Genomic DNA, 121,896 nt, shown 5'->3' on the forward strand with positions numbered 1-121,896 from the left:
ACAAGCTTATAATTATTTACCCATTTATAAAGCTGGGTAATTTGGGGGTAGGTACCTTGCACAAGAGTACTACAGTCAGAGGGGGGATTGAACCTGCAACCTTTGGAGCCAAAGGCAGCTGTTCTAACCCCTACACTACTAACTGTCCCCAGTGGCATCTCTGCAAAACAAATATCTGTTGCTGGGGCTTAATTGGGGTCAAGCAGGTATGCAAAGTTATGCTCTAATTTTAACACAAAAGTTCTATAATTCATTTTCATTCAGATAATTAGGGCTGTGATTTTAGGGGGTTATTTCACTGTGCAATTTCCTGTTTAAAGACTGGGCTGAGATTTACATGACACTTGTCTCCAAAGTGACTTACATTGTTAAGTACTTACAATTATTTACCCATTTATACAGGTGGGTAATTTTACTGGAGCAGTTTAGGGTCAGTACCTTGTTTGATGTACTACAGCTGGAGGTGGGAATCGAACCTTTGGGTCTAAAAAGCAGCATCTTTAACTACTATGCTACCAGTTGTCCCAAGTGGCATTGGCTGTTTCAGAATGTATGTTACATTTTATTTCTGTTTCTAGACTTACTCTGTTATTTAGACTTCATGTAATGATTTATTTTTAAAACTGATTTTAAAACAGTGCTCATTCACTCTTATCGCATAAGTTCTTTAGAACTGGCTATTCGATACACTGTAGCAAGAAGTGAGAAACGGGTCTTTGTTCATTGAAGTCTTTGACTTGCATTTGCGGTACACCGTCGCTAGGTGGCGCTGTTTGCACCTTCATATTACAGTACGTGGCCGCAGGTCTCGTGTGTAAATACTAAGCCACGCGTGAATGTGGCAAAGTCTCGTGTTTGGGGAAAAAAAGTGTTGTTTTTACGCAGGAAACAAATAGATGAACATTACTCCACTTAGCTGACGCTTTTCTTACAGTGGTTAGGTACAAACAATTATTTACCCATTTTTACAGCTAGGTGGTTTTTACTAGAGTAATTTGAGGTAAGTACTTTGCTTAAGGGAACTACAGTCAGAAGTGAGACTAGAACCTTCAGCCTTTGGATTCAGGCACCACCGTTAGCCACTCTACTCTACCAGCTGGGTAAATTGCAAAAAGCATGTCACAAAATGTAAATGCTGTATAGTGGTTAGAGCTACTGCCTTGGGGCCCAAAGGTTGTGGGTTCAAGTCCCACCTCAGGCTGTATTACCCTTGCACAAAGTACTTACCTGGAGTTGATCTAGTTTTAAAAAAAAAAAAAAAAAAAAAAGACTCAGCTTCCTGAAGGGGTAAGTAACTATAAATACCTTAACACACTAAGTGGCTTTGGAGAAAAGCATCTGCTAAATGTAAATCCTCCTTTCTCACCCCAGAAAGGTTGGCTGCTCCATACCTAGGAAAGCTGATGACTGCCTGCCATGATGAATGAGATGAGAACACTTCCACCTGGAGCTCTGTCTAGCTGTGTCCTCTTTCTCGTCTCTGCTGTAACCATTAGCACTCTTTCTGTCTAGAATCTCCAGGAGGGGGGGGGGGGCAGCCACTGGCACTTGCACCCCACAGTTTTATGTTTCTCCCCTGCTTTTGGGTGGGAGTCTTATCGATTTCCTTTCATCTCTTGCGGCACGGTGGCACAGTGAGTAGCACTGCTGTCTCACAGCACTTGGGCGGTGTAAGAGGATGTGGGTCCAATCCCTGTTCAGTGTGTGTGTGGAGTTTGCATGTTCTCCCCGTGTCTGCGTGGGTTTCCTCTGGGTGCTCTGGTTTCCTCCCACAGTCCAAAGACATGCTGTTCAGGTTCCCCCATAGTGTGTGAGTGACAGAGAGAGTGTGTGTGTTCCACTGATGTATGGATGGGTGACCCCGTGTAAGTAGTGTATCTAGCAGTGTAAGTCACCACGGTGAATAAGGTGTGTGGGCTGATAACACTACATAGAGTTCATTGGAAGTTGGAAGTGTCTTTGGAGAAAAGTGTCTGTTAAGTAAAGCGATGTAAAATGTTGCCAGCTGTCTTACTTCATAGCTTTACCAGCTACTTTAGCTCATACAGTCCCTGAATGTATCGCTAACCTTTTATCTATAGGCTTATGTCACAGTGCTCCTTGAAAGTGTGTGAACCCCAAGGAGATAGTCATTATTATTCTATAAAATATTATTATAAACTTATAACACACACACACACTTTCTGAACCACTTGTCCCATACGGGGTCGCGGGGAACCGGAGCCTACCCGGCAACACAGGGCGTAAGGCCAGAGGGGGAGGGGACACACCCAGGACGGGACGACAGTCCATCACAAGGCACCCCAAGCAGGACTCGAACCCCAGACCCACTGGAGAGCAGGACCTGGTCCAACCCAGTGCGCCACCGCACCCCCTTAAACTTATAACATCTAAATCTTAAAACAAACTCATGAAATGAATAAATGATTTTGATTTACACACCCGACTCTACTTACCTATTTGGTTTAACCAACACAACTTGGGGTTCACTTATTTTCCACCTGCACTAGTCCCGTTTTAATACACCCATAATTTCCTGAAAACCGACATATAGAACTGGGAATTGCACACCTATTATGTCACGTGAGAAACCCTGCTTCTCATTCAATACCCATTTCGTGGTAAAACAGAAACAGAGGGTTTCCCATAGTTTCCAGGAGCACTGTACATCTGCTCTTTTCGTCACTGTGTCTTCCGATCCTTCGTTCAACCCTCTGTCACCGTGAGAAAAGCGCTCCACAAAAATGCATGGAATTGACTTGAATTTCCCCGTTTCCCACCTCTAGATGTCACCCACATGTCGGAGACAAACCCTGCTGATAAAACATGTTTTCATCCTTTCTCGCCTACAAAGAACACTTTAGACCCTGGAGATACTTTTGCATACAAATGGAAGCATGTTGTGTTTTAAATCTCCTCTTACAAAATAAGGTGATTTAAAAAAAAAAAAACAGACAAAGGCATTTAAAGTGCTGTGCTGGGCTGGGCTTGATTTCTACATTTAACAATTTCCCTTAATGTGTTTAATTTCCCTCCAGTTGAATGTGGGTTCTCAGTCCGATTTCGCTCAGAGTTTATGCAATGAGATCTTACTCTTCTTCGGTACTCAATCTCATGCAATTTATGCAAACATGAAATAACTAAAAGGCTAATTGAATAAGACTGAATGTCTCTCTTGTTCATGATTGATCACCAGAATAATTCTCAGTCATCTCTGTTTTTCTTCGCAGCATAAAGAGCTGCTCTACTGCACTGCTTCTCTTGGACGGTTTCAGCCGCAGCACCTTGGTCTTGGGAATTATTCGGATATTCTGTACCCTCTGTCAACAGTTACTTGTGTCAAATCATGTCCTCTGCTGTAGCTTTACTTTTACTTTACTTACTTATTTATTTAGCAGACGCTTTTCACCGATGAACTCTACGTAGTGTTGTCAACCCGCACACCTTATTCACCGTGGTGACTTACACTGCTAGATACACTACTTACACTGGGTCACTAGTCCCATTTGCAATATTTGTAATATCGTTCTAAAACAGGCTAAGAAAAAGCCACGTGGGAGGTGCAGCCAGGCATCCAGGGAGTACTGGACGATTTGTTATTTGGCTTAAAGTTGCCTGGAGCTCCCAGACGGGGGGGTGGGGATGCCTGCAGCTCCAAATAATGCCGCTTCTTTCGTATTCTTATGCATAGTGTCGTCCGCATAATTTATTTCTTTGTCGCTGCTTCTCATTGTTAGTGCAAAAAGATGTTTTACTTTAAGAAAAAGAAGACTGAGAGGAAGCAACGGCAAAATCCCAGGACTGATTTTATGGGCTGTTAGGAAAAGCAACCAGATGTGAAGCCGTGAGAGTTAGGATAACGTCTTAAAAACTGTCAGACACTCTATAAAATCGGAAAAGTGCGTCTGAAGCACCATCTTTCACACGGAGCGGTAGAATAGAAAGGTTGTCATGGTAACTCTCCCTGTAGACTTCTGGGAAGGAGCTATAGTCCTCCCAGCTGCTCTAGTTGCCCCGATTAAAACTCTCTCAATGCCCACAATGTGTGGTTTTATTAATGAGAGTTTTTGCATTTGCCATCTGTAGTTAGGCGTGAAGCTTCGCGGTCGGTTTAAGAGAGACGCGTGTAGGGCTTCCTAAAAAAAAAAAACAATGTGATGCCTGAGTTCCATAGTGAAATATAACAGATTGTTAACCGGTACAGGATTTATGGAAGAGTTACGATGTTTTCGAGCAGGACCGGGCCTGTGCACTTGCAGCGTGGACGGATTGCCGTGGAATGATCCCGACACATCTTTTCTATTCCCATTGTCTGGGGGGGGAGGAGGGTCTTGCATATGGTGCAAAAAGCGAGCAATGGCCACGATTCCCTCATAGGGTTAGATTTGGGACGCGAACTTAATGAATTTGTCAACTCACCTGCACCACTAAGGTTCGAGACTTTATTTCTAGGGCTTGCAGTAAATGGCAAAAAGTGAGTACGGCTCAGGGGGTGTGGTGGCGCAGTGGCGCAGCGGGTTGGACCACAGTCCTGCTGTCCGGTGGGTCTGGGGTTCGAGTCCCGCTTGGGGTACCTTGCGACGGACTGGCGTCCCGTCCTGGGTGTGTCCCCTCCCCCTCCGGCCTTACGCCCTGTGTTGCCGGGTAGGCTCCCGTGACCCCATATGGGACAGGCGGCTCTGAAGGTGTGTGTGTGTGTGTGTGTGTGTGTGTGAGTACGGCTCAATTCAATACTTTGAGATCACCTTCCAGGCCCGGAAAAATGTTTAGTAAGAATTTATAAGGAATGAAATTGGGCAGAGTTACGATGTTTTGTGTGTTACACTGAGAAGCCCACAGTAATTGATATTTACATTTACATTTATTCATTTAGGGTGGCGCGGTGTGTATTACATTAGGAGAAAGAGACATAACTGCAGACATGTGTGACTCTTAAGTGGTTTGTTTCCTTCACCATCTGAACCAACGTTCATCACACAAGTACCTGCATAAAGCTTTACCAGAATATCGCCGATTCCTGATCACATTCCTAGTAGTTTTTTTTTTTTTTTTTTTTGAGATACATATAAATGTACGATAGATATAATCGTATAAAAATGGTATATTAATAGCAGTCTTCCCGTTTACAGCGATGATCCAAAAATACCCAAGGCCCATATGGTAGACTTAGACCTCGTCTTGACAGCGATAAGAAGAAGTTAACGGCTCGGTTCCCCGTTTCAGTCTCGGCAGGAATCTTGCCGCCGGATCCTCAAGCGTGAGCCGGGCACTATCGTTTGATGTCAGAAGCGAAGAACGAGGAAGACAAAGAACGAGAACAATGTTTGCGAGAGGCGTATGCGAACACATCTGAAGAAAGTATTTTTGGAACGGGCGGTGTAACTCTTCCATTTGTCAGCGCTGTGGGCTCGCAACTCTTTCCACTCATTTTCGCTTCTGAACATTTGCTAAAGGAACAATAATAATATGTAAAGTGTCTGGAAGAAGGGCTGTTTTTTTTTTTTTTTTTCTTTCTATTTAACCCTGCTAAGAACCACAGTTCACTTCTCAGAAAGCTATTATTGGAAGTTCCAAACATTTTCTTTTTTTTTTTTTGTTTGGAATGTACAGTATTTGTTTCTGCGAGGAAGGAACAGAATGCTTTCTTGCTGGGAATGGCGTTACGTGCATGGTGTTTGCACATCACCAACACGGACCGCGCTTTGGAAATTAGCGTTCACCAAATGTTTGTCTTGGCACAGACCTCTGTACATGATCGCGGTTCCTCTAACTACACACACGCTGACTGAAACCGTTTGTCCCAAGCAGGGTCGCGGCGAGCCAGGGCCTAACCCGGCAATATAGGGCATAGGGCTGGAGAAGGAGAGGACGCACCCAGGATGGGATGCCAGTCCATCACAGGCCACCCCAAGCGGGACTCGAACCCCAGACCCACCAGAGAGCAGGGACAGGCCAAACCTGCCGCACCACCGCACCCCCTGTTCCTCTACCTATTACCTTTGAAATAACTGTTTGCATCTGTGTAACACGCCATGGAGGCCGGGGAAGGGGGTGGAGACAGGGGAAAGGAGCCACAGCTAGGGCTAATCACTAATACTATTTCTTCCCCCGGACTCAACAGCGAAAGGGAGAGACAGAGGAGAAGAGCACGTGTGAAGAGACGAGCACAACCCAGATCGCGACCCCGATCCCGATCCCGACCCCATGCACGATGCCGACGAGACCACGTCGAATCCCCTGTCTACCCATTCCCGATTCCCCCCTTTCCCCCCTTTCCCCCCTCACCGTCAACAGGTGAATAAAAGACGCCAACAGGCGAGCACCGCACCTACTGTCTCTGGCTTCGTCTTGCAATCTGCTTGTATTGGAACTATTTTTTTCATCTTCTATAAAGTCATAAATCGGTATGCTGACTGTAATATGTGTCGGACAGTTCAACAAACCAAGTTCACCTGTTCCATCACTTACCAGATGTTTATGTAGACCAATGTGAGAGAAAGTCTGTATGAGACAATGTGTGTGGTGCAATATGTATAAATGCAATCAATAAGCCACTGTGTTGTTTTAATAAATAACAAGGACTGCAGTTTCATTTCCCTTTGTTATTTTTGGAAACAAAGAACAAATGACCAGAAAATTATGAACAAATACATACATTTCTGTACAAATTGCCAGAAAACAGAAATTACACACACTGTCTGAACCACTTGTTCCATGTGGGGTCACGGGGAGCCAGAGCCTAACCTGGCAACACAGGGCATAAGGCTGGAGGGGACACACCCAGGACGGGATGCCAGTCCATCGCAAGGCACCCCAAGCAGGACTCGAACCCCAGACCGACCGGAGAGCAGGACCCGGTCCAACCCACTGCACCACCGTGCCCCCTCACAAAAATTACAACACAAACCTATTCATTCGGATAAATAATTATTAGAAGAGAGGAACCGAGCTGTGTTTGTGTTCACCTAAACGATGTTTGTTCGAGATGAAGGAGGTTCTCCTCACATGGTTTCTATTGCTTGATTTAAGCTGTAATTTTTACAGCCTGTAATGATACGGAATAATAGTTGGTTTATTGGCAGTTCTGTTTATAGTGTCTTTAGTGTAATTTTACAATCCAGCTCCATGTGGTCGGTGGGTCAGTCAGCATAACAGAAGTAAATGTTAATCTGAGTTTTGGTTACACTTTTTGTTTGTTCGCCAGGCTGGTTAGCCTATTTGATAACATATGAATGAACAAAAGCAATGATTATAATACTCTTTTTAATCCACCTACTTCTCACAAAAACATGAGTTCGATAATTCACGTTTAAGAAAAATTTTTATAAAAAAAATCAGTGTCGCCTTCAATTGTTTTCATTCACTTTCACAAAATTAAATTTTGGACTTTCTGTGATTGAAAATAAACAAACAAGACATACGTACACACACACACACTGTCGGAACCACTTGTCCCATACAGGGTTGCAGGGAGCCGGAGCCTAACCTGGAAACACAGGGCATAAGGCTGGAGGGGGAGGGGACACACCCAGGATGGGACACCAGTCCATTGCAAGGCACCCCAAGTGGGACTTGAACCCCAGACCCACCAGAAAGCAGGACCCACTTAAACCCACCGTGTCACCACACCCCCCAACAAGAAATTTAAATTTATGCCAAAAATAGTACATTTCTGAATTTCTGTGGGCCAGTTCAATGTTTAGAGTTTAACTTGGAAAGATGATGATCATCTGAAATGTCAAGCTAGGAAAATAACTTTTGGTATTTTTGAGAAACTGAGCTAGCAGTCGATGTTTTCCCAGATGTAATTAAACCAGTGTTTGGTTCAGTTTAATTCTCACCTAAATGAAAAATATTACAAACTGCGTATGAATAAATCTTTTTTTGCCTGTGCAACATTGTCCCAGACCATTCCGAAAGTTAAAAAAAAACCACCACATTTCAAACACTTGTGCACTTTTGTTCACCATGAATTTGTATATCACTTTCAAGAAGAGCATCTGACAAATGCATAAATGTAAATGCTGTTATAAATGTGATTGTAAAAAAGCAAGATCTGGGCTCCAGAGGGTGAAGACCTCTAGGCAATGATGGTCTTTGAGCGTGTAAGCTCAAGGAAGGAGGCTAAGTGTACCATGTTGAGTAGGGTCTGGGGGGTGGTGGGTCCTACGTGAGCTCCAGGCAGCGGAGGTAACACGGGAATACCCTATATTATAAAGAATACGCAAGCCGTGTGCAGTCTTTCACAACATTTTTTTTTTTTCTTTTCAGATTCATACCCACATACTGCAGACGCGATAGAAATTGCAACACGAACATCAATTATCTGGCCGGTCGAGAGCCAAAAAAGCTCGAGTTTGTTCAAAAATGTCTGACCTGGCATTTTCATCAGCTTCATCTATTAAAAATCACAGAGTTCAGCGAAAAAAAAAGACTAAACAAAACAATCTCCCTTCTCCGAAGGTCAAGTTGTTCTTCTCCGCAGGACATCCTCTGCTCTCAAGATGTGTTCTTGCGAAACAAACAGTATTGCTGGAAGCTGAGGGTTAGAAGGTCTAAGGGCCGCTCGTGTCCAAGAAGGCTCCGAGGACGACTTTCGGACTCTACGGCTGCGCCTCGATGGTTTCCCCGAGTTTCCTTCTGGCCCTTTGCAGACCGAGTGACACTGAGAACTCACCAGTACTGTACAGTCTGTTCTGATCTCAGAAGGTCGGTGGTCATGAGACACGATGTCTGCAATATTGTTATCCCCCCCCCCCACAGACTTAAATAAGCACACCCAAGACCAAGACGGGAGTACCATGGCTCAATTCCCAGCCGACTCCGCTCTCACATTCCGCTGCTGTACTTGTCGATATTATGTTCGTTTAGTGACGTTACACGTTCGATATGGGGAAGTTCAGCTGTGTTTAAGGGGTTCCCATTCCTGGTCTTAGCAGCCTCTGTGTATGGAGGTCAGGGATTTTGGGTTAGTTGTAGAACACCCATAATTGTGACGACGAGCCCTAAATCATGTTTCCTCACACGTCGACCTCTTGTCGAGGTCAGGAAGTGTAGAGCCTGAGCCGGAAACACATTTGTAAGGCTACGGAGGGCACGCGGTGGATGGGATGCCAGTCCGTTGCAGCAGAAATACACACGCTCATTCACACGCAACAGGCAATTTAGAGTCACCGGTTAACCTGCAACGCATGGTTTCGGACTGTGTCAGGACACCCGTGCAAACTCCACAGAGATTGAGTGAGGTTCAAACCTGTGCCCAATAGCTCAGGTGCTGTGAGGTGCCAGTGTCACCCACTGTGACACTGTTTTATTCATTGACTTTTGCTAACTGCTTGTCCTGTTCAGGATCACAGTGGTCCGGAGCCTATCCTGGAAACATTGGGTTCGGGGTAGGGGGATAAAACCCAGACAGAATGCCAGTCCGTAACAGGGTAGCTACACACACACACACTCACTCACCCATCCTCACACTGCAGGCAATTTAGCGTCACCACTTCACCTGCTCTGCATCTCTTTGGAGTGTGAGAGGAAACCAGAGCCCCAAGAGTAGATTAACATATTTATGGGGAGAATTAATAAATTCCACACAAACTGAGCCAGATTCGATGTGACGCTCAAACATCCCAGGCATTGTGAGGTGGCAGTGATACCCGCTGCGCCACTGTGCCGCATAAACAGTTGTCTTTTTAAGAAAAAACATCAGAAGTGTGGTTTGCTGAGTTAATCCCTCTTTCTGGAAAGGGCTCTTTACTTCCTTGTAGTGGTCTTTGTGACTGTGTGCAGCGCATTCTGAATAACACAAACACTTTCCAGACCAGACGGCTCTAAGCTTCCCTTAGGCAGGGCTTTATGAGAAAGGTTCTCACAAAGTGTCTCACAGAGATTTTATAGATGGAAATATTAATATGAAAGCATCATTAGCTAAAATGAAATATTTGACGATTAGCCCCCGACCTCGTACGGGAAAAGAAAGCCCTGAGGAATAGTACAATTAAATGTGTGCAAATTACACACACACACACACACACACACACACATTTTCTGAACCGCTTGTCCCATACGGGGTCGTGGGGAACCGGAGCCTACAAGGCAACACAGGGCTTAAGGCCGGAGGGGGAGGGGACACACCCAGGACGGGACGCCAGTCCATCACAGGGCACCCCAAGCGGGACTCGAAACCCAGACCCACCGGAGAGCAGGACCTGGTCCAACCCACTGCACCACCACACCCACCTCTGTGCAAATTAGAACCTAGGAAAATAAGGAGAAAGTGAGACGCTGTGTCTTGTCAAGAAGTTATGCATTGCAGAGGAGCAAATATAGCCAAGTGGTAAAGTAATTTAACCAATGTAAGTAACCATCAGGTATAAACAGAAGAGGTAACTATAAAGTAAACTGGCTCCTCACCTTACAAACATGATCGGGACTAGAATGCTGTTCATAATTCATTGTGTTCCCAACCCCAAAGTCAACTTTTACCACTAAGTCATTATAAAAGCTTAATAATAGACATCTCTCAGTTAGTTTAGAGAATAGGTTATACAGAAAATTCAGACTGTAGCTATAATGATCTTATGTTCATATTTGTAGTAGGGGGATGTGGTGGTGCAGTGGGTTTGGCTGGGTCCTGCTCTCTGGTGGGTTGGGGGTTCGAGTCCTGCTTGGGGTGCCTTGCGATGGACTGGCGTCCCATCCTGGGTGTGTCCCCTCCCCCTCCAGCCTTGCGCCCTGTGTTGCCGGGTTGGGCTCCGGTTTGCCATGACCCTGCTTGGGACAAGTGGCTTCAGTGTGTGTGTGTGTTTGTAGTAATTTCAAGCTATGTTAAAACCTGAAAATCTACAGCTCGACTGCTCTTAACATGAGAAAGCAGACTTCCATTCCATTCGGAAGCTCTATACATTTAATTAATCACGTCTACGAAAGCCAGAAAGGGCCCTTGGGCAGTAAGGGGTCATTATAGAGGTGTCCTGTAGGTTGAGGGAGAGAAGCAGCAATGAACGATACATGAAGAGACCTGGTGCGAGAAACAGCGATATGTTACAGTGTCAGTACAGATAATCTGTGGGAAAGATTTCTTTTTTTACAGTGACACTGTCTTTCGGAGGGTACGTTACAACACCAAATATCTACTTACATTATCGGTGAACGCAGCACAGGCTCTTTTCTAGCTATGACACATTCCCATATCTGCATCACATGGATCAGGTCACGAGCTTTAGGCCGAGGAGGGTGTAGAATGAAAACCACAGAGTTTCGTACTAGAAATACACCTGATCTTTTGTAATGATCCTTTTTTTTGGAAGCATGAGTCGCAAAACTCCCCCCCGCTTTCCGGCAAAACTCTGGGACGCTGAGTTCAAACTTCTCGGCAGACGCCTCCCACCGTTTCCAGCACCCTTCGCGTTGATCACTCCAAAGTCCAGAAGGTCCGTTAGTCCATCCCAGGACCTTGAAACTGTCACATTTATGATATCGTAGGTCGAAACTAACCCCTACAGAGATACAACTGAGTGTCATGACTAATATTATACTGGCACTTTGCTTCTGAAATAATCCAGCTCCTCACAGGGCAGACTGTATAATAAGGACCCATAATTATGATCTGAGTTATGTGGAGGTGGGAATATAGCAGGCCTCCAGCGATAAATGTGTTCATGGGTATGTCCGTTTTAATAAGTTGCTGTCGTAGTTAAGGTGGCTAGTTTTTATTTTTTTTTTGACGATGGATTCCACCATTTCTTAGATCAGCTGTAGAGCTGCAGAGGCTGTAAGAAAAAAGTCTTTTCAATCTTTTCGAAGACTTCTTCTAAAATTCAGGACCATTGTGCATCTCATTGTGCAGGTTGTTTCCAGGGGTCTTCATCTACAGTTCTGCAGAACTCTCAAATCTTCTAACCTCGCCTTCCAAAATAAATTGCATTCTTCTTGTTATGGTGCAGCATCACTGAGGTTGTTATGACAACAATCTATTTTAAACACAAGCGGGGGAAAAAAAATCACAGCACTAATGCATATGAAACGCATTTGTACGAATGCTTTTTAACGTGGTTATAAACTGCCTCGTCGCTGCGCGTGTAAAGTTCGGCTTCCGCCTTTGATGCTGTTGGTATGAGAAAACTATTTAACACCTACTTTACCAAAGAAAAACAGACAGAAGACAGCTCTCACATATAATAATGATAAATGAAAAGCAGATGACTTGTCAGTCTCAAATTTTGTGTAACACTGCCACAAATCTTAATAGCTCTATTAAGAAAACACTCATATGACAAATGCCATTTGTGTTACATCCATATTATATTCATCAGATTATAGTTAACGGGGGTTCAGTGGCACGGCGGGTTTGGCCTGCTCCTGCTCTCGGGTGGCTCTGCGGTTCGAGTCCCGCTCGGACCGCCATGCGGCGGACTGGAGTCCCACCCTGGGTGTGTCCCTGCGCCCTGGGTTAGGTTCCGGTTTGCCGCAACCCCACTTGGGACAAGCGGTTTCGGTCAATGTGTGTGTGAAATTATAATTAAGAGTGAGTGTTCTACTGCTCTGTGGTTAACTGGAGGATCATAAAAGTGTATTTTATTTTTTAAAACCATTGTTCTCCAACCACGTTCCCCGACATGGGTTCTAAAAATATGCATCACAATAGATGAGAAAGTGAAGGTACTCCACCAGCTCTTTCTCAGTGAGTCACTCAAAAAACCAGTAAGCAGGACTTCCCCTGACTTTCCTGCCCATCTGAAACCTCCTTGTTATCATCTCCTTGAAATTCTAACACGAGTTGAAACTTTGGTGTTTCCCCCACACCGAGATACCCATTCTTAGGTATTTTTAAAATAAATATTTATTAGGAATAGAAATGTACACCTACAAATGCAAACGCATTGCATTTAGCACAATATTATTATAAAATGGTGCAGAAATTGTACAGAAAGAGAAGTCAATTAAATAACTCTCTACACGTTTAACTAGGAGGTTTTGAACATAAAATAAATGAATAAATGTAGACATAAATGTATACAGCGATTTTTCTTAGAACCAGTCTGGGACATCTGAAATCATCGCGATGGTGGATCACTTCAGCGTATCATGTGGGAAGAACACCACCAAAAAAGCAAACTGTCATTCACATGCTTTAAAAAAAATATATTAACGTACCAGACTTTTGGACTTTGACTTCATAATCACAGTTAAAGTAAACAAGTTTTTCTGTCTGTATTACCCTGTAGAACGTACAACGATCGGGTTACTAAAGAAAGACGATGAAATGTCCCCTCGCTAGCTGCCTCGGTGACATCTGTGTACCTCCACGGTAACCGCTTTCAGTCAAGATGTTCTACATCGCTACACTTAGTCATTCCAGTCACACGTTCAAAATCCGACTTAAAGCACGATTCACATCAATATATACGAAAATGTACACGTGTGTACAAAAGCGGTAATACAAAAGGTCAGGGTGAAATAATCGTTTCATTAGCAACAGCTTGATGTGGATTAGTGTCATCTTCAAGACATTCAAATCATCCTTTAACTGGGAGCCATTTCTTCTGACCCTGGTGGAATGTACCTGTTAAATCTGTTCACCGCAGCTTCAGCAAAACCCGGTTTCCTTGCGTTTTGCTACTGCACCTTAAATTTTTACCTGTTTCAAGTAAAAGCTGCTAAAGCTGGAAGCGCAAGGGTGAGAGATGCAGCGAGCAGCTGAAGATGGAGATGTCGGGGTCCCTGTCATATCTGCGCTTGGGTTCAGTCTCTGTCTGAAGGAGGTATCCCCACAGCTGAGCTGTTCAGGCATAAACAGTCTCTCTGCCGGGAGTGACGAACCTCCCTCGGACACGTCATAAAGTATTAACCTCGGGTGAATCACACCCAGGGGAGACGATCGCGAATTGTGCTTCTTTTTAAAGAAGTTCTTGGACAGGAAACTGATGAGTGAGTTCACTGCATCCTTCATTACTTCAGAGCTCTGTGTGCAAGTGGTTCCAGTCCGGCTACCTCTGGACAGCTTCTTTGCCCAATGTGACTCCACCATGAAGTCTACAAAGCTCCTGCATTGCACTTGGCGAGCTCATAGGATCCCTTCATCCGGGCCTTCCGAAGGTAATGAATGATCAGGCTGGCAGTGGTTACCGTGGTTACCAGTCCGACAGCAGGGATAATGAACTCGTGCCATCTGGGCTGAGGGCTGGGGCTTCTCTCTGTGAGTGAGAAAAACGATTTGCATAAGCACAGTTCAAATTCGAAGAAAGCTTGAAAGGTGATGTCTCATAAAATATGGCCCCTAACTGTCACGTAAGCTTTTTGGTCTGGAATTCTACTGAGATCTCCTTACACAATGACAAAGAAAAGGTGCGTTCTGCCAAATCACGACGGTGTTGTGTTGTTCTGAGCCTGTATCTGCACTTCAAACCTCACACGTTCATGCTTCCAGTGGGTTTTTCTCCACCCCACTCACCCATGACATGGAGAATGAATATTTCGGTCTCGTAGCCCAGGTCGTTGGTGACGTTGACCAGATACAATCCTGTGTCGTTGGTGGTGAGGTTCAGGAGGAGGAAGGTGCCATCAGGTGAGTACAGCTCCTTGCCGCTGTCCATCTTCTTTAGGACCACAGCTGGTGGAGGAAAGCTGATGCTCTTGCAGCAGATGGTGATGTTCTGGCCCTCTAGCACCTGCAGGGAAGGGAACACCTCCACTGTTGTGTTCCTGGGAGGGGCTGGAGGGGAAAAAATGTTAGTGTCAATGAAGGGCTGACAGACATTTCAGTACTGCGATGAACATTGGTTCATATTGGCGGAAAGAAACAAACTTGAGAATCACGCATCTCCATCTATGTCTCTCTTCCTGCTAATGTAATGCACACATTCTATTGTCTATGAGATGTACGTCGCTTAAAAGCATCTACTAAATGCATAAATGTAAATATACTTGTTGGCTTTGTGTCTCAGTATGTCAGTCACGTAAACATAAGCGAAAACATGCTGTTTGCCAGAAAAAAAGGATAAAAGGAAAGAGCTGTCTGGTTGTTGGACAGATTAATTGTAGCGCTGAAAAGGAAAAGACGAGCATGTGTATTTGTTTTTTGTTTCCATCATAACTTCAGGAGACTAAGAAATTCTACTCTCCTGTATGAGTGCTGCAGTATTCCGACGTACGTAAGCTGTCACACGAAAGCTGACAGGTCGGCCTTGAAAAAACGTCATAAAAAACAGAACTGCAATTTCATGGGTACACGAGAAGCTACAGAAGGCACTGATTAGAAAAGGAGAAGTGAAAGTTAATTTGAGCTGCGGGTGACCAAACAATCACATGTATTAATGGAAAAACCGTATTGCGTGTGTGGGGGTGTGTGCCTACGCAAGTCACACTCTGGGATTTACCTTTCACTCTAATTTGAGTTTTGACCTTCTGGGTTCCGTACGGGTTGCTGGCCACACACTCATACAGGCCAGCATCATCCAGCTTTGCAGGAAACAGTGTGACGGAGATGGAGTTCTCAGGACTAGACTGCAGATCAACGCTCTGGCCCTCGGACACTCTGCGCAGAGTCACACGGCTCGCCGGCATACTGTCTGACACGCAGGTGATGGTCACATGGTCTCCCTCCTTCAGCTCTCCGGCAGGACTCACCACAATGGACGTGTTTCTTGGGGGATCTGATTAAGCAAGAATATGGCAGTCAGGAATCAGTCTACGAAACCGACGACGCTGGACCGTCAAATAATTCAGGCCTTTCCCTTCAGACGAACGAACGAAGGATGCTCACAGTGCAGATGTATTGTGGTCGACACAGATTTCTGACTCTGGTTCCTAGGCACAGCCTCCATGTTCAGAGTGACCTTGCAGAAGATCTGTCTGCCTTGATCATTAGCTCCAGGTGTGAAGGACAGCACGGAGGTCACATTCCTGAGTCCACCATCAAAAGGGCCATCTTCTAGAAGCACTAGACCGTCCTGATGTACCCACTGGATCTGCAGGAGGCTGGCTGGGAAAACATTGCTTACAACACAGCCAATGGCAGCCTGCTGTCCTTCCACAAGGGCCTCAGCGCTCACAATAACAGGATCTGTGGGAAAGGCTGCCAAGAGAGGAGAAATTGGCAGGCATGAGAGAGACAACGGGAGTCAAGCAAAGACTGTCCAGAGAAAAAGCACTTTTTTCTTTGTTCATTTTTGGTCAAAGGCTAAAAGCTCTTGTGTAACTTATTTTTACATAATGTCTCTGCGATGCTTGTTTCACAATGCTGAGCGGTTACATAAAGTGCAAAGCACAAAACATTAGTTTTCGTTTAGTCCTAATTTTTACACCATGGGGCATCTTCCGGTGTAAGTGTTACGAACTCGAGGGCAGAGTTACGGAGAAGCCCATTTTTGACACAGGTTATCTAAACACGAACGTCCTTTGGAGAATTCAGACTGCTGGCAACCAGTCCACACTTGAGTAACTTTGGCCTCCTGCTGTCATTCCCAAAAGAAACATCTGACTACTAATCTAGCCCACACCGATTCCAAGCTTTCACTCTCTGGAAATGAGCTGGACCCGGTCAAGAGGAAGTATCTGTATCCCAGAAATGTATACCATAACCCATTCTGATGAGCAATACTTCCTGTTATGCCTTTTTGTTTTATAAATCTGTAATTTAAGTCTAAAAAAAAACAGGGAATATTTCCATGACAGTCGAGACAATCCCTCACTCTTTAAAATACTAAAGATAAAACTCCTCCAGCCATTTTAGAGTATATGAAACCAAGAATTAAAATATTTGCACACCGATATCAAATGTTGAAAACACAAATCTAAGAAATGTTAAAATACGCAGTAGTGATCGATGCGATGCCAACAAAAACGAAACAAACGGCAGTAAACTGGTTGAAATGTCTGGGATGCTTTGGAAAGTCCCAGCATTTTTAAAGAGAACATGACGGCTCATATATTATACTCCTAACCCTTTGTATTTCCGGGACAGTTAACACCACATTTTCCCACAATTATTGCATGCGTACACTTACAAAAGACTTTGATCTCTGTGTGGCGGACCTTGCGCACTGAGCCACAGTGAACCTCGCAGGTGTAGGCACTGTCATCCATCAGCTCTGCTGGTTGGAGGAGGACCTCGGAGACGTTGCCCTGGGTCTCCACCCGGCTACGAACAGGTCCGTCCAGCCGGTTCTTCCAAAAGAAAACTGGGCTAGGACAGCCGGTGGCTCTGCATGACAGAAGAAGGCTGGACCCCATTTCCACGGTGATCACACCATTACCTGGGCTCAGATCCACCTCAAGGGGAAATGCTGGCAAAACAAAGTAAAAAAAGGCAGGTGAGCACATTGAAATTACCACTTTTAATCCTCGCAGTGACTAAGATTCAGTGCAGTACTTACTGACAAACCTTCACATTCCCTATTCTCCCCTTACCTCCAGCTGCAAGTGTGAAGCACAAGCCCACAAAATGAGCCGTCAGTATTAACATCGTAGCGTCTCGAAAATATGCCCAAGGAGGACTGAGCGAAGACATTAAATGTACGCCTTGTGACAACAAACGAGACTGCCCCACCGCTCTGTCTCTTTTGTACAGAAAAGGGAGTGATGTCATTTCCATATTATAGTACCGCTATGTTCCCTGGGGGCCTGGGTTCTCTGTACTTTACAGACAAATTCCCCTTTTCTTGGTGTCTGAGCTCTGCTGCCTCTTTCTAAACTTTACCCCCACTGAATTCTTGTAAGCCTTGAGCTTTCTTATCTCAACCAGGTGAAGAGCTCTACCATTTATGCAAAAAAAACATTCTCAAAGTCATATTTCTCACCTGTTATATGGAGCAGAGTGCTGTCTTTCTGGCTGCCGAATTGGTTGCTGGCCTCGCACTCGTACAGGCCGGCATCGGCCAGCTTGGCTGGAGACAGCTTTACAAAGGCGGTAGGGCTGTGGTTCGACTGCAGGTCGGTTCCCTGGTGCTCGGGGAGTCTGCGCAGAACCACATGAGGTGCTGGGATAGCCTGCGAGTTGCAGCTGATGGTCACAATGTCTCCCTCCTTCAGCTCTCCAGCTGGGGTCACCACAATGGTTGTGTTTCTTGGAGGTCCTGTTATAGGAAAATTCCATTTCACTTACCAAAAAAATGAAGGAAGGAAGCCATGAGACTTTTAAAAACCCTGCTAATGACTCCCTTCACTTACATAATTCGATATGCCCCAGCATCGTACAAAACTCAGGAACTTTTTTTCTCAAAAGTGTTTTGTTTTCAGTCAACAACAACAACATATATATATATACACACGCACTTTCTGAACCGCTTGTCCCATACGGGGTTGCGGGGAACCGGAGACTAACCCGGCAACTCAGGGCATAAGGCTGGAGGGGGAGGGGACACACCCAGAGCAGGACCCGGTCCAACCCACTGCGCCACCGCGCCCCCACAATAATAATAATACTAATAACAATAGATTTTATTTATTATGGTCCAAAGGTTTACAAGCATCTTCTCCCCATTTAAACAACTCACACGTTTCCAGATGAACAGCAGTTCAGTTGCTTCCCCTTTTGTCACTAACCTTGAACAGTAACTCCCACTCTCGCGGTTTTGTGTCCAACCGTGTTGCTCATCTCACACTCGTATTCACCTGCGTGGGATGGCATCGCCTCGCGAAAAATGAGGCTCTTGCCTCCCCCCACCGTGACCGGATCCCCCCCCTCCCCAAGTTTCCTCCATCGGATCTCAGGTCTCGGCTTTCCGTCCGCTTCACAGGTGAGAGTGAAGCTCTCTCCTTCTTGCACCACGGTCATCTCTGATATCCTAATGTCCTGAGGGGCATCTGCATGAAATACACATTCCGAATGAGACGTGACAGCAACTGATCGAACAACAGAATGAATATGAAATATCCATAAGGGTCACAAAACTGCTACAAGCACAAAAAATTCTTCTGTAAAGTCCAGCTACTCGTATTGTGATCCACGGTCTTAGACATTTAAGGACACACACACACACACACACACACACACACACACACACACATTTTCAGAACCGCTCGTCCCTTACGGGGTCACGGGGAACCGGAGCCTACCCGGCAACACAGGGCGTAAGGCCGGAGGGGGAAGGGGACGCACCCAGGACGGGACGCCAGTCCGTCACAAGGCACCCCAAGCGGGACTCGAACCCCAGACCCACCGGAGAGCAGGACTGCGGTCCAACCCACTGCACCACCGCACCCCCCATTTAAGGACACATTTTAATTAATACGGAATCTTACATGAAAAAAACAAGTGACATAATAAACTATCAAAATAAACACTTCAGTAAAACACTTATAAGTTGTGGTAAAGAAAAATAAAGTTCTATACATCTATGTGGTAAAAAAACTGGAACATTCTGTTGAAGCAAAGTGCTTTGAAAACCTGATACTGATGGCAACTCTGCTGTTGCTTCACATTTTTGCAAAACGCACAAAAGGAGCTATGCATGATATGCAATAGAGAAAAACAATCATCTGCAATTTTAAAGCTTTTTTTGGCTCCAAGCCACTTACACAAGACGTTCATGGTAGCGCTAGTCTCCCTGGAGCTCTGTTCTTCGGGAACACCCTCTAACTCATGCCTAGCTCTGCAAGTAATTGTCCTCCCGTTGTCCTCAGGTGTCGGGGTGTACGTGTATTTGGAGGACACGTTCGTCATGGGACCTTCCGCTCCCATTTCCTGGTGAAGGACCGTCTCCCCCCGCAGCCACGTTATGTGCAGGTTCTCTGGTGGGTAGACATCCGGTACCGTGCAGGTGAGGGTGTTGTTCTCGCCCATCAGCATCTCCTCGTTCCCTGTGATCACGGGCTCCTTTGGAAAGGCTGGAAATACAAATGACCCCAAGATTAGAATGAAAAAAAAGTTCCACATGCACTTCCACAAATACCTTTCAAACTACAGCATATTTTTATCTGACTTTTCTCCAAAGCAACATAAATTATTTTACCTAATTAATCAGCTGAGTAATTTTTACTAGAGCAATTCAGGGTAAGCATCTTGCTAAAGGGTACTATGCAGGAGATGACCTGGCTCCTTTCAGTGCAAGGCAGCGATTTCATTAGTAATAAAACTATAACACTAAATCACTCATTGCGTGAATGTACAGTATACACAAAGCTTCAAAGCCGACCTCCTAATGATCCACGATGTATTGATTTCCTTCCAACAGTTTTTAATTATCTGGGATTGACTGAGCTTAAAAATGAATATTATGCTAGGTATGTTTTGGCGTATCTAAATTGCTCTGCCCATTCCGATAAAAATTTCTATGGTGATGGAAGGAAGCAAGATTAAAGACGGTTATTTTTTCAGGCCATTGTCCTCAGATAATAGTGTCAGGTTTAACTACAGAGAAGCATGCAGTGATTTATAAATAACCCTACCTCATGGTCTCTAACGCCTGTAGAATGTGGAGGGGGTCATATATTGCAGATATTCCAGTACAAACAGACCCGTAACACTTTAAGGTTGTAATCTTTAAGAGGGTGCGAGATGTTTCCAGCTCAAAGCTGTATGCAGTCTTAGTCTAGACTGCTGTGGGAGACAGCAGATGGGGACATTAGAGCCGACCTGAATGCTGTTGGCTCAGATCCCATCCTGCTGTAGTATCCTCGATCAAGGTACTTACCCTGAACTGACACAGTAGGAATACAGAGCTGCGTACACGCGGGGAAACGGCTGTGAGGCTGGATGTGTACCATTGGCATTGCACGCCAGCTAAATGCTTACACTTATTCATATGATATGGCACGTGGCGTGGCGCACGCAAAGGGAAAAGTGCGGGCAAACGAAAACTAAGCGCAGAATGATCAAGGATGTTGGCGCTGTCACAATCAGTCGAACTACTACTCTCGTCCAGGCCGGTGTCGTTCGGCACGTACAGTAGACCCGGATCTTGGCGCGCTGCTGCTTCGTCTGCCCTCCGCACGTCACTCTGCACAGCACCAGGTTCTCGTGCTGCGGCCGCACGCGCTCGAAGAGGAGCGCGGACTCGCTCGTGTTGCTCGTGGCCGCGCTGTACAGCGGCTTGTCCTCCAGGGACGTCCAGGAGAAGGAGGCCGGCGCGGTGCATCCGGCCGCCCTGCAGCGCAGCTCCCCGCGGTCCCCGGCTCTCCACACGGGGTCTTTCGGGCTCAGCGACACGAATGAAAGACCTACGTTAGGAAATTCGGGAAGACAACAGGAAAATTGAGTTAAAAAGAAAAAAAAGAATGAAAGAAATCAAATTTTCGCCATTATTTATGTCACCACTGACTGACACATTTGATGGGCTAATTTTTCGTCAGCACGACGTTAACTTACTGCCCCGCGTGCCAGGCTTGAAACGGCAATTTTAACAATGGTTAATAAATTATATTATTATATATAAATAAGCCTGACATGACCTATTCGGCGCGTATTTCTCGACAAATAATAATAATAATAATAATAATAATAATAAATAATGCACTTGCAACTTACCAGATGCGGGAATTATAAACATGGCCATCAAGGTCAAAGCCATGGTGCGCGAATGGGCTGAAAGACGATTTCAATTATGATACCACCACAAAACAGCGGGTTCTCACTCTCTTCTGGTCCCGGTCGTCGTCTTGTCTTCTTGCCGAAGCTCCGCGCACTGCTGCCTCCCTAAGAGCCTCGCGCCATTTATAACCTGGAACCCAGGGAATTCCTGCGCTCGTGGAAAACGGTGACAGACTCCCCCCTTAAAATACCGAATATTTGAAGCTTGAATTCCCCACTCCCGGCCCCCCTGGGGCTTTCGGTCCATTCAGAGCGCTGATGCGCGGCCAGGAGGAGGGGCAAGAGCTCCCCCTTCAGGAGAAGCGCCTCAGTGCGCCTCGCGGGATCGCTGAGCGCCCGCGCGCTCCGCAGCCAGCCATCTTAGAGGGCGCGCGCACGCGGACGTACTGTAGTACGAATACCTTGCTTTACTGATGGGTAAATGAGCGGAAAGGCGATTATCTAACGTGCTGAGTCGCCGTGAACAAAGGTGTCACCCAAACAACATCTGCAAGGAACGAATCTGGAATACTTCTTCATCATGTTCTGCGCGACACAAAGTGCCCAATTTTCCCGCGTTTCTCAGCCAAGCAAGGCGTCACATGATTTGCGTTTTACGTAATTTATGTTCCACGGTTTGCTTTTATACAATTAAAAGATGGGGGGAAAACAGTTTCCAGTTTTTATTGGCGTCAATAATTCGCAATTATGCAAAGAAGGAGTGTCAATTTTAAATGTTACAGTTATATCTAAAACGAAATATTCGAAGATAATACTCAACACACACTATAATATTTAACAGAGTGTGTTAAATAAGTAGTTCAATCGAAGTTTATTTGGAAATGTTGAATGTAAGTGTTACTAAATGTGGTCTCTTACTGCCACAGGGAGCTACTTGTGTGTTTAGGGAAGTTTCCCAGTTCCGCTGTGAAAACAAAAGTTAAATTCTCTACAGAATCTATGTAACTGTGGTTCATTCACATACAAATATAGCATTTTCCGTGCAGGATTCCACAGCGATTTGTCCACAGTTTAACGTGTATTTACACTGGAGGATAGCAGTTGTTTTTTAACAATTATTGCCATAGAGACACTTCTCACTGCTTCACCACTGTCTCTGCGTGTGTGTGATCGCATATTTTACAGACTGAATTTGTATCACCTGAAACATGTTTTCAGACTGTGGGAGGAAACCAGAGCACAGGTTTTGGTGGGAAGCTTCGGTAATGTCATCTGCAGCGTGTGTCCGTAATACGTGTATCAGAATTTGAAAGAGGATTGGAACGAAATGGAGTTTCGTTCACTTTGGCCATGAAGAAAATGCCATATGTCGAATGCAACTTACAACGTTGGGTAGCCTCTCTGGGGTGCACCAATACTTATGTCATAGCATTTCTCTGTTACACCACATCCACAACCGGTTTTTCCAAGCTTTTGTTTACATCCGACTGTCGTTTCCTCTGAAAATAATTGTCTCTCGTCACTGGTATAAATCCAGCTTTTGAAAATCAGTGACACATCCCTCCTGACTGTTGTCCATGTACAAAAGGACATTCTAGACTAAAATGATCATTAAAAAATCATCGGCAATATACCATATTTGGGCCCTTGCAATATTAAAGGTAGAGTAAGATACTACACAGGTGTGTATTGTATTTTAATGAAATATGTCTGTGAAGATTCTCAGTTATCCAGGTTATGGTATATCTAAAAACAACGCTAAAACAAAGGCAACTGGAGGTGCTTGAGTTTTCTTGAAGAGGCGAAACATCTTCAATAAAACTCTAGCACCTCCAGTTGCCTTTGTTTTAGCTTTGTTTCTAGATATTTTAATGAAATATTTACAATGTCATACGGGGGTGTGGTGGCGCAGTAGGTTGGACCGGGTCCTGCTCTCCGGTGGGTCTGGGGTTTGAGTCCCACTTGGGGTGCCTTGTGACAGACTGGCATCCTGTCTGGGGTGTGTCCCCTCCCCTTATGCTAGGTTAGGCTCTGGCTCCTTGTGACCCTGTCTGGGACAAGCGGTTCAGGTGATGTGTGTATGTGTGTGTATATGCTACAACTTTATGCTCATTGAATATGCTGATACAGTGAGTTGAGGTTATGTATTTTTAAGATTCAGTGAGACATTGTGTATGATATGACTTGTTCAAGTATTGAGCGATATATAACGACTTTCATATAACTCGCAAACACTTCGGATTCCCGGCATCCTAACAAGTGTGACTAGAATTGCTGAGTTTCTCTCGACATTCAAGACGGGTCTCAAAACACATCCTTTTCAGACTCACTCCTTCCTGATCTCCTATGTGCTCAATAATGTGTGCTATGTTATCTGTTTTAGAAGAACTCTGTATGCAGCTTCTTCTGGTTTATACTGTGCTATGAGACGAATTGACTGTACTCTGGAATCACGTGTCTGAATCTAGATCTCTCTCTCTCTGTTGATGTAATGTACTTTTTCATTGTTCTCTGAGATGTATCCCACTGTACATAAAAGCATTTGCTAAATGGATAAATGCAAAATGTAAATTTAAGAAAAGAGGTTAAAACCTGCACAGAGCAGTGGCTGTCCTCAGTATATTTTGGCTCAGTGTCAAAAGCTGGGACATACACTGTCCTACATTCCACCGCACTGTATAAAGTATGTCCTCTGAAGTTCATATCTGTGCATTTGGATGCATGTTCTACATTGTATAGTGCACTACAGATTCTCTCCTTACTAACTACACACACACACACATTGTCAAAAATATCTTGTGTCAAGCAGGGTCACGGCAAGCCAGAGCCTAATCCGGTGACACAGGGCGTGGTGCTGGAGAGGGAGGGGACACACCAAGTACGGAATGACAGTCCACTACAAGACACTCCATGCAGGACTTGAACCCCAGACCTGCCAGACAGCGGGACCCAGCCAAACTCACTGTACTGCTGTGCCACCACACCCCCTCTGTTACTGCCTACTTTAACTATATTTGAACTGTGTATGGCTCCAGCAATACTCACTTTAATGGTTTGGTGTTAGTGTCCGATTTTCAAAAATGAACTTTTTAAGAGTTTACCAGTCATTTACAAGTCATATTTCCAGTTACTGTATCTCAAGAATGGCTATTTAGCTCACACACACACACACACACACACACATTTTCAGAACCGCTTGTCCCATACGGGGTCACGGGGAACCGGAGCCTACCCGGTAACACAGGGCGTAAGGCCAGAAGGGGAGGGGACACACCCAGGACGGGACGCCAGTCCGTCACAAGGCACCCCAAGTGGGAATCGAACCCCAGACCCACTGGAGAGCAGGACTGTGGTCCAACCCACTGTGCCACCACACCCCCCTATTGCTATTTAGCTCACTCTAGGGAAAGTCTGCCAAATTAATGTAACTGTTTTAGTAAAGAGACAAATTGATGCATAAGCAGAGCCACAATATAGATTTCACTCCACATGGACATTGCTGTAGAAACACAGACAACACACATATTATAACAATAGGGCTAGCTATGTATGGGTATGGTGGTGCAGTGGGTTGGACCGGGTCCTGCTCTCTGGTGGGTCTGGGGTTCGAGTCCTGCTTGGGGCGCCTTGCAATGGACTGGCGTCCCATCATGGGTGTGTCCCCTCCCCCTCCGGCCTTACGCCCTGTGTTGCCGGGTTAGGCTCTGGCTCCCCGTGACCCTGTATGGGACAAGTGGTTCAGACTGTGTGTGTGGGTGTAGATATGTACAGCTGTGCTGATAAGAGTAAAAGGTCAAATACAGTGGTGGTACCCAGAGCTATTATAGCTCAAGTACTAACACTCAAACCTCATTCCTGACACAATCCATACCTCCCACTATTATCAGTAACCACTTTCACAATCAAGGGTGTAAACCATTCATACTCAACATTAGGAATCATAGAGGTTGAAGCACAGTGCACCCTGGAGAGGACTCTATTGCATCACAAAGCCATTTCTTTAGCCCTCTGTCTCACACGCACGTTCATTCGCAGTCACACACAAGGGTCAACTCAGAGTGAAAAATTCAAGTGAGCAGCATGTTTTTAAAAACATGGGTGAAAAGTTTTACCTGTCTGTCCTCCCGCAGAGGGGAGACGCTTCCAAAAACCACAGTACGCAGTATTTTACTACGGGAACACGAAAGCTAAAATTTCCCCTGTTCTCTTTCCAACGGGCGCTCACATGATAACGTCCATACACACACTGTTCACGTCACACACCCCCATTTCTCACTTTCAGCGTAAAGATGATGTTGTCTCGACCACTGGTGAAATATCCAGAAAGAAAATTCCACCTCGTAATCAAGCTAGTCCTCCCAAGTCACGATTGTTCCCATTTCCCTAACATGCTATGCTGTACTATATCAGAGGCCAAGTTACAAAGTAATGAGCAGTATTTTCAAAAGAGAGAACTTGTGTTCCACTTCCACAAAGCTCAAGGTTGTTTCCGGTCTTCCGCTGTATGCTGTCTTTCATGAGCAGGGCCCGCAGTCGCTAACGTTTTCTCGGAAAGTCTCAATATTTTTAACAGCTCCAGAAGAACTTGTCTTGTTATTCTATTTTATTGACAGTGCCTTCCTGTAATTAGTGTAGCTGACGAAAACTCCTTTTCCCACATTCACGGAAGAGGAAAAAATATTTGTGAAAATTTTCACAAATATTTAAATATATTACAACAAGCAAACGCCATGCAAAAAGGTTACATATTGACAGAGAGGGGTTAGAGTTACTGTGGACACTGAATGGGGTTTCGTGTCAGTGAAACATTATTCACAGCTGTATATTCAATTGTGTTACACATATGTTCAATTATATTAACATGTTACAGCATTAAAGATACCAATATTTTAATTTTATGAAGCAGCAATATGTACAAATATAGCTAAAAGTACACTAACAACTCATTGATAGTGTTTTGTGGCTTCATCTGGAAACTCACCGGTCACTTTATTAGGTACGCCCGTTCAACTGCTTGTTAACGCAAATATCTAGTCGGCCAATCACATGGCAGCATCTCAGTGCATTTAGGCATGTAGACATGGTCAAGATGATCTGCTGAAGTTCAAACTGAGCATCAGAATGGGGAAGAAAGGTGATTTAAGTGACTTTGAAGGTGGCATGGTTGTTGGTGTCAGATGGGCTGGCCTGAGTATTTCAGAAACTGCTGATCTACTGGGATTTTCACGCACAACCATCTCTAGGGTTTATCCAGTGAGTGGCAATTCTGTGGGTGAAAATGCCATGTTGATGTCAGAGGAGAATGGCCAGACTGGTTTGAGCTGATAGAAAGGCAACAGTAACTCAAACGTCCACTCGTTACAACCGATGTATGCAGAAGAGCATCTCTGAATGCACAACACGTTGAACCTTGAAGCAGATGGGCTACAGCAGCAGAAGACCACACCAGGGTGCCACTCCTATTCGCTAAGAACAGGAAAATGAGGCTACGATTCGCACGGGCTCACCAAAACTGGACAATAGAAGATTGAAAAACATTGCCTGGTCTGATGAGTCTCGATTTCTGTTGAGACATTCAGATGGTAGGGTAAGAATTTGGCGTAAACAACATGAAAGCATGGATCCATCCTGCCTTGTATCAACGGTTCAGGCTGGTGGTGGTAGTGTAATGATGTGGGGAGTATTTTCTTGGCACACTTTGGGCCCATTAGTACCAATTGAGCAGCGTTTAAATGCCACAGCCTATCTGCACCACGTCACAAAGCTCAAATTATCTCAAACTGGTTTCTGAAATGTGACAATGAGTTCACTATACTCAAAAGGCCTCCACAGTCACCAGATCTCAACCCAATAGAGCACCTTTGGGATGTGGTGGAACAGGAGATTCGCATCATAGATGTGCAACCGACAAATCTGCAGCAACTGCGTGATGCTATCATGTCAATATGGACCAAAATCTATGAGAAATGTTTCCAGCACTTTGTTGAATCTATTCCACAAAGAATTAAAGCAGTTCTGAAGGCAAAAGGGGGTCCAACCCGGTACTAGCAAGTTGTACCTAATAAAGTGGCCGGTGAGTGTACATAGATTACTTAAAAAAGCAGCTAACATTCATCCCAATACCCATCTTTCTGTGGATATAGATTTCATTACAACATAATTGATTCGCTGAAGGATTCTGACAGGAGAAACAAAGCTCCAAACGGTAGACTATATATATGTCTTTTGTAGCCCATATATTCTCTGTGAAAAAGGGAAATACACACACACACACACATTTTCAGAACCGCTTGTCCCATACGGGGTCACGGGGAACCGGAGCCTACCCGGCAACACAGGGCGTAAGGCTGGAGGGGGAGGGGACACACCAAGGACGGGACGCCAGTCCATCGCAAGGCACCCCAAGCGGGACTTGAACCCCAGACCCACTGGAGAGGAGGACTGCGGCCCAACCCACTGCGCCACCGCACCCCAAAAAGGGAAATATTAAAATTAATTCTAAATGGGCTTATTTTGTGCAGAGAGTGATGGAGGTTATAAATCAACTGTGTTGTCAGGTTCCAGCATTTGCCTTTAAGGAATAACAACACCAACCAACCAATGTCTACAACCGCTTGTCCCGAGCGGGGTCACAGTGAGCCAGAGCCTATCCTGGAAACACAGACGCAAGGCCGAAAGGGGAGGGGACATACCCAGGATGAGACACCGGTCCATTGCAGGGCACCCCAAGCAGAGCTTGAACCCCAGACCAGCCACACAGCAGGAACCAGCAAAACCCACCGCGCCCCCACAACCCCCCAGGCTGAATGATAATTATAGTTCTTTATGTATTGTATAACTATCTAAATAACATGGGGGGCATGGTGGCACAGCAGGTTTGCCTGGGTCCTGGTCTCTGGCAGGTCTGGGGTTCGAGTCTTGCTTGGGGTGCCTTGCGATGGACTGGTGTCCCATCCTGGCTGTGTCCCCTGCACCCTGTGTTGCCAGATTAGGCTCTGATTTGAGGTCATCTCAGCTATATAAATAGCTATAGTTATTTTTTACTGAGTTCTTTATAGGGTGACAGTGTTACAATTAATAAGAAACACATTCACCTGATGCTTTTCTCCCAAGCAACTTACAATTATTTACCCATTTATACAGCTGGATAACTTTGGTTATTAAACAAAAAAAAACAGAACTCAGTAATGAGACCTGTTTATTATATGTTAGAATAAAATCTTGTCCACACACAGTGCACTTGGAGGGTTCTGAAGATCAAGATCAAGAAAATAATGACGAAAATAAAGGTGTACAGGTAGTGCAAACTGATAAACAAGCACTCTTCTGATCACTCTTGTGTGAGCCAGCTAGAAAACTACAGGCACAAATACTGTTCAACTAAATATGCTATTAAAAGTAGGTGACAATTTTGTACTGACAATGTAGAAAATTTATGAATACGATGTTCTCACACATTTTTTACAAAGCTTTGGGAAAAATAGATGAGCTACACAGTAATTTTATAGTGCAGGTGGCACAAGATATTTTCACCAACATTCTACAATCAACACACACACACACACACACACACACACATTTTCAGAACACAACAAAAATGTGAAATACGAGGGTGTCAAAAGTATCCACAATGTTAGAAATCTGGTCAATGCAAATGATTGCAGATACTTTTTAGACTTACCCTCATATAAAGGGTGCCAAACTGAAACTACAAGGACATTAGGTTTTAAAATATGTGGCACAGCGGCACAGCAGGCAGCTCTACTACATCACAGTACCTCTACCATTTGGCTATTGCAGGGGTACTCAAGCTCAGAGGCCAAGCGGGCCACATTTAAAACCACATAAAATGCAAAATTACAATTTGCGTCATAAGACTTTATTTAAGACAATATTTGCAGTTTTACTGATTTATAAATGCAGTTTATTACTTATCTAAGTCTTGCTTGTCCTTGTCCTATTTAAAATAATACTGAACATGAGAATAAAAAAAAAAAATCTGGAACAAAAAAGTGAATTAAGTTTGTTTTGCTATATTAATGCATAAAAAAAAATGCATTCATACTCGAGTATTAAACAAACTCAGAATGTTCAAACTCAAAACATTCTTGATCAAAGGTAGTTCACAAGCCCTGATGAAAAGAAGTCTTATTCCTTACTCTGCTACACACTATAGAAAAGTAGTGCTTTCAGTCAATATACTCTGAATGATGTGTTTTAATTAAGGGGGGCGCGGGGGTTCAGCAGGCTTGGCTGGGTCCTGCTCTCCGGTGGGTCTGGGGTTCAAGTCCCGCTTGGGGTGCCTTGCGATGGACTGGCGTCCCGTCCTGGGTGTGTCCCCTCCCCCTCCAGCCTTGCAGCCTGTGTTGCCAGGTTAGGCTCTGCGACCCCGCTTGGGACTGTGTGTGAATGAATGAATGAATGAATCGTTTTGGTACAGAACGTATACTAGTGATGGTTCAGTTCTTCCCTCTGCACGGAGCGTGTTCGGGCTTACAGTGTGTGAGCAAAGCGAATACCATGTTTCGCAGTAAAATTGTGTCTTTCACTCGAAATTACTGGCAAAAGGACTCCCGAGGGATTTTTTTTACTATGAGTTCTCCACAATTCATAAGGTGTCGCATTGAAAGGGTCATAGAGCTACTGCAGGTTATCTACTACACAAATACGCTCGTGACTGCGGTAAAAAGATTAATATTATTCTACATTCCACTGACAACGAAATAACGGACGAGTTAAGCTTCCAAATATCGGGAAAATAGAGAGAATATCGATAACTTTAAGTTCCACTTCTGGGTTTAAATCAGTTGCCTAAGTTAATTATTTCAGTTGTGGTGGCAGCAGGCAGTGCCTTGCTCAGGGCTATTGTCTTGTCTGAAGGTTGCTGGTTCGAGTCCCAGTCCTGTGGCACTACCCTTGATCTCGGTATACGTGTCCTGAACTGATACAGTGAAACGACCCAGCTCTGTAAATCGTTACGAAGTACAGTAGCTCAGCTGAGGAATGGCTGTCATTTTTTTCATATACAGTATATACATATTAGCTCAGCACGTGGCGATGTGACGTGTTAAAGCAGAGTGCGCGGTCGTTTGAAGCTCCGGTTCCGGTTTTGGATGGGGATAGGACAGTCAGTGGCGGTTAAGGGGTGGCCGGACATTCAGTTCATTCTTGTGCTGTTCTGTCTCAGGGACAGGTGAGCCACGGTATGGACGCTCGTGGGCTCCGCGTCCACCCTCGGACCCGAGCACAGGTCCCCCCTGAGCGCGGACCTGAAGCTCCTGCGGAACTCCTCGTTCTTCCACGTGTACAGGAACGGGTTGAGCACGAAGAGCGCGCAGAAGACCCCCCAGGAGGCGACGCGAGCGCCGGGGGGCACGTGCCCCCAGAAGCCCACGAGCAAAACCCAGAGCAGCGGTTCGGTGCCCAGCAGGAAGACGCAGCACACGGCCAGCACGTAGAGCCCGAGGCGCCGGTCCCTCCGGGGGAAGGTGTAGGGCAGGTTGTTGACGATCTGGAAGTTGAGCACGCTCACCCTCTTCATGCTCATCTGCACTTTGCGAAAAATTTTGAAATAGCAAAAGAGGAGCACGACAGACTGGCTGAGGATAGTGAGCGCTAGTATGGCTTGCGCGCAAGGAGAGTTCGACAGCACGGACCAGGGAGCGGACGGATCATGTGCGCATCCTTCCGCGGGCGGGTGCCTCGAGGACGCGAGGCAGGGCAGCAGACCCCCCAGCGACAGCAGCCAGGACGCCGCTATCATCCACCGCGCGTGTCTCCGCTGGTACAGCCACACGTAGGTGGCGGGAGCCCTCGTGATGAGCACGTAGCGGTTCACGGCCACCAGGGAGTGGGACAGCAGGGACGCGGAGACGCCGAGGAAGAGAAGCGCCTCGGCGAAGGCGCGGTGGCCAGGCGCGAGACGCGCTGCGCCGGACGCGAGCAGCGCCTCGTGCGGAGCCCAGCACGCGCACACGAGCAGGTCGGCGACGCAGCCGTTCACGATGAAGGCGTTGCTGGCGGTGCGCAGCGTTTTGAAGCACAGCACCAGGTAGACGACGAGCGCGCTGAGCGCGGTGCCCAGCAAACTCATGAAGGTGTAGAGCGAGGCGAGGCTGATCTTAGTAGCGCTGTCCACCTCGCACCCGCCCAGACGCTGCGAGTCGTTAGACACACTCAGTTTGGCAGCGTCGAAACGAGACATTGTCATTGTTCAAATTGTTGTGCTCAGTACGTAACTGTGTCCGCTGCTCCTTGAGACGCCGGAAGCCTGCGAAGATGAAGGCGTTTCTTTCCGCGCTCACCTGCGCCAGCGAGAGGAGGAGGAGGAGGAGCACGGCCAAACAGCCCGGCTTTTTCGGAGATAGTTACTACACATAACCTGACGTTCAGGAATAATTCAGACGACGACGATACACCCACTCGCACGTGTGGCTTCGCCCAATACTGTACACTCACTCGTCGTTTCCTACTTGAGACGCGTAAGAAACCGAGGCCATGCAGCTTCAAACACACCCATCAGTACCTTTACTGAGGTCAGCTTAGAAATTCTGTAATAGGAGCGCAAAAAAAATCTTCTTCGCCAAAAATTAGCCCCATTCTGATTCTCCCCACGAAATGTCGGCAAACGCAACAAATCAAAAGCACAGCAGCCGCTTGTTTATTTTTCCTTCACATTCAACTCTCCGTTCACTTAAAAAGACGTTTTCCCGGCTATTTATCCGGTGAGTCGCTTTAGTTTTCATTTAATAGGTACAGGCTGTCGTTGCTAAACCACCAAATATATATAAAATAATAAGACAACTCGAACACCTGCCACGCGCTGCGGGGAGAACTTAGTGACACTGCTGATTGGTCCGCTCCACTACGCTGAGTCACGTGATCTTACGGAGGCGGGACCTCGGACTCACCGCTGAACCAATCCTATGAAGCCTTTGCAAACTTTTCTTTTGAACTGGCTTTTCTTCGGAGGTTCGATGCGTTTTCTGCTCCTGTGTTTATACCTACTACGTCACAATAAAAGCCTAATAATACAGCTTAATTCTAGGTTTTCTTCACGGTTAAATAACTTAAAACATGAGGAAAGCTATGATGAAATTAAAATTTGCTATAAGACTTTATTCTAGTTTTATGAACAGCTCATACACCGCAGGGTCTTTATCGCTCTGAACTGGAGACATTTGAGGCAAAAATACAGCATGGACACCAGTTTATTTTATTATCTTTTATTAACATGAAGTAACAAAGTATCTTAAAAAGAAAGTAAAAGATACATAATCTCCACTACCTACTAAACATTGTTGTGCCAGACAATGCCCTGTGAGAGTCAAACAGTGGAGTAAAGGGAGGTGAGTTTCAGTGCAATAGAAGATGGTGCAGGAAGAATGTATTAAAAAGTGTTTCATCTTAAATGCCGACTGCGTGCTTGATGGTAAACTTCACAAAAGTGGCCAGCGACCTTTGCACCACAAGCCTGTTTGGCAGCAGCTGATTTAGTACGCTGTCAAAATAGCTTAATTCAAACATACCTCCATTTGTTCACCGGGTAGCTTCTGTAATCAGGGATAAATTAAATATAGTCAGTCCCTGACTTATGAACTTTTGAGTAACAAGCTTTTTGCCATTACCAAAGTATTTTGTATATATTTTTCATAAATAGAGCAAGCACACCGATTCAAATCACGCAAAAGCTTCACCCGCTTTGCTGATACATAGTAACCATGGGCACTGCCTGCTGTTTAACACCTTGCTCTGGTTCAGGCCACAGTCCTTTAGCGTGCCGTTTTATTTACGGCGGATCATAAATGCCTAAGGAGGTGCTTAGGTGTGTGGATGACACATTTACCATCCTGGTCTCTGCAAGCTGCTTAGTAGGGAAGGGGAGAGTTCATGGTTCCACAGTATTCTGGTCCAAAAAGCCTTCCTGCTGCCTCAGCCCACAGAGCTCTTTGTGTTACTGATGTTTACATTTATCCATTTAGTAGACACTTCTCTCCAAAGTGACATACAATGCAGAGTAAACAAAACAGACATTCAGAAGCAGATGTGATTCTCAAAGTACAGCCACTCACCACCCTTTATGCTAGCACACATTACACAAGTAACTGCATATAGAATTAGAAATAGAGCACAGAACTATACAATTGATGACAAGGCCGTGGACCAATGTTTTTCTCATTCTACTAATGAAATTTGAGTAACAAACCAACTCTTGGTTCAAGTCAAAGTCATTATTAGAGGACTATGGGAACCTGCCTCCCCCCCCCCGACACACACACAGTTTCAGTTTCTTTTCAGTTCGTCTTGCTGCTGGAGAGCAGAGCTTCAGGCCATTTTAACTCTGCCACAAATGAATTTTAGAAAACAGACTGGTTTAAAAAAAAAAAAAAAAAAAAGAGTTACAAATTTCCAAAGATACAAATATTTCCAAGTTTTTGTAAGTCATTGACAAGCATATATGAAAAATAGGTATAAATTACCATGATTGGGAAAACTGAAAATTCGTACAGCTGTTCTATACTGCAAGTGCATTTATTATTTTTTAGGATAGCTAATCGTAGTGATGAGACCTTCATTTTTTCCCTCCTTTCCATAAAGATACTGGGGGGGTACGGGGACGACTGCAACAAATCTTTCTCTTGGGAAGTAAGCCAAATCACTGTTTGGAAAGATAGCTGAAGGATGAAAGGATTTCGAGAGAAGCCTGGGATTGTTTGCTTATTTCCACAAAAAAAGTGAATTGCTTCTATAGCTTTTGTAGTGGTTGAATTTCAAACAGCCACATCATAACATGCCAATCAAAACACACACACAAAAAAAAAACAAAAAAACTTCTAATTAAAACTAGAGTGCTTATTCTACCTACTCAATGTTGAGTGCCTAAACCCTATAGAAATCTGCATTTCAGTTATGCAGACACAAAATAAAAACATACTGAATCCATAAGAAATTTCCAAATTAGAGCAAGGAACTGCTACATTGCCTATTAAACTGTCTATGTATTACTCAGTGTGGTTCATGCAGGTCCTCAAGTGCAATTATAACTTTGCTACACCTTAAAATGGAAATGCTGTTTATTGCTGAATATATTGCACATATACATTCAAGGACCCGTGTGGAGAATTTTGTGATGGCTTAAAAACTGCCTTACTGGGAGAATCGTGAATGTTTAACCTCAGAATATAATACAAAGTAGAACATAGTTAATGAATTTTATTTTCACATTCCCTTTTTGCACCCAGTTTATATTTTATCTGAAAAATTTCCATACAGCAAATACACCTTTTTTTTTTTTTTTTTTACATATTGTATACATTTACGTAGAGCAAAATACTGACCTACAATAATGTGATTATACCATCCTATACACACTGCATGAAAAAATATATGTCTATATTTCAATAGCTGTTCTCTGTATGTAAAGAGGTAGAATACTTGCAGCAATAAGATTCTCCCAAAGTTTATGAACAACAAAAGCACTACCTTATCTGGAATGTAGAGTGCAACACCGCAAAACAGATCAACGCAACTGCTGGCTTCCGCTGTGCCAGCGGATAAAATAAGCGTGTTGACCTGTGTAAAACAAGAATACAGTCAAAATATTTCTAGGATACCATTTTGATGAAGTTTTTTTCCTTCAAAAAACAAGATTTGCTTTGGAAGTACAGTATTTCCCACTATACTAAAGGCATTGTTAACATTCTCTTCCAATGAACCTTCACCTTTTAGCATTTCAGGAGGAAGGCAGCACAGTTCATGGTAGTATAATAAACACTTTGAGCAGTTTGTGCCGCAGACATACGTGTTGATCTCATTATAGGGTGAGGATGCATTATAGAAAATCTTAAAAATGTGACATTTGATTTAAAATGTTTAAGCACGTTTAAATGCAGACCTACCAAAATAGCTGCACAAAGTGCATGCAGGTAGGCTAAAGAGATATGGATTGTAGAATCTGAAATTGAAAGTAAATATTTAGCAAACCCTTCTTGTAGTAGAATAGAACTTCTATTTCCAATTATTAACCACAACCAAGCAGCAACATATATCACTACACAAGTTTTTTGCAAGATACTAGGGATGTCATACAGGAGTTCTACTGTAAACACTCCCTTCTGATTGTTACCTTTTTATGCATTACATTTGTGTGTCACTTTCTATACAAGTGAAAAAGCTCTTGTACCCAAATACATCAAGGGCTCACTGCTGTTTTTACATTCATCCTCAATGCACAAAATGCATGTTGTCTTATTTTGAAAATCTAATGTAGTTCATTTTAATTTGTCCTCAATTTAAACAGGGGAAAAAGAGGAAAAGTAATCATTTGTAAATGGGTGCCACAAATAGTCATAAGAGAAATGCCATGAACTTCAAAGGGCATTATTGCTGTTAGAATAACAGCATAAATTGTGCTTGTTAAACCCAAACTAGTCCTCATATAAATTAGGACTAATTTGCAACATTTAATTTCAGGGAGAGAAGAATGAAGAAACGACAAGTGCAGAATCTAATGGGGGGTATAGACACAGTTTTCCAAAATCTGCACTTGTCTTCATTTAATTTCTGCACCCAAAAGGGTTCTCTGGTCATTCCCAGTTACAAATGTAAGGATTGTGGAAAATGTTACCATAAGTCTCTCTGTGATCACTTTATGATCCTCTATCCCAAAGTATTAAAAATATATTGTATGTTTCTACAGCTTCAATCAGCACCATGAATACTGCAGAAGTTAACCTGTTATTCTATATCCCATCCCCTGAAAATTTCACCCTTTTAAAAACCTCACTGAGTCAGTGTATATAAAGTACAAACAAAAGCATCTCATGAAAACCATAATACAATCTGTATACACACAAACATTTGTTATCCAAGCTTAAAAGCTGCATGTGATTTTTTAAAAACCAATTTCTAAAAAAAAAAAAAATATCCCTATTAAACACAAATGTCCATGATTATGACAGCTGTACAAATGCTACCATCATAGGTTACAACATTTCACGTGAGATGCCCCCCCCCCCACACACACACACACACACACACACACACACACACACACACACACACACACACTTATGTAAGTGAAGCAGGACACTTAAGGAAAAAGGGGGGGGGGGAAATGCACTGAAACACTTGTGGTCAAAGTTCAGTCCTGAACAATCATGTTGTCAGTGACCTGAAGCTAAATGAGACAAAGGCCTCAGACAGCCCACTACACTAAAGCGAGTGAGGAACCCACTGTCCTGACAGATGCTGCAGTGTCCCTTCCTCTCAAACAGCTCTGAGTCAGTTCTTCCAGCCTCACAAAAAGGCTGGCTCAGCTGGGCACTTCCTGGTTTTTTTTTTTTCTTTCTTTCTTCCTCTTTCCAGTCTTAAGAAGCAGTTGGTGGCAGACTCCAGTCTTTGAGACCTGCGTAGGAGTCTCCTCTGTGGAAGGGAGTGAGACTATGGTCTTCAGTGCAGCAGGGCCGCCTTAGTACTGAACATATTCAGACTGAAGGGACTAAAAGAAGAGAGATAAGGTGAAGATTAAAATACAGCTACCTACATGCCTGATCACGTAAACATTTTTTGAGAATAAAAGATTATGTAAAAATGCCTTGTCTTTCACAATAAAACAAATTCATAAAGAAAACATTAACACGGCTTATTACAAATGCCACTATATCCAAATAAGAATACAATGAATAAGAGAGAAGTGCCTGAATAGGGAAACCATACAAATTCCCCAAAACTGTCCAGGATACAATCTGTTGTGGGCATTAGTGGGACATCACAGAGGTAATGAAGAAGGGTGAATGGTGTGGGGAAACAATTCTTAAAGGAAGGAAGGAAAGAATGAAGGAAGGACTAGAGCAACTCTACACACTTCTCTCACTGTGAGCTTATCTTCAGCCATTCAGTTATGTAACTGGCGTTGGCGTTCACTATAAAGGCCAAGTGAACAGCTCTCCAGTGAGAGAGAAAAGCACACTCGTGTGTCCGGGCCAACTTGCTTCTCTGACCACAGAATCCTCAAAAATAACAAAACGCTCCACTGATATACTCTACTGTAAGTAAATGCATACTACATCTAGGTGATGTACAAGAAGCGTATTACAGGCATTTTCACATCCTAGTCATTCTTTTAGCGCCCAGTGAGCTGCAGTACTGCTTATTCCATTTTATTCCCTAAGGTTATTATTTTTGACCTTTTGTCTGCATTGTGGAAGGAAAGTGTTTGGCTTTTAAGTGAGTCCTCAGTCAAAACAGCAGCTGAAATAAAACAGCTGTTTTTATTTCAAATTCATGAATATCACATCCGGTTAAAGTCTTAAGGCAAATGTCAAGGGTTCAGGAGAACATTCCCTGTAAGGGAATGTGCAGCTTTTGGAAAAGCAGATATGGAGTTAAATTTAACAATATAAAGAAGGACTCTGAAGTTTAAGTCCCCATGGCTCAGTAGTTCTTGCAGTGACGTGACAGTGATGGCATACTCACTCTCCCAAAGAACAACTACTGACTGGTCATATGATTAGGTTAAGTGCCTCTATAGGAGCAGCCTGCAGCAAAGCACAAATAATTTCACTTGCATTTTGACATTTAACATCTTTGAGATGCATCTACCGACTTCCCACTTCAAATATCAACATAGAAGAGTCTTCACATGCAAAAAGGAAAAAGCTACTCTTTTTGGCATCTAAGCCCTACATGCCCAACAGCAGCATTTTAAGACATGTTAGTAGCTTTCAATGTTAGAGCCAGAATAAGGTTTAAGTGAAAAAAGCAGTATGAGATAGGAAGGAAAATCAGCAATAAACACAGGAACACTTCTAACAGGCCCATGATGCAGAGGACCCTATATTTCTGTTGAACAGATTTGTTTTTTTTTTAGTACCAAGGATTTGCCTTAAAATCTTGTTCCTGTAGCAGAGTATGTATAAAAACATACAACACACAATGTCAGTAGGAGGGGGGAAAATTTAAAAATAATATATATATTTTTCTCATTAAATTAAAAAAAAGTGTCCAAGGGGTAGGAAGTGTAATTAAGTCCCGCAAGTTCTGGCTATTGACAGCTGACAAAGGTTTGTGGAAGATCCAGCATGTGCTCACAGTGATGCATATAGCAGGAGCCCAAAGAATGAGATCTGCAGGCATTTAGGATGGCAACAAATTAAAAAACGACAGATACTGGCAACAGAAGTTCCACTAGATGCTTTAGTCTAAATATAGTAAACGCAGAGGGCTTAATGAAGAGGACTGAAGACAATTAGTTGAAACATTTTTAAAATGACAAAGCTGCTGCTGTTGGACAGGAGTGCACACTTACAGGAATGGACCGGCTGAGGTAGCGTGAAGTAGGGGCTGTTAGCCCAGAGTACATCGGCGATCTGTAGCGCGCTAATTCATCTGAACCTGACCTCCCTGGGTGGCCAAGTGCAGCGCTGTGGTTACGATTGAAAGCTGTGGCCTTGACGGGGCCACTTGGAGCAGCCAGCGGGACTGGAGAACAGTTATACTGGGTGTTGTTATTGACCTCGAAGTGGAAATTGCAGGCAGGCGGCACAACTGGGCCACTGGTGGTGGTGTAGCCGTGGCCGGTCCGAGGCAGGGGACTGGTGGAAGGAGGGGAGGAGGGCGAAAATGAAGGCAAGGCCAGTGTCGCCGGCCCCTTAGCATTGTTGGCCTCATCTTCCGCGGCGTACAGGTTGCCCAAGGAGCTGGCTAACCTGGAGCTCGTGGAGAAGCTAAATCGGGGGACACAAACACGGGAGGGACATGCGATGGGGGCCGGGGGGGTCAAACAAGCACAGAATCAAGGCACAGGACACACTGACAAAAGCACAACCACCACAGGGCTCAAAATGGGGTTGACAGTGAGCACAGTGGCTCCAAGAAAAGTACAGAGGGTGTGGGCAGGGGAGAGGGAATGCATAAGCACCACTGTCTTGACTCCCTCCTGAGCTGAATAGAAGGCTGGGGGCACTACATCCCCAGAGATCAAACTCTGGTTTCCGAATATAAGCTTGTTATGGAAACTGAACCCCAAATCAGACTGCTCTACCTTGATCTGTTCCGCACAAGTTTTTTTTCTGGCCTGCACTTCAATGCGGACGTGCCAGGTACCAATAAAGAGTTGTGATAGACCCCCATAACCTCATCTGAGAGACTCACACAATAAAGCCAGTCACACAACCTCTACAGTTAAAACTACAGAGCAGGCAGGTAAGGAAAAATAATTCCTTTCTTTGTAATGAAGACTAAAAGTTACAGAAAAAGTCAGTAGTTCTCTGTGAGAACAGCATTAAAAACCAAGCAGTTTTAGTTGTACACCCAAAAGAGTGACAATTATTCATCTCTCATAGTGCTGACTTCTTGCTTCCTGACGACATCCCCTCATTCCTATTAAAACAACCCTGTCTGAGGCTCTAACCTGGCTGCTCTCACAGCAAGGGGTAGTCACAGAGAGGGAGAAACACCACCAAGGGACTGAAGAAGAGAAATCAGAAGGAAGGAGAGACAAAGAGAAGGGTAGTTAGAGAAACCCAGTCCAGAAGATGAACAAGAGTAAAAACAGAACAGAGACTGTGACAAGATGTACAAAGAAAAAAAAAGACAAAGGAAGCAAAAACTTCAATGAAGTAACAGAAATGGGGAAAGGAAAGCATGAAAGAAAAGGTGCAGAATCAAAAGGTGGGCTATGGAGGAGCGGGAAGTGGTAGGAGCCCACCTCTTCAGGTTGGAAGCCGAGGAGGAGGAGCTGTGGTTCATCCTTTTTGCAGAGGTGGCGCTAGATGTGGATGCAGAGGACAGGACCTTGGATGATTTCATGGGAGATATGGAGCCTTGACTGCTTACAGCTGGGTTCATCCTGCTGGAAAGCAGAGATGTGCAAATTAGTGGCCCACACAGGCAACTTTCTTATGGCAAAATGCACATCAAGGCACAATGCATCTTACATCCATCAGAGCAAACAATCAAAGCTGGGAGGGAATGACTGCTCTCATTACCAAGTTGCCATGTATTAATAGAAACATAACTATTTTGCAAGGCAGTATATGGATTTACTTTGAAATTGATGTGCTGATAGTCCGGAAATTATTAATAATAAGTATTCTCATGAAAAGTAAAAGTAATGTTTATGCCTCACGTAGTTCTTAGGTGGGAACGAGTTACACAAAGGACTTCAGGTGATGACACATAAGGGCCTGGAGCCATGAAAAGCATAGATAATGAAGCTTTGATAACAAAAATGCAATGACATGTGATTGGGGAGTGAACAAGCTAGGCTTTTAGACAACAGTATCAGGGCCTTTTCATGACAGCCATCCATCCTTCCCACACTGGGCTTTGTGTTGAATGGACCTTTCTTCAGGAGTACTACACATTTGATGAGCCGCTGCTTCCTGCATCAACCTTAATTTATCTTATGTAAAGGGCAGTAAGCAAAGAGGCCTCTTTCCAGCACTCTCCTATCCCTCCTATCCCAAAGTCTCCCCATCAACCCCCCCCATTAATAACGTGTACCTTGTTGGGAGGGGGGTTGTTGTGGTAAAGGCTCATTTCACTTAGTGCTCTTAATGGGAGATTAATCAAAGATAGCACATTTGAGGAGAAACACAAATTTAGACACACAAATTAAAGCATCCAGTGTTCCTGGCCTCACTATAGATTCATCTCGTAAGATTAATGCATTTATGCCCCCCTCCCACACAGTGTGCTTAACTCTGATCAGCTCAAGTACTGGCAGAGTCCACAGCCAAGATCTCAGGTACCCTGTGAATTGGGACACTCAGTGAGGGGTAGATTTGTGTCTGGAAACAAGAGTCATAAAAAAAAAAAAAAAAGCTATAAAACAAGTAGACAGAACAATTTACCTGAACGGCTGTGATGAGGACCTAGTGTGCATTTTCATGTCTTCCAACCTGAAAGAGAGCCAAGCAAATGACACAAACAGGAAAGCCCTTGCTGCATTCACACTATAAGCCTGAGAAGTGAACCTCAATGGACAATTTATGCAAGCAGTGACTGCACAAGTCTGATTCATATGTAGACAATGAGCATATTCGGGGGGGGGGGGGGGGGGGACAACTATTAAAGAATACACACACACACACTTTCAGAACCGCTTGTCCCATACGGGGTCACGGGGAACCGGAGCCTACCCGGTAACACAGGGAATAAGGCCGGAGGGGGAGGGGACACACCCAGGACGGGACGCCAGTCCGTCACAAGGCACCCTAAGCGGGACTCGAACCCCAGACCCACCGGAAAGCAGGACTGTGGTCCAACCCACTGCGCCACCGCACCCCCTTTAAAGAATACAATTAACATTTGTAAAGATACCAGATAAAGTCATGTAAGGTGTAAAAACATCATGATTGTGAAAGGCAGATGCAACACATGGAAAGCAGGGTAAAAAATGGCTCAGTGATTCTGACGTAGATAATTGGGATAATTTAGCTTTGTATTCCACTGGCAGAGCTGCTAAAATGCCTCTTACACAGGCAGAACAGACAATTAGAATTAATCTGAGAAACAGAATTAATTTTTCAAAAAACACTAAATCGTTGACAACCTGAACACAGAAAGGGCTGGAAGACCTTCAAACTGTGTGACCCAAAGACCCAGCACTGGAAGATTGGAACATGGTTTCTGGTAGATACATTATGTTGGTCTTTCCTACCTAAAAGCTCCAGTTGTGGTAGACCTGGGCTGCCTCCTGACCTTCAAGGCTCGCAGCTTGTCTCCCTGAGTCAGAGTCACACCGTTTTCACTGTAGTCATCCTGTAAGAGTAGAGCAGTATCACAGTCATCAAGACCATACACTCTACTTACTAAGCACTCTGTACACAGAGTTCACAGCAGCCTTAATCTATCTGCACTGCTGGCAGAAACATCTGCATCATTTAACACTAAAGATGTTTTAGCACCAAAGCTCTTGGCCTTTATTTTTGCCTTCCTCAATTCATATTTCATGTCATTAACATACAAATAAATTTCCTGTATCAAAGTTACTACATGAAGTCTGCTCCAGATCAAGTTTACCTTTTTTTTTTTTTTTTTTAACATGTAAGTTAGCTTTCCTCTCACTTGCAAAAATACCAGAAATCATCACATTAAAACACTGATGAACTATCAGAGTAAGCTTGTACTCCTTGTATACACACAGTATAATAGAGTCTAAAATGGTACGTACTCCTTAATGTGTTAAATTGCTATTTATGCTTACAGTTTTAAGCTTCATACAAAAAAAACATTAGGACAGACATCCATTTTTCAATGGCAAATGCCTGTACTTCATAGCTGGATAGCGGCAACATGCCATGAGACCAGTGCAACGACACCCTCAAGCAGGCTCCTTCACCTTGAGCATTTCTGCAAATATTCGGTTGTATAAAGGTACTACCTTACAGCCTGAATGAGAAACTTTAAAAAAGATGGCTGCTGAGTAAACACTTGTAATAAACAATAGCAGCAGAGACTGTGTGAGAGATTCTGGCTCTCTACAGTGTGTCTCTATGACAAAGAACTGGCATCCACCCACCAACTGGTGATTCATTCAGCAGGCTGTGACAGCATTTTTTTGGAAGTGTGGTAGCTGTATAGGTGCTCAACACTGGCACTAGATTGATGGTCCTGCTACATTATCCATGCATTTAATATGCTCTGATACAATGATGCACCTGCACTGTAATGGCTGTAAACCATGGAAAATTTTGTTCACAGAAAGGGGCAAGCAAAAAATAGGGAGGGGAGAGAGAGGAAAAAAAAAAAAAAGGCAACTAGTCTACGATTACAGAGCTCCATAAAGTTCTACAGCTAAAGACCTACAACCTATGGAGATTTTTACCAGGTGATGGGAACCTCCACAATTAAATCCCTCACCTCCTCCATACGATCATTGTTTGGTGATGTGAACGCAGCGCTGCTGACAGTCAAGTTATCCATGTTGGAGATGAGACGCGATACACCGCGGTCCTCTAGATCCCGCTGCTTGTGCTTGGAGCGCTGGATGTCCCCCTCCACCCAGAGGCTTGCCTGCTTCCTGGAAAGGATGGGGGAAAAGGGAGACTGTCTCAGCTCCAATGCAGGTATGACACACTACATTCACTAAGCTGAATCAGAACTCAGAGAAAACAAAAGCTCTCAGAGCTTGTCTGTCTATCGGTTTCACAAGCAGGCATGACACATTCCTGTGGTCTCAGGTACATGAGCCTTCCTGTATACACGCATCATCATGATTCAACAGAAATCATGCTCCAAGATAAAGCCAACTTTCCTCAGGCCTCTGAATAAGCATGGGGGGGTCCATTATTTCATCTTCACCCCTCTGATCTTCCAATAACAAACAAGTGGACATTTCAGAGATTCCACAAACATGGTATCACATGAGTGGGATGTCTGTTCAGCCTCAGAAACAGGCTGAGAATTTATCATCACACAGAGTGCTCTAGCAGAGCACAGAGCTGTGGAGCGGGTCCAAGTGGCTGTCGAAACCGCTTTGCTGCAGCCAGTGTTCACTGGATCCTCCCCCATACCTCATGCTCCCACACCAACTGCCTTCTCAGAGTGCACATCTTGAACTCATCCAAGAGCTATCAACCTGTTTCAGCAAAAGCACCATCATTCTGCTCTAAGCATAGATCAGATAAGGACTAAGCTCAGAGAAGTCATATTACAAAACATGGAGTAGTTGCTGTGAAATCTGAAAAGCACTCAACTCACAGAAAGAACTGCCAAAATGCTGACCCAGCCTGAGCATGGATTTTTGCCGAGGCATGATTCATCGATTTTCCAGGCAAACAGAAAGGCTCTGTGAATGACCTCATCACTCTTATGCTCAGAAAAGGGGACACAGGATGCCTCCCCCTCAAAGCATCACTGGTTTGTGCAGGGGTCCACTTACTCCTCCAGGAAGTGCTGCTGGGGACCGATGATAGAGCCTGGCCTGCAAATGCGGATCCAGGCGATGGCCTCGGCCGCAGTGAAGCGGTAGTGCTTCATCAGGTAGCAGCCAATCAGCGTCCCTGTACGGCCCAGCCCCGCTACAGAGGGAGCGAGAGGGTGAGAAACAAATCAGAGACACTTTTCCCGCATTAAGTACTGACCCAATTTCTAGGCAGAAAAGAACTTGCACACATGCGGTAAGAGGAGGGAAAAGGAGTTGAGGTACTTCCTTGTTAGGCCTACAATTACTTGTTTTCTACAGTACTGTATACAATTTTTATTCATTATTATTTTTGTTACAAAATATTCTCATGTATACATTGCTTTAACACTAAAAGTGTATTTCAATTTATCATCCCAGTACTCTGAACTTAACTGATAGAGGCGTTCTAAAGTTTACTGACACCAGGTCATTGACAAGACATCTACCTGTGACTTCAGAACCCCAACTCTCTAGTTTTCCTAATAAGTACAGTAGAAATACCATATGCTGGTCTACAAACCTTTTTTTTTTTTTTTAAACTTCAAAATTGCAAAAGTCATGAACAGGGAAATAATTCCTACTTCCAACTATAGTACTCTTGTGCTTCGTACTTATCCTAAATTGCTCCAGTAACAATTACCCAGCTGTATAAATGGGTAAATAACTGTAGATAGCTTAACATTGTAAATTGCTTTAGGAGAAAAGCATCAGCTAAATGAATAAATGTAAAAGCATTCAAAACAAGGTTCAAGAAACGCACATACTTCCTAAATATGGAATCATGTGTCTTTATGAAGATGCATGTGAAAATCACACAACCTCTGAACTCATAAACAGGACTTTGTAAAAGATTATTTTAGTTCAGTTTTACATTTACTAATGTTTGGCATGTCCTTTTTAATATAAGCAATTTTTTATTTTACAGTGTACAGTTGGAAAAGGAAATGAGGATTAGCACAAGTAGTATAGTCAAACACTGCCTCCACATGGTGGAAAATAAAATAGCAGGTCTGTTACATATTTTGTTGCCCTTCAATATCACCATACCGTACAGAACTAAATTTAGCCATGCTTGGCATTGCTGCTCAGTATGCATGTCTAACATAAGAGAGGAGGGAGTCTGCAAGGTTTCTTTTCTTTGGATAAAGTTTTTTAAAAAAAAAAAAAAAACTTCAGCCTTGTTCACCTGTTCCTGTTTAGTTGTATGATAGAACAGTAAGACATGGGGTCATGAGCATTTCAGGTTACAATATGACAAATGCAGACATCAGTTGAAATACATTTGGGTTGTCAGACTTTAAAGGATATTGCAGTTGACCCTTGAACAATGCAGGTTTGAACTGTGCAGGTGCACTTATATGTGGATTTTTTTTTCTGCAGCTTACTTTGTTGTACGAATACAGTATATAATACATATAACATACAAAATAAACAGTTGATTAACACATATGTTATTGGTAAGGCTTCCGGTCAACAGTAGGCTATTAGTAGTTAAGTTTTTTGGAGTCAAAAGTTATATTCGGATTTTCGACTACACGAGGGGTCGGCGCCCCTAACACCCACATTGTTCAAGGGTCAGCGTATCTCACAATAGAACTTTGAATGAGCAATAAGTGATTCGTTCATAGGGGGTGTGGTGGTGCAGTGGGTTGAACCACAGTCCTGCTCTCCCGTGGGTCTGGGGTTCGAGTCCCGCTTGGGGTGCCTTGCGATGGACTGGCGTCCCGTCCTGGGTGTGTCCCCTCCCTCTCCGGCCTTACGCCCTGTGTTACCAGGTTAGGCTCCGGTTCCCCATGACCCCGTATGGGATGAGCGGTTCTGAAAATGTGTGTGTGTGTGTGTGTGTGTGTGTGTGTGTGTGTGTGTGTGTGTGTGTGAGATTCGTCCATGATAACAATATCCGATACTGACAGATGAAACCATAAATGTAGCTCTAAATGGAAACAATTATAGGAAATCAAACCGCAAAATATGAGACACATTATGTTCATTACCTAGTAGCAGCACCATGCACACCCAGACAGACAGACTCACCCTTGCAATGGACTGCAATGGCACCGCTTGCGCTCTCACATATGTGCAGGAATCGGCGGGTGATAGCATCACTGGGCGTGCTGCCATCTACAAAGAACAGGTCATAGTGGTTGAAACCAGCATCGGTGAAGCGCTTGGCATCATAGATCTTCTTGTTGAGCCGCACTATGGTGGTGACGTTGTGCTTGCGGAAGTAGGGGAAGTAGGCCTCGGGCGCATGTAGAGGGTAGCCTGGGGCAGTAGAACAGTCATGTCAATTAGGATTTGAAAGATGTAACAAAAAGAGAAACTCAAGAGTTAATGTATGGTTACAAATTCAGAGGCAAATGCATTCCACGGTCTCTTCATTCACAAGCTAGCACTGTAACAACACTAATTTATATAAACAACCAACGTTTATGATCAGCAGTCACCAAGGAGCTGTGTCTGGCAAGACTTCCTTAACTACTCGGCAAACTGCTCATGACTACTCATTGACTAATGCACTTGCGCCATCTTGTGTCTCAACATTGCACAACAACAATATATGTTCCTTTCCAAAATACTCCAGAAAAGGTTCTGCTCTTGTGTCCGAATCCACTGAGAAGTCAGTCTGCTAAAATTAAAGAAACACATCCATTTGCTCCCACTTTCAAGAAAGGGCAACAGAATGCCACCTATCTCACCGTTCTCTATTTTACTTTTTGGATGTGGCCCACTGAAAGCCAGGAACTTCCCAGGAACAATCCAGTTGAAATCTCCGTTCTCCACCCTCTGACAAGGAAGGTAAAAGAGGAGAGGGTTAGAAAAGGTGTATGAGGCTGGAGCGAGCCTCCTTCCAAAGAGGCTTTCCACAGAATGAAGCTTGTTCCAGTGTCCACACAACAAGGGCCCCTTCCTTGCAAGAACCCCGTTACTAGGGCCGATGTAACTCACTGAGGTCAGGAAGACAACGAAAACACAGGGGCATGCATGAGCACAGAAACACAGCAACTCAGTCTCAACAAGAGATCTGAAACATTGAACTTTTGTAGACTTTCCTATCCACCCACTTCCTAGAAAACAATCATAATCTGAATACAGCAGGTTCCCAACAACTTCTTGAGAATTATTAGAATTTATTTTTTCATAGTGAGCATATGAAATCAAAAAGCACACCAGTGCATTAATCAATGTGCTGACAGATAGCAATTATAAGTAGTAAGTGCTGCCTTAAGTTTCTCAACACCCTTGCTGCAACTCCAGTTCTTTATTGTTCTTTACTATGGGTCATAAATACCCAGCCAGGGAACTCAAAATGCATGTACGTAAACAGGACTGTTTGCCAGCCTTATCTCCAGGAACTGCTCAGTGGGAGAGAGAGTGCTCTGTTTCCGAAATACAGAGCTGTCATATTGCTGACATTCACATTTATTCATTTAGCAGGTGCTTTTCTCCAAAGCAACAAACTAAGAGTAAACAAAAATGCATGTCATGAACAGATGGCAACACACAAATATAAACACGGAATTCTCCAAGTGCTGGTGTTTAGTCTTAAACCATTTCTGCCAGCGCATATTACATAGTGTAGCTGCATACAGAATTAAATTGAATTGGCCCACTTCATACTGCATCTGACTAAAAATTAGAGGACGCACTTTAATGATATTAAATAGGGTAAATATTTCTTATATAATTTAGATTTAGGACTGTAGTTAATATGCATCTGATTTTTAAGATCTATCACTAGTATTCTCTTGCACATCACATCTCCGCCACACAGTGGAAATAGTGACTTGCACTCAGTGTAGAAGTTCTCAGTTCTCACTGGCAGCACTGTGTTACACCTGACATTTGCACACAAACATTTTGTTCTGAATAGAAGGGAGTTGTGAAAATGAGGAACTCAAGCAGGTAAGACAGATCATTTTGATTCTGAAGTCCTTTTTGTCAGCTAACAAAGGGGGGGGGGGGGGGGGTTCTTTTGTTATCCTGCTGCAACCAATGTCCTGAAATCTATTTTCAAACCTTATGTAATCTTCTTAGTTGAACTACAGTTTGACTACCTTTGGCTCTTTAACAGCACCAAGCACATTTTACAGAAAATCCATGTGGCTCTGCTATGGCCCACCAAGAAAGGACCCCCTCACCTCATAATGCTCGTATTCTTCCACATCAAATGTCTCAAAGTCAAAGAAACCATGCTGCAGGGCCTGGGAAAAAATAAAACACGGAAAAGGATTTCACAAAGGCAGCTTCACAGGATACACAATCCTCTTCCTAACTGGCTTCTGTCCAAGTAAAACTTTACTGCATTTAAAAATGGACTTAATCTGGAACTCATTCATTCATGAAAGAACTATCGTACTTAAGATGCAGTGTCACAAAGGACAAAACAGAAGTAGCAACAGCAGCTTTAGCACACAATCAATCAATTTTATGTTTCAGAACACAACCCACAATGCATTGTTCTTATGCCACTGACTTCCTGCCTGTGAAATTTGTGTGCATGGCAGCAGTGTTTATCTTTGGCTGTGAGTCACAAGACAACAGATTAGTACCACCCCATCGCATCCACTTTTGTGGACTCGTTCCATTAAAATGTAGATACACAATTTACACCTATTCAGTGATCAGTACACAGAATATAAACATATTTGCATGAAAGAGAGCATTGTTCCTCACTAAGGTTTCCCTCACTGAGTGGAGGGTGATGGATGGATAATTGTTAGAGCGGGGAGGGATCGCACCATGGTTGCAGTGTTATGGAGACCAGCCCATAGCCTGTGGAGACACTTCAGTGCAACACTTTACAACATGTTCCCTGTCACAGCAGCACCATGTAGCTTGCGCCACACAATCGTGAGCACTTCTCCTGGGTTGCCCTTTCCGCTAAGAACAACCAGGATACATTTTCATGCTTAAAGGATGGATTTTTGGCGCAGGAAACAACTGTCCCTCCATCACCCCTGCCCCACTTAACCAATTAGTGGTCAATTAAATGTGCCAATAGCTAGCTAACACTATGGAACAAGGTTACAAGAAATTACCATGAGTCAATATAGTGTCACCGGAGGTGATTAGTGTGAGTAGCAAACAAAACAAAAGTGCATCCAATGCAAGCGGACTGATGAGTGGGGGACTGGGACTGAAATGTGGTTTCTATTCTGTTCGGAGTGTCTACCATAGCTGACTTTAGTCTGCCTACTCTGGTAGACACTCCGAACAGAATAGAAACCACATTCCTCAAGGAGGCGCACAATTGTGGAGGGAGAGCTGACAACAGCAATGCACCTCTGGACAGTTTGTGTACTGAGGGAGATGGGAACAAGGGCAGACCAACTCTCATATACAGTTATGCAATGGCTTCCTTTCCCAGTTGTATTTAATCAAGTTAACACCCCCCTCTCCAAACAGACTGAATCAGTAATTGGACTTGGCGATTTACGGGAGGATAAACAAGATTGAGAAGGGAGGGAAGTAGTCACATCCTGAATGACCAAATTCTTCCCTGCATTCTTCTCCCACCCTCGTAGTCACTCAGCCCAGACTATGTAATCTCTTTGCCCTTAACCCCTCCATTTCCAGGAGGCTTTAATTTAGCCAAAGTCACCAGCTGAAGTATTCATGAAGGAACTAACATATAGACTAGGTAACAGTCTGGCCACTAGCAAGTTTAATAACCTCAGATACACAAACACAGGTTACACTGAAGAGTGAAAAATACATTGAGAATTTATACTCATAACTACTTTTACACCAGAGTGAGGCCATCATTGTTAAATTCACCATTGAAAGATCTTGATGATGTAACAGTTGGCAAGAACTCTACGTTGCCATAAAAAGCAGGTCGAGTTTGAGCCTGAGAATGACCAAGCACAGTAAATGTGATGAAGAAACATGCCTCCCTTAATGAAGTTATCCTATTTGCCAAATGCAGGGCAATAAGATGCTTGTTTTCCCTCCCATCCCTGCAGAAGAGTTTGCGATAACTCCTTTGTAACTGTTCTACAAGGCTATTTTTGGAGGATGGCGACATGCGTGAGCAGGAATGCATAGCAAACAAGTTAGACCTTGCTGTTGGGCACATATGAGTGCAAGAGTATGTTTTCATTTTGCAGGATAAACATGCCTTTCTAGAGGAGCTAGTTTGAAAACACAGATGTTGGGTACAGATGTGGGCAGCTTCTGCTGCCAAATCTACTTGCTCTCGCACACACACACACACACACACACACACACACACCTAGGCAGACAAAGAAGCAAAGGTAAAAATAAGCATACATACAGTACATGTGAACACACATGCCCAAACACAAAGAACACAAAAAAGCATGATACACAAAAAGTACAAAGCGACATACACCCCACCACAGCAGAAGAACAGTGGGTCCCATGACTGCCGCTTCCCAGAGCTGGAAGGAGCACTGACACACACAATGCAAAAATAAGCAGTACAATGCAAAAATAAGCAGTACAATGCATGGTGCTGCTACTGTGTAAGAAAATGGACTGGCTCACACTCAGAATCTCAGTCTCCTTGACATAGATTCTTGGAGAGGAATTAAAGTTCTCAGCTGTACATTTCAGCAGAGAACGTAAGCAAAATGACTCAGCTGTATTACTTTGGAAACATTATGGACTGAAAAATGTCATGACTGTTCAGCATCTCTGATGCTAGAATTCTAAAAAAAAAAAAAAAAAAAAATATGCATTTCTGGATGGCATCCTGGTCCAGCTGCAGGTTTCTTGAGGAGGAACAAAGTGCTGGGCATGGGTCTAACTATTCTTGTGGGCTTCCTGACAGCTTTCCCCGCCTTGAAGTGAAACACTGCATTCTCCCAGGAGTGTGGTGCCTCCTGCCTGAGGTTGGTGAGACCTTTGCCACCTCGAGACTCCCCAAGACAGGACCACAGCATGACTTTACTGGGGTGACTCACACTGCACAGTTAACAGTTGTCTACACAAAGCACCAGGCTCAGTGGACTGGGTGGCCCAGTGCAAAAGGAACTTCAAATCTTACCCAATTTTAGATGAATGCTCAGCTTACAGCTGTAATATCTGTTTGGCAAAAAATAATATTTGACATTTAAAGGAAAGGAGTGTGGGTTAGAGGGGGGTGCGGTGGCACAGTGGGTTGGACCGGGTGCTACTCTCCAGTGGGTCTGGGGTTCAAGTCCCGCTTGGGGTGCCTTGTGATGGACTGGCGTCCCGTCCTGGGTGTGTCCCCTCCCCCTCCAGCCTTACGCACTGTGTTGCCGGGTTAGGCTCCGGTTCCCTCCGACCCCGTATGGGACAAGCGGGTTAGAGAGAGTGTGTGTGTGTGTGTGTGTGTGTGTGTTAAATCTCTTACCTTGCAGATACCTTGCAAACAGTCAAGAATGGTTAAGTTGTATGTACAATTTCCAAAGGAGGCATCTCTGGGGGGAAAAAGGGAGAAAGGAAACGGAGGTCAGACAGCTGGAAAACAAGTGGCACAATGCAGCTTTGCCCCACAGAAAAGGTTTTTTGACACAAAGTCCCCAGGGTCAGTCATTAAAAAAAGCCCACTAAAGTTGTGTGCCTCAGCAGCAAGCAGAAACAGGCGAATTCCTGATGGAATCTTATTTCTCTTCGGAAGGTGCTGATGTCAGGCTGAAGCGTGTGTTTTCACTGAGGGGAGCAGCATTTCACCCAGGGGGATGGGGATGTTATGCAGGTCATTTGAGCCCTGCAGTGCTTCACAGAGGCTGAAGCTGCTTTGTATGTGGATACAAGTCGATCCACACTCTTGATCTCTTGAATATCATATTACTTCAAAAGCCCAAAAAGCCATCTGCACTTTCATTCCAGCCTAGTCCAAAACTTGTGTGGCTCCAGGTAATTACAGTATTCAGGTGACCCGCTGTCTCAAGACAATTTGTGCTTGTTCTATTACACATGGAAAGTTGGCATAAATAGCTTCAGAGAAGTCTGAATTGTGCCTTACAACACTGAGTACCACACTTTCTGCTCCCTTGTGCTATACTGACTATACTTGAGGAATACAAAAAAAAAAAGGGCATTAAACAAAAACAATGTCCTCTTGAGAACGGGTGTCAGGAGTACATGAAAGCAGCATGGAGCCATTTAAGGAATACAACAACCCCTCCTGTGGCAGATATTCATTTTCTTTTCATATTGCCTTTGATGCTCCAGCACCAAGTAGCACACCAACCTACAATTAGGATGTTATCCTATGCTCACAGCACCAGGCATCAGCTGTTTTCAGCAAGTGGACCCACAAAGACATGCAATGCAAGAATTAGCTTACATTCTGTATGCACAGCATAAGTAGGTCAAATGAGAATATGCAGAAAACCACCGCCACCCCCCCACTCGCAGATCTCTCCTGTGTGCCGACGTGGCCTCCTGCAGCTCTTTTCATTGGCTTGGTCAGGAGATTCCCACAAAATCCCTGCTGAGGATGGAAAAGTTGACGAGGGGGGCATGGCATGCCAATCTTACACTGTCCCCCCTGCAGCAACTCCCCATAGAGGGCTTCTAGAGCTGTGGCAAAGAATGCACATGTAGAGGAGGTACATAAAACCAGGGAAATATGTACATGGGGTATGGCTGCACTGATTCAATTCCTCCATCATGTCACCTAGGTTACAGTCAGGGTGGGGAAAAAAGAAATTGCTGTGTGTCTAAGAGAGGGAAGGAGGAGACAAAGGACAACAGCACAAAAGATAACACAAATGATAGGCATAACTGATAAGTGGGTGAGATGGTGAGCACACACCATCAAATTATTAAGGCACCTCTGATAGGAGTGCTAAACAGCGTGTTAAAGTGGTGAAGAGGAAAAAAGTGCTTTAAAATACTGTAAACATGAACCCAAAACTGAAATAAGAAAAACAAGCATAAGCAGCGTCTGAAAAGCGCACAACAAATTACACACCAATTACAAACAGATGACACAGCCACAAGTAAGAAATCCTTAGAATTACAAAAAACTCATCTCCAGGACCAGAGCACATAAGGTAGATAAGCAGAGGTATAAATCTGGCAGGCCTTTTATTACCATAGGCAGCATTTTTAATCTTTGGAAAGGTTACAAATCCAACACAACTGCAAGTGTTGTGGAGCTGTTGCACTCAGGTAGATCTCCCTGTAGGACAAACTGTTTCTTGACTGAAGAACACAAAAGTGACTGACCATCTGCCTTTCCACAGCAATTTAGTAGATGTAAATACCACCCTCGGAGTCAAATTCACAGTAAAACCTGATGCGAGTCAGAGCAAAATGTTCCTCTCTTGAATGCCACAGTGAGCACAGCTAAATTCTTTGTAAAAAACCTACTTACAAAAGCACAAAAATAATGAAAAGATAGACTGAACACTACATTAACAGTATGTTAGAAAGCCTGAAAACTGAGCTGTGTTAAAATGAGTTACGTATGGGATCTTTTCACCATGTAAACCGGATACAAATTTAGACTAGACTGTAACAGAGTGAAGAGATTCAACTACAAATTCATAAACAATATACTGAAACATACACACATAATGAAACAATTTGCAAGGCAGCTTTATTAAAAAAATTAAAACAACTCAAAGGATACCTATACCCATAAGCTGGTGTGACCCATGGTCATCTCCCACAAAATTGCTGCAAGACAATGTGACTCAGTCAGGCATTTTCAGCCTGTCCTCTGACTGAAAGGGATTTTTGTTGCAAATAGTAGAGATGAATATCTAGACAGTAAACAGTGTGCAGTAACGGAATAATTCATAAACCCAAAACAATTCAACTGCTCAGTTGAGATAAAACTGTTTAAACTGCAACTACTTGCATGAGGGCACTGCTTAACCTGGTGAACATCTGTGTGTGCACTAAATGTGAACAAGTAAAGGCAGGGAAGTGGCAAGAATCCCTCTCCCATGTTCTGATGAGGTCACCCCAGCATGTTTCAGAGGCCTACAGATATAAAATCAGGGTGAGGATTGAAACAAGGTAAACCAAGCCTCAAAACAAAGATGCTGCTGCAGCTGTATGTTCAAAGGGGAAGGGAGGGTGTGCCTTAGAGGCCATAATTGTTTTCACTGAATTTTGATGAATACCACCGATAATTAACATTCTTGTACTTATAAGTGTTTACTGTTTTGCTCAGTGAGTCATCACCTCTTCCCCAAAAACTGGCAAATACTTCCCCCTCATACACTAAGCACACCCCATTTTTGCTTAATATCTACTTACAGCCAAAACCTAAGTCTTGCCAAGAAAGCAGATCATGTTCTTATTGATATGACAGGAGAATGCAGAACAAACAGCACACTTCAGATGAACAACCCATTCTGCTGGCATACAGATGTACCGATCAAGCTGGACATAGATGAGGCAGAAGAGGAATCCACAGACGTACACATCTGTTACAATACAGGCACACCAGAGTTTATGGGCCTGTAGCATCTCCTAAGAAGCCTTTCATCTCTAAATATTTTCCTCAGAGGGGACACATCCTGTCTCTGGACAACTCATTTATTCATTTAGCAGACACTTCTCTCTAAAGCAAAGGGAGCATGGTGGCGCAGCAGGTTTGACCAGGTCCTGCTCTGCAGTGGGTCTGGGGTTCAAGTCCCACTTACGGTGCCTTGCAACGGACTGGCGTCCTGTCCTGGGTGTGTTCCCTCACCCTCTAATCTTGTGCCCTGTGGTGCTGGGTTAGGCTCTGGTTGCCGCAACCCCAGTTGGGACACGCGGTTTCAGACAATGTGTGTTTTCTCCAAAGCAACTTACATTGTTAAGCTACTTGCATTTATTTACCCATTTATACAACTAGGAATTATTTGTGGAGCAATTCAGGCCAAGTACCTTGCTCAAGGGTACTACAGCAGTAGGTGAAACTTGAACCAGCTACCTTCAGACCCAAAGGCAGCAGCTCTAACCACTATGTTACTAGTTGTCCCATATTTCCTATACTCTAACTGGGGCGGCAGTAGAACATAAGATGACTGACCTTCTGTCTTTCCACAGTGATTTAGACACTGTTTACAGGTATACCTTAAGTGTGTCACATAATGAAAGACAATGCCCATCCCAGCCCCCTAGTACTGACCCAGTATGTGTAGCAGTCACAATAACAAAACTCAGTTCATCTTCATTTCATTCTAGAAAGCTGTTGATGTCATTGTGGTGGGGATACAAGGATGAGAAATTTAACACAACCAGTCACAAATACACAAAGCACCAGAAGATCAGGAACTTTTAAATGACTATGGCCCTGTGGGGAGTAAACTATTACATAACAAAAATGTATTTTCCATTCACTGTTGTGCTGTTGGCGTTGGTGCTCTGTGGCCACCCCTCCTGGCACAGAGGCGAGCAGACAAAAGCGTCTCATAGCTCTGCTCATGACGTGTGCACACAGACGATGAAGGCCATCCTTGTGGTGACAACAAGGCCCCCATTATTAGCATGAGGGGAGAAAGGGGCATCCAGAGAAGCTCCCCAGCAAGGAGGCCATACAAAGGCAACTCCTTTTTATGCAACCATGGCCACTTTTCATGCCTTTTTTTATTCAAATATCAAGAGTTGCTGAGCACTGAAATTGTTAAGCACTATTTGCATGGCACAAAAAGCACAGTGAATTACTGTGTTACAACAATAAGGAAGTCGCAGACCCATGTACTTTCAGAAATAAAGCCAAAAAAACAAATACAAACCAAGCTGAATCAAAATGTATGACTAAGACAAAGACAGTGAAGGCCAAGCCTTGCTACAGGTCAACTGTTACACAGCCCTGATAGAGATGTTCACATCAATTTAAAAAGAATGCATTATGTGCACAATATTGGTTTTTTTTGTCTGTATAGAAGCAAAAAATGTTCACTTTTACAACCGTAAAACTAAATTTTAAAGCTTAAGCCGGGCGGTCGAGAACAGCAAGATGTGGATAACAGCACTCGGTTGAACCTGTTGAGGTCAAGCCTGGACAAGGCTATGGGGAGGAAGCAGAACGCTTAAGGCAACTTCAAACATAAACCATTTCCACGTTTCAGTGTGGAGCATTTGATATGATTTCCCCTGAAGCCAAACAAGGGGAGCGGGCAGGCGCAGACATATCCCACAGGTGAACATCAAGCCAGAAACTCCACCCAGTCAGATTAATAGTTATCAAACACACGACCCATCAGTTAGGGTGATAACTCCTGGAACCATACAAACTGCAAATCCTCCTCTAATTCCCCATTCTACTAATCAGGTTCTCTCAGTCTGCAGCACACTGAGAATTACAAAAAAAAAAAAAAAAAAAAGAATGTTGTTAAAGGAGGCGGTAGGTAGCATAACAGCAAAGGAGCTGCTTGACAGCAGCACTTCACTTGTGCTCCTTCAATAAAGACCTCCAGAGGTATAAATGGGTAAAGGGTACAACCATAAACTATACAAACAATAGTGCTATTACACAGCATTCACTAAAAAATAAAATTAATCCTATAAGGATGGTTACTTTAAAATGCAAACTAAAGCCCATTCTCAGGAGGCATAAAGATGAAAAAAATTTAAGAAGCCTGACACCTGAGATCTTCGAGTATGAAATTAAGGCCAGTTATTTATGCAACAGGTTTTTAAAAGTGAACTAAGGGTGCTGTGAGTCAGGGCACCTTTTTACCCTGAGCAGAATAGAGAGCAATGGAAGGGAGGGCACCCAGAAGGGCTATCTACAATGCTCATTTATATAACTCAAACCACAGAAACTTCTATAAATACTTGTGGGGATGGCTTAGAACCAGATTACGGAACAAAGCAGAAGCTTACGCTAAGAGCAATTAATGAAGCCAATAATCCTGGAATTCTCACAACTACATTTGTGTGCACACAATTTCATGATGCACATATCAGGAAAAATAGACATGTTTGCACACAGTGATTAAATATCTTTAATCTGATATTTAACAGATCACCATAACCACAGTAGTGTTCTGAAAACTCTTGGTTGTTTCAGGATATAGTATTTTCCCAGTAAATGCGTCCAAAAAGGAGTCTTATGCAACAATGTGTCTTTAATCGTTAGATTCCTTGAGCCGCTACTGAAGTGCCAAATGAGCGACCATCTCCTTCTGGCTGGCCAGAATGTTGTGAGGAGACTCTGACACTGAGTGACCAGCTGAGTTTGTAAATCCCCCTTTAACCCTAGGCAACCCTACATAGACCCTGAACAACTGTAAGCTGTAGGTGTGTGGTGTAGAGGGACGTCACTGATGTGGAACAGTGATCCCTTGAGATGTCCCAAGATAAAATCCTCCTGGACAAGAACAGCCTGAGGTGGAGCTTTCAGCCCTTCACCTGCTGCTGTGACTTCTCAATGCAGCTCCTGTGTCAGTGGCATAGCAATGTTCACAGCTTGCCTGAAGTCAATTGAACCCATAATATTTTCTCCCTTTATGGCACAGCTCAAAAGTGAGGAAATGGAAGGGAGAGTGGCAAAAACCTAGGCTTCACTGTAAAGCCCTTTTGCTCTATTCCACAAGACTTTTTAAAGGCAAATTGTACATGGATTCCACTTGCATTTTATCATGCGACCTTAGATTTTTTTCCTGATTATTTAGCCAAAATCTCAGAAGACAAGGAAAAAGATTCTTTGAACATAATTTTTCCCCCCACGCTCTTCAGGAATTAGCAGCATGGCTCCAACCATAAAAACAATAATGCAGCATTCTGAGCATAACTGCTCAGCTGGCCAAGATGAGGCGTCCTATGACTTATTCATTAACACAGCACTAATGAGATGTTTCTTCTACACATTTCACACAGGCAGACTTCTACATCTATGGTGTTAGATTTAGCTCAGTCTTCCAAAGTTGTGCTTTACATCCAGTTACAGCAGACAACTTAAGACGACATAGGAAACTACATGCATTTAATCAGAAGGGTTACATTTCAAAAACGCACTGTTTTAGTGGGCTCAGGACCTTGTTAAACCAAGTTATACTGATCTTCGTCAGCCCAGTTGCTTTGTATACTGTTCAGCTTACAGAAGCACTGGCTGTCCAAAATGAAAATGTACTTGCAAAAAAAAAAAAAGAAAAAGAAAAGAAAATCTGCATCAGATTTCTATTTGTTGCCAAGAAAGAGGATTTCACGGACTGAGCCACGGAGATGCAGAAACACAGAGGGTGGGCACACTGTCGCCACCGGTGGGTAGCAAACTAGCCATTCCATCCACAGTTCTGGACACCATGTGCCCCCTAGGTTGGGTCCCCCTGGCCTGCAGCACTTTGTTTCATACTGTGTTGATCACTTCCTGAAGTAATCTGGCACCAGGCAGTAATTCTGGGACTGGAGCTACTGACTTGGTCCAATGCTGTAACAGAACCACTTGACACCTCTGTCAGCACTGGCTTTAGGACTGACTCCAGAAAACAAAAATGACAATAAAGACAATACTCTACACCAATGACAAAGGAGTAAAACAATGTGGGGGGGGGGGTTTTGAAGCTTACACCATATCTGTTCTGAATTGTTACCAATCTGATTTTATTTATCTAAAAAATGTAGTTCAATCCTATTAAATATGCAGTGCTCTGCAACAGACATTTCTGCAATGCAAAACCGGATTATTTTGATATCACGGAAGGAAACAATTTGGATGGGGGGGTGGGGCATTTGGACAAAGTACCAATAATTTACCAGTGCTTCCTGAATCCCACTGGTCACAGGTGTCATAATTCAGCCTTCATGATTGAAATTAGTTTTTCATTTTCTCTTAAAACCTAACTATTTGTTGACAGAAAGGATGCAGCTACTATCCAACTCTCCTGTCACTATGACAGATTTACTGGCTGTATGGAAGGTATGCCTTCTCAGTGATGTCATTAAGGAACTGTCATCTTCACAAGTGGAAACTCATACCAGGCTTGACTTTACCAGGTCAAATATCACTCTGAATCTCACCATCAGTGGAAAAACGACATAACAGCTATTTCCATGCATATATTAATCATGTTACTGGCAATAACAATAAATGTAAGGAGAACCAATTGACCCAAACAATCAAGTAGTACAGTGCCTTGTTCGGGTTTCAAAGATGTTATAAACATTCACAAACCTTAATTTGTTATAATGGTTGGTCATATAACTAATGTCAAAAAAACAGATGATAATGATAGTGTCAATTTAAGCAAGGTTTCAAGGTACGGTCATTTCAGCAATGCAATCCGTTACTGGACTCCCAAACATTAGGTAACTGTACAGTTTATGTTCCTGAAGATGGCATGGACCTTCAAGACAATGAAAGAACTTCACCAGGTTTTAAATTTAAAGGCTAGGAACAAACAGAAAGAGCCATATTTATCTGCTGTCATATGCATGCTTTCAAGCAGCAATGAGAGAAGGACATTTTGGGACTGAAGAGTGTGTTTAAGCCAGAGCTTATGGAGACCCCACCGTTGAGCCTCATCCCAGTGAAAATGGACTTCCTTACCTGAATGGCAGGTAGGATGCATTGGACCCAGAGATGAGGGCTCTGTAGGCTTCCTCTGGGGTCTTCTTCAGGTAGATGACCTGAAACAGAGAAGTCAATGGTTCATTACAGATGGCAAGCTTTCTCATGCAGGCAATGTATATGCAAGAGAGTCCCTGCTACAAATTAAGCTTCATTCACACTTTCCCTTCAGGTCAGTGTCATAATTAACATACTCACACAGAAGCTTTGTAGATTTAAACTTAGTTGTATTGAAAGAATAGTCTAACTCAATTACTATGACATGATACAGAAAATGGAAAACCTATGGAGATACAACTTTTTAAACAAATACACTAGCTATTAAAGCATAAAGCTTATTTATGTGACTACAGAGAAGGGTTTTAGCTTCTACACATCTTATTCTTTCTTGAAGATGTACTAAAAAGGTTTTTATATGAAAAGTGTTGTTTCAGTTCATTTTTTCATTCCTTCACCTTAGTACTGAATGCCAGCAACTCACTGAAAATGTGTGTGGGAGAGCAACATGACTCTCATCTCCATGTCATTTATGCAATCACACAAACACCCAAAAGGTCATGTACAAGTCCTATGTAAGCTACTGTTCTGCCATTGCAGCCTTACCAAACCTCTCACAGGCATCAACAAAGCAGCAAACTTAATAGCTGAAGCAAAGGAGTTACCAAGGCACCCACATCACCATCTGACATGTAGACCGTAACCAGAACAATCCTCAGCACCTGTCTCTCACCCATCCTAAGAAGGACTGAATGAGAATGTGCTGCAGACAAAATCCCCCGTGACAGCCTATGGAAACTATCCTCTGGGGAGCCTGACACAGCATGCTGAGGTCAGACGGAAAGAAAGGAAAACGCTTTATATGTTTCAGAAATACACTGCAAACCATTTAGTGGGAGATTAGAGAACTAAAGGCTACCCTAGTCCTGAAGTGTATCCATTTCAGGCCTCAAACCGCTGCATCAAATTCACCACATTAACTATGTAAGAAGACAACATGGATCCAGCTCAGGCCCACCGCCCACTTCCTTAGACATGCAACACATGCATTACAATGTTCTCTTAATGTGTGGGTTTACTGGTATGACATTGTGTACCCATCTGCAATTTATCGTTTACTCTTTTTGCATTTTATGAGTAATATGTCATTACTGTTGAAAGACGGCTGCTGTGATGCAAACCATTCATAGGAATCATACAGTACAGTTCAATCATACCCATATGCTGCCTTTGGAGGGTCTGCGATTATGTTTCTCATACACACAAATCAAGACAAGATCAAGCAAGAGACATCTAAGAGACAAAGCATACACCTATAAATCAAGTTTCAGCAAGATAAATTCAAAGGGGGAAAAAATAAGTAGAAAACAACATGCAACTTATCTGGTACTACAAAAAATACTGTTTGGAAATCCTGCAAGCTGTGACAGTATCATGTTCAGTTTTGTCCTCTGCCTCCAATCAGAATGACAAGCTGATAAATAAAACCACACACCCCCCACTGCATCAGTACATGTCATAAGAGAGTATGGAAAGGTCAAGGCCAAGCGTGAGAAACCATGCATGGAGCCTCCTCCCCTTCACTAGGGGAACAGAGCTTTGTGATTCCTGAGCTCCCTCATGAAATATTCACTAGTCACACATCACATAATGCTGAAGGCAGCATGTTCTGTTCTGCTAGCACAGGGATATGTGCATTTTGTGTGAGTTGTATACATCATGGCCATTTTCATGATGGATTTAGGCATTCTACACTTTCACAATGAAAGTGTGGAATATCTAAATCCATTTGCTTGATTGATTTTGAATAACCCCACCTTCTGGAAAACCAGGCTGTTGGAATTAAACTGGGAAGAGCAAACCGCAGTGAGCCTCACAGGCTAACACAAGGACAGCATCCAACCTGATCAATACATCCAGGCTAAATGAAGAAGCCATGAAAGACAGATGCAGCACTTAACATCCTTTACAGTGGTCCTTAAGCCCTGACAAAGGCACAAGCCAATTCAACAGGGACAGAAGAGCAAAAATCCCACTCAATTAAAACAAGCACAGCAGACCTCCACTGTGATGAGTTCAAGTGGTTTTTTTCCCCTTAGGTTAAAAATAGATAATAGATAAAATGGCAGATCCCTATACAGCCTGGTTACAAATTAGCTAGAGGCTCCATACTACCATTTACTTAAGATCCAAATTAAGACCTGGGTTCACAAATAGAAAAAAATCTGAACTACACAAGCAACTGGGAACACTCATTTTGCCCAAGAAACACAGGGAGTGCACTGCTCCATGGTACAGAAGGCCCAGCACTGCCAGACTGGACTCACTGTGGCCTCCAGAATACCTGGGCTGATGGAGAATGCAGTTTTTTTTCCCCATAATAATGAAAATGAAGTTTGCAAACATGTGACAAGGAATGACGCAATAACAATTAAAAACCAGCTGACTGTACACTCCAAAATGAAATAAGGAGAACAAAGGGACACTATACATTACAGTATCTTACATCAATTAGCTAGCCTTCTCAAGAAATCAGTGCCTCCTACATAGTCTTGTAAGTAATCCATAATCATCAGTAAAGGATACAATTATATAGCTGTGATTTCTTTCCACAATTTTTTTTTTTTTTTTTTTTTTTTAAACAGGAGGGATGCCCTCACCCATCTTTCAAAAATGTGTACCAACTCTAGTGTCAACACCAACAAATTTTAACAAAAGTGTTATAAAACCAAGAATGGAAACTAAGAAAATTCAGATAAAACTACAAAAAAACTGTAAGAAAAATGACTTGAAGCAGGCAGCTGTTCTTTTATTAAAATCTGATAGACAAGACCCTAGTCTGCAAAAACATGTAGTAAAATTTTGCTTAAACCAAAATTTCTAAGTTAGGAAGATCATGGATGCCTAAATAAGGGTGGGGCCATTATTTCACCCATGCAACTTAAATATCCATTTTGTCTGGAAGGTACCAATGAGAGACAAGGAGATTTTTAAAAAACAGCAGCTGAACACAACCCAACAAAATAAGAATGCAGTTTACTTTTGTGTTTTTCCTTTCTCCCATCATCCCCTCAAGACCAATTTGTTCAACACAGAGGGGGGAGGAAAAGAAATATATATATATCAGAATGACAACCTAAATATTCATGACCAATGACAGATTTAGATAATCCCTTTTCTACAGTAAACAGACCCGTGTGTTTTGATCCACAGCTGACAAATGGCAAATCTGTTTGCTACACGAAGGGAGTGATACACACAGATGTTTTTTTGAAGGGCAGACAGCGTAACCACGAAGTAGGTCACAACCCTCGAAGACTTCCCTCCGCACTAACAGAGCGTGAATGCAACACAACCCGCATCACGCAGACCAAGAGACACTGACCCACATTGAGATTGCTTACATGTCGTCAGTCTGCTCAATACTGTGACACAAAGCACTGAGGAAGACAAATCCACTGCATTTTAGAGCACTTTGCAGTGACGTCAACTCCCACGCCCCCCGTTTAGGCCGGTCAATCCAGGGCATAGAAACATCAGCCTAGGACAGGAAAATTTCCAGTGCCAAAAGACAGTCTTGCTCATTTCAGGATGAGACGTGGGTGCAGTGGGAATCACTCAAATAACTTCAACCTGTCATTAAAACTACCTCTATGATTACAGCAGACAGTATAAATAGAATGGTAAAAGAAATGTCTTTTTTAAAGATCTAAATGACAGGCTTTAAAACTGGAACTAGACCCAACATGAAACTTCCGAGACAAAGTCAGATATAATCTGAGGTGCATTTTAAAGCACCCTTGCAGAACTTCCCATAGGTTATAAAGCTTAATTTAAAAGCTTAACGCTTCTAAATCAAAAACTTATGTTTTTGTCAGCTTTATTATAATTCTCAAAAAAAGAGCAAGACACAAGAGTAAGACTTTTTTCCCCATCTATCTGTAGAAAATTGTCCTGGGAATTCAGTTGCAGTACATCCCTTTCAGCATTCTCTACTAAGAGAACTAAGAGAAGAAAGGCAAGAAGGTAGAAAAAGTAGATTAAGTTTCCTAAGCATGACGCAATTGTGCAAAAATACAACTCCGGCAGCTTCACTTCCTCCGCAGACCCAGAGAGACCTACACCACGCTCTCAGGCAGTGAGATCAGACAGAGACACCAGGAGGAAAGAGGGACACTGTACTGTGGATACTCACAGCGTAGGCACCAATTAAAACAGCAGCATTTGACCTCTTCCTCTGATCAAAGCTGGTGTAGTGAACAATCCTCTTTCTGGTCAATGTGAAGGACTGAGGACAAGAACAGAAGAGTATTAATTCAACATGAACAACAGTTCAATTATGCATTCACCTCAATTTGAGTAAAAAGCACTGCATCTCAGTGACACCAACATCCACAATTAGTGGTTACTGTTTTCAGATTAAGTTCTGTCAAAGGAAAAGCACATTAGCTTCAAATATGCAACTCAGGATAATACATTTTGTTAATGGTAGTGGTTAAGTCTGTGTTATTTGATGAGCTGGACTGGATCAGAACCAACAGTTTAACATCCAGCCCAGTCAATGACCATCACTCCAAAGAAAGACATCAGCTATCAGTCATAACTGAGCTCCTTCTATACAAGCCAGATCTTAAGCAGTCATTCTGAGGCCTTTGACTACTTCCATAAGAAATCTATGCTGAAACAGACATCTGGCATGTTTGCGTCCAGGGCATGTGCATTCAGGCAGATGCTGCACTACATGCTCCTTGCCCTACTGCTAACACTTGCAGGCAGATGTGGGGGGAGGGGGGGGGGCATTTCCTGATGCTCTACTCATGTCAGGTTGGCAGGTTGGTGTGGGTGGGGATATGTTTACTATGCAAATTAAAAATTGCAGCTGAGGGATTGGGGGCCAATCTGAGAAGCAATATGGCAAGTGACAGCACATGCCAAGGCATCGATAAATTCAACACAAGAATCAAGCAAGTTCAAGCCGAGAGTTCTGTGTCAGAATCTGACAAGACATCTTTACTTGGGACACAAAAAAGCTATGTGAACAAGTAAAGCTTTTCATACAAGAAACTTATGCTAGTACATTTTGCTAATATTACAATGAATAATGACAGTTCAGTTATAAAAAGGCATGTCTGGATCACTTTAACTGTCAAAGCAAAACTCTGGTGAACCTAGAGCCGACAAATCTCTGTTGTATCCAAGTTCACAGTGAAAGGATCAAAATCTGAACACTTCAGGTCTTTCCAGACTGAAAATTTTGTGTGGCACTCCAGAGAAGTTAAGCAAGCACTAAGATGCATATTAAATGGAAGAAAGACGTATCAAGAATGTTACTGAGGATCAGAGAGGCACAGGGAACGCACATAAAGTGGAGACAGTGGTGAAATAAGTGAAAGGGAACGTGTTTCTGTAAAATAAAAAAAAATAAATAAAAGACTAATGAAGCTGGGTGGTGCATAGTTAAAGTACTGGCTTTCATCCCTGCTTGAAATGCAAGCCTGGGTCCGCATGCTGCGCACAGCAAGGAAGGCATTCCATCGTCACAAAATGAACAGCTATTCCTTTATTATTTGATGACAGATCAGATTATTTATGAATAACAGTGTCATAAATAATTGGCACGTCTCCCTGTCTTTTGTTTAGACTGAAATTCCACATGCAGACCTAGAGCATTTAGAGGAATGGCGTTCCTATGGTAAGACAGTATAAACACAAAGAGAAAAGTGGGGGCAAGAAGGAGAGCGGGGCATGGCAACTGCACAGTAAGGAGGGGAGAAACACCATGCTGGGTCTTTGATCTTTACCTTAAATTTTTGCAAACATGTACACAAAGAACTACACCTTGTCTGCACCGAAAAAGGACAAGACATAACACACAGAAAACAAGAGCTCCATTAATGAAATCTCCTTGTGGGGCATAGTCAAGGTGAGAAAGTCACAGGAAAAACTATTTTTAATAGCATAGGAGCTGTGATATTCACATAATCTTGGGAAATCGCAGGTTTCACTCCAAATGACCTCTCGGTTAACTAGGGTAATTGAACACTGAAACCAAGAACATTAACCATTTCCTTTACTGCTGAAATGGCTCTACAGAAGTGTGGGTGTCAGGGTGCCATCAGTTTGATGAAAATTACTTTAAACGCAGCATTGACTCAACACTGTACAGCTGAACTTTCCCTACAACAACATGCTCATTTCCAAGTGTCAAGTTTCCAGCCAGTCATGAGTTCCTAAAGCTGGAAAATGCTGGTAGTCTAGGAGCCAGGCATACGCACGCACAGGCTGAAGCTACTTGTTCCAAGCAAGGTTGCGGTGAGCCGGAGCCTAACTCGGTAACACAGGGCGTAAGGCTAGAGGGGGAGGGGACACACCCAGGACGGAACACCAGTCCATCACAAGGCACCCTAAGCGGGACTCGAACCCCAGACCCAGAGAGCAAGACCCAGCCAAACCTGCTGCGCCACCACGCCCCCATACATACACACACACACGTACGTACGTACATATATCATGAGCTGTATTAGCTGCTCCACAAGGATTAAAGAAAACAAACTAAACCCAGCTACCTTGAGGGGTACTCCAAGTCTTTTTTTATTCCTACTCTAATTGACCTACTCATTGACCTTTGCTTGAACAGCAGTTCCACTCCAAGGCTAAACAGACAGCTGGTTTGCTGCTGCCCAAAATCCCATAAGAAATATGCCATTTCCTTGCCTTGTGCTTCTTAAAGCCACAATCTCCAGCTCTCCCCCTTCTTGTGCACCGACGTCCACCATGATCCATTTCCAGACCCAAGTTGTACCCACACATGCCTCTAACCTTTCGGAAAATAGTATTCTGTAATGCTGAGCAACTGTGCCAGCACTGTTGCCTCAGATTCTTAGGCAAAACTTTTACATTTCTACATTGATTTCCAGCAGCCAACCATTAGCATTTCCCCACAGTTTGTGTCTTTTACTCCATTACCTTTCATTTGTACCTCAACTTATAATGGTCTTGGCACCTAGCCTTTAAAAATCTGGTCGCTTCTGTCTGCCCCAAACACCCAGTTAAAGAATAATCCCCTTGAGTGTTCAATAATGAGTGATAGGTAAGGGTGTACCCTGAACAAGAGATGCAAAGTAACTATACTGGTTTAATAAAGGGAGCAATTTTGGCAGGCCTGTATGCTTCAGTGGGCACAAGAAAAATTGGTATGATAAGAGGTCACTCAAACCACTGAGCAAAGGAGACATAAGGCAGAGTCTCAGCTGGAATCTTGGAGATCGCTTGTCCTACCACCACAGCACACACAGCTCAGACACAGGTGACACTAAACAGGAAAGTTGGTTACAGCACAAGATACCCAGGCAACACTGCTGGTGCACCGAAAGCCCAAAAGAGTGATATTGTTCTCGTATTTCTATTCCGCCCAACCATCAACAGCCATGTTTATTAAAGGAATTACTACATTACCGTTAAATTATTAAAATCCTGTCAATAACACAATCTGGTAATATATAAAAATGAACAGGCTGCTTTGTGACTATATCAATTCAAAGGCATTCTTTCACTGTGTTGCACCAACTTTTAGACACATTATGAAATATACACCCTATAAAAGGAAAAAAAAAAAAAAAACTGTCTGCAGCAGTTCTCACAAAATTTAAGGGAGGAGAAAGCATCAGTGTAAAAAAATCTCACATACTGATCACCCACAATTTACAATGAAGTAATGTACACTGTAATAACCAACTGCATTAGATAAAGTGTAGTGTGTACTGTAAGAGATACAATCGTAATACAGAAAGTATCACTATGAACAAGAATAAATTTGTATGCAAGACAAACAGGCTGCTGTTGTATCCGGAGGAAAAGATGCACATTTCATGGGCTAATCTGATCTTTCACAACAGCTTCCATAAATCAAACACCTCCGCTTACGTGACAAAATTCGCATTCTCCGATTACTCTTCTACATTTTTGCTTTTTAAACTGCACAGGTTTATAAGGTGAATGCAGAGACAAACAGCATCATATTCTGTCATTACCTTAAAGAAATATTTAGAAATATGAAAAATATGTGAGACACGATACACCCAGTTTACTGGTGTTGCCAGTTTCTCCCAAATTAGGAGTGTCAACAACAAAAAATGTGTTAATTTAATGACACAGCCAAGGAAACCCTGGACACACCACTACACAAATTAACATCTTTGTTTGCTCTGTCAGTAGGGAGTGGAGATGCCAAATTCCTCAACTGTTTATACTATTGTAGTCACATACTGTACATTCCCTACTTGGCGGAACCCATGAACGACGGCACATAGGTTTACCTTCAGCTTTTTGTTGAGTTTACAGCAGTATCTGTACAGCATGGCCAAGTTGAGTGGACCAAAATCTGCATAAAAGCTTTAAAAAAAGAAAAAAAGAAAAAAAAAAAAGAAGAAGAAGAAAAGAAGTCTATGACATGTATGTAAAAGCAAATGTATACAGGCCCTGAACTGTTATTACCAACAGGGACGGTAATAACAGTTCTATAGTGTATTAACAACTAATATTTACCTACAAATTATGTTGCTACAGCAGTTAAACATCTTATCAGGTATCAGAGACCCAAAAAAATAAACTACTAATGGAATTACACACAAGAATTGAGGCACGCGCTCTGTCTTGTCCTGTTCGTTCTCTAGTAGTTAGTTTCATCAGTTTCAACGAGTTTACGGTTCTTAGGATGTGACTGCCTCCTTTCTAAAATAAATAATACTGCGTGTGACAACAGCACAACCAAGTTGCAGGTGGAGAGAAACGGACTAGTGTGGTTTTAGAACCGCGGTCTGAGGCAAAATGTTTAGTCAAGCGTCGCGTAGCGCCCGCGGACTCCGAGCAGCTCCTCGAGCTCAGGCACGACTGCGTGTTGCGGCTGCGCAGACGGACGCAGAGGGGAACAGACTGCCGTTCACACGCACGGGACATTGGAGGGGACATTGGGGGGGGGGTTTCACTCACTTCTCGTAGACGAACTCATCATCCGTGCAGAAGTAGTGCGTGTTCGCCGTGCTCTTCGGCCTGCTCCTCAGAGTCGCGAAGTACAGGCGATCTGCAACGTGAAGGCGGACAGAGAGACGGGAAGCTCAGTTCAACTTCCCATCAACTCTCACACACAGCACAGCCAGCGTATGATAACCTGACTGTGCAAAATAACGAGGAATGAAATAATAATAAAGAGGGTGATTTAGAGGATTCGTAATATAACCCATATCCTGTTTGTCGAGCGTTAGGAATATTAATAAAGTGACGTTATTTCACACGTGCAGTGAAGTACTTCTCGGTCGGCCCATGTGTGTGTGTGTGTGTGTGTGTGTGTGTGTGTGTGTGTTCTACGACGTCTCCACCGAGCAGCTTGCTCAGCTCAAGACACTCAACTGTGTGTTAGAAACTGCAGTTTATAGTTCTTGTCTTGACAACAAAGAGAGAGGGGATGGAGCAGAGAGCGCACACCCGATAAGAGTGTGTGTGTCAGATGAGCCCATAAACTTAGCATAATAACTAATACACTAGCTAATGATCAGTACAGCACTAATCCCGTGTTTGCTCACGTCCGTCGCAAGAAGACCAGTCTCACCTTTTATAAACTCGGATGCTCCCAGTAATTCACTGTCTTCTCCCATTTTAAAGAAAGTCGTAAGAAGTGGGGAGTGGTTAAGGCTGTCGAGGGTCATCGACAAAAAAAATTTAAAAAAATAAAAGAAAAATCTGAAGTTGCACGGTGGAAAAAGTGTCAAATTGAAGCCGACCAGTTTACAAATAAAACATTCGGGGCTGTAAAAACTCCAGAGATCCAGGAGTAGCGGATAAATCTGCAGATACAGCTGGCCTCGCACAGAGGTGAGAGGACTTTGCTATTTATGAATGGCTGATGTGGTAGACGGCGGACCGAGGACTGACAAAAGAATCAATAAGACGTGAGTCGGGCATTCCGAAACTACTTCCATCATCATCATGTGCGGCAAAAGTGAAGAATTCCAACAAACTCTGCATTCGAAGTGCCTTCTCGAACATCTAGAAGTCGGCCGGGTGCTGCAAACTATTTCTAGCCCCGCGCAGCAGACCGGTGATCCTTTTTGTCCTTTTACTTCTCTTCGATCCGAATCCGAGGAGAAAATCCGTTCTCTTCCATGGCTGCGGACAAAACACTCGAGTACGAGGCACTTCTTAAAGGGCCGTCACGTGGTCTCCGAGCCGCCAATCGCCGCACAGGGGCGCGTTGCTAAGGGCCGATCGCCGCTGGCCAATCAGAAAGCAAGGTGCGGGTACAGTAAACAGAACAGATTTTCGCGCGGTGGTGTTTTTTTAAAGGGATATTAAAGATTTAAAAGGGCATCGGAAATTGTCATTGTCTTTGAGTGCGAATGAGCGAAGAAGCAAGTCTTTGAATGCTTTGAAAAATCTTATTTGTTAGCCTTACATGTACAGCATAACAACACATTTGTTTGATGCTTTTCTCCAAAGTGAAGCTACCTAGAATTATTTACAAATGCATAATTCTCCTAGACTAATCCAGGTAAAGTACTTGGCTCCAGTGCGGTACAGCAGGAGGTGGCATTCTAACCTATGGTTGCGTCCAAAGCCAGCAGCTCAAATCATTACACACACACACACACACACACACACACACACACACACACACACACACACACACACACACACACACCATCTGAAACCACTTATCCCATGTGGGGTCGCGGGGAACTGGAGCCTAACGCAGCAGCATAGGGCGCAAGCCTGGAGGGGGAGGGGACAGACCCAGGACAGGATGCCGGTCCGTCGCAAGGCACTCCAAGCAGGACTCAAACCCCAGACCCACCGGAGAGCAGCACCCAGTCAAACCCACTGCACCACCACATCCCCCATAACCATTACACTGCCTGCGTAATAACCATACTAATAGTAATGCTGTGCGCACAAAATATGTAGGCCTATATCTCTTCAGATGTACAGTTTCCTAACGTCGCGTTCAGTAAGTAGTCCGGTACACAGCCACGAAGCAATGAAAAGGTGGACGGACGAAAGCAGAAAAAGTAAAATGTTAGGTGAGGATTGTGTGTCAGCCTTTGAGGCATTCCTCCATTGTCTTTATTTGGGTCACTCACTAGGAGAGAGTTACGCTGATGGAACTACAGACAGGCTTGTTTCACGAGCTCTTCTGGAACTGGTACAACGAAAGTTCTGCCATGTCTCAAGTCTCTGCTACCTGACTACCTGCTCAAGTGACAATTTGGCTGCTGTTCTTTAATAAAAAGTGCCGCACATTCGCTCGATTTGGCCGTTGGCGAGGGCGACTCATGAGAACAGTCATGTGGGCCGGGCTTGGGGAGGTTATTCAATATTGCTGAGATCACATACTCCCCCCCCCCCAAGACTTCCCAGAGAGGAAAGCAAACAATGCACTCCCCTTTGGACAAATTTATTCGTCGAGCTGACACTTTTCTCCAAAATGACTTACAACGTTAAGTTACTTACAATGATTTACCCTTTTATACAGCTGGATAATTACCTTTCTCAAGGGTACTAAGGACTGGGTGGAATTTGAACCTGTGCCCTTTGGATCTAAAGGCAGTGGCTCTAGCCACTACGTTTCCAACTGCTCCACTACACATCCACTTGAAACTGGCTGTATTGCCTGTTATTTGATAACATATTGTTCTATTTTTGCTATCATGTGTCTAGAAAACAAAACTTTTTAAAATTTCTGAAAAAAGTTAGCCAACTGGTTAATAGGAGGGATAAGCCTCTAGTTTCTCTACATTGTGTATGTTAGGTATATCGCATTTGACAGAACTATCAAAAATATTTAACAATTTGTTGTGCGGCCCATGGCCCAGTTCACCGGTTTGGCTACTCTAACAAAGTGACACGTTTTGTTTCACTTGTTCAACATGACATGTGAAGGGTGCTCTCCTGCAGACCTCACAAAATCGATCCCAAGGTTATGTGACGTACCGTATGGCCACTTGATTGAAACAGTCCACTTCACCACCAGGAGTTTAAAAGAGCATTCTGAAAATCTAGTAATGTTCTGTTTTTCCAAGTGAACCCCACATTTCACTGGAGGCAATGAATGAAAGTAGTGAGTTGTACACACTTTGACAATTTGACAAGCTGACATGTTGCACGGTGCTCCAGTCATTTGACGCAGTTGTAAGGTTCCCTGACCCTATCCAAATAATCATTTTAACAGTAATAACAGCAGCAGCAAGACTATTAGATATTGGATCAGTGTAAAAGGGCAGTTTTTGCTGGCGATTCTCATGAGTGAGCCCATGTGGTGATGGAAGTCAGAGTGACTCTTGGGGCACATGTTAATATTTCATGCAAGACAACTTCTAAGGGGTATGTACTGTAATTCTTTGACAGAACAATAAAGTGTGTATCTAATGAAAACAGTGAGAAAAACACGTTTTCCACTTTTAGTCAAATCTATAAATCTGAAGTACATAAATTGCACACACACACACACACACACACACACACACACACGTTGACAGAAGCCGCTTGCCCCCAGCAGGGTTGTGGCGAGCCACAGCCTAGCCCAGTGGCACAGGGAAGGGGACACACTCAGGATGGGATACCAGCCCATTGCAGGGCACCCCAGGCAGGACTCGAACCCCAGACCCACCAGAGAGCAGGCACAGGCCAAACCCGCTGCGCCACCACACCCCCCCTGTACATAAATTGCTGCATGCCTTATAGCAGAAACCCATGTCTCAATCCCCAAGATGCCATACTAGTCATACATGTCAAGGAGACCCATGAAACACAAATTGGCATGTGTTCCCTTTTGTATACCTGATGAAGTTCTCAAAGGTTATTTTCCTGTAATTGCTCACACCACCACCAATGCTGAGCCAGGTGTTGGTCCACCATGTGGTACTCTCCCCGAGGCATGTTCGCTGAAACCTACAGCCAGCAGAGTGGAAACGGTGGATGGCTCACACCATCAGAGGTGTGTCTCTCTTTTCATTCCCCTTTTAACTACTCCTCTCTGTAGGTATAAATAATTCAATGGGAGGCTTAACAACAGGGTAGAACGACCAATATCTATAGTTATTAATCTGCAAAGATCAGTATGGAAAAATACGTATAATGTTGAGAGTTGGCTGATATACTTGTACTATTCAGAACTCCTGCACGACTGTGTTCCTTATACATGCATAATTCTCCGGACATATTACACTGAAAGGTAGTATATATCCATTCAGATGCTCCGTGATGGAGCGATTTCCTCTCGTGTGCACACCCCTTTCTTTATCCTATATACTTCCTAGGACTTCCCGCACATCACTGTCATCCTAAGCGGATAAAGAGCTTCCGAAGATGGACAGGTGGAAAAATTCGCGCAGCATTTCAGTCAAACAAACCTGCAGTATATATACAAACACAGAGGTAAAGCTCCACGAGTGCCCAGTGAGAAATGAAAGCGTAAAAGCGAACGCTGACGGGTTCCACGCTCCGCTGGTATAGCTCTCAGTTTCAGTCACCATTTGTCACTTTCTCTTCCTGTCCGCCTTGCCTTCGCTGCGCGTTTCTGGCTGGACGCTGGTTCAGGATTACTACATTTTTGCTTGCATTTGCAAACTAGCTGAGTGCGTCACAAGGTAAAGGCAGGCCTTGAAAAATGCAATAGTTTATTAGGCTGGTGGGAGGAAACTGAACTTTGCTTCCATTATGGCTGTCAATATAACTGTCAAGGTTTTGATATACTGTATTGTTTAATTCTCTTGTAATAACCCTAACCTCTATTTACGCTGTCAGCTGGTGGGAAAAAACATGCCGTGCAGACTCGTCAAAACAACTTAGGATTTCGTTTTACTTCTGCAGAAATTTTTTCTTCACATTTTCCAAGTCTCTTTGCTTGTTTTATTTACCGTCTGACAGTCTCCTACCGAGTGGTTTACTTGTGGACTTTGAGTACGATGGTCGAGACATTTGTTGTAATAAATGTCACTTACTGTACCCTACACCTCAAGGTAAGATATTCTGTGCATGTGTGCTGAGGTATATTGGCATTGGAATAAATATTATATTTTCTGAAAAGCAGGGTGTAGCATGCCGAGGTGGCCCGAGAAGGCAGCCACAGTTGGGGCTAATTACCTTCCCTATTTCTTCCCTGGCACCCAGCAGTAGGGGAGAGAGACGGAGGAGGAGAGCGAATCCCAAAAGACGAACCCGGAGATGACGCTGGCGTCCGGACGGACCCAAGGCTCCCAGCCCCCCGACCCACACGAACCCCCATCCTACCTGTTCCCTGGCCCCCGTTTTCCATCCCCTTCCTTTTCCCTGCACTGAGAACAAATAAAACCCCTCACAGACGGGCACTGCACCCGTTGTCTCCCGCCTCGTCTCTTACACAGAGTTTATTATTTTCCCTTAAAATCAGTTCTGCAGCGTACAGCCAAAAATAATAGGGAAAAAGTCTCAGGCAAACAACAAAACAAAACAATCCAGACAATAAAGATGTGCACCAGAAGCCATGTCTTTGGATGTGAACAAATTGACGTCGCTCACTCACTCACTTTCATTAGCCTGTCCTTGCCAGAATGGTGACAGTTCGGAGCCTTTCCTAGAATTGCTGGGTACAGAACCAAGAGGGGGGACACCAGTCCATCACAGGGTAGCCATACACATACGCTTCCACACTCCGCGGAGTTTAGAGTCACCAGTTCGCCTGAAATATTTCTGGGCTGTGGGAGGAAACCAGAGCACCTGGAGGAGATCCACATAAACATGGGGAGAACATGCCAACTCCATACAGACTGAGCTGGATTCAAACGGTGGCCAAACCATCTAGGCACCGTTGCACAGCAGCATTACCCCCTGCGTCACCAAACTGTTGTATCAGGAGAAAAACATCACAACTGTCTACTACAAATAGCAGTATGTATATGAATTTAAGATGCAGATGGCAGCTCAAGTCGCCATGAGCGAGTGATCATCACTGTGGTGCGGTGCTGGACGTTACTGCCTCTGAAAGCCACACAGGACCAGCAATAAACAACTCGACAGGAACGTGAGCTGCTGCACCCTGCCGACCCAAACGATCAAGGTGCGTTTTTCCTGTTACCTGACTTTTCATTCGTTTTGCATATTAATGCACTCTTCATATCACACAAACATTTCCATAGAAAACATGTACGCTGTATATGTTTTACCAGAACTGAACTGCGAAACGCGCAAACATTAACTACTATTTTCATTTACCTGCTGCTTTTTCTGAGTAACACACCTCAGTAAATAAGTCACAGGCAGTAAACCTGAACAAACTCTACCGTATCAGAGGAATTTCTATGAAAAATATTCAGGATCCTTTAATGCACGCCTACCTTTTCAAGTATCCCTGAGTTATAAGGCATACCTGTCACCGTTCATGCGTCTGTTCGAAGAAATTGCTGCTCACAGAGAACTTATCTGAAAATAGGCTTTTATTGCCCTCCATCTATATATTGTAATTATTCCTGCAGTGTGGTTCATGTGTTTTCTTTAAGAAAAAAAAAAAATTTTTTTTTTTTTTATTTTAATCTTGGCCGTCGTATGCTGAAAACTCAAACCTTAAAGATGCGTTGAATGGGAATTAGTCAAGCATAGTGCAAAGTGTCTAAGTCATTCCTGAGCCACAAGGTCCGTTTCTGAAATTGTTTTACATATCAGTAAAAAAATTATTCCGATTAACATCTTACCTGCTACGAGAGAAATCCAGACTCTCTGGACCACTGAAGCTGGGTAATTCCATTCAGCGTTCCTGGGTCCTCCAGGACGGCCTGTGTGACATGCCTTCATGGGGGTCTCGAGCGGGACAATCAGGACATCTGACCAGGCCCCACGCTTTCCTCAGGCGTGCAGGGTCCAGGGGCCAAGGTCCCGAGCGCAGAGGGGAGAGCTTGCTGGAGATCGGCTCCAGGAGGCCCGAACAAGTATGCCGAACGGATTCTCTGCCTTTTCCCCAAGAACGGAACCTCACCACGGACAGCAGAGAGGACATCGGCTAAAGCAGCGATCTCAGGTTACGTGAACAGAACTGGCCCTCACATGAGGCTTCTCTTACACCCCAGGTCAGGTGTGAATTTCAAGCTTCCTCAAGTTACCACCCTGATTTCTCTTCTAGCCATTCTGTTTGCCGTTTCCCCCTCTAAAGGACAGGTCTTGGTCTCAGAAATAATACAGAAATTTTTATGACTCCTCCGATTCGTTCGCACCCCACGTGTCACTTTTATAAACTTGGGCCTCCCTCTGGAATCATCTGAGTCCGTGAGGATGCGTAGGGCTTGCGTACTTTGACATCCGATACTGGTCGGCATTGACATCACGGAAATGGAAGTTCCCAGCCAGCCCCTGCAAATCACCGTGGCTGCTCCTGCAAAGAAGATTTACCATGCTCGGACTGGTAAATCAAACGGCAACAGGGACAGCGAGGGGCCAGGAACTTTGTTTTGTTTCTACACAAGCACGGCACTCGGGCACTCGCCTCGGCACAAGGGAACAAGGACGGCAACGAGGGAAGTACACCGATCAAGTAACAGCAGCAACATTTCTGTCTCGGAACCCAAACACAAAGTGCGTCTTTGTGGAGCATTTGGGCCGAGGGCATGCCTTTTCCATGACATCCATTGGGCGTGTAACTTGAAGCAGCAACGCTCAATGGTTTCGTGGCCTCATTGTCCGCACGTCCACGGGCTGACCTTATCGTGTCGCTCTCGCGGGATGCCAGCCTTTGCATCTGAGCTGCTTATTGACAAGAGCTACTTACACAACCTCTGGCAGACCGGGCTGAGTGACAGCAAGATGAAGGAGCCCGAGGAGCGTCTTCACACCCGGACGTGCTTCTCTGGGACACTTGATCACTTTAATCTGTTCATGACAAGCCATGCCACAAATTCATTGTGAAATACAACACTGTACGCTGCATTGGAAATGCAAAGTAGTTTAATATATGCTCATTAACGCACATTAAGGTCAAACATAAGTCATAGGATACTTACAAAACTTTAAAGAGTGTATAATGTGTTTTTTCTTTGTTCAATAACGCATGCATTTTCTCCATAAATGTGGGAATTACCACTTGTCAAGATTGACAATTTTACCATCTTACTAATTTGCATATTTCACATTAAAGGCAGTTTAAAGAAGCTACTTGCCTTTGTTTACAAAATATGCTTTTGGGATCAATTAATGGTGAAGCTAAGAATCCTCTAAGCCTATCAAAAAAAGGTATTAAAATTTTAATGATTCAACAAAATTTATCCCCATACCTCAAGAACTACATAAAATGTGGTCAAGCTCCGTAAAACTACTTTTTTGGGGGGGTCTGTGAAGAATTCAAGCTATTTCAACCTTCTCAAACTCTGTGTGTGTGTGTTAAATAAGTAAAGTGGGTGGCTGACGACACAGAAGAGAACATTTAAACAAAAGCCGGAACAGGCATTCATTGAGACCAAGTGTACTTTCAGGAACGCAAAAGCTGCCGTTGAATGGATTACAACTAAAGCAACTGTTGATCACATTCCGACAGAAATGACAGGTTTCGAAAAGCGATCCGCGTTTGAACAAAGCAAGAAGCGCAGAAGAGACTTCAGTAACGCATCATTTAAACTTTAATGCAAACCAAACTTACAAGGAAGGGCAACTGTCAGTACTTCTGAGAACCCCCTACACTGCGCACATCTGAAATCCCTAGCCAGTGCACACAACTGAAAACACACCATTTTGTGAACATTTTTAGGATGACTCATGATTTTATTTATTGGAACCCAGTCTAAGTACCTGCAGCAACACAACAGATGCACAGGACAGACTGCTTGTAGAATGACAGGAAACCGTAAAGCCAGCAGTCACACCCACTTCCGCTAGTCGAGAAAAAAAAAAAAAAAAAAAAAAAAAAGTCACTTGAATACCTATATAACTCCGCCATCCCCAGGCCAGTTATATCCAGACAAATTCACCCACCATCTTTTTGTCCCTACATCTGCTAAGCTAAAAAGAGGTTAGGAGAAAGGATACAATGAATGAGAAAAGGACCTATACCATCTGTCCCTGGAGAGGCCACATAAGGACCACCAGGGTTACCTAGCTGATAGCCTTTTTACCACAGTCAAACAAAGGAGGTGGCAATGGCCCTGGGGTCAGGAGTTGTGCAAGCTTTCAAGGACTGCTACGCTACGCTGCTAGTCACATCCGGTAGGCTATTTCTGCTCAGCCCAGACCCTCGAGACACTAAGTACCATTAAAAAGGAACTGACCGGAAAAGTGCTGGAAATCACACCAAACGCTCAAGTGAATGACGCCGGTGAGGCCTGGTGTGATCACAGGACGCTAGTCAGATTAGGCCAGTGGGCAACATGATGAAAAGGGTATAAACAGTACCACGTTGTACAATCAGACAGACGGGGTGAAGCAACCCAAGAACCTCACCGCAAAAATGGCAATGACAAACCAACTTCTGCCACGAAGACCTCCAACATCAGCAGTGAGGAATCTTTAACAAAATTGGTTACGAAGTGCAGCTTAAATTTCAGCAAAGGCAGTCAGCTGTCTTATTCCAACCACACAAGCAGAGTGTTTTTCTTTCACATTCGTCAACATCTTATTACATTATGCTACAGATTTACTCTTTCTGAGCAAAACAAACAGAAACTGAAAATGTCACTTCTCAATAAATCATTTACATCTGCTCCCCTCAACACCACAGAAGCATGAAAAAACTTAAACAGGTAAATGAGAACCTGGATTTTGCCTTTCCAGGGGATTAACTTTGCCCAGATTGAAACTGCTGACATAATCCTCACAATGCACTTTCTGCAAAGAATCTAAAACAGCTAGGTGATTTGAAAAAATTAAATATATAGATAACCCGAAGAAAACCTCAAAAACAAAAAACAATAATTTAAATCAGTCAGACATAAACCAGCTCACTGTAACTTTGTATTTCTAGCATGATGTTGCCTTTTTATGAAACGTGACAAATTTTGCATGTTAAAGTAGTGCACTTAGCTCCAATGTGGTATTATACAAAAAAGCGAAAATTTCTACAAAATTGTAAAGGAGCTGTAGGAAAATTGACACAATCACCTTTCCCAATTATGGATTATCGGTTACATCTCATATTTGGTTAGAGATGGAACAAAAGTGAAATCAAAACGGATTTATTACAGTGTAAGGCAATACCCTGAGTAACAGAAGGTAAGGGAACGAACGTGAATAGGAGTATAAGGGTGAGGGGGCGGGGTCTTGGAGACAGGTTTTCAAGGATGTTCATTCAAGAATCACTTCATTGGGGACAACTTCAGTTCATGAAACTGCAACCAACAAACCAAAAGCACAGTAGTATCTCAGCTAGTCCTCCAATCTTCAAGCTGATGTGAGACTGCAGAACAGTTGGAGGTCAAGCCAATGGCTAAGCAAACATGCAGCTAGAAGTTGGGGTTAGTGGCTCCAGCACCTTGGCACTCGATGATGTAGGTTTCACCTGTGGAGTGCTCATCTTCAGCCTTGGTCACGGAGAACTTTGCCTGCAGGGAAGTCAAAGACCAAAGTCTGAGTGACTCTATAAGAAGTCATTGCTTAAGTGTACACACAAGACCTATCATCAGCATCCCAGATGTCAGACAAGTGTAAGAGGAGATGAGCTGATCCTTTTAAATATGCAGCTGAACACTCATCTCTACCTTTGAGACAGATCACATCCTTAATGTACTTAGTTGGCTAACATCTGACTACACACAAGTTAACCAAATTCAGCATAACATCTACTTAAAAAACACAACATAACATTGCCCTCATCTTCTGTATCTTTTATGCAGACAGGTTTCAGCCTACCTTCGTCAGCTGTTCAGCCACATGGATGGCAGTTTGCGTGTGTAAGGTGAGCGGACCAGTCCGAATCCTAGATGTGCCCTTCACCAGTGCCATGAAGATAATGAGCTGCCAGTGAAAGAGATGCGGTAGTTATAGAAGCGTTCTCAACCTGTAAGAGATTGTTTCTAGGCGTCGGCGCAGCACTCCCACCTGGTCCTGCAGGAATTCGTCCACGCAGCCATTATGTCGGATGTTCCTCAGCAGCATCTCTGCAGCTTCCACACCCACTTTGTCTGCATACACACCTGATTGGAGTGTAGAGGAAAAGTAGAGGTCTGACTATGCAGGTAACACCTCCCTAACACCCAATGGACCAGTGGTTAGCGCTTCAGCCTTGCACTCAAAGGACACAGGTTCAAAAGCTACTTCTTCCTGCTGCTGTACCCTTGAGCAAGGTACTTAACCTAGACTGCTTCAGTAAAGATAACCCAGCTGCATACATGGGTAAATCAATGCAAGTAGCTAACATTGTAAATCACAGAAGTATCAGCTAAATAAGTAAAACATTAAAAGATAAAAATGAGCTTACATGTTTTAAAGATGGTCCATTAAGTACTTATAATGATGTTCGCATATCTTATACACATTTTATAGAGGAAAAGTTACACATCTTAATACCAGCTTTTAACAAACAAAATTTTAGGCTAACCACTGATTAATTTTCATAATTATCTGGATGCTCATTTCACATGTTTGTTGCTGTCTGTAGTGTTTAAAACATTCAGAATTGACAGGCTCTCTCCATTGTGTCTCAGTTTACTCAGCCTTTGCGGGACACTGCCATCTCCTGGCACAAAAAAACCCCACATAAGGGCTGGACACAGCTGCACACTAGCAAGAACAGGAGAAAAACTAACCTTTTTTACCAAGCGAAGAGCCTGCAAATATACAGCCGGTGGAGGATTCTGCAATGATGCTAAGAAAAAACAGGGGGGGAGGGTTGTTTTCTCATAAAAATACTTCAGTAGGGCATCTGCAGTGAGACAACGTAGAGAAACAAGCAAATCACAGCAGTTTTGCAGAAGAGGCTTTAAAAGTGACCGAGCTCTCCCAGCTTCTGATTTACGTGACCTTTCTGTTTGAGAATAAATCACAAATAACGAAAGTGGTCCTTCAGAGTCTCCAGCCAGCACAGCGAAATGAAGAGTGGAAGCAGCAGGCCAGCCGGCAGTAAAGGAGCACTCACATGATGCCGTTGCCATTGCCACAGGCCTTGTCCTTCTCCTGTAGTGCCTGGATATTGACGTACAGGTCCTTTATCTCCTTCCTTATGGTTCGCACTGCTGCTGTTAACATGTCTTTTGCCAGCTGGATGGGTGAGAACACAGCCATTACTATAGTATAGCAAGTTACCTGAAGTGACCCTTCTGCTTCCTGCAGCATTTAAAAAATAAAAAAAAAAAAGCAGCATCCCCCCCAGACATGTATATCAAATTAAATGGAGTTAATTGTAGTTGCTGTGATGAAACCTAGAGTTTGTGTTCTGTCCAGCCTGCTTGCCAATCCCCGTTAAGACAAAACGCAAAGTCATGACATGGAGCATTCAGTGTGAAAGTGGACTGAAAACACAGAACTAAATTTACTCACAGAATGGTCACAAATTCTAAATTATAAAGAATGGCATCAGTCAGAAAAAAAAAAAAAGACTACAAGCAGATGGACCACTTTTATAGAATAATTTAATCACTTATGCACTACATGAATAAAATAGTAAACCTGTAATGGGTGACAGATTAATTACAACTACCAAGTGCAGCAGTTTCATCAGCATTATTTTCCGTCCACCTCTACCTAAATTGCTCCAGTAAAATTATCCGGCTGTATAAATGGGTAAATAATTGTAAGCAGCTTAACATTTTAAGTTGTTTTGGAGAAAAGCGTCAGCTGAATAAACGTAATTAAGTTGAGGCCTTCCTTAAGCCAATCCTTAAAGCCATCCCACCTACCTTAAAGGGCAGAACACCAGCAACAAAGGCCCTGCCATAGATCTTTGTGATGTTTCCTCTCTCCATCATAGTAACAGGACTGAGCTCCTTCACTGGGTTCACCTTCACCACCACCTCACCTCCTCCTTTGGGGTAGTATCCCCTGTTAGAAAGAAACCAGGGCCAAAACAATGACAGTAAAACATTAACCAATATACACAAGGATTATTTGTTTGTTGTGATGTTAAGCAGAATTGAAGTAAAACTGTACTTCATGTTACCTCATTTTCAGATCACAATCGAAGTGGACCCCAAATTTCTCCACGATTGGCTTGAACACCTAAGGGACAAATGTTCTATTCCAGTCACAACAGAAATCCCCAGTAAAGTTAACCGAAAGCCTGTTCGGCAACGAGACACATTATATGCTCCTCAAAAAGCGGGGGGGGGGGGGGGGGGGGAACCTGTCATTCGTGACATTTTCCCCACTTACACTCATCACGAAAAGAGATGGTTCCACAATCTGTTACGAACAGGGTCTAAAGGACATAAGAGGCTGCATGAAGTAATCTGTGAGCAGATCACCTTGAGGGTGTAGTCAATCTGCGGGGCCATCTCAGCATTGGTGCCCCCCTTCAGACAAAGCTCCGAGGGTCCATCAGCAAAGAGCGTGCAGGGAAGGGACACCTGTAGAAGCAGCCCCACGCTCCTGAAACACATTAAAGATCCAACAGTAACCCCAGGTGTCCACAAGCCCAGTTCATAAGCTTGTAGCAAATCACTTTTAGGAGGGAGGGAGAAAAAAAAAAAAAAAAAAAAACACACAAGGATAACTTTTAATCAAATTATCCTATATTTACAACCAACTGGAATTAAAGAAGCTCAGAGCAGTTAGAAAAACATAACTGATTTAACTTCATATTTGGATCGTAGTGTTCAGAATTCTTAACGGATAACTTCTGGGAATAAACTTAAACATTATTATGCAAAGAGGGCACCTAGGTAACGGGTAAAGAGAGTGTACAAAAGTGGACAGGAGCAGTTCTGGTGCTGAAAAGTCACTTTGCTCCAGGCTCACCCCGCAGTATGGGTGTCTGCCAGGTGACTGCCACCCTTGATTTTGCCGGGGGTCAGCGTGATTTCCGTGGAGCCCACGAGGGCCCCCTCCAGATTGCCGTCACTCATGTCCCTGAGCAGCTCCAGACCCGACAGATGCTGAGGCCTGCAGTGAGGGGGGGGGGGGAGGTGTTCACAATCAAAAGAAAACTCCCGTCTGTTGGCTCTCATTCATCACCAACTGCTTCAAATCTGGCTGCTAAACAACAAAAAACACTTTTAGGAAACAATGGCTTTAAAGACAGAGCAGATTTTGCATTTTTTTTTTTTTTTTTTTTCCAGTGCGCTCCAGCAAGTTAAAAAGAGGGGGGGGGGGAGAAAGAAAGAAAAAAAAAAAAAAAAAAAAAACACACCACATCCGACCGCTTTTCTGCATTTTATTATTTTATTATAAACTACGTCTGAGTTTGTCAAAAATGATGCGCGGTGGCGCTGGTTGAACACGCGCTGGAGTGGGTCGCACTTTTCAGGGAATCAATGCAGAGTGAGCGCCGGCTCAGAAGTGCGGGGAAAGTTGGAGCGCAGCGGAGGCGCGGCGGAGCGGCCATGTGCCGGGCCTCCGCGCTAACAAAGGAGATCCACATCCACTGCGCGAGCGGCTTGCGTGCGCTTCTCCCCCGCGGCGCGCGCCACCACCAAGGGGCTCGGAACTCCCGCTCCCACGCCGGAGTGCGCGGCTCCCCGCGGGATCTGGGTGGACTTGAGGACGAGCACCCGAAAGAGCGAGCCGAGCTTGGAAATCAGCTCCGCTCGCTTTGTTTGGGTCAGGAGTGACGGGGGGTCCTGGCCGCACTCTCTGCACGCGCTACTGAGCCGTGGACAGGACGCTGGTCTCGGAGGGGGGTCTGCGCACTTACGGATGCGGGTCCGAGTCAGAGTCCTCCCTCACCTGAGCCCCGGTGTGCTTCTCCCCGCTCGGATCTTGTTGATCTTGATGGGCGAACCGTGGATGCAGCTGAGCGCCGCGGACACCCGCAGTATCTGACCGCCCTGAGCAAGATGGACAGCAAAACGGCAGAAACGGGAAAGAAAGGGGTGGGAAAGTAGAGGGAAAAGACCATGAAACACGGGAACACACCCGTGACCCGACCCCCTCAGACTCAGAACTTCGGAGCGTGTCTGTTGCGGACCACCCGCCGCCGCAGTAACATCTCGGTCGCCGGCGCACTCACTCACCCCCTCCATTACGCTTCCGTCCATTTCCAGCGTCGTTGCGGCCATTTTTCTGGAAGGAAGAAAAGTATGGATTTTTAAGTATAGTTTCCCGGCCCGAGAGCCGTGGAGCGAGTGTGTGGAAGAAGAGAGGAGGATTGGCGGCGAGCAGGTCGATGCAGCAGGCGACTCTCGTCCTGCGCTCGGAGGACAGAAACGAGCGGCGACTGCGCGCAGACAATGATGAGCCGAGCGCGAAGTTCCCACAGCGCCCTGCACCGTGTTTACAGAAACAAAAACTGCTGATGCGACCGCTTTTATTTCACACAACACAACGTGACTGCTCTTCCTCCCTTTTCGAAACGAGCGAATCGCTTACTGTTATTATTTAAGACACTTCGAAACAAACTCGCCAGTTAAGAGCGAGAACGCGTCTCTGGTGCGGCAGAAAGTCGACTGCTTGCGTCCGTGCGTAGACATGCGCAGACGGGCGCAGAGCGGCACAGACATGCGCAGGAGGGACGTCCCTGTGTCCGAGCGCGTTGTGAGAGAAAGTTCAGGAGACAAGAGAAGAGTTGAGTCATTCGGAAATATCGCTAGACGCGGACGAGCACGAAAAACACACTTTCAGTCATCAGGACAGTCGTTCTAAACGTGCACTCTACCGTTATCTTGTTTGTGAAAGGCTCATACTGTATTATACGGGGCAGCTGGTAGTGGTTAGAGTTGGTGTTCCATGATTTGGACTTAATCCCACACCCAGCTGCAGTACCCTTGAAGGTACTTACCCGAAATTCAAATTGCGCCAGTAAAATCGCCTATCTCTATAAAAAGGTAAATAACTAAGTAGCTTAACATTGTAGCTCGCATTGGACAAAAGCATCAGCTAAATGAATCAGTGTACTATTGGATTTGGTTAATGAAGGCTTCAAAAATGGCTCAAAATATACCAATATGTTTCTTGATGGAATAGAAATATAACACACTTAGTATAAGCGTTACCAGGGGCCGTGTTTCCTTTCTATTCATGCCACCCCACTTTGGTCCTATACTTGTGTATATCTCCATTTAGTGCAATTTTTAATCTTTTTATAACCCTAATGGCTATCAAGGTGTCACCTCACTGCCAGTACCTCAGTTTATCTCAGCCTGTATTTCTGAGCTGCTGCTTAACGTATGACGTGTGAAATGTGATGACAGGATGGCCAGATGGTCCCGCTGGACACCGCGAGGTGAAACTGAAAAAGACTTTTGTCTGGGAGACTCATGCAGATGTTCTGGGAAAGTTTTAACACAGAATTATTAAAGTGGAAAGCGGAAACTTCGGAATAAGTACAACCGAAAAAAACAAAATACACATTTGCCTGGAACAAAGAGAAACTATAAAACCACTGGGGGCATTTTAAATTTTATTACCCTGTAATATTTATATCAGGAAGAACCAGCATTTTAAGAGTCTGTTTTTTTGGCTCATTCCTGTTGTGTACATTAATAAAGAGACATTCTTAGTCATTTTTTACTGTTTTTTTATTAACTACAAATCAGTACACCGTGTTTTCCCCTCGCTACCCCCTACTTCTCTTCTCATTCTGTAATCTCGCGATATTTATGTATTAGTCTACAGTTGTTGGAAGCTGTTTACTAATGTTGCTGCTACAGTATTACCACTCATTGCCTGTGTTTTATTGAGTCTCTTTGGATGTTACTTGGGAGAATTACTGTAAACTATAACGACGGTAAGCACAAAAGCATGCCACTAAAGCGTCAAAAAACATCAGTGCCTTCAAAAAGAAAAAATGAAAATTTCTGGAGTTGTCACGTGTGTAGGGAGAACGGTGTTTTGGTGGGTCATGTGTCGCTTCTGTGCATAGATATAATTATATATTTCTCCACACAAAGGAGCGCAGTTTTCCTACTTATTTGGCCTGTAAAAATGTTCTCGCAACTGCGAAAAGTAGAGTTGTTTTGGTCACATGCTTATAAATACGTGTACCCCGTTTACGAGTTACTTTTCGCAGTTTATTTTTTTTAAATTTCTATAGAGTTAGTGATTCTCTTACTTTCTCCTTCACACAGATACTTAAAGCCAGAGTAGATAGAGCTTCCCTTCAAATTCGGCTTTTTGATTGGCTTTTAGGGGGGAGGCGTAACTCTTTCGTCACGTCCGCTCAGACAAGTGTTTGGAATAAAGATGGCGGCTTTTGCAACGTTAAGAGGTTCATTCACTTTTATGCGGCATCTGGTAGGCCTGTATGCATTTGTTACATTTTGCTACGGTTGTGTGCAGTGTTCTGGGGCAGCAGCTGATTCAAATTCATGACTTAACCGTGTCATCTTCAGTGTACAGTTACAAGGTTGGAAAGTCATTTTGAAGAGCAGTTGCCTAGTTAGCTAATAGGCTAAAAGCTAGCTATGAATCAAACTGATGCAGCCCCGCAGCTAAGGGAGGGTGAACTGTGGGCTTCGCAGGATACTTATCGTATTGTTCAATATACGCACGATTGCTGTGTCTTAATGGACGGATAAGAACCTTGTGACATGCGTTGGTGAATTACTTCAGACAGTGTAGTGTTTCAATCGGTGTGAATCAGATACACAACAACTGAGCTGTAAATTTTGAAATTCCTAAGCTCCGTCACAGGCATTCCTGAGAGGAGCCGGTAGCCATGTATTGCCATTCACTTAAGCTACTTTCAAATAATTCTTAGGTGCTGTGAGAAATAATTGAAAAAGCATCAACATCTTAAGTGCAATGATTATAGAAAGATGAGCATTAGGAACAAAACACAGTGTTCTTTCACAACTCAGCTCAGGCTGTCAGAATCATGAGCAGGAAGGAAGGGCTACTGTGACAATATGACAGGTGTCACCTCTAACCTTCAGGATACACTCCTCAGCAAAGATAGCCAAGCTGAACAATGACATTTAGAACACCGAGCTGTGTAAATTGGCAAAATGCTAAGTCTTGTGATGATCATGATGATGATGATGATGATGAGCACCACTGGGGGCGTCTGCATTAGACTAACCAAACGTAGTGCTTGAGGACATGGAAACCCAAAGGTCATTAGTTTGAATCCATCTCTTCCGATATTCCACTTGATCAGGATACTTTCTCTGAATTGGTACAGTAAGAATGGGCTGCTGCATCAATAAGTACTGTGTCAGTGTGGATAAAAGCATTACCTAAGCAAGAGATTAATTTTTTTTTGCTGCTGTTTTTGTTGTAGTTCTCCACATATCATTATAAACACTGCTGCTCCAGAGTGAAGGTGGTTAAACCAGTATTTTTGCTCTGTTCATCTTCTCGTATTATTTACCCACAATGTAGGAATTTTAAAACCAGCTATGGTGAGTGTCCTTCTTGGAAAATATTTTCATATCATGTCTGTAAAAACATTGTTACCCAGTAAAAATGTTAATGGTCTTGAGCATGTTGTCTTTTTCTCTCTTCAGGTAGAGCAGGCCCAGTCTTACAGTTTAAACTGTCTGACATTGGTGAAGGCATCATGGAGGTGACGGTCAAAGAATGGTGTGCTTCCAATGTGTTTTTTTTTATTTTTTATTTTTTTTTATGTATTATTTTTAAATTGCCTTTTGGAGTTTTCTAGGGACAGTGTCTTACCTGTAATCTTCTACAGATGGCACTGTAGACAATAACTTTTGTTTTTGCCCAAAACATCTTTATATCCATTTGTGGTTTGTTCACAAACGCCACTGAGGAATATAATTCACTTCCTGTTAAAGAGGTGTAATGCTACAGTGTCTTAGAGTAACCTTAGAGTATCAGTGCTGTTCAGCAGGTTCTCATTGAGCAATGCAGAATAGAGGTGTCTCTGTTCTTTCAAGGTGTCTGATCAATATCACGCTTCCTATTTTGGAACGTTATGTGCAGTAACATTTTAATAACAAGGACATATAATATGTTAGTCTAGAACTGCAGTATAATTGAGAAACAAGGAAACTGCTAAGAAAAAGAAGTAATCAATAAAAAGTGTTTCTGGGCATCTGTAATTGAACTGTTTTGTGTTTTATATGAATTCTGTTACATATATTAATCAGTTTGTTGTTCTTTGTGTCAGGTATGTCAAAGAGGGTGACAAGGTGTCTCAGTTTGACAGCATCTGTGAGGTACAGAGTGACAAAGCATCAGTCACTATCACCAGCCGCTATGATGGAGTAATCCGTAAGCTATACTACGATGTGGATTCCATTGCATTGGTGGGAACGCCACTTGTTGACATTGAAACCGACGCAGCCCATGGTATGTTATGCTATCAGTATGGAGTTATGTACTGTTATTTACCAATTTGCACATATATCGTGTGTTTAACAGGTTAAAAGAGGTTGAGGGTGCTATGTAGACTTTTTGCACCACCAGCTCCTCAAGAATCTGTGTATTTTAGAACTCAGAATTTAATGATAAATAATGCTAAAGGGTTGACTTGCAGTACCATCTGAAATTCATTGGTCAAAGTGGGCAAACTGGACAGAAGTGTCTCCTACATCTCTAGGAATGGCTACAGAAAAGCTTGGAAGACATGTCAACCTTATGTGTTTTATAGTGCTCTTGTTTCCAACAATTGTACACAAGCATTTTACTTGTACTATGTGCAAAAGTAGTGTCCTCATCTTATTGCGGAGTAAGATATTGCTAGATAACTTATTCAGATGTCCCTTTTTCTCTTTTTATACACGCCTTTTTTCTTTTGGGGCAACTTCAGGGAGCTTTATGAAGGGGTCCCCCCTGCCTCTTTTTGTGTGCAAGAGTTTATATTTTCTCTCTTCAATGTTACTGAATGGCATCCTCCACTTGCATTCTGCATTTTCTTTTTTTACATTTAGCTGATGCTTTCCCCCAAAGCGTCTTAGTGTTAATCTACTTTACAATTATTTACCCATTTAAGCAGCTGGGTAATTTTACTGGAGCAATTTTGGGTAAGTACCTTGCTCAAGGCTACAACAGCTGGAGTTGAGATTCAAACCTGCAACCTTTGTGTCCAAAGGCACCAGCTCTAGCCACTAAACTACCACCTGTCCTCATGTTTGTCACTCTTGTTTACAGATGGAGCCCCAGAGAAGGATGTGGTGGAAACACCAGCCATGTCACATGAAGAACACACCCATCAAGAAATCAAGGGCCACAAGACCCAGGCCACTCCCGCTGTGCGCCGCCTGGCCATGGAGAACAATGTAAGTGATATTTGCACCAGCACTGACTGTGGCGTGTTTACAACTCTAATACAAGGACACCAAACAGAATAGTTTTTCATTTTCTCACAACTCCATCAAACCACACAGATTTGGATATCTCTTTGCCTTGGGAGTGGGCAGTCTTGGTTCTTGCCTCCAATAAAGTGAGCTTATGCTGGTTTTTCAGAGCTAGTTCTCAGCCTTTCTTAGGATTTTGATTGAGTGTATCATTTAAAATCATATTAAATCAAATGTTTTGATGTTTTTAAATTCTTTTACAAGTGTGTTACATTAGTGTTGAGTGAATAGATCCTCATAAAGAAAATGACCACAAACATTCAGTGTAACTTTAATAGTGCATTGTAGTCAGAGTTACAGTGAAGGCAGATTGAGCTAATTTGAAAACAACCTGCCATCTGTATGACCTCGGAAAACTGAATTGTTCTGGTTTACAGAATCAGACATGGTAACTACATAGAGTTTGAGAGGTTCACTGTGGGTTGGTTTGTATAGATCCTACACTACAGAAGGCTGTGATGAGGTGGGGGAGCCACAGCTGACTTCTCCTGGCTGTGAATTGAGTTAACATAGAGAGATGTTTTTTTTTGTTCTTCTTAGTTGAAACCATTTCTACAAGCAGGGCATTCATTTCTGTGCCTTTTTTTTCCCCCCATGCTAAAGGAGATCTAATATAAGAACAGCTTCTCACTGACTGCTGTGGAAGTCCTGTTTTGGTATTCATGGTTTATGTATGTGGGGGATAGGTTGAGCACAGACCAGGTTTAGGAAAGTGTATTGACTATCACAAAAGCACTGGGGAATTACAGAAATGTCCAAAAAGTGAATGCCTTCTTTCATTATCGTGCTTTCAGCATTAACACTATACTGCTTGAAACTATTGCTTTTATCGTTTCATCCTCCTGAACTTGCTGAAGTTCTTTCTGCTAAAGCTAAATGTTTGTGTTACAGGTACACATTTAATGTGTTAACATACAGAAAAATATTTTAATGCTGCCTTGGTGTCAAAGTGTAATATAGGCAGCCATTATCAGTTACTGAATTATCCATAGTTCCCTGTGCTCAGTACTCTTCACTCTGTCTTGTTAAATTTCCCATTGTTTCTCCTCAGATAAAGCTAAGTGAGGTAGTGGGGACAGGAAAAGATGGACGCATCCTGAAAGAGGACATTCTTAACTACCTGTCCAAACAGACAGGAGCCATCCTTCCACCTTCTCCTTACCATGAGATCCAGCCACCACCTCCAGCTGCAGCAGTTCCTTCAGCAGTAGGGCCTAAAGACAAGGTTCCCCAACCTAGTCCTGCCCAGCCTGTGATCCAGAGACCTGTCTTCACTGGCAAGGACCGTACTGAGCCTCTCAAAGGTGAAGCAGATCCTCAAACTTCAATGGCCAAGGAGTCTGTCTGAAAGTAAAAACTGACTTGCTTTCTGACATCTTTGTCAGAACAGTAGTCCAACAGGGCCTTATGCTACAAGTGATCTGTGAGCTACCATTTGATACTTAGTCCCAGTAACCAATATGTTGATATATATTTTACTCATTCGTAGCTTGTTCAGTTTTTGATCCCTGTTTTTTGTTGGCAGGTTTCCATAAAGCAATGGTGAAAACCATGACTGCAGCTTTGAAGATCCCACACTTTGGTTACTGTGATGAGGTGGATATGACCAAGTTGGTGCGCTTACGCTTAGAGTTGAAGGAACTGGCTGAATCCCGTGGTGTCAAGCTCAGCTACATGCCATTCTTCATCAAGGTATCTAATACACATTGATATGCTTAAGACACCATATGAAACATCAAGTCAAATAAGTTTCCTCTTCTGGTCACAGACTTAAATGAATATTAATGTTTCTGTGCAAACAGGCTGCTTCACTGGGCCTCCTGCAGTTTCCTATCCTCAATGCTTCTGTGGATGAAGAATGCCAGAACATCACCTATAAAGTAAGTTCTGCAGTCATTCATTACAACAGGATGGCTGCTGGAATTCTGCCAGCTCGGTGATTTCAAGGACTGGAAGATGTATGGAAAGTTCACCATTTCTAAACAATGTCTTATAGATTCTCTTGGAAAGATCCCCTGGCTTTTGTATCATAAGATCATTCTGCAAAGACTAGATTAAATTAGTTTCAAAATGAAGAAAATATACCAGTTAAAGCACATTGCCGTATACAGTAGTTGATGCTGCTGGTAAACTGACTTTGTGCTATGCCAATTGTTCAGTAACTTAAAAAGTGAGGCAGAAGAATAATCTGAGGTGGATGAAAACTAGTTGGTGTGGTGTTTTCCAGGCAGCACACAACATCGGCCTGGCCATGGACACAACACAGGGCCTGCTGGTGCCCAATGTGAAGAATGTGCAGGTCTTGAGTGTCTTTGACATTGCTGTGGAGCTCAATCGCCTACAGGCCCTTGGTACATCTGGTCAGCTGGGCACTGCCGATCTCACAGGGGGGACCTTCACCCTCTCCAACATTGGCTCAGTGAGCACCGCCTGAAAAGGGGAATTGTGAGATTATTGAATGAAAACCTCATCCTTATAATGTTTTCTTGATGTGTTGTTAGATTGGTGGTACCTATGCAAAGCCTGTGATCCTGCCTCCTGAAGTAGCTATTGGAGCACTGGGGAAAATCCAGGTTTGTGATATTGATTTATTAAAAATCAAGATGTTCATGATTTAGGGTTTATTCCTGAGGAAATATGAACAAGCCATAGATTCTAACTTCAGGTACCATCAGACAGTGGGGAAAAACATCCTTTGTGTGTCAATCCCCTCCAGGTGCTTCCCAGGTTTAATTCCAGAGATGAGGTGGTGAAAGCTCATGTCATGAATGTCAGCTGGTCTGCAGACCACAGGCTCATTGATGGGGCCACCATGTGCCGCTTCTCCAACCTCTGGAAGTCCTACCTGGAGAATCCTGCTACCATGGTGCTAGACCTGAAATGAGTGAAGTACTGATTTGATCAGAGGCAAAATGGAGGTGACCATGTGGAGGTTAGAGGGTTGGTTTTTTTTTTTTTTTTTTTTCTTTCTTTCTTTTTTTGTTTTTTGGAAAAATGTGGCTGGAACTCAGTTTTTTCTGGTTCTTGCAGTCAGTGAATTATTTTGGGTCCGTCACTTCCTGTAGCAGTCTTGGCATTAATATGGATGTTAACAAAAAACAAGGACATCAGAACCTTATCCATATCCACAGAATTGTAGTCTACAGAATAGTTTTAAAATAAGCCTTGTAATTGCCTTACATATTGACAGGGTCCGCATGTGTGGTAGATGCGGCCTGTGGGTGAAAAACATACTGGGGAAATCACACAGAAATCAGAGTAGAGATGCAACGTGACTAATACAAACCTAATACAAATAATACATGCTTCACTCTAAGCAATATGAAAAGCAGTGATTCCAAGCAGAACTTCATGAGGACAATGGGGGCTCGATGTTGTACTGAGCAGAACAAGTGTGAAAAAGTATTGGGTTGGGGGTTGTTGCCTACCTTCTTTAAAGGTCCTCTAAATGTCACAACGGAAGGTAGGTTTTTCATGTCTGATTTTGATTTGCTGCTTTTTGTATCTTGGAGTCTTTCCTTTCTTTCTAGTTTTAAGCCATTTATTTGAAAGGAAGCTAAATGTGACTATTTGTGTACTTTAGGGATAGTGGGCACTTAGTATTTATTTTTATTATTTAGGAAAGTATTTCCTGGTTCCACTTGGTTTGTTGACCTAACAACCTGTAATCGCTGGTTACACTCCACCGTTTGTAGTGTGGCTGGGGAAGACTAAAGAAAAACTTTTAATAAAATTGTGGTGTGCTCTACCTGTGTTTATTCTTATGTTTTGTATACATGAAATAAGACTACTTGTACTGTGAAATTTTATTACATTACCAGACATGCATGAACACATTTCCCTTATCTATATTAGTATAAGAAAGCTCATTATTGAAAAGGCTTTGCTTGAAATAGAGGTGTCTTGGGGAAAGGCTGCTGCTTGGATAGACAGTTCCTTTTATAACAAGCAACTGTGATCTGTATACACATAGTGACAGGGACCTGTTTACCTTTTTGAACAAGGTTAATGAAATAGTCATACAGCACCAAGATCTTAATTACAATGCAAACCGTTTCAGCTTTGCCTTATTTTCACTCTCCATGAAAGGAGCATGAGGAATAGCCATTTTAAGCCATCACCCCATCCTTTTATCTTACTGTTCTAATTTCTTATATACAGACAGAAGAGTATAAAGTATAGTACAAGGTTAATGTTCTTAGTTTGAATTGCGGTCTTACTGTACCCTTGATTAAGGTACTTACACTGAATTGAGGCTACCCCACTTTATAGATGGGTAAATTGTAAAGTTTAACATTGTAAACCACCTTATACAAAAGGGTCAGCTAAATAAAGGTGGAGATGGAGACAAGGGGTCCTGTTATTGTTTCAAAATCTGTGACGATGCTGTTATGCATTTAAAAGACTTTGCAGCGTGCAATTGGCCTGAAGTGTGTGCGCTCATCTCACCTATTGCGAGGCTCTCTTCCAATCACAGGATGAGAGGACAATACCGAAAGTGGTTATCACGTGTTCCCTGCCACTACGTGGTCTTCTGAAGGTGCACTCCGCTGGTAGAAAGCTGACGCTGAGCCAGATTGCGGCATGTGACCCACACTATTCTCAGTGCCACTGGTCCCTGAGCTAAAATTACACCCCCTCCAGTGTTGCATTTCATTAAAGAACACCACTGACAGACACGTAAAGGCAAAGGGCTAATGTGTGACATTAATTCTCAACGAGAAAGGAGATTGTAATGAAAATACATGATTTAAAGAGTTGTACATAGGCTGTACAAACACTATTCCACTTGCCTGATGAGATTGCCGCCAGGGATGACTATCTCTTGACATGAGTGCGGTAAGTTCCAGTGACTGTTTATGTTGGTAGCACATGACAATGGAACCCATGTCTGTTTCAAAGTAGTGTGAGGTGTCCTACATGAGTCATATAGTAATATGTCTGAGAAAAGACTAAGAAATGTCAATGGCATATTATACTGTTATACTGATTTTATAATTGAACTTTAATACTATGTCTGGTCCTTGATAAAAAAAAAAAATGTAGGCTTCAAAAAATGTCTGTCTTTGATGGTAATTGAGTTAGAAGGTGTAAAAATGCTAGTAGTAGACCCTCATCTTTTTTTCATAAATAAACTGCATTTGTGCCATCTGTCTCTTCTGTTTGTGTTGATTTACCACAGAAATAGTCAGCTGCCAGAGGACTCTGCTCTGTGTGGTCACTCAGGCTTGGATTTTGTTCCGCGTTTGAAAGGGAGGGGGTGGGGTCGCCATGACCGGGCTGGCGGTGTGTTTCGGGACAGTGAACTCCATCAAAGCTCTTTGGGAGACCAGGATAAAGAAATGCAAAGAGGACTTGGAGAAGCAGACAGAGCTGAAGGAGAAGGTGGCTGTGGGCAGGTAAGAGGGCTCAGCTGTGACCAGTTTCAGTTTGGAACATTCATGTAGTTACACGAAAGGGGTCCATTTCTGAAACCACGGTAAACAAACAGTGAGTTGCGCTCTGTTGCTTCACACCAGGCTGAAACATGCCTGGGAGGACCGGATCACCTTGGCCAAGCTGAAGGAGAAGGTGGTGACAGAGGATGGGAGAGTCATTTTAAGGATAGAAAGAGAGGAATGGAAGGTACTGTACTAACATATCTTTTACTACTAATTAAGTCTTCCCATTAAAATACCATGTTTTTTATCCTTTGACAGCAACACTTTGCTGTTTTTATTTCAAAAGATTGGTTGAGTCATGATGGCACGCTGTCTATCCTCCTGGGCTGTGCATTCGGACATGGGTTCGAACCCAGCTCAGTCTGTGTGGAGCTTGCGTATTCTGTCTGTGGCCATGTGGGTTTTCTCCAGGTGCTCTGGTTTCCTCCCACAGTCCAAAAACATATTTCAGGTGAACTGATGATTCTAAACTCCCCATATTGCCTATGCCTGGCTACATTAGGTAAATGATAGAGTACCTAACATTGTAAGTCACCTTGGGAAAAGATTCCTGCTAAATTCTACTCAGTAACTCCTGTAAGCAGTTTGGATAAAAATATCTGTGAAACGGATTTATAAATGTTAATGTAATCTAACTTTGCCTTTCCATCCAGTACTCTCCTTCATGAAATGCTAGGAAACCCAGAGGTACATCAGCAGGCCAGGATACGGTTTGAGAACCAACTCTCTCTGCTCCCTGTTGTTCTCCATCTGTCAGACCCTCCCACCGGTGCTCGTGCAGCTCTGTCAGGTCCAGGAGTGGCAGCTGCACCGGACAGGCCTGCAGAAGATCCCACACTTCATTGCCAGCTTTGAGAATCTCATAGTGCTCGACTTGTCCCGCAACGCCATCTCAGAGATTCCCAAGGAGATTGGTCAGTTTAGTGGATGTGGGGGGTTGTTTGTCTTCATTACTTCTGACACAGGTTACAAATATATGCCTCTAGTAACACTTCACACTGGTTAAGAAAACAAGGCATCGCCAATGTTCCACCTCCTCCAGGTAAGCTGACCAGGCTGAGAGAGCTGCTCATGAGCTACAACCGGGTGAACAGCATTCCCGAGGAGCTGTGCTGCTGTGAGAATCTGGAGAAGCTTGAGCTGGCAGTCAACAGGGACCTGGACGAGTTGCCTGCGCAGGTGTTTCGCACGGTGCTGCCTTGCTCTTTGCATTCTTTGCACATTGAGCGGGGCCTTCGCAAACTCATGATCCCAATTTTCCCTTCCTCAGCTGAGCAAACTGAAGAAGCTCTATCACTTGGATCTCTCTATGAACCAGTTCACCACGATCCCTGAGTGTGTGGTTGATCTTCCTGCCCTGGAGTGGCTGGACATGGGTGGAAACATGCTGCAGTACCTACCACATGACATCCACAGGTATGCCAGCATCATTCCCCACTATAGACCAATTCCAGCTGGCCACCATGGTTCTGGGGTTTGAATTCAGTTCAATGTATCGAGCTTTCATCTTGTCCCTGTGTTGCGCAGGGTTCTCCCACAGTACAAAGATGTGCTTCAGGTGAATTGGCGACTGTAAACTGCCCGTTGTGTATGTGTGTCTGTGCATCTTATGTTGTTCTGCTGTGTAAACGGGTGAATGGTTGAAGGGAGTTTAGTGAGTGTAGCACTCTATAAGTTTCCCCAGCTAAACACTAAAAAATAAAAATAATACATGACATCCTCTGACGAAATTCCACAGGTGGCCAGCAGCATTAAGGGAGCTGAGCCCTCAGCTGGAGCGAAGTGACACTGACTGTTTACATTCTGCCTACACCAGAATGGAGAAGCTGCACACACTGTGGCTTCAGAGGAACGAGCTTGAGCACCTGCCCGACAACATCAGCCGTATACCCAACCTGGAAACGCTGGTGCTCAGCAGCAACAAACTGCGTGACATTCCTGCCTTGATGGAGGGAATGAGCAACCTCAGGTGACCCATTCCCCAATCCTCTTATACAAGGCCACAGCCAAGAAACTAGCCTGAAAGAACTATTACTCTAAATAACCACAATTTCAAGTCAGGACCAAACGGCATTATTTTTTTTAAATGAAAAAAATTCTGAGTTAACAACAAAAATATAAATATTTGCAAGGTTTTCAGAACACCTAAGGGCGGCATGGTGGCACAGAAAGCAGCGTTGGCGCCTCATAGCTCCTGGGTGGTGCAAAAGAATGTGGATTTGATCCCTGCTCAGTCTGCATGGATTTGCATGTTCTCCCCGTGTTCATGTGGGATTCCTCCATTCCTCCACTCCAGTTTCCTCCCACTGGTCAGGTGTATTGGTGACACTAAATTGTCTGTAGCAGCAGCGGCCACTGGTTACTCGGTCCCAGGGTAAATGGTGAGGGCTGATGACAGGAAGGACATTAGGTCCAACCACAATTCCAAATACATTTGGAGGTAAAAACACCAAACCTAGATTCTCCAGGACAAAAAGCACGGTGAAACTGAATAGTAATAATTCTCAGAATACCTAAAACAAAACTTATTCTGCTTAAACTTAGTCCCTGGTATTTCATGGTGTACCTTCAGATTTGTCAACTTTAGAGACAACCCTCTGACGTTAGATGTGTCACTTGCCAAACCGGACACGTCCGAAGAAGACGAAGAGGAAGATGACAGAGAGATGTTTGGAATAGAGTTCATGCACGCCTACATCCAGGAAGCTCGACAAAGAGGTTATGCTGTGCTTAATGTTCATTGTGTGCATCGGAGGTAGAAACATACACCTTTTACATGACGAAAACTGTTTTGCTTTAGAATTTTAAACTCATTCTGTTAAATTATTTTTCCCCCCCAGAGTCCCAGCCAAATTACACTTCAGTACTAAATGTGACCATCGAGGCAGGACCAGAGATAACATCAACACAATGATATTGCACGTTTGGGCTTCCCCCGTCTGCTGGTTCCTTCCAAAGGTGTCATTTCTATTGCTTCCTGTCAAATACGTCCTCTTCGCTGCTTCGTCTCAACAATGACATGTCCACGGCTTCTATTCAACGGAGACATGTCCATTGTTCCAGTGAGCTGCTTCCAGCCAGTGATGTTATGCCTGAAGCTCCGTCAGAAGTTTCCTGTGCACCGTTTGCTACTGAGGGTGGCATCGACTGCTTTTTGCTTTGTTCGCTGCTTCAGCCAACAATCTCATGTCTGCACGTCCTCTGCAACCTGTCAGTATCATCCTGCTTGTTGCTTCCTGTCAGTGATGTCTTTTCAGCTCGTCCAAGCAAAGGATGCTCAACTCTAGAGTTCCATGCAAGAAGATTACTTACCAACAGACATACAGAAAGTAGTGACTCAATGGACATCAGACAATAGTATAAAACCACCATTTAATCGATGCCTTGCCATGTCCACATGTTCAGGTCAGCATATCTACTGCACATAATCTCCTTTGCCAGTTTGATCCTTCAGCTAGCAGCTGTGGTGGGTACAGCAGTGAGAAGCACATTCTCCAAAGACACGTCTCTGCTGGTGTAGTGATGCAGGTGGGAGGTGAAGCCATGGCGGCGCAAGAAATGAACCCTCCCATAGTCGATAAGAACTTTGCACAGGCGTCCCACGTGCTCACGCTCCTCAGCTGACACACCTCTTTAGGAATAATGGAAAAAGGGCACACGGGATAATGAATGGGGAGCTGACAAGGAATGTTAGGTTGACAGGCAATACACACTAAATGTAAAAATAAATAATGCATGACTCAGAATGTCTAAATACTTAGGTTTTTCATAATCCTGTGTTACAACCCACTCATGTAAAAAGGTATTACAAAAACCAAAAACAATTCCCGTAAATGCTGAGTTTTTGCTGTAATTACTATGATCATAAACTGACTTCACAAATGCTGAGCATTTGTTACAGTTTTGTGAATGCTGGGCATTATTTGAATTATGGGGGGCACGGTGGCGCAGCGGGTTTGGCCGGGTCCCGCTGCGGGGTGGGTCTAGGGTTCGAGTCCTGCTTGGAGTGCCTTGTGGCAGACTGGAGTCCCATCCCGGGTGTGTCCCCTCCTCCTCCAGCCTTGCGCCCCGTGTTGCCGGGCTAGGCTCCAGTTCACCGCAACCCCACTTGGGACAAGCTGATTCAGACTCTGTGTGTGTGTGTATTTGTATTGTATTTCCATTTAAAAGGCCACAAATGGTAAGAGGATGCCTAATACCTCAACCCATGTGTTACAATTCTGTCTACTAATCCCGTTTCCTGAGAGAGAGCACAAATGGATGTTCTGTGTGCGTCAAGACAAACTGTTAAACAAAGGCTTTATGTGAAGAAAAATGCACACACTCACTCCTCCAAGCTATTCGGTACGATTGCCTCCTCTTTTTCACACTCTTCAGTCTCCTCTTCTGGGTAGTGGCCCTTGCTGTTGTTAGCTCTCCTGAGACCACAAGTAGCCCAGCTGGACATACGCTGGTAGGCAGCAAACTCTACAGCACCCAGTCCCCGCTCCTGGAAAAACTCCTTTCCCACATAATGCCTCCATTCGCAGCGGTGGTGACAGCACAGGGCAACGGCCAGCCCAGAGACCACTGGCTCCCACTCGACATCTGCTGTCCCCAGTGCCGTGGGTGGGGCCTCGGCTTCGCAGTCCTGTCTGGCGCGTTTTTTGGGGGGCTGGTCGGGCCCTTCACTTGTTTCCTTCCCAGAACTCTCCAGCAGACACCTGAGAGCCAGATCTAATGAACATGGAAGACAAGGAAGAACAGGAATATCACAAGGCATAAGGCTGTCTTTCACAGGGGACCTAGTCATTGTCATATCCTGCAGCAAACTCGTACTGAACCTCATCAATGGCTAGCATTTACCTGTAGCTGCCCCACACAGATGCTTGCCCACTCCAACAATTGGAAGCTTCTTTTCTCTGAGAAAGGGGACTCTACCTGCAAACCAAGCAAAAACAGAACATGTAAAGTAATAATTATGTCAATTTACAGGTCAGAGATTGTCTAAAAGCTACAAATCATGTTTGTATTCTTAGAGGAGATGGAAAAATGTTACATGTGGATTATTTTTTTAATAAATAAAAATATTATTCAATTTGTAGTCCAGTTTGACTGGTCTCTATTTACAATTTCTAAGCTTGTTTCATGATACTTACGCAGGCTAAGATGCTGAATGTCTACTTGTAATCTTTCAAATATGGAGTCTGCACTTCTGTGTTTACCATCTACCTGAAAAACCAACACAAAATATCGCAGGTGTTACAAAGAAAACATCTTGTTGTGCGTTTTCTGAAAAAACCCATATCTTGGCAACGCATATCAGGAAGACTTGTGTTGTAATGTTACATACCTTAAAGCGGGTGCTTGATCTTTCCACGAGCAGGAAGTGGACATTGTGACACTCTTGCATGGCAACATGCATCCAGTGGGACAGCTTTCCTTTCCCTGCACCAAACTCGATAAAACACCTGTCTGCCCCCAGCAGGCCCAAGGTGTTCATGTTCCCCAGAAGGGAGGCCTTAGGGAATAAACAAAGTGAAAGAAAGTCTGACTTTCAGGATAGCCTTATAGCTAATTTAAACAAAACTAGTCAATGAATTCAACCTCATATTTTTGGGAATCACTTTCTCGATAATGTCAAAAAACTGACTGCAATCACATACTTGCTGCTTTAAATGTTTGAATGCAGAGTCACCATTTTTTGGGTCACTAAGAGCATCATTAAGAGCAGGGTGGGATAATATTCTTTCTTCATATTTAGAAGTAATCCCTGTAAACAAAACAAAAATTTAAAAAGGTAAACAGCTGCACTCCCATAATAATATTTTTTTTTCATTCCAGTCACTTAGAACCTAAAACTTTAGAAGAATTCAAAATCTGAACTGTGTTACTCAACACTCACCATCAACTGCCTTCTTTAGTCTTTGAATCAACAAATCCAACTGTACCTTGGAATGATCAGCTATGGGAACCTGAACAGATGGATTTAACTGTTAAGCAGTAGATTTATATACCTGATTGACTAAAATATCTAGAGAATAAATCTCAAAATGTAATTCTTCACCTCATTTACGAGAGGTTCCTCATTCTCTTGCGGTCCGGCATTGATATCTTGAACATAATACACCTGCAGTAAGAAATACAACAGTGACCAGCTCAGAGCAGGACCTTATAAATTCAGTATTGACAAGATGCATCCTGAGCCCTCTGAGCTTATGAGCCCATCAACAGACTGTTAGTGCACTATTCAAGTTACAGCTCATAAAGACAGGAATCGCAAACAGGCTTACAGGCTTTGGCTTCTCCCTAGAATTGCACTTCTTCAGATGTTTTGCCAAACTGTCTTCAAACACTGTACTGCACAGGCAGGAAAAAAAAAATGCATCAGGACACAGCAAACTACAGTCAGTATTACAGCATTTCATTTACAGCACTGTGTACTCTTACTACTCACTGTTTAGGATCCAGCGGGCAAGGGATTCTTCTTCTCTCACCTTCTTGGCCCTTGCAAAAGCCAAAAAAAAAGATTTATGGTTTCATTCTCCAATTGTTAATGCAGCTGATATAGGGGAACATCTGAGTGTGAAAACCACAGCTGAGGAAAACTTTTCATAGTTAAGTTTACATTTACTTGTATTCATTTAGCTGACACTTTTCTCCACAGTGATTTACAATATTAGCCTACCCACAATTATTTATGCAGCTGGGTAATGTTACTGGGGCAATTTAGGGTAAGTACCTTGCTCAAGGGTACCACAGCTGGAGGTGGGATTTGAACCTACAACCCTTGGGTTCAAAGGCAGCAGATCTAAGCACTACACTTCCAGTTGTTTCAAGTCTAGACATGTAAACACTGCAAGTTTTGTTGAGGCAACATCTGGGAAAGAGTTTGAAAAGGTGCTTTTTGCTTTAACAAAAGGTTTCGCGACCAAACGAAGGAGGGACCCGATGCCCTGGAAAGCGAAGAGGACACTGCTGCGAGTCTCCAGACGCGTGTAACTGAAAAACGACACAAAGATGCAATCTGGAGAACTTCAATATTGTACACAGTTTGGTCCTCAAAAGCAGTTTCAGCTCCTTTTCCAGTTCCTGACTGGCCTTGGAATTGACCTTTCATCAATGAATATGTTAACGTATAACAACCTTTAGACAAATTTTATTATAGCAAGTGACAGTTTAACTGTAAAGGAACCCATCTGATGTTTAAAACTTGTCTTCCTTCGTGAACACCTTTGCTAAATTTGTTTTTCTTTTGTATTTGTACTTTTATTTTGTCATAGCGTACGGGTAGGGGGCTTTTATTTTGATACGGTCTAGTTTTCCCAAGAAAACGCGTTATACTATAGAAGGGAAATTAAATGTTAAATACTCGTGTTTCTTCTTTTTACACCACCCGCTCTTACGATGGTGGAGGTTGTCAAGTTAGATTTTCAAAAAATCAAACCATGATCATCAGTCTCAAGTGGGAGGAGAAAAAAAAAAAACAACACTAGCTTCCTCCACTGTGGGTCTTGGCGAGTCACGAAAGGTGCTGTTCGTTACACACCCCGTCTGCGTGTTCCCCACAAAGCGTCTTCCCGCGCCCCACTATCATTTTGCAGAAACGCTTCTTCTTTGCGACATAAAAGCGACATCTTCCCGGTAGAGGAGCAGACACGCCGTCCGCCGGCAGCTCCTCCATCTTTCCGCTCTTCCTCGACGCTCTACGTTTGTGAGCGAGAGGCCGCGCGGGAGTAGCAGCGCCACCTGCTGCAGGGAGGGAAAGTTGCACGTTTCTCCGTGCGCACAGAGCGCGGACATACTCCTCCGCACGTACTCTAACTGCAATAAACGCACAACTTCCGAGTGACAAAGGGCTTTTAGTAAGCGCAAAACAGTTTAGAGGTATAATAATTTAAATAAAATAGCAGATACCTCTACAGTTTTACATTACATTTATTCATTCATTCATTTTCACCAGGTACCGAATGACTAATCAAGTCAGAAACTGCTCCCGTCCAAGAGAGCACACATTCTACTGCTTAGACGTTACAAGGTGGAGAGCGAAGGGAATGTGCCCTCTAATAATAACATTGAACCCCTGTCCTGTGTGTAGCTCCACTCAGTGCTATCATTCATGTTGTTAATGTTTTGGTGCCCCCCTAATACCTCATTTGTTACATCCTTGTAGTATATATTTCCACTCAATTGCTGGAAATCAATCACAAGTCCGACATCACTCCACAGCTGTTCACTGCACGATTTATTACACGGACTACGTAAACAACCCCACAAACAATCCGTCGCCCAATGTTGAATGTATCATCCCCCAGCGCCGACGGCGGCGGTTCGCACTTTATGATCCTCCCCGTCTTCCGTATTCAGATTTCCGGTTCCGGTCACTAACTGCCGTTCCCGGGAGGGAGGCGCCAAACTTAAAGTTATTCTTGTGTCTCGTATAACATTATTTGACAAAACATTACGAGAAAAACCTTTCAGACAATCATGACGGAAAAACTTTTTAACAAGAAACTAGACGTACACATCAAATGCGTAGATTGTGAAGAGAGGTAAGTGACTTTTGTACATTTTGACGGGAATTCACTTCGTCGGGCGGCCTGATGTCTGATGCACTGCCTGCGCTTAGCAGCAGTCTATAATAATAATAAACATGATTAAAGTGTCTTATAAAATCTTATTCGCCTATTAATTATCTCTCTAGCTGGACAATGAATTAACCATACAGCCAGGACATCTTATAGTTTTACCCTAAGGTACAACTTGAAATGACCCACTTCACATGCTGAATACGACATTATTGAACTTATTATTATTCACATGATTTGATTTGTTTTGCATCGTAGCAGCTCTATCCTCCAGGACAATGGCCTATTACAGAATAGGGCAACACACACAAAGATGTCACATGAGAGGAAAAAGTCAAGTCAACTTTATTGTCACTTTCACAATATGTTTGTGAAAGTGTTTTTTTTTTTTTTTTTCTGGTCCACCTGTATGTCACACAGTCACAGAGTACAACATGCAGTATACTATATATATAACAGTACATTACTATTACTACAATTCAATTCATAATAAATAGAAATAAATAAAATAGAAATGTAAACAGATTTAGAAGTTGTAAAGCCAAAAAGTGAGTTCTTTGTGCAGTAATTCTTTGGAAAGAGGGTTAGTGTGACCTAATATAGGTTGATGTATCATGTACTAAAGATATACAGCAGCTATTCTTGGGTTGCACCCCAGTTTAACTGAGATTTCAGCAGAGACTGTCAGGGACCTGAGAGGACAATCTCTGCAGACCGCATGAAAATGGCTGGTGTCCCTCTAGATTGGGGGGGTTTGATTCCGGTGCTCAGAGGTCAGGATTCTGGTATGTAATGGGCGGTTGAGGGTGGTACAGAGAGTTCAGGATCCTGACAGCTTGTGGGGAAAAAAAATCAGTTGTATGGTCTGGTGGAGTCAGCTTTTATGCTCCTATATCTCTTCCCAGAAGGTAAGTAAGAAGAGCAATTGAGAAAATAAGTAAAAAAAAAAAAAATAAAAAACTAGGTGAATAAATAGATAGATATATAGATAAATTGTGGACAGTGATTTTCCAAATGACACACATTCAAAATACAAGACATCAAGACAACACACAATGTACATTACAATCTCCAGTATGTGGTGCAACCAAATTTTCCACAAAGGATATAACACAGCTATACTTACACTTTTTGCTTCAACCTGCACAATTGTTATAGTATGCTAGACTGCACTTGCCTGAGCACCATGGTCTTGGATGAGCTACCTAATTGATTTGGGAATGAAAGAATTCTTAAACTTCTTGAGTCTGCAACTTGGGACATTATACCACCTGTTTGAGGGCATGATCAGGTGTTTGCTGTGCAGCACATGTGAGGGGTTGGAAGAGATGCTGTATGCAAGTCTTGCTGTGCACAGAAAGTACTGTTCAAGAGGATGACCCACAATCTTGGAACAAATCTGAAGTGCTTTGAATAACCAGATCTTTAGTTTAACAGAAAGACGGCTATACCAAGTTGTGGCACAATAGTGCATGATGCTGTGAACTGCTGATGTGGGAAAAACAAAAGAGAAATCTTTTTTCACAAAATATTTTTCCATATATGTTACAGATATGCCACAATCAGAGTCTCTGTTGAACTTCAGCTAACTGCGAACTCGGTGCACAAAAGAGTAAGTATAATGAAAAAAATTTTAAATTAATTGATTTAAATGGCTGTCTGGTGCAGTCACAACAAACTGGAGCCGATCACGCTCAAAACGGTGGAGATGATTGTGGACTTTAGGATAAACACCCCAGCATTATTCCCACTCGCCATCCTGAACAGCACTGTGGCAACAGTGGAGTCATTCAGGTTCTTGGGCACCACCATCTCACAGGACCTGAAGTGGGAGTTCCACATAGACTCCATTGTGAAAAAGGCCCAGCCTTCACCAGCTGAGGAAGTTCAACCTGCCACATGAGCTACTGATGCAATTCTACTCCGCAGTCATTGAGTCTGTCCTCTGCACCTCTATAACTGTCTGGTTTGGCTCAGCTACGAAGTCAGACATCAGAAGACTACAGCAGATAGTTCGGACTGCTGGAAGAATCATCGGCACACCCCCCCAGCTCTCCAAAAACTGTACTCGTCCAGGGTCAGTAAAAGGGCTAGCAAAATCATTGTAGACCCCTCACATCCAGGCCACTTCCTCTTCGAACCTTTGCCATCTGGCCGGCGCTACAGAGCACTGAGCACCAGGGCAGCCAGGCACAAGAAAAGTTTCTTCCCTCAGGCCATCTACCTCATGAACAGCTAAATCCCCCCTAGAGAGTAAACCAGTGCAATACACAACGCTATTTATAATTATATCTATTTATCACATCATATGTCTTACTCACATTCCCTTGCATTTGTATAGAACATACCTGTATGTACATATGTCTAGTGACTATTTTTTGTATATTGTGTACTTTATATTTTATATATTTTTTTATACTTTATTCACATATTCTGTCTTCTAATCTGTGTCTTGTCACTGTCATTCTGTCTGTGCTGTGGAAGTTTCTGTCACCAAGACAAATTCCTTGTATGTGTGAACATACTTGGCAATAAAGCTCGTTCTGATTCTGATAAATACTAATATTAAAAAAATAGACAAGGCAAAATGAAATTATTGAAAAAATAATTGAAAATATTAGTTCTTTGTTTTTGTAAGGGAATTTGGACACACTTTATTTTTAGGCTAGTGTGTTGATGATTGTTGTTTTGTGTTTGGTTGACAGGATTTGTTGGTAAGGCTGACAGATGATTCTGACCCCTGCTTTCTCTACAGCCTTGTAATATCTGAGGAGGATTTTCAAAGGTAAAAACCTAGACTTTCACATCACAATGTATATTTAATGTGAGAATACTTCACTATGATGTTCTTTTTTTTGGCAAATAAAGTATTTTTTCATGTATTATTTGATAATTTATCACAATTTACTTTTGTCTTTTGTGGTTGCTTGTCTGGCATGTACAGAAAAAAACATGACCAAACTCATTTAACATTTGTTGTTTTGGAAAAGCTGTTTATTTATGTACTTTTCTTGTGAAAGGAACGAGTATTTAACTCTGATTCTCTTTTGATACAGTTTAAAAGTACAGCAGAGTCTGATGTTTGACTTCTCGGCATTTCCTCAGAAGATTATTGAGCTGTTAAACTTGTGTATTGCTGAAAAAAGAAAAGACTGTCCATGGTGAGGACTCCTTCCTGTCAGATATCTTACGTTTAGTAGGGAAAACCACACACTAATGTGTTGTAACTTCTTGCTTCCTTCTTTTACAGTTATAGTTTGCAGTTAATTTCTCCATCCCAAGGCTTGGACCACAGCCATGCTAACTTGATCTTTGTGCAGATCAACGAATACAGACAGTATCCACTCCTATCGCTAAAGCTTTTTCATGGCACAGACCTTGAGATCAAAAAGTACTTGGCTGATTGTATGTCCAACCTGAAGGTTTGTCGAAGAACTTCTACAGCATTTCCTTTAACAGTTTTACCTTGCCATAACACTTACCATGCTCACTAATGAATAATGCCGGTAGCACGGAGGTTAGATCCATTGCCTTGCATACAAAGGAGTGTGGCTTGAATAAGTTGTATAAATTGGTAAATAAATGTCAGCTAAATTAATAGATGATGATGATGATGATAATAATAGACTAAGTGACATGAGCATTTACTGTTAGCTTCTTAAATTAATTTGTCTTGCTTGTTTCAAGCATCTGGATGTTCATTATTTGTTTGCCAGTCAAAATGCTTACCTTGCTTAATTTTTACAGGAGGAGAAGCAACTGCTGGAGCAGAAGCTGAAGAGGACAGAGGAGGATCTGACTAGACAGCTCAGTTACACTCAGCAGGTGCAGCTGATGGTGTCACTGATGTGTTGCTAATCTGTTACGTTCTTCATATGGTGTAACCTGCTGTCTTCTGCTTGGTTCAGACGCTGGCAGAGAAGAGCCGTGAGCTGGACAAGCTGCGGTCAGAATGGACCTCCCAGACGAGTGCCTTGTCCAGCCAACATTCACAGGACCTCACGGCAGAACGAGAAAAGGCTCTGGAGGTTGTTTCAGCTGCACAACCACATTTATTACACATTTGGATTTGGTTATTGTGTGTGTAACTTTGTGTGATACCCTATATTTGCATAATTTATAAACAAGGAAACACCTGAACTCATTTTTAAATGAGCTCAATTTATTGCATGTTAAAATGGTGTTGCCCACTCTGTGCAGATACAAACAAAGCTCCAGCAACAGAACGACCAGCTACGCAAGGAGCTGGAGTCCACACACTTGAAGAACATGCAGCACTTTCAAGGCAGAATAGCAGAGCTGGAGACCTTCAACAGGGATTTGACAGAGAAGAAGATGGAGGCCGACTGCTCCAATCGGGACCTGAAGGCCAAGCTCGTGGCATTGGAGGAGGTGAGTTCAATCCCTTTTCTGTGCTCTTTCCCTTCCTTTACATTAAATGTTCAGGGTTGAGTGTCATGGAAATGAGAAACTGATTTCCTGTGGAATCTTTTCTAAGGAGTCTTTGTGATTGTTTGCAGGAGTGTCAGAGAGCAAAGCAACAGATGACATCTCTGCGCAGGGAGAAAGGTACACTCAACCAGGAATGCCTTGAGAAGGAACGACAGGTCAACCAGCTACAGACACGTGTGGCTATTCTCGAGCGAGACGTCAAGGACAAAGATCAGCTGGTACTCAGCACTAAAGAAGTGCTTGAGGGCACCCAGGAACAGAAGGTGACTCTTGAAATGTGCTGTTTCAATCCCTTTTTCACATATAGAAATGACTGCGTGTGCTAATAAATTCATCGTATTTACAGGCCACTGTGGAAGCAAAAGCTGAAAGTAAACAGCTTCAAATAGAAAAACTGGAGGCCACCGTGAAGTCCCTATCAGAGGACCTCAACAAGGTTTATTTCCAGCTGTTGGAGCTGGAGTTTATTTATACAGTTATGGAGTAACTATTGAAAAGTGTGTGTGTTAGATACAAAATATACTCAGTGTTTGTTTCTGTTTTGATTCATTTTTAGGCAAATTCGATCATCAAGAAGCTTCTAGAGGACATGAAGGTTCTGGCGGGGAAGAACAAGCTTAAAAACATTGTTATTGTGAAACAGGAGAAGGTGGTGGAGGAGACCACGGACCGGCTGCACAAAGAGCAGAAGGAGCTTGAGGACACACGGCAGCAGCTGAAACACCGTGAAGAGGAGGTTGGTCTTCCTGGGCTCATTGTGTCGTGCTCTTATGTTCTCCATTTTGACACACAACACGTCGGAGGTCAGAATGTGGTATTTCTTCAAATCCTGGGTGGGCATCATAATTATACCTTACTGTAAGCATCCTGTGTATGTGTCTTGTGTAAATTTATGATTTCTAAAATATTTTATGTAATGTGAAAGTAAGGGGATGTGAAGCTGTACCAGTGTATACAGGAGTGGGGGAAGTATAGAAACACATCGGGTTTCGTAATAGTTGTGTTCCAAAAACACCCCCGTATTTAGAAATTTGAGTCAAAACTGACTGCACTCACACCCCACAGGCGACAAACACGTGCAGAACAGTACAGTACATCAATATTGTATGTCTGTGAACTTCTTAAAGATGTTACATTTCCGTCATTTAGCTGATTTCCCCCCTCCCTTTCCTCCAAAGCAACGTACATCTCAGAACAATACAAAAGTGCATATATCTGTGGAAGGAGAAATTTGGATTAAGATGTGATTTTTAGAGTGCAGTTAATTTCTCACATTCAACCACATGAACCAGCGTACGTCACATGAGTAGCTGCATAAAGATTTATTCATTTTTAACAAATTGTTGTATAAAAAAATTAAACACATACACATTTATCAGGCACTTACGAGATCAGGGAAGAGGTGAGTTTTGAGACTCTTCGTAAATGTTGAGAGGGATTCAGCAATTCTGAGTAAGAGGGTGAGGTTGTTCAACTACATTGGAGTCAGAACTGAAAACCTTTGTGCTTCTGATTTTCAACCTTTTATGCCTGGGACCACCAAGCAGGCAGAGATGGAGGAGTGTAGCAGTCTGGTTAGGGTGTAGTGATGATAATTCTGTCATTTCTTTCATATGATGTACACTCAGTTCTTAGACAATTAATACAATGTCACATCAATATTAAAAAGATTTATTTAAATTACAGTGCTGTATACTACATTGTAACCTTGGTAAACATGTTTTAGAGGTTATTTCTTTCAATTTTTTTCATATGATCCACACACAAAATTAAGTTCTATAACACAATGTAGTAAAAATTCTGAAAAAACATTTACTCCTGCAACCTTGACAAGGACAACTGGTTAGTGAGTGGAAAAAAATTCAGAATTTTTTCATCAATGAGAGCGCAAGAAATTGCGAAAAAGGCGGTAGCAGTGGTAACATGTGTAATGCTACATTTTAGCAACTGAATGTTTAGTACTGACCTTCTAGAATAATTTATATAAACCTGGGATGTTGTAAATTGCATTTTGTCTTTCCCAACTTATGTTAACTTCTTGTTTCCTTAATTGTAGGTATTGAAACTGAAGGAACAGCTCGAAGCCACACTTCAGAAACTGGATGAAAGCAAAGAGGTGTTAAAGACCAATGAACAGGGTGTGTGCGCTTCATTACCTTACTTTGTTTAGCTGATGCTTGTCTCCAAAGTGACTTACAATGTTAAGCTACACATGATTATTTACCCATTTATACAGCTGGGTAATTTTTTTGCTGGAGCAATTTTGGGGAAGTAGCTTACTGAGGATACTATAGCTGGAGGTGGGAATCAAACCTGCGACCTTTGGGTCCAAAGGAAGCAGCTCTAATCACTACACTACCAGCTGACCTGTTACTTTGGGGTCAGAAAAGGATTTTTACCTACAGGCTTTTTAAAATCTCTTAATTGTAGTATTCACTTTGTATTACATTGTAATGTTGTTTTCTGAAGTGATCAACTGGCTGAACAAGCAGCTGAATGAGAGCCATCTGACCAGCAAGCCAGAGAGTGTGGGGCTCTTCCAGACTCCTCTCGCTCAGTCGTCAGCAGCAGGCTACAGGCCAGCCAGCTCTGCTCACAACCTCATGGTCAGTCTCTTGTCTGCTCTTAATTCTTGCAGCTGGTGTTCAGTAGGGGGAATAGTGTTCTGCTTAGGGGAATTCATCTGGTGCACGAAGGTTATTTTCATGTGAAACATCCAAAAATGATTTCTTCTCAGATGTAGTGTGTTTCTCTGCACGTTCTCCATTGTGTAGTTCGAAGGCCGACCCTTCCTTCCTGGCCCGGGGCCACTCTATCCCATAACCTCCACGCTCAACTCCAAGCCGCCCTGCCCTCTGTCTGGTGGGAGCTCGGATACCCGGACCATCTTTCCCCAGCACAGTCAGGGCCCTGGACCCAAGGCACGCTTTATCCTACATCTTACACATCCTTCCTTTGATTGTAAAAAGTGATTGATTTGAATGGCTTCAACTGGAAACTGCTGTCAGAGTGAATAGGATAATTTACGTAAAGGCAATATAATGTCCGCATATGATCTTTACTACTTTTCATAATTGACTACTTTGGTAGGTCCAGTTTCATGCAGTGAGCTCTAAAGTAGCCCTGTCTCCTGTGGAGGGGAAGGAAGGAAGTCCCACAGCACAGCTCACACTGGCCTCCAACAAAGAGAAGTAAATTCTGTTTCAAAATGAAACAAGGCGCAACACTCACAGTTCCTGTTTTCCTGGTGTACTTACTGAGGGGGGTCTCTTCTCTCCTTGTCTACCAGTAGGGAACCTGTGGGCCTGGAGTCCAAGTACTTAGAGAGGCGAGAGGACAGCATTCCCCTGCGTGGCCTCCTTCCTAATGCACAAGTCTGCAGAGGTGAGAACCAAGTGCTTCCTCCCCACATGCTTTATATCTTGCAAGCCAAGGCGCTTCCCTCATGATTTGTGTTCGTTGCGTTTCGTGGAAATTTGACTTGTAACGCATCACACTTTGGAAATCACTGGATGTTCATTTTGCTTAATGCTGAAATCCCATTCTCTGTAGACGACTTAAAGCCACCTCTGAAAGCCAGCACGCCCCCTGCAAAGCCCGCGCTGCACTTGACTCCCTCAGCTTACTTCCCAGGCTGACCAGCTGGAGACTGGCTCCAGATCACAGATGTAACAATCCCTGCAGCTGTTTGGAGAACAGGAGTCAATAGCCATTTGAAACACTAAAGTATTTCAAAACATACATGCAGCAGTTATGGCATCATGAAAATGAAGTATTTCTACTAAAGGTGGTCTTAGCCATTGAGTGCTGGTATTTGCTGAGGAATTTACACCTGTAGACCTTTTAAGTCAGACATGGTTATTCCTCTACCTCAATTAATGTAAAGGATAAGATTGTATTTGTGTAAATATGTGTAAATGTGATACAGGTTGAATTGTATATGTGTATTTTTGCATTAAAATTTAAATCATTTTCACTTTCTAGTTTGCTTTACAGGGGTGAAATGCATATCTACAGGGTTTTTTTTTTTTTTTTTTTACAACTAGGATGTTATCTAGCACCTGACTGACATTAAAATATTTTTATTGAAATACAGACGTTTCATACTTGTATAAGAATTTCAGCCCAATTTAAAACAAAAGGCAGCAGAACCACAATGCAGATGAAACAAAAATCCAGTAATTTTTCAATATTACAGTACATCAGTTATAAATAACTGAATCTCACAAAACTACACAAGTCACAATTCCTTGTAATATTTCAGCTATTTGGCAGATTAGCATGGTTTATGACAATTTATACAGAAGGCCACTGATAAGTTTCCACTTTCAAAAGCTATACAGTATCAGATTTTTACACAAGTCTAAATGTTGACAGAATGCTTTAAAGGCAAAACACTGTTAAACATCTGGTATGTAAACATTTTGCCATAAATATGCAAGATTAAACAGTACACAACTTGGCCATAAACATTTTCTAGCTTACTTTTAAGTAGGGAGGTTCTAAATACTTGAGATAGCACAAGGCTTATGTGAATTTCCACTGACACCAGGAGCTGGGGGCACCTGCAGTGCCACCAAGTTTTCCTCTCCACCAAGTACTGTCCAACTGTTGACAATTACGGAAGTAAACAAAACAAATGGGTCATAAATGCTCAGGCAACTATTACACGTGATCAAAACTAAGGTACTTAGAATGCAACCGCAGAACTGTTCAATCCATTTCACTTTTGCTTCGCACATTCTGCGGATGCGCCCAGTGGAAAGTTGAAGATGCCTTTCCCGGTCTTATTTCACTCACGTGCACCGTCAGACGTGCCGTCCTGCCCAAAGGCCCAGAACGATGGAGTCCGAAGACCTGTGCTGCGCAGCCTTTTCTCGCTGCAGCAGAAACTGATTGGTGAACACACTGTGTTCAGACACAGCCCTGTCTTACCAGGTATATATCCCTGAGTGAGACGCGCCCATTTAAAATCTTTTTATGCAACAATACATAAAAAAGTGGCTATTAAATACTAGCAATTCTTTTAAAATATATTCCTTTAAATCTGACGCAAAAAGTGGTCCACCGTGGTTTTCCCATGTGCGAAGTGAGCAGGAAGGGGTCATTCCTCACACATTAGTGTCCTGGAGAAGAGGCTCTTTGGCCTCTCCGGGGGGCTGTGGGCTATGTGGGTGGCCAGGGGGTGAAGTGTGCTTCTTCCAGCTACCGGGACGTGGAGCCAGGTGGGTGTGCTCAGGGACAAAGAGAGCCACCAGCAGGGCGAGCAGCACTGAACAGGCTCCGAACAGGAAGGGCGGGCCTGGGATTATTGCACTCTGAGCAGGAGGCAGCAGGACACAATTATAGGTTAGAACAGCACCACAAACATGCCACAAAGTGGTTCACTGGGTGTTGTGTAGAAAGGGGCACTCACCTGCTGTTTGATCTGAGTGTGGTGTTGCAACTCTTGGCTGTCATCAGCCACCGCTTTTAACTCCACGTGAAAGATGTAGAAAATGAAGCCGTAGAGAGCTGGTCCAAGGCCGTTACAGAGGCCGCGGATACCAGTGATCATGCCCTGGCCGACCCCTGCACCAGGTCAAAACAGGATCGCTGACACATACAGGGTAGAGCTCTTCAACAGTTTTGAAACTCAGGAATGACACAAAGTAGCACAGCTATGAATTTAGGGTTACCTTGCTGGTCAGGGTCTGCGGTTCGAGACACAAGAGCACTGATTGCTGGGAATGTAATACTGGACATGGCTGCCACAGCTCCTGCTGCCCACATCATCCTGCAGAGAACACGGGGAGGGGAACGAGCACTCTTCATCTACCTCTCGTTTACTCAGAACATCTTAAGGAGCGTGCATTACGGTACTGGTATGCGACAACCAAAGCGCAGAAGGGTTCCTACCATGGCTCCGAGCCTATGCCGTACCAGGCAAGCTGCAGGATCTGGAATCCCAGACCTAGTAAGATAGTGTTCTTGTTCCCAATGGATCGCATCAATAAACTTAACACCACAGTCTGGAAGAAAAAGTGCAATTTTATTAACTTTTAAAGAAGAATCTGCTACGAAAACCTGAAGCACTAATCCTGCATGCTATTGTACGGAAAGTTATTATATTCAAGAACAACTAAACAATTAAATCTCAGCTGAGTTGATTTTAAACAACAATGCGGTACATACCTGTGCAATAATAGACAGCAATCCAAGGACAGCAATAAAGGCTGCAACACTTTCAGGAGAAAAGTCCATTATCTGTAGTTGAAACAAAGGATTTTTTTGCAAATTCATAAACCTTGGTGATAATTGAATATAAAAACAAAAATTAAGAATTATACACCAAACTTAAAAGCTTTACTAATGCTATCAAAGGCATCAGCTAAATAAAGATAATTAGTAGTTATACTGTATGTTTGATTCAGTACATTGCACAGAATAGAACGATTACACTTACAAAAGGAAACGTCAATATCATACTATAACAAGATGTACAGTCATGTCAGTTACACTGACTGTCACCAAGTTATTGGGCTCACAACTGCAAGGACTGTCCTCTTGCAAAGACTCATATTTGACCTTTTTTTATAAGGCAAGAAGGGTGTGTATTATTATATTAGATATAATTTTAACACGCTAGAAACGAGCTTTCAAATGCTGCTGTCCAGAAAAGTTCTACATATGGGAACATGCAGCTAGATGTCATGTAGGACCGAAATACATCAAACTCACACAACAAAATTTAAAAGCAAACACTAACCTACAGCTGAACACATAGGCATGGATGGATACATGCACACTGTTGTCCTACAGTACATATATTGCATATACAATATCGAAATATATACATGCATGTACACATACTGTGGATCTACAGAGAATCACATTAAGATCCATTTCCAGAATCTGTACTGGAGCAGGTCCATCAACTGACCTGCTGAAGATAAAGGAAGAAGCTGGAGTACTGGCCCGCCTCAGGTAGGTAGGAGAGGAACACGGTGATACAGATGAGCAGCACTGTAGAGTCCTGGCCCACTTTCCGCAGAGACTGTGTGGGGGGAGGGTCACTAAATTCAGCCAACATCACTTATCAGTAACAAATGTGTTTTCTTACATCTTCGTTTAAAACCTTAAGTTGAAACAAGTCATTCAGTTACTGGTTGCAGGGGCAAAGACACCATCTCTTTGTAGAGTTTTCCTAAATAACTTCAGCTTCAAGAGGAACTGTTGGAGTTTATTTCTAGGAACAGTAAGGATAAAGAAAGAATGTTAAATTCAATTCATATTGGGAATTGCTCATTTACTGGATGATCGATTTCACATAATCAATAAGCAGCCATGACTACAGGGTGCCAGGATGTGAGGGTCTGATTTCATCCTCAGCAAAAGACCAGGAAGCACATGAGCGGCAGTTTGTCAGGTGCATCACTTGCATTCTTAGGTCGCTCTGGAGAAACAACATCTGCATGTTCACAGTCAGAACCACCACCAAAGTGCGTTCCTTACTACTACATTTTGAGTTTTAAAAGTTTGAGGCAAACACACAGAGAAAAGTCATAAAACATACATACAAACATACAAGCCATAAAACATTTGGCATTTAATTACTTCATGTGATTCCTCAGCTACTGAACTTGTTTTCTTCATTGTATGTAGTATGGTACAGTGAGCCACTTACAGCGAAGGGGTCGGCCTGCTCCCAAGAGATGGGTGCCCCCCAGGATGCCGGCCTCATCTTCTCAGGCAGCGACTCGGGCACCGCCACCAGGATGAAGCAGATGTCCAACATGGCAATGGCCGAAGCCAACACCACCACCAGGCTGTCGCCGTACTCCCGGGAGAGGTAGGCCCCGATGGCTGGGCTAGTCACGAGGCTGGCGGCGAATGTGGCCGAGACCTGGAGCGGGTGGGACAGCAAACAAACAATCAAAACGGATCAATGGAAGGAGAGCATTTAAAAATGGGTCCAAAAAAAAGTGGAACGGAAACAAAATGCCACACGACTGGAGCTTGTGATGTTGTCATTCCTTGCATATGCTCACCAGTAACTTTCAAAAGATGCTATATGGTGGGTCTCTTTTCACTTTTTACAGGTATAATATATACAATGAGTATAAGCCAGGAGGCTGAAGGTATGTAGTCAAAGCCAGCAATATATGCTGTCTTCATGTCATCTTCCACAGAAGTGTATCTGAAAACAAATGACTGTACTTGCAACCTTTCTGACACTATGTGTGGAATGTGAAAACGTGTGGTTGGTTCCCATCCAGAGACTCTCTGACCTAAAGCATTTCCTCCTTGATCAACTGCAGATGCTACCACAAACATCTCCAGCGCAGGAGCAAGATGATGCACTGCATTTGCAGATGCTGAAATGTTTCCTAAGCAAGAGAAACTGAAAGAAAAAATTCTTAAAGCACCAACTGGACTGACGAAGTGCACTTAACGTTAACATTAAAGAGTGCACCAACCAATAGGAGATGGAACTGATGTGATAGCATTTCCTTTAAAGGCAACTGAACAGAAACAAAACAAACCCTCAAAAGGGCAGGGTGCCAGGCCGCACCAGGGACGGATACACACCAATCCGTAGGCCATGCTGCGTTCGTGCTCCTGAGTGATGTCGGCCACATAGGCAAAAATCACAGAGAACGTCACAGCAAACACTCCAGACACCGAGATGACTGCAAAGTACCACCTAAAGCGGAGCACACGACAAAAACACAGCAGGAAGTGTTTTCAGTGGGCTACCGGTTTTACATTTTCACACCCTACATAAACACCACGTTACCTCTGATTTAATATGTAACATGCACACAACATACATACTCTGTATTTACTGGTTTTTTTGCATTCAAGCACTGCTTAACAATTGCATTAAACTAATATATTGGTCATAAATGGAACCAGTTTAACACCTAATAACAGGCTTTTCTGAGACAATGATCAAATGATACACATTAAATCAAGTTTCACTTTTCAGGATATAGTTCTCATTCATTTCTCTACCACTCTTCTACTTTTTAACTCAATGGCTTCAACATCAATTCACACTCTTCTGAAATGTCCATGTTAAAGGTGCTCCCATGTGTAGATTAATTTCACCTACCAAGGGCTGATCTTCATGAGTGGGATGGGAGCACATGTGAAGAAGACGGTGAGCAGGAGGAAGGACTTCCTCCCCCAAACATCTGAAAGAGCTCCGATCAGCGGTGCACTCAGGAAGGACAGCAAACCCTCCAGGGGAAAACCGCAGAAGCATTTGAGGCCCAGAATGAAGCACAGCTCAAAGTCATATTACAGCTCAAGTGACAATGCTGCTAAACATCTAGAGTTGCTTACCTTCACTCCCTGGATCAAGCCATTCATCAGAAAAGTGTGCTTTGGAAAGGTCTCATGCAGCACCTACAGGACACATGAGCCAAACGGGGAAAGTCGGTGATGAACCTTTTCTCGTAATGAGCAGTCACAACAAGTTATGGGCATCTTTAAATTACTTAGTGACATAAACACGGTGATAAAATTTATTATGTTACTGAAAATAAAAAGGTTGCTTCCGCAATCTCCTAAAAACCAGATGTTGACCAATTCATCCCATAAGCTTGTGCAACATTCACTGTCATTTCTCCATTTTCAGCTTTCTTTACTGTCTCCACTTCAGTTTCCACGGTAACAGCACACCTCTTCTCACTGGTGCCATCAGAATAACCACCAATGAAGAACATCAAACAATATGGAAGGTACTAAAGCAGTCTCACACTCCTATTCTGCTTAGGTGTGCTTTCCGCATCAGCCTGACATGTAAACAAGTCACGTTTGTACCATTGCCAACAGAAATTTGACAAAATTTTAGATTTTTTTTTAATTCTCTTCGATACACTAACTAGATCATTCGTAACACAAGGAACCAGCAAATTTTTTTTAAACAAAAATCAACATGATTTTTTTAATTTTGATTGTTTAAGCATCCTGTCACACTGTACTCACATTAGGGTTTTTTCTTTATTAGCCCATCTCCTTCCCATGCAGAATGAAAACCACACTTATTTTATTTTCGTTTAATTTATTTAATGCCAATTATTCATGCTGGACATTACTTAACATGAGGACTAAGTAAGCTGCGGGAGACACAAGAACACGAATATGCATAAACAGAATATTAATTGAAAACTCTCCTTACCACCAGTGTGGGTGCTGTAAGCAAACCCCAAGCAAAGAACTCCAAAAAGATGACAATCACAGCATGATAAACACTGGGAGCTCCAAAACCTTGGGGCTGAGAAACAGGAAAGAAGAAAAAGGCATTGCTGTGCATAAGTTTTCCATTTATACTGGCCCTTGTATGGTGTAGTGTAGTGCAATAGTAGTCTTAACCTCAATTAAGTACTTGGATACATCATTTTATAGACACTTTTCATAACAAATAATACACAGGACATTTAAATAAAATAAAAAAAATGAAGAAAGGTTATTTAACCAGTTCTGTTACGGCCAAAGATGAATTTTAAGAGAAGACTCAAAATCTGGTTTTCAAATGGTTCAAGATAATACTGATTAACGAAAATAAACACAAACAGAAAGCAAATAATTGCTCAGCTAGATGCTTGATTAAGTTTTCCTTTCTGTTTCTAATTTAAAAAAAAAAAGAGAAAGTAATTTAAGACATGTTCCAAGTTTTTTCTCCCTCTCAAACTACTGCGAAATCAGTCCCAGTGTTTTTTTTTTTGTCCTTTTTATCCTACGTCTCACATATACTACAGCAGCAAAAGGTCCCACTGAAACCTAGACCCCACACTTGCACTAACTTCTTAGAGTATTAGCACAGATTTGTGACAGCTAATGAAATACAGTTACGCAGTTATACATGAAAACAAGTTGCAGTGGAGCTCCTGTGTGACCATCCATCACCCGTTATGTAAAAACAGCCGTTTACACATTCATACTTTACTTCCAGCACTTTACATCACTCACTCCTCTTATACTTCCAAAAGTTACTGGTAAATAACAGCAAGATTAATGCGAATGTTTATACCATCTTTACTCATTATGGAAAAAGTGATGAACGATGAGTAGTTGCGATGGAGGCAGCTGACATTTCCTGTATCTACTCTCGGGCACGAGACACCGCGTGTTCTGTGCTCCGTACACGACTCTCATACAGCCGGTACGGACATTTATCTGCCACCCAACTCATATATATTTTAATAAGTATTATTTTGCTTCAGGAAACGTATTACGCAGCACCCTACCTACTCGGCCAAAGGCTAACCTGTGCAGACCAGCACTTCCGAGCCTGTTCCTCACCAACTCCAGCTTCAGATTTCACACCACCTTCATCCTCTCGGAGATCCTACGCCCCCCAGAGCCCATCGGAATTACCATCCCACCAGCGAGGCACTGCAGGCGGCGGAGGGAGAGGAAACAGAAGCAGGGACGCGAGCCCAGCCCATGTGCTTGACTTCAGGCTAACCCATACAGACCAGCGCATCTGAGCATGTTCCTTGCCACCGCCAGGTCTATTACCAACAAGATGGACATGATCAGAAGCGGGTCGGACAAGGGACTCCGGTAAGAGCAGAGGAGGAAAGCCGTGCGTCTGTATGAACGACAGTTGGTGCAGAAGGCTATTCATTCTCCCACAAGCCGAGGCTACGTCAGCATTACAAAAGCTACAAGAAAGGACTTTAAAGTTTCATTCTAATTCTTGTTTATTTACTTACTTATTTCTTTATCTTAAGTGTTCTTTCTTTCTGCTGTTGCTGTTCTGAGGGCTGCCACACAAACTTTTGTTCTATTGCATACAATGAGGGAGGGTGCGGTGGCACAGTGGGTTTGACCCGTGCCTGCTCTCTGGGGGGTCTGGGGTTCGAGTCCCGCTTGCGGTGCCTTGCGATGGACTGGCAGCCCGTCCTGGGTGTGTCCCCTTCCCCTCCAGCCTTGCGTCCTGTGTTGCCGGGTTAGGCTCCAGCTCGCAACCATCTTGGGACAAGTGGTTTCAGTCGACGTGTGTGTGCGCATGCATACGATGACAATAACGTATCTCTCTCTATGTACCATTATGTCAATTTTATGTGCGCCTTAAAATGTCTCACTTTTTGGCTTATTGGGTCGAGACCGTAAAAATCCACACGTACAAGTACGTGTTCTTAATATGCAAGTACCATACAGGTGTGTGCGTGTGGTGTATTTACCAAAGGGTGAACAGCGGGTAGCGTAGTGGTTAGAGCTGCTGCCTTTCACCCCAAAGGTTGCAGTTTTGAATCCCACCTCCAGCTGTAGTACCTTTGAGCCAGATACATACCCTAAAATTGCTCCAGTAAAAATTACCCAGCTATATAAATGGGTAAATAATTGCAAGCTGGTAACTGTAACCTTAAGTAAGTCACTTTGGGGAAAAGCGTCAGCTAAGCGAATAAATGTAGGTGTCCGTTACAGTAATACATTTAACACGCAGGTACAAGGTGTTATTTATTCAACACACGGTTACGTATTTAACATGCAGTCACGCGCTACTCTGTATTGTAACGACCCGCGTTGGGCGGGAAAAGGGTGTCTGTTGCGAATAGTGGAATTGTGGGAAAATTGGAACAAAGTGTTCAACCACAGGGGGGACTTACGAGGGATATAGGGGTAAGGAGAGAACGTGAGGGGCGTCAAGCAGGTTGACTACTGATTTTATTGTTTTATTACATTTTATTATGGGCATGACAGTTTTAAGAATTTATTTACAGAATAAAGAATTTAATTTCCGGATATGAATGGAGAAATTTTCACCTGCCGAGTTGGACAGGCCCCCACAGGGTGTGTGGAACCAGACACTGCACTGGTGGTCTAGTAATCCATTTTCCGACCCCGCGTAAGAAAATAAAGACGAAAAACGGGTCCTCGGACCGGGAGAATTTATTTCCACGTGTGCCGCGGGGTTCTAACAAACGAAACATTCGTCATGAACGCTGCCTGTGTGGCTGTGCGTCCTTCTTCGTCCCATCCGAACAGCCAGAGTCCCGGAGTGCAGCGCGCTACGTACGTGTGTGTTTATTATACACTGGCTTAGGCTAAGACACGGGCATGTTATGTTTATCGCCGCTAAATAACACATTACCGTACGTACGTTTGTGCAGGCGGAATTATTACTAGAGAGTTATTACTCTATATACCGCATCTGGATGCTGTACGGGCGTCACGTGTCGTTCCAGACGACGACCACCCTCCTCTCGGCTCCCTCCCTGCGAGACGGTTGACGCTCGTTTATAATGACTGTCGCTGATGAGCGCGCGCGGCGGAGGCGGCTCGTGCAGGAGGGCGCGCGCCAGGCGTAACTCACCGTCCCTCCATCCTTGATGATGATCTTCTTGGCCAGCAGGAGACTGCGATTCGCCCGCTTCTTCTTCTTACTCTGTGTCATGATATTACCATCCTACTTCTCCGTTCTACTGGAAAGCTGCTAACTAAATACAGTCCTTTTTGTAATATCCCAAAAGACTAAAACCAATGTCATACATGGAACAGAAAAAGGGTAAAGGTAAGAGAGAAGCTCTCTCCTCGCGCTAAGAAACCGACAGAGACTGTGTTTCTTTTCCATTCACCTTACTGACGCCATTTTGGTGAAATTAAGGCCAACCGCACTCGATGACGTCACTGGGAACGTTGCCGCGCAGACCCGCCCACTCGCCCCACTGCAGTCACACGTGACCATGTGACGAAGTGCGATGACGCGGTACTTTCCAGCCCCGCCGCCCGGAGTTACGCGTACCGTGTCAAGCACCGTTACAAGTAGCGCGTACAATGTCATTGTACAGTACAGTACCATTTGTGTTGAAGTACACAAGTACTTACACGTACACTTGCTTCTTCTTTTGCTCATCTTTTTGTGAGCCTTTTTCTTAAGATCAGTTTTTAAGCATGGGGAAAAACATTTCCAAATCCATTTACACATTCATGTTATCCTTAGTTTCACCTTTGCCCCATGGCTGGCACTACTTTTTACTGGGTACCAGGGTACCACTGGGCTTCATCGTTCGTTTCTCACTTTGTTCACTGCAGCAGGCTCTAGGGCTGCTGCTGAAACTGTAGTCTTGGTGGTTTTTGTTTCGCATGGTGGCACGATGAGTAGCGTTGCTGTTGCACAGCGCCCTGGGTGGTGTCTGCATGGGTTTCCTCCGGGTGCTCTCGTTTCCTCCCACAGTCCAAAGACATGCTGGTCAGGTTGACCCCTAGTGTGTGAGTGACAAAGACTCCACTGATGTATGGATGAGTGACCCAGTG

At 43.4% G+C, this 121,896-nt stretch overlaps 9 protein-coding genes across 21 annotated transcripts; 3 read left to right on the forward strand and 6 right to left on the reverse strand.

The window, feature by feature from the left end:
- Positions 1 to 13,010: 13,010 nt before the first annotated feature.
- Positions 13,011 to 21,778, reverse strand: vcam1b (vascular cell adhesion molecule 1b). The gene is made up of 10 exons (XM_018726848.2): positions 21,464 to 21,778; positions 20,884 to 21,156; positions 19,516 to 19,824; positions 18,541 to 18,801; positions 17,796 to 18,071; positions 17,004 to 17,282; positions 15,761 to 16,072; positions 15,375 to 15,650; positions 14,450 to 14,710; positions 13,011 to 14,192 (listed from the first exon to the last, which is right to left on the reverse strand). The coding sequence occupies exons 1-10, from the start codon at positions 21,504 to 21,506 to the stop codon at positions 14,032 to 14,034; spliced, it is 2,451 nt and encodes an 816-aa protein (XP_018582364.1). The 5' UTR covers positions 21,507 to 21,778; the 3' UTR covers positions 13,011 to 14,031.
- Positions 21,779 to 29,834: 8,056 nt separating this feature from the next.
- Positions 29,835 to 33,860, reverse strand: gpr88 (G protein-coupled receptor 88). The gene has a single exon (XM_029254616.1). The coding sequence runs from the start codon at positions 31,674 to 31,676 to the stop codon at positions 30,624 to 30,626; it is 1,053 nt and encodes a 350-aa protein (XP_029110449.1). The 5' UTR covers positions 31,677 to 33,860; the 3' UTR covers positions 29,835 to 30,623.
- Positions 33,861 to 36,809: 2,949 nt separating this feature from the next.
- Positions 36,810 to 70,010, reverse strand: cdc14ab (cell division cycle 14Ab). 9 transcript variants are annotated; one of them, XM_029254954.1, is made up of 16 exons: positions 69,437 to 70,010; positions 68,821 to 68,911; positions 68,148 to 68,223; positions 64,028 to 64,120; positions 59,815 to 59,894; positions 51,724 to 51,790; positions 48,521 to 48,583; positions 47,078 to 47,165; positions 46,413 to 46,643; positions 44,355 to 44,493; positions 43,334 to 43,493; positions 42,132 to 42,232; positions 41,323 to 41,370; positions 40,176 to 40,316; positions 38,775 to 39,192; positions 36,810 to 36,965 (listed from the first exon to the last, which is right to left on the reverse strand). In XM_029254954.1, the coding sequence occupies exons 1-16, from the start codon at positions 69,531 to 69,533 to the stop codon at positions 36,936 to 36,938; spliced, it is 1,923 nt and encodes a 640-aa protein (XP_029110787.1). In that variant the 5' UTR covers positions 69,534 to 70,010; the 3' UTR covers positions 36,810 to 36,935. The 9 variants fall into 9 exon arrangements, with proteins under 9 accessions (XP_029110787.1, XP_018582350.2, XP_018582348.2 ...); XM_018726834.2 differs by having other exon boundaries at positions 38,982 to 39,192; positions 40,176 to 40,319; XM_018726832.2 differs by having other exon boundaries at positions 40,176 to 40,319.
- A 7,426-nt stretch (positions 70,011 to 77,436) lies between these two features.
- Positions 77,437 to 84,387, reverse strand: rtca (RNA 3'-terminal phosphate cyclase). Of its 2 annotated transcripts, XM_018726701.2 has the most exons (12): positions 84,292 to 84,387; positions 83,937 to 83,985; positions 83,650 to 83,750; positions 82,723 to 82,866; positions 82,230 to 82,353; positions 81,926 to 81,984; positions 81,666 to 81,807; positions 80,906 to 81,027; positions 80,577 to 80,635; positions 79,870 to 79,964; positions 79,681 to 79,785; positions 77,437 to 79,373 (listed from the first exon to the last, which is right to left on the reverse strand). In XM_018726701.2, exons 2-12 carry the CDS (start codon positions 83,979 to 83,981, stop codon positions 79,275 to 79,277), a joined length of 1,095 nt encoding a protein of 364 aa, XP_018582217.1. In that variant the 5' UTR covers positions 83,982 to 83,985; positions 84,292 to 84,387; the 3' UTR covers positions 77,437 to 79,274. The 2 variants fall into 2 exon arrangements, with proteins under 2 accessions (XP_018582217.1, XP_018582218.1); XM_018726702.2 differs by lacking the exon at positions 84,292 to 84,387 and having other exon boundaries at positions 83,937 to 84,285.
- Positions 84,388 to 85,544: 1,157 nt separating this feature from the next.
- dbt (dihydrolipoamide branched chain transacylase E2) lies at positions 85,545 to 94,446 on the forward strand. 2 transcript variants are annotated; one of them, XM_018726842.2, is made up of 13 exons: positions 85,545 to 85,648; positions 86,050 to 86,154; positions 87,143 to 87,263; positions 87,369 to 87,444; positions 87,995 to 88,176; positions 88,978 to 89,105; positions 90,235 to 90,487; positions 90,709 to 90,875; positions 90,986 to 91,063; positions 91,411 to 91,602; positions 91,685 to 91,756; positions 91,900 to 92,115; positions 94,366 to 94,446. In XM_018726842.2, exons 2-12 carry the CDS (start codon positions 86,104 to 86,106, stop codon positions 92,065 to 92,067), a joined length of 1,488 nt encoding a protein of 495 aa, XP_018582358.1. In that variant the 5' UTR covers positions 85,545 to 85,648; positions 86,050 to 86,103; the 3' UTR covers positions 92,068 to 92,115; positions 94,366 to 94,446. The 2 variants fall into 2 exon arrangements, with proteins under 2 accessions (XP_018582358.1, XP_029110866.1); XM_029255033.1 differs by lacking the exon at positions 94,366 to 94,446 and having other exon boundaries at positions 91,900 to 92,921.
- On the forward strand, positions 94,008 to 97,560 carry lrrc39 (leucine rich repeat containing 39). Of its 3 annotated transcripts, XM_018726845.2 has the most exons (9): positions 94,008 to 94,022; positions 94,437 to 94,582; positions 94,703 to 94,808; positions 95,382 to 95,538; positions 95,667 to 95,803; positions 95,895 to 96,040; positions 96,441 to 96,593; positions 97,197 to 97,342; positions 97,465 to 97,560. In XM_018726845.2, the coding sequence occupies exons 1-9, from the start codon at positions 94,014 to 94,016 to the stop codon at positions 97,536 to 97,538; spliced, it is 1,074 nt and encodes a 357-aa protein (XP_018582361.1). In that variant the 5' UTR covers positions 94,008 to 94,013; the 3' UTR covers positions 97,539 to 97,560. The 3 variants fall into 3 exon arrangements, with proteins under 3 accessions (XP_018582361.1, XP_018582360.1, XP_018582362.1); XM_018726844.2 differs by having other exon boundaries at positions 96,363 to 96,593; positions 97,197 to 97,543; XM_018726846.2 differs by having other exon boundaries at positions 97,197 to 97,543.
- Positions 97,561 to 97,590: 30 nt separating this feature from the next.
- Positions 97,591 to 102,289, reverse strand: trmt13 (tRNA methyltransferase 13 homolog). Its single transcript, XM_018726843.2, has 11 exons — positions 102,153 to 102,289; positions 101,061 to 101,110; positions 100,897 to 100,963; positions 100,671 to 100,733; positions 100,509 to 100,578; positions 100,270 to 100,376; positions 99,957 to 100,124; positions 99,763 to 99,835; positions 99,470 to 99,544; positions 98,953 to 99,340; positions 97,591 to 98,255 (listed from the first exon to the last, which is right to left on the reverse strand). Exons 1-11 carry the CDS (start codon positions 102,285 to 102,287, stop codon positions 98,075 to 98,077), a joined length of 1,377 nt encoding a protein of 458 aa, XP_018582359.1. The 5' UTR covers positions 102,288 to 102,289; the 3' UTR covers positions 97,591 to 98,074.
- A 638-nt stretch (positions 102,290 to 102,927) lies between these two features.
- Positions 102,928 to 111,600, forward strand: sass6 (SAS-6 centriolar assembly protein). Its single transcript, XM_018726740.2, has 17 exons — positions 102,928 to 103,155; positions 104,743 to 104,803; positions 105,897 to 105,976; positions 106,248 to 106,352; positions 106,442 to 106,613; positions 106,939 to 107,016; positions 107,100 to 107,219; positions 107,392 to 107,583; positions 107,712 to 107,906; positions 107,990 to 108,079; positions 108,200 to 108,379; positions 109,700 to 109,781; positions 110,113 to 110,249; positions 110,418 to 110,564; positions 110,734 to 110,834; positions 110,933 to 111,027; positions 111,196 to 111,600. The coding sequence occupies exons 1-17, from the start codon at positions 103,091 to 103,093 to the stop codon at positions 111,279 to 111,281; spliced, it is 1,986 nt and encodes a 661-aa protein (XP_018582256.2). The 5' UTR covers positions 102,928 to 103,090; the 3' UTR covers positions 111,282 to 111,600.
- A 170-nt stretch (positions 111,601 to 111,770) lies between these two features.
- On the reverse strand, positions 111,771 to 121,362 carry mfsd14a1 (major facilitator superfamily domain containing 14A 1). The gene is made up of 12 exons (XM_018726694.2): positions 120,956 to 121,362; positions 117,812 to 117,907; positions 116,974 to 117,036; positions 116,741 to 116,868; positions 116,215 to 116,329; positions 115,310 to 115,528; positions 114,566 to 114,679; positions 113,818 to 113,889; positions 113,542 to 113,654; positions 113,322 to 113,419; positions 113,060 to 113,214; positions 111,771 to 112,961 (listed from the first exon to the last, which is right to left on the reverse strand). The coding sequence occupies exons 1-12, from the start codon at positions 121,034 to 121,036 to the stop codon at positions 112,755 to 112,757; spliced, it is 1,461 nt and encodes a 486-aa protein (XP_018582210.1). The 5' UTR covers positions 121,037 to 121,362; the 3' UTR covers positions 111,771 to 112,754.
- Positions 121,363 to 121,896: the final 534 nt, after the last annotated feature.

The sequence above is a fragment of the Scleropages formosus genome, chromosome 9 (genome assembly GCF_900964775.1).
Source record: "Scleropages formosus chromosome 9, fSclFor1.1, whole genome shotgun sequence".
Classification (NCBI taxonomy): domain Eukaryota; kingdom Metazoa; phylum Chordata; class Actinopteri; order Osteoglossiformes; family Osteoglossidae; genus Scleropages; species Scleropages formosus.

Bases quoted from the DNA above. Each gene is read 5' to 3' on its own strand.
- vcam1b (XM_018726848.2), bottom strand. From the start codon at position 21,506: ATGGCTTTGACCTTGATGGCCATGTTTATAATTCCCGCATCTG. The intron at 16,073-17,003 runs GTAAGTGTACGC...CTCTCTTGGCAG, and splicing joins CACAGAGATCAAAGTCTTTT to CCTTTCCCACAGATCCTGTT. The intron at 15,651-15,760 runs GTGAGCATCCTT...TTGCTTAATCAG, and splicing joins GACCACAATACATCTGCACT to ATCCCCCAAGAAACACGTCC.
- gpr88 (XM_029254616.1), bottom strand. From the start codon at position 31,676: ATGACAATGTCTCGTTTCGACGCTGCCAAACTGAGTGTGTCTAACGAC.
- cdc14ab (XM_018726830.2), bottom strand. From the start codon at position 69,533: ATGACCCTCGACAGCCTTAACCACTCCCCACTTCTTACGACTTTCTTT. The intron at 44,494-46,412 runs GTGAGTCTGTCT...CTCCCTCTGTAG, and splicing joins CATTGCAGTCCATTGCAAGG to CGGGGCTGGGCCGTACAGGG. The intron at 40,320-41,322 runs GTAAATTGTTCT...TCTGCTTTCCAG, and splicing joins TCCTCATCACAGCCGTTCAG to CAGGATGAACCCAGCTGTAA.
- rtca (XM_018726701.2), bottom strand. From the start codon at position 83,981: ATGGCCGCAACGACGCTGGAAATGGACGGAAGCGTAATGGAGGGG. The intron at 82,354-82,722 runs GTGAGCCTGGAG...AATGTGTTTCAG, and splicing joins GCAGACACCCATACTGCGGG to GAGCGTGGGGCTGCTTCTAC. The intron at 81,028-81,665 runs GTAGGTGGGATG...TCACCCATCCAG, and splicing joins CTGGTGTTCTGCCCTTTAAG to CTGGCAAAAGACATGTTAAC.
- dbt (XM_018726842.2), top strand. From the start codon at position 86,104: ATGGCGGCTTTTGCAACGTTAAGAGGTTCATTCACTTTTATGCGGCAT. The intron at 87,264-87,368 runs GTGAGTGTCCTT...TTCTCTCTTCAG, and splicing joins GAATTTTAAAACCAGCTATG to GTAGAGCAGGCCCAGTCTTA. The intron at 89,106-90,234 runs GTAAGTGATATT...GTTTCTCCTCAG, and splicing joins GCCTGGCCATGGAGAACAAT to ATAAAGCTAAGTGAGGTAGT.
- lrrc39 (XM_018726844.2), top strand. The intron at 94,583-94,702 runs GTAAGAGGGCTC...GCTTCACACCAG, and splicing joins GAGAAGGTGGCTGTGGGCAG to GCTGAAACATGCCTGGGAGG. The intron at 94,809-95,381 runs GTACTGTACTAA...TCCATCTGTCAG, and splicing joins TAGAAAGAGAGGAATGGAAG to ACCCTCCCACCGGTGCTCGT.
- trmt13 (XM_018726843.2), bottom strand. From the start codon at position 102,287: ATGGAGGAGCTGCCGGCGGACGGCGTGTCTGCTCCTCTACCGGGAAGA. The intron at 100,377-100,508 runs GTGAGTGTTGAG...TTTTGTTTACAG, and splicing joins ACTAAAGAAGGCAGTTGATG to GGATTACTTCTAAATATGAA. The intron at 100,125-100,269 runs GTATGTGATTGC...TTATTCCCTAAG, and splicing joins TCAAACATTTAAAGCAGCAA to GCCTCCCTTCTGGGGAACAT.
- sass6 (XM_018726740.2), top strand. From the start codon at position 103,091: ATGACGGAAAAACTTTTTAACAAGAAACTAGACGTACACATCAAATGC. The intron at 108,080-108,199 runs GTTTATTTCCAG...ATTCATTTTTAG, and splicing joins TATCAGAGGACCTCAACAAG to GCAAATTCGATCATCAAGAA. The intron at 108,380-109,699 runs GTTGGTCTTCCT...CCTTAATTGTAG, and splicing joins TGAAACACCGTGAAGAGGAG to GTATTGAAACTGAAGGAACA.
- mfsd14a1 (XM_018726694.2), bottom strand. From the start codon at position 121,036: ATGACACAGAGTAAGAAGAAGAAGCGGGCGAATCGCAGTCTCCTGCTG. The intron at 115,529-116,214 runs GTGTGTATCCGT...CACCCGCTCCAG, and splicing joins GCAGCATGGCCTACGGATTG to GTCTCGGCCACATTCGCCGC. The intron at 112,962-113,059 runs GTGAGTGCCCCT...CCTCCTGCTCAG, and splicing joins ACACTCAGATCAAACAGCAG to AGTGCAATAATCCCAGGCCC.